At 36.6% G+C, this 121029-nt stretch overlaps 7 protein-coding genes, 1 long non-coding RNA gene and 1 other non-coding gene across 11 annotated transcripts; 4 read left to right on the plus strand and 5 right to left on the minus strand.

Moving 5' to 3' along the window:
* Positions 1-2275: 2275 nt before the first annotated feature.
* Positions 2276-9151, minus strand: LOC128515735 (major histocompatibility complex class I-related gene protein-like). The gene is made up of 6 exons (XM_053489892.1): positions 9060-9151; positions 7228-7482; positions 6178-6465; positions 5241-5528; positions 4700-4792; positions 2276-4028 (listed from the first exon to the last, which is right to left on the minus strand). Exons 1-6 carry the CDS (start codon positions 9121-9123, stop codon positions 3985-3987), a joined length of 1032 nt encoding a protein of 343 aa, XP_053345867.1. The 5' UTR covers positions 9124-9151; the 3' UTR covers positions 2276-3984.
* Positions 9152-16235: 7084 nt separating this feature from the next.
* LOC128515734 (oxysterol-binding protein-related protein 2-like) lies at positions 16236-18235 on the minus strand. The gene has a single exon (XM_053489891.1). The coding sequence runs from the start codon at positions 18169-18171 to the stop codon at positions 16765-16767; it is 1407 nt and encodes a 468-aa protein (XP_053345866.1). The 5' UTR covers positions 18172-18235; the 3' UTR covers positions 16236-16764.
* A 3348-nt stretch (positions 18236-21583) lies between these two features.
* LOC128515736 (class I histocompatibility antigen, F10 alpha chain-like) lies at positions 21584-26987 on the minus strand. 2 transcript variants are annotated; one of them, XM_053489894.1, is made up of 6 exons: positions 26823-26987; positions 24703-24851; positions 24160-24447; positions 23203-23478; positions 22670-22774; positions 21584-22517 (listed from the first exon to the last, which is right to left on the minus strand). In XM_053489894.1, exons 1-6 carry the CDS (start codon positions 26906-26908, stop codon positions 22492-22494), a joined length of 930 nt encoding a protein of 309 aa, XP_053345869.1. In that variant the 5' UTR covers positions 26909-26987; the 3' UTR covers positions 21584-22491. The 2 variants fall into 2 exon arrangements, with proteins under 2 accessions (XP_053345869.1, XP_053345868.1); XM_053489893.1 differs by having other exon boundaries at positions 24703-24960.
* A 6437-nt stretch (positions 26988-33424) lies between these two features.
* LOC128515737 (zinc-alpha-2-glycoprotein-like) lies at positions 33425-38046 on the minus strand. Its single transcript, XM_053489895.1, has 6 exons — positions 37922-38046; positions 36857-37111; positions 36342-36629; positions 35442-35717; positions 34463-34564; positions 33425-34313 (listed from the first exon to the last, which is right to left on the minus strand). The coding sequence occupies exons 1-6, from the start codon at positions 37983-37985 to the stop codon at positions 34288-34290; spliced, it is 1011 nt and encodes a 336-aa protein (XP_053345870.1). The 5' UTR covers positions 37986-38046; the 3' UTR covers positions 33425-34287.
* A 4650-nt stretch (positions 38047-42696) lies between these two features.
* Positions 42697-47107, minus strand: LOC128515739 (major histocompatibility complex class I-related gene protein-like). The gene is made up of 6 exons (XM_053489896.1): positions 46972-47107; positions 44990-45244; positions 44454-44741; positions 43870-44145; positions 43002-43106; positions 42697-42895 (listed from the first exon to the last, which is right to left on the minus strand). Exons 1-6 carry the CDS (start codon positions 47036-47038, stop codon positions 42882-42884), a joined length of 1005 nt encoding a protein of 334 aa, XP_053345871.1. The 5' UTR covers positions 47039-47107; the 3' UTR covers positions 42697-42881.
* A 1484-nt stretch (positions 47108-48591) lies between these two features.
* On the plus strand, positions 48592-50479 carry LOC128515742 (uncharacterized). The gene is made up of 5 exons (XR_008356700.1): positions 48592-48902; positions 49030-49101; positions 49399-49467; positions 49572-49625; positions 50286-50479. It is a non-coding gene; the product is annotated as an uncharacterized LOC128515742 (long non-coding RNA).
* LOC128516230 (small nucleolar RNA SNORA9) lies at positions 50083-50215 on the plus strand. Its single transcript, XR_008356756.1, has one exon. It is a non-coding gene; the product is annotated as a small nucleolar RNA SNORA9 (small nucleolar RNA).
* Positions 50480-51197: 718 nt separating the features above from the next.
* Positions 51198-56428, plus strand: si:dkey-154b15.1 (uncharacterized). 2 transcript variants are annotated; one of them, XM_053489889.1, is made up of 5 exons: positions 51217-51286; positions 53318-53367; positions 53562-53752; positions 53849-53934; positions 54056-56428. In XM_053489889.1, the coding sequence occupies exons 3-5, from the start codon at positions 53575-53577 to the stop codon at positions 55757-55759; spliced, it is 1968 nt and encodes a 655-aa protein (XP_053345864.1). In that variant the 5' UTR covers positions 51217-51286; positions 53318-53367; positions 53562-53574; the 3' UTR covers positions 55760-56428. The 2 variants fall into 2 exon arrangements, with proteins under 2 accessions (XP_053345865.1, XP_053345864.1); XM_053489890.1 differs by lacking the exon at positions 53318-53367 and having other exon boundaries at positions 51198-51286.
* Positions 56429-61790: 5362 nt separating this feature from the next.
* Positions 61791-106666, plus strand: myo1g (myosin IG). Its single transcript, XM_053489888.1, has 22 exons — positions 61791-62026; positions 64207-64415; positions 67201-67294; positions 69314-69479; positions 70213-70266; positions 71559-71654; positions 71798-71914; positions 72924-73130; positions 73651-73796; positions 74225-74339; positions 75047-75217; positions 75968-76038; positions 81509-81583; positions 82821-82953; positions 85533-85699; positions 85939-86146; positions 86910-87133; positions 87437-87581; positions 88589-88693; positions 89053-89166; positions 92197-92354; positions 104894-106666. Exons 1-22 carry the CDS (start codon positions 61932-61934, stop codon positions 105051-105053), a joined length of 3030 nt encoding a protein of 1009 aa, XP_053345863.1. The 5' UTR covers positions 61791-61931; the 3' UTR covers positions 105054-106666.
* Positions 106667-121029: the final 14363 nt, after the last annotated feature.

The following is a 121029-nucleotide window of genomic DNA, read 5'->3' on the forward strand; positions in this document are numbered from 1 at the left end:
CTTGGGTTAAGTTTGGTGGCTAAAAAAAGTTTGGGACAAATTTAATAATCATGATTTAAACTTTTACACCACAGTGCTGTTGAATGCTGATTGGTCAGAGGAGGTTTATTCATTTTCTTCCGCAAGTAGTAGTGCTATCTGTAAGGCATGCCACAGTTCTTCATGGTCTTTCTAAACTAATTGCTTCCATCTGGGTCTTGCATAATGTATTCATATGATGAAGCCTGGTGGCATGGTGGCTAAGAGTCCACCCTGGGTCCCTGTGTGTGGAGTTTACATGTTCTTCCCGTGCTTGGTGGGTTTCCTCCAGGTACTCCAGTTTCCTCCCACAGTCCAAAGACATGCAAATGGGTTAACTGGTGTTCCCAAATTGTCCATAGTATTTGAAAGAGTGTGAGTGTGTGTGCAACCCGTCATGGATTGTTGGAAAATTTTTGATTGAGATGATTGTCAGGTAGACCAGGGTGTATCCTATATGCAAAGAACCATAATGGGTGCAAATGAACTTCATTGCTAACAAAACAGCACTCAGGGAAGGAAAACAAGCATTGCCAATTGGTTGTAGCTAAATATTGTGAATCTGTGATCTTAATTATAAAAGGAAGTTATATATATATATTTTTCGTTTTTATTTTTTATTCTCACAAGTGGGGTTCAAATCAAAGGTCTTTTGGAAATTTCTGAAAAAAACGATGAAGAAGACTTCAATCACAGTACAACGAGTCTCAAGTTCACAGTTACCTGCAGTAAAGCATTTGACTGGTGCAAACATTATTTATTACATCATACAGTGACAATCCTGACCACATGTTTGGGACATTAAAGGAGTTCCTGGGAGGTCAGTGTTTCAGACATGAGACAAGCAGTCTGAGATCACTGAGAACACTTTCTACCGTGATGTTATCCAAGCACTGGTGAATCGCTGGGATAAGTACATTAGTGTAGCAGGGGATTATACAGAGAAATAAACTGTGTTCTGTTATTCTACACAATTAAAAGTCCCACTTTTGATTTCCCTCGTTTATTGTGATATCGACTGGTGAGATCAAAAGTGCACTCCTGTTTAATAAGTTATAGTTTGAAAGTAAAATATGAATGAAATCTCTATTGTATGCAAAGCATCCTAATAACAAAATTAAATCTTAGGTTATAACATAATAATCCATTTTTATTACATTTAGTGCTAGAGAAATGCAGAAAATAGCAACGGCATAGTAAATAATTACAAAATAGTGGAAAGACGCCAAAACAAATGATGCAAATTACATGAAAAATGTCCCATTAGCATTGACATGTTTGTGTATAATTTCCCTCATGACCATTAGTCTGTTCTGAACAGTTCGTGCCTGTCCCAGTGTGCAGCTGATGATGAGGGTGTTGCTCTCACACAAAGACGTCATTCATCTCTGAGCTTACGTGTTTATGTAACCACACTGCTTTCGCATTGGGGGGGAAAAATACATAAATCTGTCGTAACCCCTTGATGTATATACTGGGGTGTTGTGAGTGATTACATCGATCGATTTTTCCATGCATCTCTCAGGACATACAGTACAGCCGTCCTGTAGGTGTTTCTGTAGGTCACTTTCGTAATCATTCTTTCAGTGTTAGCCCCACTCACTAGTTCTTCCATCCATCAGCTTTATGTACGAATGACAGGATGTGGCCTAAAAGAAGCTCACGCTGCTGCTTTGCTAAAAGAACCTCAGGTATGTTGCTCAATCTGTTTTTTCTCCACTCACTGATGAGAAACACGTGCAAGGTGGTGTGTGAAATTACTACAGCTTCGGTTGCAGTACATCATGTTTCTCCTCTTGTTTACATGGAGAAAGTTGTTCTACAACCCAAAAATACAATTTTACCATCCAATGGTTTTAAAGCATTTGAGCTGGGAGGGTAAAGGATTAAAAAAAATGGAAAGGGGAGGACATTGTGCTGTACCTGCACACACAACACTAAACCTGGGACACAATCTTCCCTGGAAGCTTAAATTACGGCAATTACTAAAACCTTGGTAAAGGAAACCTGTAAATTATGGAAAGTTTTTGGAAGTAATTTTTTTATAACATTAATAATTTATTAATGATTATTATAACGAAACAATAAAAATTTTATTGTTATTTAAGGCTTAAACAAATAAAAACCTTAACCAATTCTTAATTATTTTAAATAGAGGCATGTATACATTATATGCATTTATAACCATAGCAATATTAAATTAAGGGAAAAATAATAATAATTTACTCAATTTAATGAATAATCAAACTGGTTATCCATAATCAAACAACATTTATTTAAGGTAAATCACACTACATTACGCATTCTCGATGTGTTCTAGATATATGTCCTTTAACATCTAATAGTACATCACAAATCAGGAGAGAGAAAATAAAACAATAAAAAACATGAAATTACAGTAATTAGAATCCATTTAATGAATTCATTTATTTAAAAAAAATTGCAGACAAAGGGAAAAGATATCAACAGCAGATAAAACAGACAATAGTGCAACCATTTCCCAAATGAAAAGAGTTTGGATAAAAGAACATAAAAGAAAGCAACAAGCAATGAATAATAAAATGATACAGTGTGCAAGGAATCGGAGCTCTGAGGAAGTGAAAAAATGAGATAGTTCTTTAATCTTCATCTTACAAAATTTTCAAAATGTTGTAAAATGTCCTTATGCAGGGTAATTTACATTGAACCCATTATACGTCTGAGCATTTGAGGGTTAAGGGCCTTGCTCAGGGGCTCACCAGTCCAGGAGGGGTGGTGATGGGTTTAGATCTCATGATATTCTAATTAGTAGTCTAGTCATGGACCTAATCGTGCCCCTGCCCCTGCCACAACAGGTGGCGTTCTAACAACACAGAAATCTATCATGAGTGTGTGCAGGGTGACAATACTGGTGTTGATCAGAGTGAACGTTAAACCAACACATCCCTCTCTCTCTTACTGTAGGCTGTATTGTTATCTCATGATTTACTCTGAGTCATATCACAAGGGTGTGATGTGAAATCTGTCAACCCGACACCCACCACCAATCACCAAGCACAGACAGCATGCAGTTCACCCAGTGAGGTATACGAGATTTGATCATAATCCATCTGTACTGCATACAGTATAAATATTACTGAAGGAGCAAACAGGCAATAGAACATTTCAGGCATTTGATCTAGCATTAAACACGCTATAAAAACAAATAAACAGCATCAAAACATCATATAAAACTGCATATAGTGAGGGAATATGATAAACTATATTAATAAAAGCTTTACTGCCCCCTAATGGCTGAAGTAAAAACAATAACAATCACTAATATTTAGCTAGAAAAGGAAGTCAAGGAGTGAAGTGTATATATACAAAGAGTAATTAAAAAAAATAAAAAAATAAATACATTTAAATAAATAAATAAAACATGGCAAGCCAAGCACAGAAAAGCAGTATGGGTAAAATAGTCAGTTGTAAACCACCTTCCTTTAACAGCTCCTGAATTATACTTTAGTATCTTACAACATATTATTCAATAGCTACAGTGAAACTGATAGGACTCATGGGTAAGAAAGATAGTAGATGGGTTTTCCTGTCAGAGTAAAAATAAAATACCCAGAAATGTTTTGAAATCTTTTAAATAATTATTTCAATCAGTACTCTGAGATATAATATGACCGTTTCTAACTACAGTTAAACACTATTTGAAAAGTAAACTTCACTTACTGCAAAGCCAAATGCAGTAACATGACAATGTGCTTCTGTTGAAGTTGTATCTTCATGCCTTTGTAGTCTGGCTTCTGTAAATAATTTGCTATGGCAAGATCGTTTTAAAAATAAATTGTTGATCAGACTGAACCTGAGGCTTTGTATGAAAAGTAGGCCAAACGTAACCAGAAACACAATAATTCTCATTCTTCACTTAAAACACTCTAGTGAAGAGGAGACGTGTGCACACGTCTCAGAAGAAACGGCTAGATTGTGAGGACAGGTCTATTGAAGGGGTTCTCTTGAGTATTTATGTTGTTTCCCAGTGGCTGTTAGGAACAAGAACGAGAACAACAACAAGAGACATCATGTTAAAGATGGCTAGTAAGAGAGAAAGTTAAGACCTGAACAAAGTTTTAGCATATACAGTAAATACTTGTAGAAAAACGTAATTAATTATTATAGCTTGTTTTGCATTCAGTCTCAGGATTAGTAAAGGCAATCAACAGAAAGTAATTAACCTTTTGCACGTGACCTCACAACATCTGTCAGCCATAGTCCCTCTCTAACCCCTGATCAAGGCCACTACTTGGTGGGTATAACAAGGGATTTGTGATTCAACACTGGAACAAGTAGTTATTACTTAGAAAGTTTAAAATGTCAGTATTAGTTACCTAAACATCATTTAATCACGCATGAAGAACAGAATATTCCATATTGTTTAGCCTGTGTATCGTCTTATTAGCAACAGATACACTGACTGAACAAACACTAACATGCGAATAAATATAATTAAAATATTCATTTTTAGACTCTTGTTTCTCTTTTGAATAAGTCCAACACAACATATTGCATATGAAAATAATTAGCAGAAGAGAAGCTATCAATTTAGGTTACTCTTTTATCAGACATCTTGGTAGTCACATGACATAGTCGGTACTAATTTTTTTACTTTCATACTGATCTGAACTTAACTAATTGTTAGGGTTTAATTGCTCACCTTTTACTAAGCACCATATTACAAGTCCGACTACAGCGAGAACGAAAATGCAGCTTAGGGTAATGTAGACAGGATGCCCGAAGGAGGTCTCTTCTTTAAATACAAATAAAAAATATAAATGTTTTTAATATAAGACATGAAAAGAAAATGTGTACTGTGCTACTGTATTTAGAGAGGAAAAGACAATATTAATAATCTACCTGAACATGTTATTAAATGTACATCATACTGTATAATAAACCAAATAGACAACATGTAACATCAAAGACTGATATGATATTGTGATATATAATATGATATAGAATATATCTAGGTATTTATTGTCTGTGTAATTAGAAAGCAATTAGGAAATATTATACACCTGGACACCATCTATATAATTGTCATGTGTGGTATACACGGACATAATGATGTACACACCATACTATCCTGAATTACAGATTATAGTGATAATAATAATAATAATATCATACCCTAAATCATAAACCAGATCAATTATTTAAAACAAAATATAAGTTAAATTAAATGTGTGAGTTCATACCCCAGGTGATTGTAATATTTCCCTCTCCGAGGCTGCTGTGATGCACTACACAGGTATAGAGCTGATCTTCTGTGTCCTCCTCAGGTCTGATCACACTTCTTCTAGTCTGATATGTACCATCACCATTAGGCAGAACATCATTTATTTCATCATCTATGAGCTGTAAATCTTTTCCATTTTTCATTCCAATCCACTTCACCTGCACCGCTCTGGGGTAAAACCCAGTCACATGACAGGTGAGAATGGTGGATCCTGCTCTCTGCCTCTTAAGTAACCTTATCTGTGGAGCTAAAAAAAAACAAAAAAAAAACACAACCACCAATTTTTTTTTTTACGGAATGTCATCTACGTAATATATGTACAGTATAGTGTCTGGTCTCTATGATTAGTATGATTCTCTTTGTATAAATCAGTATAATATATATATATTATAGAATAATGTAAATGATCTGTAAAATAATCTATACAATGCGGAATAATGTTCATTATCTGTATAATGATCTATATAATGTATTAAAATTATATGATCAGTACAATAATCAAACTTAATTACATTTATATAAAATAAGCTATTTATAATAATATAAACTGTACTTTATACAGTGGTATAAAGTATTTAGACACTGTTTTACCACTATATCCATTTAAATATACTGAATAATGTATTTTATTTTTGAACTTATAAATATAAAATATGACTATATACTATTCAGAAACATAAATCATGTTACTGCACATACATATATTTTGTATAAAATATTTTTCTTCATACAAAAGGACATGGAAATATATATGCACTGGAAATACTCATTAAGTCTAAATGCGAGTCCGAATACTTATTTTCCATCATATTAAATACATATTATTTGTAAAGACACAAATGATGTAAACATTGATGCATTTAAAAAGTTCTACATTTCTCTGACACGTATCTTACCGTTCTTAATGCTGAGTTGAGGAGCATGTTCTAAGAACATCCTAAGGCGGTCAAAGCAGGTCTTTTTGTAGAATGACAACACACTTTCAAGCATGATTATATTCCCTTCTCTGACACGTTTATATTTGAGGGCTTCAGGAACGGAAGCAATGTATCTCTTATTGTCAATATCTAAAGTTATAAAGTCCTTTCCATTGAATGCATGCGCTAATGATGCCTTGGTTGTGCCATCTGGATAGAGGTCACAGCGACTGTAGCCTTGGTATACATTCATTTTTGAAAATGTGCCTGTAATACACAATAAAAAAAATAAAAATGTAGATGTCAGCGAAAAATGTTGTTGCATTTGTGTGTGTGTATATATATGCATACACACACAAATGCAACAACATTTTTTTTACTAGGAACATTATTATTATTAGTAGTAGTAGTAGCAGTAGTAGTATTATAGAACCATGCTGCCACCTACTGGACAGATTTTTTATTACAATATTAAACTTGCTTAAATGGTCTGCTTAAATTATAAAATGCTAATTGGCAAAACATGGTTAATAGTAAGCTATTCAATTATTACTGACATAAAAAAACATCAATTAATATTTAAAAGCTGCAAGATAATCAGCTCTTTCCAGATATCAACACTGCAGCTACAAAACTCATTGTTAATGAGCAACTGACTAGAGCAAATATGTTTTAAACTTTCTCACATTGAGGTCCACTTTTCATGCATGGTGAGGACAGGCTACCACCACAATACACCAGAGTGAGAAGGAGGAAAGGGCGTGTGTCAGTGACTACTTAAAAGCTAGTTTGGTTAACCCTGTAATAGTTTGGAGTACTGTATGCCCAGGCCCAGTCTGTGCTTAAATGTTAAATGTTTAAAAGTTGGCAGGTCTGATACAGACTTGTTTTATTTTGTAGGCAAATTATAAATTGAATAATCATATAATGTGTTAATCTTGCAATGTCCTTTTTTTTTTGTCAAATGAGGAATGTTAATAGACAAAGTCTTTTACTTGTTATCTATTGCAGAAAATCCATGTGAGGTACCTGTGAGGTTGAACTCTGACATGGCTGTTTGGAGTGCTGAACCCATTTGTGCCCTGTTGTGGAGTGATAATAAAATGATTTCTTTCCAGTGTTGCTGAGCATCTGGGGTGTTAGCCCATTCAGGATATGGTGGTGATGACTTCATGGCGCTGTCATAGTAAAAGAGGGTCACATCATTCACAGTAACACTCTCTGTGTAACTGGGAAGGCCGAGGCCTTCAGAGCCCAGGAAATTGCAACTCAAAGAATGAACATCTGCAAAATATTTAAAAGATACTGTCAATGCAGATAGTCTGAATGCAATAGTCTGAACAATAAAAAAGTAAATAAATCATACAATAAGTTGCAGCAATCATGTTATTTTAAATGCATATTCTTTAAGAAATCATCTACGTATTTTAACAAAATGGCATAGACATGCTTTGATTCCATACATTTGTGTCAGCCTACAGGGGTATCAATGTGTGAAAAGCCAGTTTACCCAACACACCCATGAAAACGGTTAATCTGTATAATGTATAACAGTTTACAATCAGATATCAAATTGCAACTTTGCTCCTGCACCATGACATAATCCTGAAAACCGAGAAGAGCCCTTACATACTACATACTGTACATGTACACACAACAGTTTAGGAACGCTCTAAAAGGACATAATAGAAGACGGCAATAACAAAAAAGCTGACAAAATAGAACAGACTGATTTAGAGAGAGAGATCAGTGGATTATAATGAGGCTTCAGTTTAAATGCAGCTTTAAGTTCAGATGATGAGACAGAAACTGATGTGGATAATGGTGTTCTTCCATGAAAAGTGATGAATGGAGTTGTAGACAGCATCTTTGTGTAGAACTGAAAATAAAGTTTTGAAAGGTAATGTCTCATTTTTTATGTTGCGTAATTGAATGAAGTGTAGGAAAACCTAAAAATCAGCAAATGTCAAAACTTGTACAGGCCACCAGATATATACAGAAAAGAGGGAGGAAAAAAAATTGCGGGCAAATTTTTGGCTTTTATTTTCAGCCCAGTCCAGTTTGTTACGCCACACAGTGATGAAAGGGGAAATGAGGTTGCTGCTGAGGTTGTTACATAAAAAAAAAAACCACGTTTTTAAATTGTATATTTGGGCACTTCGCAGCCTGTCGCAGGGAAACATTTGTTTCCAATTCTTTAACTTTTTTTTTTGTAATTCAATATGTAGAACCGAGGGGTGGCTAAGGACCTTTGCAAAGGTCATAAATTAATGCACAAAAATCAGCCATAACATTATGACCCCCTGCCTAATACTGAGTAGGTCCTCCCTTTCGCAACCATAACAGTAATGCGCATCACTTGTCTAAGTGTTTTTTTTTTTTTTTTTAGTTTTCCTTAAGTGAACATGTAAATGTAGAACTTCTACTTGAGCAATATTTCACGCTGATGGGAATCTTAACCTCTTTACTTAACTACAGGATTTGTGAATTTTGTCCACCTCTCATAACATTAAATAATAATAATAATAATAATAATAATAATAAATAATAATAATGATATATATATATATATATATATTTTTTTTTTTTTTTTTTTTACGAGGTGCCTTTTAAACTTTTGAACTGAACAACACGACAATGTGTTTGCTCGAATAGCAATACAAATGATTTTATCTAATTAACAAACAGACAGAAAACTACCTTTTGGCAGCTGCAGCAGTAACAGTGAAACTAAACACTGAAGAGTGCCGCATTCCCGCCATGCACATCTTGTAGTAAACGCGACTCTGACACACAAACAAACAAACAAACAAACAAAAACGAAGCTTGTTTTAAAAAGTCTCCACAAAACCAACACTTACCACAACGTGAAAGAGCAATGTGTAAGAGGAAGAATAAACCGTAAATAATCTCTGCTGGCCCCATGTTGAAGTCATTTCTTCATAATTCCAGTTTTTTTTTTTTTTTTTTAAAGGGTAAACTGATCTGCGAGTCCGTTTTATTTTTTGATTTCAAGTTAAACGCTCACTTCCGCCCCCTGGTGACGCACTTACATAAACCGGATATCTGTTGACGAAAACTTCATCGTGATGTTTCCCTTAGGGTGGGTGCAGAAGTCAGATTGTGGTGCACACCCATGCTGCATTCTCTGCTGTAGACTGCTGTTATGTGTTACAAGAAATATAAATAGAACCTCTGTAGTCCAACTAGAGACCATAGAGTCCAGTGGTGACCATTGTATTTATTCCCATTTTCACAACTGTGGTCAACATTCACACACACACATTCACACACTACAGACGATTTGGGAACGCCAATTAGCCTAATGTAATCTTACCAGTCTTTGGACTGTGCGAGGTAGCCGGAGTATTCATGCAAGAACATGCAAACTCCATGCACACAGACCCCTAGGAGGGAATCGAACCAGACCCTGGAGGTGCAAGGGGAGTTTCTGAGGTAAAAGAAAAATATAAACCTCAAATGTCAATGAGGTAAAGCTGAGCATCATCAGCATAGCAATGAAATAAAATTTCATGCCAGCTGATGACACAGCCCAGAGGAAGCATATACAATAGAAACAAAACTTCTATTTTACTACTTCTATTTCTCTAAGGGCAGGAGTCGCTCAGTGCTTAACACAGTTGTCTACAGATCACTGCTGGGCCCTTAAGCAAGATCCTTAACCCCACTCTGCTCAGATGTACAATACAAAAATGTAAACCTGTAAATTTAAAACCTAATAATACTTATTTCTCATGACAATTTTCATTAAAAATAAAGTGTTCTGGAAATGGAAACTTCAGAGATAAAATGAAATCTCCATGATATTATCGCATACTAATTATTAGACCACAAACAAACTGCTGTTCATTAAATCCAGCATCAACCATCTGCATAGAGCTTTGAGATGTTCAGTGACAGACTTCTGTGACAGGACTGGACTACTCATGAGACTTACCCAGGAGAATTTTTTTTGTTTTGTTTTTTTACCCAGGGCCATGTAGCTCTTGAACGCCTCTCTACAGGACCAGTACAATGGATATTGGGAGTTCTGGGCTTGAGGGACCCTTGCTACAGGCTCACTACCAATCTAATCTGCACATACCTTGTCACAACCTGAACTCAATTTTGTAGTACTCATGAAACTTCTAGAGGTCAATGCTGAGGTCACTTTTTCATTTCTTCAAGTTGCACCTCTCACATTGCACTACATCAACTTTGTCAGTTTCTACTTTTTTCCTATGTTGTTACCTTCCATTAACACATGTTGCATTTGCAATGTGTTATGATTTTGATCTGTTTGTTTTAGATTATTGCACTTGTCATCCACAAGCTTACTGTAACTTTGTCTATTCACTACTGAATGTTTGAATTTCATATGGATACTTGGAATATGTCCATAAAAAATTTGTACTGATCAGGTCTGTAGAATTAATTTGATTGGTAAAGTCACTGGATGAAAGAAAATTTGAGAACTCTTGTGTCAGAATATCTATTTAAATTAATGTAAAAATAGTATGTGTAGATGTACAGTATGTGCTTAATTTGCCTCCTGTCACATCTGCGACATGAATGATCTTTACGATTAGCTCTGAGGTCGAGCTTCACCTTCGAGAAGAGTACGAAGTCCACAGAAGCCAAATCTTACAAGAAGGGTGGGTGCGGAAATAAGATCATGTTGTTTCTGGCGAGAAACTCAAGTGTGAAGAGAGGTTACTTAGTGAGAGATTTCGTCATACTTGTCCCTAACCTAAGGACAATTTAATGTGGTTCAGGGAACATAACATTAACATTTATATTACCCATGTGGGTTCAGAAAAAAAAAATTCTATAACATCCTAGTAACATTCATACAACTGTAATCTCTCTCAAAGTGGTAGATGCAAAAAAAAAAAAAAATTCACCTGCACTGAGCCAGAGGATTTAACTGTAAAGACACAGGTCAATCCTCAACCCAAATTAAAGCTCTAACTGATGCTGACTGCAGCCCAATAACCATAAGACGACATCTGTGGGAGAAGGGCTTAAAGAACAAAAAACATCTTCGAAAGAGACGTCTCCTCCCACACCACAAACTTGCCCATTTGGAATTTGCAAAGGAGCACCAAACATGGGACAGATGGAAGATAGGTTTATTCTTAGACAAGAAAATGTGGTCCTGATGGCTTCCAATGATACTGGCATGACAAGGAGATCCTACTGGAGATGTTTTCTATGCATTTTAAACCCAAACAAATAAAAACCTCAGGCAATTACACACATTTTACAATTATTATTTTTTTTTAAAATAAAGATATGTATAAAATATAATGCATATAAATGTATATACATACACCCTTAAAAATGCTGGGTTAAAAACAACCCAATCTGGGTTGTTTTTAACCCAGCTGCTGGGTAACTATTGGATTAACTAAATGCTGGGTTAATTTACTTTTTTAACCCAGCAAAATGGGTTAAATATTCAACCCAAACGCTGGGTCATATTTAACTAAAATGCTGGGTTAATTCTACCACATAAATTGGTCAAATGTTGGTTAATTTTAACTGGAATGTTGAGTTAATTCTAGCTCACAAATAGGTTATTATTATTTATGTTTTACAGTGAATCTGTTAAAAAAAAAAACAAAAAAAAAACACATCTATTAAACAGTTAAATTACTTTGATATACTGGTTTATTACAAAAAATTTCCAAGTTTTGCAAACCATACATATATGCAACAAACAACATCCTATTAAATGTTCATAGAAAAAAACGTTTATTTTTCAAAAGCACAAGAACAGATAATCAACAGCGACATCATTACTATACTATTACTCACAAGGGCAGAATGGAGTAATAACACAAATAGGCTGAGACAGCTTCTACAGAGCAGGATCTCTTTGTGACATTAGATATCTTTTCTGCAGAACAAAACTATCCAGCCCTGGTTCCGTTTTAACATACAAACACTGTCTATGACTTTTCAAGTAGGTCTTGCTATTTCATAGCAACATTACAAAAAGTCCTATACAGAAGCACACTGCTTTAAATAGTTAAATGTCAAAAATATTAAATGCCTTAAAGCACACATCAACCGCCCCAAGTAGTGTGCATTGCTCCAGAGCCTGTCCCACCAGAATGACAAATGCCTGAGAGCAGCGCTGGTCATCATCTCCCAACGTCAGGATGTACAGTAGGGGTACGGCCTTGACCCTTCAGCCTGCTTGGGGTATTCCACCATGTTGGTGCCAACCTTAGAAAGAAATGAAAGTAAGTTAAAAAAATTGGTTGAATAACAAAGATTAAACTGAATAAGACTATCAATTTAATGTGTAATAGGATTTATACTAAATAAAAAAAAATAAAAAAACAAAGCTAGGGTATAGGTAACCTGAAACAAAAACATGAAAACAGCTACTACCAAAAATAAAATAAGCATGGCTTTTAGGATAAAGCTCTCCCTCTCATATATATATATATATATATATATATATATAGAAATGTGGCAATGCCGTGGCAAGGCAATTAAATATAAAGTTTTAGACCCGATTACGCCACCCCGAGGTTAACCGGGGAAATAACACCAATAAGGAACAGAGGTTCATTAGGCTGAATGAACGAGAGACAGGAATACAAATGTACACTTGTACATTTATCTCTGGATCACAAATAGCTATCACACGCAATCAAAAAAAAAAAAAAAAAGGACAAGGCACTATGTGTACTTAGAAGAATAAAATAAAGCCAAACAAACCGAAACAAAATTTCGGGCACCGGCTTCTCAGCGGTAAGGGCAGACTAAAGGAGGTACCGGCCTTACAGGTGCTCCACACACACATCCACACACTTACACAAAGTGAAACGTGAACACAAACTGCACTCCATACAATTATACTACCCCCAATACTCTGAGCTAGCTAGCCTCCGAGCCCAACAGTCAGGGGCGTCGCACCCGTGGGGGATGTTTTAACACCCACACTTTTCCCGGTGAGAGGGTTCAACACCCACACTTTTCTACAGTTTTCCCGCAGTTTTGAACAAACACCTTGGCATTCGCTCCTCCGTTTCTCTGGCCGCTCTGTGTCTCCGCTCGCTTCAGCTCTCCTCTCCCCTCCCTCTCAAACATGACACCGGCTGATGATTGGCTGTTCTGCCTTAAGTCCCGCCTTTCTCGGTGTGTTAGATTTATCGGTCAGCTCGTGCAGAGGAGGCGGGAACTTATGGTTATGATTATTTACATCTCCGTTTTCCAGTTACTTTGAATGTTTATGCTTTTGATGTTTTTAAATAAGCTTGATATATGTTTGGGAAGATGTTCTGTTTATGTTTTGTTGACATGTCGAATGTTTTCTGTATTATATTTAGTTTTTTAGACTAATGGTAATTGCTAATTGGGATAGTGTTCAGTAGCTAACTGAGCTAAATTCGGTTATGTGTGTGGCATCAGTGCATAAAGTAACTGTGATGAAGAAGGACAAATTGACAATGTTAAGCAATGTATTTATGGGTTTATTGCCAGTGCAATTGATTTTGATATTTTGAGCATTGTTTGTTCATTAGCTGACGTGCCTGTTGTGTTTGATTGGATCTGTTGAGGAGATAAAAAAAAGTGAGAAATAATGTCAGTTTGCATACCTGTTGACTATGGAAGAATATTATTTTAATGTTTAAAAACAGTAAATTGTTGAATTATTTATATTATACTTTTGTTTATAGTTATTTAGAAAAAGCTTTTTGTGAGGACTTTTTTTTTGTTTTATATCATTGCTTACTTGCTTAGCTGCAAGTAAGCAAAATGTATCAGTCCCAGTCCTGTCAGACCCATTTCACTATCAAGCTTCCCACTGTCCTTTTGTCACACAGTATCATTAAGATGCAGAAAAGTAAGAGGCAGGAGAAGATTGACACCTTTTTCAAGAGAAATCCTGTAAGTGAAATTAAGAGATGAAAGTTGAAAAATGTTGACATTAAACAACAGTAGCCTATTACCATTAGATGCTGTTTGAATTAATTTCATTGTATTACTTTTCAATATTCACTAACCCAAACTCGCCTCAACAGTGTTGCTGTGTGCCATGTACATAAAGACTAGCTGGACAGGGGAAACAGAAAAAAGGTTGCTGAGCAGTTTGTCTCTTTTAAGGAGAGCAGAAAGAGCACTTTTGGTTCTTTTAACATTAGGAGATATAGTTGGTCATATACTATTTAGTCAGTTGTTGGTTGCATTTATATATGTGCATAGTTGTTTATATTTTTGTTCTGAATATACAGTATAATGTTTGTATGAAATGTCTGTATATTTGGAGTAACAAAATAATTTCTCCCTGAGATTAAAGCATTTCTGATTCTAAATCTTTGGCAAGTCTAGCAAGTGTGTTCTGAGTGTGTTTTTAGTATCACTATCACTTATTTAAATTGAAAGCTTTTTATATCTTGTATGTTAATACCTTTTGTACCCTTCTGTCATTGTATTCATCATTTTTATTGTTAACAAACAAATCACATTCATCCCCCACACTTTTGAAAAGCTTGCTACGCCCCTGCCAACAGTGCCCGAGATGGACAACACAAAATACAATTAACCAAACGCACACAAAAAAAAAATAAAAATATAAAAAACACAATAGATAAAGAAGGCAAGAAAATAAAGAGAACAAGTTCTCGTTGCCCTAAACAAAAACGAATATCACAATTTAAACAAACAAATAACATAGCTCGGACAGCTCACCAAAAATTATCACCTAAAGTTCAGAGTTCTCCTAACGTTGCTTGTGACTCCACAACACAAAAATGCAGAGAACCCGGAAGTCCAAACTGGCTTCCAGACAGTAGCAGGGCAGCTCTGAACCACTAATACAGTCACGGCAAAAATAATAATAATAAAAAAACAAAACAAAGAAACAATAACTCAGAAAAAAAAAAAAAAAAACAGCAGGAGAAACAGCAGCGCCGTCCTCAGGCAAGGCGGAGGGCAAATACTTCCGCCATCACGAGACTCACCGGCACCGCGTCAGACACCCATAGCTACTAAGAAAGAGAACCATGACTAAATCGCATCTCTACCATAAGCCAGAGAAAACGAAACTTACTTACCCAGACGAATCGTTTCGCCACGCGAGTTGTAGTGCCGCTCACAGCGGACCATGCAGAATAACACATACACAAAAAAAGGCCCCACGGCTAAGTGGTAAACAAACACCGGTTAACATCACCCAATGACAGAACGCGCAGCACGTAAGGAGCGTATACCTACCCAACAAAGAGTAGACAGTCTGACTCAAACAGAGTCAATGCGCATACTAAGGGAGAAATAAAACATCGGAATTTTAATGTACATGCCCACCTCTTCATTAGCCACATAGCTTTAAAAAAAAAAAAAAAAAAACCAACTACACACCTTCTGTCCTCGCGCACGCCGTGAAGGCGGTCCTAGTCGTGACGTACACCAGGTAGATTATTCCAGCCTTAAATACCTGCAAGAGCCATCCTGATAGGCTATCGTGGGTGACAATTGACTTACTTGTGAGCCAATGAAAGAACCCAATCACCCACATTGCCACAAACACACACACACACACACACACATATATATATATATATATATATATATATATATATATATATATTTATTTTTTTTAGTCAGACTAGTTTATCTCGTGGTCTGTGTTAATTATAAGCTAATTACCGAGGAGATGCATTGTCATACCTGGGGTCATACTGGCACATTACAATCACCCAAATATTAATACTTCCATCTAGTAGTTATCTGTACAGCTGACTGATAGTTAATTTAGTCTGAGTCACAAGCAACTTTGGTTAAAGAGGGCTACCTGGTTATCTTACATGCAGCAGTCATATTTGCATACTACTTGCCAAAGGGGGAAAGGTGTAAAATATTGTTATAACTCGGGAGAAAAATTACTAGCTAGTGAAAAACAGGAGGGTTAGCAGGTGTGTATATTTGTGAGAGGGTCAGTGTTTTGTAACACCCCAGCATTTTATTGTCTCAAACAGTGAGATTATCAAAGTTCTAATGTTTTTTTTTTTTTTTAATACTGGACAATTTATTAGCTATTATAGTAATGATACAATAGTTGCATTAGTCTGACCATAAAAAGCTAAAAGAGTCTCATAAAACTCCATCGCTGTTAATGTAGTAACAAGCCATCAATAATATAGTGTATCCATAAAACACCTGAGTATAACAAGCATGACATATGATGAGGAGCCCGATTTGTGCATTAATCACTATACATAAACTTAGTCTTACCTATGTGTTTTACCATAAAAGTAAATTACGTGTGGGAGTGGGGAAAGCATACTGCATTTCCTACATAAAAAAAAAAAGGAATCAGCCGTATTAAGTTCTGGGTTTTAGATTTTAAATATAAAGATTTGGTTGAAATGTAGGCAGAAGAGATTTTGTTAATAAGTTCAGTGAACTATTCATGTATGTCTCACATATTGATAGCTGAAAGAAAAAAAATAATACTATAAAAAATATAAAGGCTTTTTGTGAGTAGATAATGATAAGGACCAGGTGACGAAGAGACCAGAGGTATAAGCAAACTTGCTCTTTTTCCAATCAGTAGATATCAGGGAGGTCAGAGTATTTCCTGTCAAAGTAACCACCTGTGTAGATCCAGTCTGAGGTTCCTGTATAAGGATTTGTGCCCTGCTGGAACCATCTGGTGGACCACTCCTCCTCATTATTAGCACGTTCTCTACGTGCAGCCCGTTGTTTTTCTTCAAGTCGTTCCTTTTCTTGACTCGCAGTGTCTATGTCTCCATTTTCCATTGCTCTTATGTCTGGACGCAGGCGGCAGTCTGTTGGTGCTATGATACCCTCCATGCCAGGAGCCAGTTTATTGAGCATCATGGCAAAGCTGGTGAAATTATACATCTGGCTCGAGTGTGCAGGTCTAGGGGTTATCCTCCACAATAATGTACTGCCAAGGATCATAGTGACTGTTTCCTGAACCTCTGGCATTTCATCAGCATCATCAGCACCACTACCAGTACTTTGTTCCTGCTTGTGTTTCTTCAAATTTCCACTTTTCTTGTCTGCCTTCTTATTTGTTTCATAGACCTTTGGATCTATGGCGTAAAGACACTCTGTCCACTTCCCATACAGAATACACCGCTTCTTCTTACTCTTGTCAAGGATATGACCTCCCACCCGGTGCAGTTCTTTGCCAAACATAACGCAAGGCTTAAAAGCAAGTACACACTTGTCCCCGGTGCTGTGGTTGATGATCTCTACTGTTCCATACTGTTCGATCCACAATTTGCCTATGATGACATTATGCACACAGCACATAGGGTTTGCCCATGTGTAAACCTCCTTGTGCTTAGATAGCTCTAGTGTCATAGTTCCTTTCGGTTCTGCTTCTACACTTTTGCCCCAGAACTTCAGTTTGGGATAGATAGAGCCGTGGAACTGAAAATCTTGGCTAAGTGATTCAGCGTAAAAAGCACTAACTGGGGGATGGTGGCTAACCTGCTCAGACATCAACCGGTATCCCTCATCTTCCCTTATGAGCTCATAGGTCTCTCCCAGCAAAGGGTTAAAAGGTTTTCCAGTTCTGTCCCACTGTGACGCCACAGCAGACACAGCAAATGCAGCAACAAGCTGCATACGCTCTATAGAATCAGATAGTGTGCAAGCTTTATGAATGAGGTATGTGTGTTCCATGTATTCTGTAAGTCTCTGAAGAAAGCTCAGTGGCTCATTAAAAACCACTGGCATAGTTATCTTGGACAACTCCATCCCTATGCATTTCTTCAGGAAGCCCCAAATACTGAAGTCATGTCTGGAAAACATGGGGGCAGGGAGGGTTGTCCTTCGTTCCGACATTCCATTCTCTGATCGCACACAGCCATTAGATGACTGTTTTTTTTCGAACCCAGAGGCATCTTTAAAGCTGACTTCACAGGAGTCATCTGATTCCAAACCTGTCTCTGCATCATAAAACTCCTCTTCACTGTTCATGATGGACAGTTAGGAATATTTTCATCAGTGAGAGAGAATCATTCTTTCAAAGCAGCAGTCTGTTCGAGACCTTTCAAAATACAGCACAGACAAATGATGAGTTGCTATGGCTGCATATTTAAGAAGAGAAATACTGCATGCAAACTTATCACATAGAAATGCTAATAGCTGCTACGCGTGAACATTTAAATTCAAGCAGGAAAAAAAGTACTGTGTGTGATGTTATAAAGCAGTACAGAATGCTAATGCAGTGAATCAGTGACCTAGTCATTACATTTACTTATTTATTTATTAAATGCTTTTATCCACAGCAACTTACAAATGAGACTGATTACATAATACGTAGGTGATCTGGTAGATCTGAATTAGGCTTTTCTTTATGTGTACGTGCACATCCTGGCTGTCTTGTGCATCCTAAAAAGGTCTGTTTAGTATCTTGTATGTTCTATATATTTTTTATATTGATAAATAGTTTTGCATGTCAAGTCAGAGATTTTAAACTGAAATGCAAATCACGACAACAGAGCTGTTCAGTGTGTTTAACCTCACTGTGCATTAAATTGCTGAACCTTGAATATTGGACAGAAATGTTTTGCCTCTAATGTGCCACCTATAATAAATAACGCATGGGATTTATGCACAATGCCACTTGTAATGCCACTGCTTCTTCATGTGCATGCAAGGTAATGTAAAAACCTTAAGCAAAACCTTTTAATCTTTATACTTAAGAGTCCAACAGTGGCTCTATGATAGTTCTTAGAGGTTTAGGTTCAAAAATAAAGAAAAAAAGAAGCTTTTAGGGGCCACTATTGGTTTATAGTTATTTGCGCAGCATTAAAAAGAATTAGCAAATAAAAACGAGGTAAATTAAATCATTTGTACAAAATAATTTTTACAATAATTTTTATAATAGTTTGTATATTGATGATAATGATGACACTTAAAAAAGTGCATCAGGTTATCAATACCACATTGTCATACTTCACAGCCATACTTGGTTTATAGTCCTTCTTTTTATTATTCTAACAAACAAAACAATAAAAAAGTACAGTTCTTAAAAAGTATGCCAGCAATCTAAGCTACCTCCACCTGTTTTTCCACAACCATACTCATTAACAATGGGCCAGCTGAAAAACCAGTCATCCCTATGGACATACAGGCTTCAATTAAAAAAAAAAAAACTAAAAAAAAAAAAAAAACAAGCCTCTGTATTTAGTGACAACAACAGGACCTTGTGACATGTGTCAGAGGGAACCGAAACTCAGGTAATGCAATGCTATGCAATAATGAAAGATCTTTTCCTTGCACACAGCTCACACAGACATAATTTCACACAGAATGCAATTTTACAGTTGATGCAACTTTATTGTTAAGCAACACGTATTACAGCATAACCTACTATGACCACAAAGAGTTATAAAAGTTCCATTAGACTATTATTATTCAACCCAATCGAGCTCATGGTCAATTAAATCAAGCTGTAATTGTTTAAGTCTTCATCTTCTACACTGTAAAGTATACAAAGTTTTACAAAGTTCTAATGTTAACTAAATGCTAGCGTCATGCTAATACTACAGTTACAGTTTCTTCACCCTGCAAACATTCTACAGAGAAAGATAAAAAGCTCAGACATCTTATCCGTTTCCTTCACACACAGGTGGGGTTCTTTGGCTAACTATAGCAGCTATTGTCAGCTAAATTATCTTACCTCAGACCAGCCTGAAAGTTTAAGTGTAACCTTAACACGGTAACAGTAATAAATGTTATATATAGTAATAATTTTTTTTAACCAACAGAGGCAACCCAGCATTTGGGTAGAAAAAACAACCCAGCGTTTTTAGTGTGTAGCAAATTTCAAGAAATACGTTTAAAAAAAAGGACAAAAAATTATCTGAATTTAATGAATAATCTGAACTTGCTATGCATTACCAAAAACATTCATTTGAGGGAAATCACACTGCATTAGGAGTCCTAAAACATCTTAACAAAATCTAATCTTCTAGCTCTATGTGCTTTGACATCTAATAGTACATCACAAATCAGGTGTGAGTTAATAAAATAATAGATGAAATAAAATATAATTCATTTGGTGCCTCCCATCTTGAGTCTACTTTTAAACTGGTAGACTCTGTCAGAGTCCTAACACTGTCAGGAAGGCTATTCCAAAGCTTAGGAGCTAAATATGAAAATGCTCTACCCACTTTTGTAAATTTTGATATTCTGGGAACTACCAGAAGTGTAGAATTTTGTGATCTTAGGGAGTGTCGTGGATTATAACGTGTTAGAAGATCAGGCTAGATACATGTGAGCTAAAGCAGTTAGTGCCTTGTATAAGTAATGCTAGTTCGTAATTAATTCTAAACTGAACAGGTAGCCAGAGCAGGGATGATATTATTGGGGTTATATGATCATATTTTCTTGATCTAGTAAGAGCTCTGGTGGCTGCATTTTGGACTAACTGTATCTTGTCTATTGAGGATGCAGGACAACCACCTAGTAATGCATTACAATAGTCCAGTCCGGAGGTCATGAATGGATAAACTAGCTTTTCTGTGTCAGATACAGATAAAACGTTCCTAAGCTTGGCAATATTTTTAATGTGGAAAAAGGTTGTTTTTGTAATATAGATAAGTTTTTCAAGAGACAAGTTGCTGTCTAATATCATGCCCAGGTCTTCCACTGTCAAGATGGTAGTAATAGTACATCCTTCTAAATGCAAGCTGAAGTGTGAGAGCTTTTGTGTATTGGTTTTTGGACCAATAAGTAATATTTCTGTCTTATTTAAATTTAGTAAGAAAAAATTATCATCCAATCTTTTATGTCTTGGACACACTCAGTTAATCTAGTCAACTTGGGTATTTTATCTGGTTTTGTTGAGATGCATAACTTGGTATCATAAGCATAGCAATGGAAACTAATCCCATGTCTAATGATGTTACCCAAGGGAATCATATATATGGAGAACAGCAGAGGACCTTAAACTGACCCTTGTGGGACCCCATATTTCACTGGCAATACACCGGACAGTTCTCAAATCAGATCTACATAATGGTATCGATCAGACAAGTAAATATAAACCATTTTAATGCCTCTCCCTTAATACCTATGAGAATATTATGATCTATAGTGTCGATTGCAGTACTAAGATTAAGTAAAATGAGTATTGAGATAAGCAGCCTTGGTCCGAAGCTAAAAACAAGTCATTTTAACTAGTGCAGTTTCTGTGCTATGATGGGGTCTGAATCCTGACTAAAATTCTTCAAAAATACTGTTTTCCTGCAAAAAGGCTAATTTTTTTGGGCTGACACGACCTTTTATAATATGTTTTACTTTAATTTATGCATTTAAATTAATAGCAGATAAGACATACAATTGTGCCACAATTTTCCAAATAAAACGCAATAAGATATTGGATAAAAGAACATAGAAGATATTAGATGAAGAAACAAACAAGAACTCATGGCAACACTAAATACCATATTCAAGAAAAAATTATACACTCACAAGGGAAAAATCATATACTTACAAGGGAAAAATAATACATTCACAAGTGAAAAATAATGTACTTTCAAGAAAAAAAATTATGTACTTAGAAGAGAAAATAATGCATTTAATACAAAGGAAAAATAATATACTTACAAGAGAAAAATTATATACTTACAAAGGAAAAATAACAGACCACAAGAGGGAAAAAAACATGCTCCAGAAAGACATAGCTTCTCTCCCATGTGCGAGAACTTTCTTTCTGATTAAGTTAAGAATGCTAAATGCTAAAGCTAAGGCGCAAGGCACTATGGGTTTTTGAGGCCAACACGGACAAAGTGAACATTCCAAATCATGCCAGGGGTATGCGCTAAAATGCCCCCAACCCCCTGCCATGGATTTTTATATTGCTTATTTTATGATTAAATTCATTGGGTGTAATTTGTTATTTGTAAATCATAAACCTATAAATTTATGTTCTAATATAATATTTGATAGAGATTATGTAGGGGGACAATCCGTGGCAGTGGGGGCATTTTAGCGCATAACACTGGCAAGGTTCCGTGTTTATTTGTGTTTTGACCTCATTCCCATAGTCCTTCGTGCATTAGCTTTATTTTTTAGCTTGCAAAATAAGGAGAAAGTGAGTTCTCACATGGGAAAAAGTAGTTGTGCACAAACGGGAAATATCATACACTTACACAGGAAGAAGCACACATTTACACGGGAAAAAGCACACATTTACACGGGAAAAAGCACACATTTCCAACATGGAGAAAAGCTGTATATGGGCAGTATATGAGTTTGAGGTTATAAATAAACAGCTTGATCTTCTCTTCAGTAGTCATCTTGTTCCCTAGTGGCTGTAAGAAAAAAAAAAAAAAGATTAAATCCACAACATCATGAATTGTGTAATTAGTGTCAGACAACAGAGAGAAAGACTCTGATTTTCCACTATTTTTCCACACTGATCATACAGTAGGTATTATCTGATAGTTAGAGTTTAATTGCTCACCGTTAGTTTTATAGAAGTATCGTGTTACAAGCCCAACTACAGTCAGCATGAACATGCAGCCTAATAGAATCCAAACAGGAAGCTTAAATGGTATCTCTTCTTTATCTATAAGTAAAAAAATATATATTTCTTCAGTCTAAGATGTGAAAATTTTTTATAGTGTACTACAGTTTTTAAAGGAAAATATACAACAAACACAGAAAATACCAGGACTAGATTATAGAACTATAAATCAGATTAACTATATCTACATACAGGCCAGACACTCTTCCTGAAAACACGGAATAACTTTATACAAATTGTTTTTTTTGTCTCTGTAGCATAGTAGCATTGATACTATGTGATCGTGTGGACTAAAACAATCTGATTTCAGTCTGAATATGCCAAAAAATTTGATTTGGACTGGAAGTCTGATCAAGGCCTTAGTTATTGATTTGATCCAGCAGGTGATAATATATAAAAAAAAAGACAAATAATTAGGCAAATATTATTTTTTTAAAAACACTGTTTAGATAGAACATGTGAGTTTATACCCCATGTGACTGTAATATTTCCCTCTCTGAGGCTGCTGTGATACACTACACAGGTATAGAGCTGATCTTCTGTGCCCTTTTCAGGTATGATCAAACTTCTTCGGGTCTGAAATGTGCTGTCACCATTAGGCAGAACATCATTTATTTCATCATCTAGCAGCTGAAAATCTGCCCCAAACCACTTCACTTGTACCGCTTTGGGGTAAAATCCAGTCACATGACAGATGAGGATGTTGGAACCTGCTCTCTGCCTTTGAAAGACCCTGACCTCTGGAGCTATTCAACAACAACAACAACAACAACAACACAATAATAACAAAGCACTTACAGTATGTTGTCTACATAATGTATATATGGAGTCTATATGATGAGTATAATCCTCTTTAAAATATAGAATAACATATGATCTGTATTATCTATATAATGTGCTATAATTTATATAATTAGTATAATAATCGATATAATGTATAATAATTTATATGAACTGTATATTAATCTACAATTAATTCAGTTAATAAAAAATCTTCTATATACAGGACTTGGGGTCTTTACACAGAGGGGAAATAAGTATTTAGACATTACTATTTTGTTGTTTAACAACTATTTTGTTGTCATTCTTTCTGTTCATACTGTATATCCATTTAAAATGTAAATGCACAATGTCTTTAAACTTTGTCTTTTTAAGTATTAAATATGACTATAAACATTCAGCTGTGTCTTACTGCACATATTTGTATTACATAAGATTGTATTACATACAATTATATGGAATTTTCTTCATAAAAAGGTCATTATCTGTCTAAAGTAATTTTTCATATGACTATATGAACTGGAAGTCTGAACACTTAACATACTAATTATCTCCTCATATAAAATATGTTTCAACTGTTTATACACAAATGATTGAGACATTCATGCATTCTAACACTCATACTACGTAAGTATTACATTTCTTACCATTTTTTATGCTGAGTTGAGGAGCATGTTTTAAGAACACCCTAAGGCGGTCAAAACAGTACTTTTTGTAGAAAGACACTAAGCTTTCATGGTAGATTATATCATCCTCCCTGATACGTTTATATTTGAGAGCTTGAGGAACAGAAGCAATTATCCTCTTATTGTCAATATCTAAACTTATAAAGTCATTTCCATTGAATGCATGGGTTAATGATGCCTTGATTGTGCCATCTGGATAGAGGTCACAGTGACCGTAGGTTTGGTATACATTCTTTTCTGAAAATGTGCCTGTAATACACAATATAAAAATAAAAATGCAGATGTTGTCAGTGCAAGTTTGAGTCTGTAAATATTCCTAGAAACCTAGTAATAGAACCATGCTGTCTGCTGCACAGATTATTAACAACAACATCAGACATGATTAAAAGTTTACTTAAATTATAAAATGTAATAGGCTAATTACTGTTATTAGTGGCCTGTCCAATTATTATGCACATAAATCAACAATTAATTTTTCGAATGCAGAAAAATTATGTGAGGTACCTGTGCGGTTGAACTCCAATATGGCTGTTTGCAGTGCTACAGAAAGAATTACCCTGTCTACGTATATATCTGCAATAGCCTCTTCCCAGTGTGGCTCAGCAGCAGTGTTTTTAACCCATTCAGGATATGGTGGTGTCGACCTCATGTTGCTGTCATAGTAAAAGAGCGTTACATCATTCACCGTCATAGTCTGTATGAAACTAGGAAGGCCGAGGCCATTAGAGCTGAAGGTATTCCAACTGAGAGAATCAAAATCTGCTAAATAATAAAATGATACTGTCAATGCAGAGCCAATAGTCTGAACAATTTAAATAAAAAAGAGAAAAATGATTGCTATTATATGTTTTTCGAAATGCATATACCTTAATAAATCAACTATATATATATATATATATATATATATATATATATATTTTTTTTTTTAATGGCATAGACATGCTTCGATTTAGGCTATTTTACAGATTTTCAGATATTTCAGTGTTGTCTGATAATGGAGGTATCAATGTGTAAGCCAGTTTAACCAACACATTGATGAAAACAGCTAGATGCTGTAACATGTATATGTATAACAACAGTTTGCAATCAGATATCAAATGCTCCTGGGCCTTCATATCATCATGAAAACGGTGAAGAGCACATACACACTCCCAGTTTAGGAACAGACAGTTCACAGACAATTTAGGAATGCTCTGAAAGGACCTAATAACAAGAAGGCTAACCAGCAAAGTAGACCGGAGTGACACAGAGATTTGTTCGACCCCAATGTTAGCATACAGAGAGATCAGTGGATAACGATGAGGCTTCTGTTTAAATGCTGTAAGTAGCCTTTAGATTAGATGAAGAGACAGAGTGTCCTTGAACAAAAAGACAGATTTATAAATGTAGTCGTCGATACAGCATTTTTTTATTGAAATGAAAATTGAGTTTTGAAACGTCATTTTTAATTTTTTTATGTTGCCTACAGTAGATTTATGAAAAGTGTAAGAAGACTTAAAAGAAAGTGTAAATATTTGTACAGGCCACCACACATTCAGAAGAGGGAAAAAAAAAAATCCATATATATTTCTGATTAAAATATAATTGTGTGAGATTGGCCATGCTCTCTGGGAGGGATGGTGTACTCTCTCTCTTTCTCTCTCCTGTCAGTCTCCATAAGCTCATGTACATGAAGCAGCGTAGATAACGCTTTCCTCCTAGTTTGTTATGCCACCTGTGATGCAGCATGAGCAGCAGTTTGACTATTTGCACTTGACTGTTTATTTATTTATTTTGTACAGCATAGGGGTTTGCAAAAGTCTTGATCCCCCACTTATTTCTTCATATTTTGATATTCATATTTTATAAGGACTTTCATGAGGCTTTCATTTCCAGTCCAGCCCCTGTACCTGAGCAATTTCAGAGGAATTTACGTTTGTTAAGCCACACAGTGACCAATGAATAATTTTTTGGTATATATACAAAGCAGCTTGAAAACAAATAAACATCTAACTGAGGTTGGTAAATAAACAACCAATGTTTTAAAAATGTAAAACTTTTAAGTCTGCAAAAAAATAAATAAAACTTTCTTTAGGCACTTTGCAGCCTGTCCAGTATACATTATTGAACTTTATATGAACAAATGAGCACAGTACTGTAATTCTCTAATAATTATTCCCAACTGTTTTTGTAGAATTAAGTTATGTTTAGTCTTACAGTTCAGCAGTAGGCCTTAAACGTTGTTGGTGACAGTTCAATAACTTGATTCTAATTTTTATTTGTTACATACGCAGTCATACACAGTATGATATGCAGTGAAATGCTCATACGACCGCTCGTGACCTTAAAAAAAAAAAACAATTAACAATGAATAAATAGTTTCAATAGTCTTTATTTTCAATATTTTATTTCTACTATTTTTTTCAATAGTTTTCAAAGGTCGAAATTCACAATTTTATTCAAAATAATCAAAATAATCAAGATAAAAAAAAACATAATCCAGCTTTTTGCATACTCGAGCTCTTCTAAAAATCTCTCTCGAATCGCACGAGTGTATGTTATTGTAAGTGCGACACTGCTGCTCCCAAAAACAAAAACGAAACTTTTTTTTAGTTTTAAAAGATGTCCACAAAGCCAACACTTACCACAACGCGACAGAGGAAGGTGTAGGAGAAAGACAAAAGTATAAATAATCGGTACGTTGTACATGTTTAAATAATTTCTTCATCATTCCAGTAAAACAAAATGGTGACCTAGTGATGGGTCAGTCATGAACAATTTGTTCTTTTTTTAACGAGTCTTAAAATTGACTCCGAAGAACGAGTAGAGTCTCAGAGAGTGATTCGTTCACTGGGTGCGCATGCGCAAAACTTTGCAAAAACTCCTTAGGTCATGTACAGGAAACAGAAATGAGTAGTTACCTCTCAAGTGTTGGTCCGAACAATATAATATAATATAATGTAATGTAATGTAATGTAATGTAATGTAATATAATACAATATGTGGGGCCAACTGTCCTGCAGAGGGCACAGCCTTTTTATTCCATTTTATATTCCATTTTATTATCACTTGCATATTTATTAATCATTTTAATTTTAATTATGTCAATAACCTCCAGGTCATGTGACCTATAATTTGATTCACCATATACAATTAAGTACAAAGTAAAAGAGAACAGCGTTCCTCCAGGACCAAGCGACTACATACATACATCATAAATTACTCATTCAGACAAGGCTAACGCTGTGGCTGGCCCACCGGAGCACACCTCCTCTGCGTTTCACGAGTCCAACAGGTTTGCTCTCCCCAGTGACGCACCCTCTGAGAAACCTGAAAGAGCTCTGGTCATATGAGACTCCATACTGAGGCACGTGACATTAGCTAGGCCTTAAGGGGCGCCAGCGGCAGTGGTTAGGTGTATAACTGTAAGAGCACCGGACAGAACAGGTAATCTAAGGGCTCTAGGAGAGCATAGGTTCTCTGTACATGCTGGAGCTAACGATATATACGCCTTCGTCAGTCAGAAGTTAGCAAGAATACATTTTTAGAGGGGTTTAAATTAGCGAAGGCGATGTCAGATGAAGTAATATGTTCTGGTCCCATCCCAATGTGACATGGCGACATCTCGGGAAGGTGCTGCTCTCATTTCTTGTAGTATAGCTCATAGTCTCAGAAGAAGCCTAGTTAATCGGTGACAATCAGGGGCAGACTGGGACCAAAAAGTGTCCCTGGACTTCCTGGCCCACAGCAGCCCACACCATAATACATTGGCTCATTAATGTAGAGATACATTTTTAACACCAGTTACTAGTATAAAAATATAAAACAATACAGAAATCAATGCTTTTTAAACATATTATTTGAACTATCACTGAACATATATTGGGTCATATCAGTAAAACAAAGAAAAGAACATCAAAACAAACAACATATAAAACTATAAAGACAATATTTTAAAAAGAATAGCAATAAAACTGAACAGGTAAGCTGAAATAAAATCAGTACAGTAGCAGCAGTAGCTCACGCTAGTAAACTAGTTACTTATTTAAATTATTATGGTAGTCAATATTAATTTGAAATAATGCTGAGAAACATTATTTTGAATTAATATTGACTACCATAATAATTACTAGCACGAGTTAATGCTGCTACTGATTTTATTCCAGCTTACCTGTTCAGTTTGATTCCCATTCTTTTCACTCGGCTCTGGTACAGTAGATCAGGGGAGAGGTGTTGGTCATCACCAGCAGGCACTGGATCATCATCACTGATCCTGCTGGACTAACAGAACAGAATGCAATATATAATAATAAGCTTTTTTTTTCAAAATGTGTTCCATTATTTCACAATATTATTCTCATATTACATATCTGTGTCTTATTTATTCATACAGTTATTTATTTCATCATGTCCTATTTATTTATTAAATTTTGAACACTTTGGAGTTCCATAGGTTTTGTTTATATATTTTGAAATAAATAAATAATCACAATACTGCCAAAATGTATCATTTTGCTGTCAAACTGTTTATAAGCCTCCTGGGTCTCTATGACACTAGTGTACCAATCACTGAAAATATTGTTTTTATACATAGTTTTATATGTTGTTTGTATTATTGTTCTTTTCTTTGTTTCTTTGTTTTACAAATATGACCCAATATATATATATATATATATATATATATATATATATATATATATATATATATATATATGTTTTTTTTTTCTAAAGCAGTTATTGTTAATGAAACTCTCACAGATCAGGAGTTTAATATACTCTGTTTAACTGAAACCTGGATTAAACAGGACGAGTATGTAGCTTTAAATGAAGCTAGTCCTCCTGGATACAGCTATATACATCAGCCTCGGTTAACTGGTAGAGGAGGAGGAGTCGTTGCAATTATAAACCATGATAATCTGTCTACCGTACGAAAACACGGACTCAAATGAAATTTATTTGAAGTTCTCTATAGTAACATAACAAGTGTAGCTACAAATATGAAGTCAGCTCAGTCGATTCCACTAATTATCATTTACAGACCCCCAGGGCCGTACTCTAAATTTCTCTGTAAATTTGCAGATTTCCTCTGAAACCTGGTCGTTTCTGTAGACAAAAGCGTTAATTTATAGAGACATTAATATTCATTTTAAGAACCCAGAAGACACTCTGAAAACAAAGCATTTATGTCCATACTGGACTCAGTAGGAGCAAATCAGTGTGTAGTAGGAACCACTTACTGTATAAAGCAGGTCACACTTTGATTTATTATTATACTTCAGATTAAGTATAAGAAATATAACCACAATTCCACAGTCTGAAGTTATATCATATCACTATCTTGTCTTAAATAAAGTGTGTCATAGTAATAATGTACGCACAGCACCGTGCTACCGCTTTAAACCTACACTCACATCAACTACCACGCAGAGCTTTTGTTAAAATTATTTCATATATAATGGGGTTATACTCTCTTGCTCTCTTCCTCATAGATCTGATATTAACATGTTAAATCTTTCCTGCTGCTATATTCCTGTCTCCTCTTGCATCTGTTCTTAAAGGTGTGAACGCTCCCACGCTCACCTTCCCATTCTCTCTTTATGTCTCTCTTTTCTTCCCCTCTGTCTCCTTACCCCTCTTCTCCTAACTCGAGCCAACATCTTGTGATCTGTCTCTGGACGGACACCTCTCTATCTTTCTCTCCTTTGATTCTTCAGGATCTCACCAGGACATTTACAATGGTTCATGTTCTTTGTAGTAACATATGTCTATGGCACAGGCGTTTGGTCAAACATATAAAAACCCCATCTTTTGCTGTTAATAAACAGAGACCTTTCTGACAGACAATGTGTGTGTGTGTGTGTGTGTGTGTGTGTGTTTGACTGAGTCTCTCCTGGCGCCAGAAAAGCTTACCGAAGCACAGCGGACAGACCAAGCAACTCGCCTCTTCTACCACGCAACTTTAGAAAAACTGTACAGCTTTATCAGTAATCTCCCAGAGTTATCGAATTTGATTGGCTCTCCATCTAACCCCTCAGAACTCGCTCAGACGACTGAATATTTAGAGTTGACATTTTGTTATACCTTAGATAACATAATGACCACACACACACTCTACAGACTATATATGTATGTATATATATATATATATATATATATATATATATATATATATATATTTATATACAGTGGAACCTTGGATTACGAACATAATTCGTTCTGGAAGCTGGCTCGTATATTAAAACACTTGTAAATCAAAGCGAATTTCCCCCATAAGAAATAATGGAAACTCAAATTATTCGCTATACAGCCCAAAAAAATAAACACAGTGAAACCTTGGATTAGGAGCATAATTAGTTCAAGAAGTGGCTCGTATTCCAAAACACCCGTAAGCCAAATTCAATTTTCCCATAAGAAATAATGGAAACTTAAATTATTTCTTTATCAGCCCCCAAAAAAACAAAAAACATAAAAATAACTAACGCAAAATATTAAGTAAAAATAAAATAAATTAACCTGCACATTACCTTTAAAAAAAGTAAAAATAAATTCCGACAGATAAGTGTTTCTGTTTGTGCGCGCAGGCGCTGTGTATGTGTGAGTGTGTGTGTGTAAATTTAAAGCAAGCTCCCCTCACCCTCTTCTCATCTTACACAGTTACCTTTCCTTCACTCTTTTCACACACACGTGCGCACACAACGGAAACACTGTTTTATTTGAAAAATCAAACAAAAAATCTCTCTAATGACACTCGATTGAGCGACACACTAACGGAATCACTGCTGTAAAGTAAAAATAAAACAAATTCACCTGCACTTTACATTTTAAAAAAATTGCGACAGAGCAGTATTTCTGTGTAGAGCAAAGAGAGAGGGTGTGTGTGTGTGTGTGTGTGAAGGCGAAAGTAGGAAAGGTCTGTGTGTGTGTGTGTGTGTGTGTGGGGCACGGTGTCCAATGACGCACACACACACAGACACAAAGAGCAGGATGAGGCTTGAACAGAGAGAGAAAATGGATTTTTAACGTCTCTAATGAGACTTGCTTTTGCTTTACACTCGCGCTGTACACACACACATACAGACACAAAATGAAATATGTTTTACACATACACACACACACACATGGTAACATGGTTACAGTAAACAGAACACGCTGTTACGCCCCGGTCTAGGTCGGGCCGTAACAGGAGTGAAAAAAAAGAAGGGGGTGAGACCAAAAGTGCGTTTGCTTAGTGTTTATTTTACAAAAAGGTGAAATAAGCAAATGCCCAAAAGGTGGCTGTAAGCTTCAGAAGCCGACAAGGCCAAAACAATAAACAAAATTCCTTCTACCTCGTACTAAAGTAAAACAACTAACCTTCACCAAAAACAAAGAAACAGAAATACAAAGTTCCTCCCTTACTCCCTAACTAACCACAAACCAAGAAAAACAAGGGGCAAACAAAATGGTGTCAACTCCTTACTAAGCCACTTAATAAAGAATGAAATACAAGTATATACAAAAGTATTTACAAATCAAACCAACAAAACAAAGAGGGCAAACACAAAAGTGAAGTCAAAAGAAGCAAAAACACGGAATAGGCGAATAAAACCAAGCAACCATCAAAAGGGGAAAGTCTAAGAGTAGTCAAAAACTTAGCAAGGGGTCATACACAGAATAACAATCAGGATCAAGCATAAGATAAACAGTAAGCAAAAACAAGGTCTGTAGCATGGAGGTCTGAAGGCCTTAAGTAGGCCTCTGGGTTGCTTGGAGGACCAATCATCTGGGAGGAGGCGGAACCAACAAAGAACAGGCAGAGCAGCAACCAGTAGATTTACAGGCACACTGAAGAGGGTGGGACCTGAAACAACAAGGGATGACACCCTATCCCACCACCAGCAGAGACATAGAGACAAAGCAAGCATAACCAGACACACAAAACAAATAAATCCAATATCGTAACACACGCGTGCATGAATGTTGATTATACCAGTAAGAGACGAGCACTAAGACCCAGCAGGGGAGACGATTACCCACAATTCCGCAGCGCACAAGAGAGAAAAAACGTTGGTTCAGTTGTAATCACATGACTCTGCGTCAAAACAAAAAGCCTATGTGTGATACATGATACTCCATACTCGTAAATCAAGACATGTTCGTTTTCCAAAGCGAAATTTGTTAAAAATATTGTATATAAAAAAAATTAATACAAAAAATATGTATGCGTAGCACTGTTGCCTTGCACCTCCAGGGTCTGGGTTCCATTCCTGGCCAGGCTTGATTCCCATCTCTGTGTGCATGGAGTTTTTATGTTCTCCCTGAGCTTGGTGGATTTCTTCCGGGTACTCCCGTTTCCTCCCACAGTCCAAAGATATGCAGGTTAGGCTACTTGGCATTCCCAAATTGATCGTAGTATGTGAATGAGTGTGTGAGTGTGTGTATGTGTGTGCCCTGTGATGAATTGGCACCCTGTCCAGGGTGTACCCTGCCTCATGCCCTAAGTACTGAAAATGTTTCATTAAATCCTGTCTAGTGGTTGTTTTAAGATGCACGCACAGTTTGAGGCATGTGTGGAATACTGTCAAAACTTCCAGTTTGCAATCTGGAACAAAACTGCTCATAACTTCACCTCTACTGAATATTTTATTTATGACACAGGTTAAACTTCAGTCAGATATTTAATTACAACCATTATGGTCATTTACGTAGATTATGAAATTTCATTAAATTCTGGCCAGCCAGTTTTGCATGATGTTGTGACAAAATATAGCTGCACAGACATAAATACCAACTGACAGACAGACAGAAAATATTCTAAGACTGGTTTCGGGTACTTCAGTGTATGAAACGTTAAGATATCATTGAAAGAGCGAGTTTTGACCAAGTACAGTACAGACCAAATTTATTTTCTTTTATTTATATACAGTAGTGTGCAAAAGTCTTAGGCACGGTATTACATGCTGTACCAATTTTGTTATATATGTTTATCACGTCTGCATAATTATGTACAAAATCATTCAGTATTTCCATATATAACTTAAAAATTAATAAATAAATAATATTACATTAGAATATATGACTGTAAAGAAAAAAATATATAGTACAAGACAGACCAGTTTTCAGATAAAAACAAAAAACCTAATGTACGCTCCTAGGATTTACATAAAAAAAAAAAGGAGCGAGTGTGACAAAGTTAATAGAAGAACTCATATTCTCCAGCAAGCTCAGTAAAACCTAAAAACTATTTTACTTATAGTATTGTGCAAAAGTCTTGGGCACATACAAAAGTATGGCATAAGCAATAGATGCTTTTGAAAAAGAAAATCTGCATAAAAGAAACTTCTATAAAGAGCAATAAAGAGTAATAAAATAAACAGTCAATATTTGGAGTGAAAACTCATTGCAACACTAAATACAGGATAAAGCGGTATAGAGTGAACGAGTGAGAAAGTTAGGGTGTGAGGTATATATAAATATTAAATATACTTGTTAAATTAATATTGTAAATAAATAAAAACACACATGGCAAGCCAAGCACAGAAAAATAATATGGGTAATATTGTCAGTTTCAAACCTTCCTTAAAGAGCTCCTAAATTATACTTAAATATCTTAAAACATATAATTCATTTCCTACAATAAAACTAGTTGGACACGTACAGTATGTAAGAAAGGTGGTTGATGGGTTTTCCTGTCGAGTTAGAGTTAAAATACCGAGAAGTTTATCGAAATATTTAAAATAAAAATCATCAATAAATACACTCTGAGATATAATATGTCAGTTTCTTTTTGAGTAAAACACTAAACTTTGAAATGTTAACTTGTGTTACTACAAAAAGAAAAAACGCAGTAACATGGAAATGTGCTTTTGTTAAAGTTCTATCTTAATGTCTTTGTCATCTGGCTTTTGTAAACAACTTGTTTTAAAGTATCTTTGACAAAATAGTTTTAAAGCTTATTTGTTGTTCATATTGAACCTGAGGTAGTTGGAAAAAATAAACCCAAGAATTCTCATCCTTCATAGGACATGTATGAAAATGTCTTAGAAGAAACAGCTAAACCTGAGGACAGAATGTAGATTGTAGGGGCTGTATATGAGTTTGAGGTAATAAATAAACACCTTGATCTTCTCTTCAGTAGTCATCTTGTTCCCTAGTGGCTGTAAGAAACAATAAAAAATCAGAAAAAAAGATTAAATCCATAACGTCATGAATTGTGTAATCAGTATCAGACAACAGATTTTTCACTGATTTTCCACACAGATCATACAGTAGGTATTATCTGATAGTTAAGAGTTAAGTTGCTCACCGTTAGTTTTATAGAAGTATCGTATTACAAACCCAACAGTAAGCATGAAAATGCAGCCTAATAGAATCCAAACAGAAATCTTAAATGGTATCTCTTCTTTACCTACAAGTAAAAAAACATTCTTTTTCAAACAGTTTTTCTCAGTCTAAGATGTGAAGTTCTTTTTATAGTGTACTACAGTTTTAGAGGAAAATATACAACAAACAAAGAAAATACCAGGACTAGATTATAGAACTACTGTATAAATTAAATTAACTATATCTACTAAATTATATTAGATAACATAATATTCTTATGCCTTGTTCTGACTACAGGCAAATCCAATTTCTACAAATCGGATCTTTAGATCTGACTGTCCAGATTTGGCTCTGTTCAGACTATAAATGTGGGCAGTTGCTGTGGTAACAATGCCAAATGTTCAAATGCAGCACTATATTTCCTCATATATCGCCCTGTTTCTGTACATCCCCTCTAGCTTTACCTGTAGTGATGAACCCCCCCAAAAGTGCTATCAGACATTTCACACTGTCCAGGAACTGTTGTTCTTCATATCCATACTGTAGTTAGGCCAGACACTCTTCCTGAAAACACGGGATAACTTTATACGAATATATTTTTTCTCCATTTCCATTACTTGCATTGTCTCCCCGCTTGTTTTTCAATTAGTTTTTGTCATGGATCCTTGTCCCAAACTATGTGATTGTGTGGATTTGAACTTCCTTGTTGTGATTTCAGACTACCTCTGAATGTGCAAATATCAGACTCATCATGGTTTTCTACTGTTCAGACAACAGACTGTTCAGTCTTGATATGGCAAAAAATTGGATTTGGACTGGAAGTCTGATCAAGACCTTAGTTATTGATTAGATCCAACATGTAATAATATTAAAGAAAAAAAAAAGATAATTTTTAAAATAAAAATAATTTATCAAATATAATTTTCAAAAACACTGTTTAGATAGAACATGTGAGTTCATACCCCATGTGACTGTAATATTTCCCGCTCTGAGGCTGCTGTGATACACTACACAGGTATAGAGCTGATCTTCTGTGTCCTCTTTAGGTATAATCACACTTCTTCGGGTCTGAAATGTGCTGTCACCATTAGGCAGAACATCATTTATTTCATCATCTACCAGCTGAAAATCTGCCCCAAACCACTTCACTTGCACCGCTTTGGGGTAAAACTCAGTCACATGACAGGTGAGGACGTTGGAACCTGCTCTCTGCCTTTGAAAGACCCTGACCTCTGGAGCTATACAACAACAACAAAGCAACAACAAAACAACAACAAAACACATAGTATGTTGTCTATATAATGTATTTATGAAGTCTATATGATAAGTATAATCCTCTTTAAAATGTATAATAACTTTTATAATCTGTATAATCTATATAATGTGTAATAATTGATATAATTAGTATAATAATCTACATGATCTGTATATGAATCTACTATTAATTAAGTTAATAAAGAATCTTCTATATACTGTACAAGACTTGGGGTCTTTATACAGAGGGGAAATAAATATTTAGACATTACTATTTTGTAATAGATTTTGTACATGTCCTGTAAATCCACAATGTCTTTTAACTTTGTATTTATAAATATAAAATATGACTATATACATTCAGAAACAAAATATATTAATGTACATAATTGCATTACATACAATTATATACAACTTTATTCATAAAAATACTTTATGTAATTTTTAAATGACTACAGTATATTCACTGGAATTATATCATGTCTAAATACTTAACATACAAAGTATCTTCTCATATAACATATGTATCAAATGTTTAAACACAAATAATAAAGACATTCGAACACTCATACTATATAAGTATTACATTTCTCTGACACATTTCTTACCGTTTTTTATTCTGAGTTGAGGAGCATGTTCTAAGAACACCCTAAGGCGATCAAAACAATACTTTTTGTAGTAAGACACCACAAATTCAAAGTAGGTTATATCATCCTCCTTCATATGTTTATATTTGAGAGCTTGAGGAACAGAAGCAATGTATCTCCTATTTTCAATATCTAAACTCATAAAGTCCTTCCCATTGAATGCATGGGTTAATGATGCCTTGGTTGTACCATTTGGATAGAGGTCACATTGACTGTAGACTTGGTATACATTCTTTTCTGAAAATTTGCCTGGAATAAACAATATAAAAAAAAGAATGCAGATGTTGTCAGTGCAAGAAAACTAGTAACATAACCACGCTGCTATCTATTGGACAGATTTTAACAACAATATTAAACATGTTTAAAAAAATTTAATTATAAAATGCTAATAAACAAATTACTGTTATTAATAGGCTTTCCAATTACAGTATTATGCACATAAATCAACAATCCATTGCAGAAAGTTAATGAAGTACCTGTGCGGTTGAACTCCAATATGGCTGTTCGAAGTGCTAAAGAAATAATTACCCTGTCCATGTATACTTCTGCAACGGTCTCTTCCCAGTGTGGCTCAGCAGCAGTGTTTTTAACCCATTCAGGATATGGTGGTGTCGACTTCATGTTGCTGTCATAGTAAAAGATGGTCACATCATTCACCGTCATAATCTCTGTGAAACTGGGAAGGCCAAGGCCATAAGAGCTGAAGAAATTCCAACTGAGAGAATCAAAATCTGCAAAATAATAAAATGACACTGTCGATGCAGAATCAATAGTCTCAAAAATGTAAATAAAAAATAGAAAAAAGTCTGCCTATTATACTATTTGAAATGCACACCTTTATCTATATAAAGAAATCATTTATATATTTTAACAAAATGGCATAGACATGCTTTGATTTAGACTATTTTCATATTTTCACAGGTTTCAATGTGTAAAAATCCAGTTTAACCAACACGTTGATGAAAACAGTCAATCTGACTAATTTGAAGAGTTCCTTCCTGTGGCATGTGTATGTATAACAATTGAAGTATGTATAATAATCAGATATTAAATTGCAGCCTTGCGCTATAAAGAGACGAGCACATACACACTTGCTTACAGTTTAGGAATGTTCTGGAAGGACCTAATAACGGAGTTATGAATGTAGTTGTAGACATGTCATCGTTTCTTGGAACTGAAATTGAGTTTTGAAAGATAATTTCTCTTTTTTTTTATGTTACCCAGAAAAATCTAGGAAAACCTAAGACTTCCTGAAGCACTTTTAGTTTTGCAAATCTTTGGCTTTCATTTTAAGTCCAATCCCTATAAAGTTTCAGAGGATATTGTTTGGTTGTTAAGCCACACAGTCACCAATAAAACATCTAACTGAGGTTGCTGCTGTACATTAACAACCAATTTCTACAATGTTTTTAAAATTGTTAAGCTTTAACGTCTAAAAGACGTTAAAGACGGTATTTTACCTGCGACACTGACACACCCCTAATACAACCACAACAAAAAAAGTTTTTAGTTTAAAAAATCTCCACAAAACCAAAACTTACCACAACATGACAGAGGAAGGTGTAAGTAAAAGACTAAATTATAAATAATCTTTGCGTTCTCCATGTTTAAATAATTTCTTCATCATTCCCGTAAAAAAAGTGTGATTATCAGGTGATTATTTTACTAGAATGCGAAGTTTTTTTTTGTTTTGTTTTTTGACTAGAGTGCTCACTTCCGCCTTCATGTGACGCACATAGACACTGTATCAACATAAACCAGGTGTGCTGCAATGTTAAAATAACATTAATAATAATACTAGGTACTTTGCTGCCAGTCGCAGTACAACATTTGTTCCTATTTCTTTCTTTTTTTTCAGCATCACAGACATTAATATGGTGAAATGACCGCGGTGAAGTGGGTTTGACGTTAGACGTTGGATATTCGAGCTCCGGGATTTGTAGCGGAGATTCGCTAACAGAGTCCAGTGAGAGCAGCTGGTCTACTGCGCGAGTTAGGGACCGTCTGCAAAGTACTGTCCGACTGAAATACTGATGATATTAATACTATAAACATTCATATTTGAAAAAAAAAAAAGTAAATGAATGTTGTTACTGTTGGTGTAAATGTGATGTGTTGTGGTGTTTAATGACTTTGCATATTATCACTTTGCATGTTTATTAATATTTTTTAATATAAAAGGTTATTATTTTGTTTTAATAACTTCCAGGTCATGTGACCTATTGGCTCAAAATCTATTCTTAAATGTGTGTCCTGCATAGGGCACAACCATTTTTATTCAATATTATCACTTTGAATATTTATTAATAATTAATATGTAATCATTCTATATTTTATTTTAATAACTTTCAGCTCATGTGACCTTTTGGCTTAAAATCTATTCTAAAATGTGTGGTCATCTGTCCTGCTGAGGGCACAACCTTTTTTTTTTTTTACACTTTGCATATTTATTAATAGTTGATATGTAATAATTCTATAATATAATATTTTAAACCATGCTGCACTGGCACCTGAACCGAATATTAAACACTTAAGATTAAAACACGGAACATAAAGGCTTTCTGGTTAATTTTTTAAAATATAGCTTCAACTTATTTCCCTTATACACATATGAACTCATGGTGAATACATGTGCTGCATTCTTTGGTGTACTAGATTGCTGTCTGCTCAGGATAATAAAATTAAATAAAACTTATTAGTAGTGTGTATTAAAAGTGAGTGTACTTCATTACAATTCTAAATTATATCATCAAGTAGTAGGCACATTTAAACTGTCATTTCAACCATATAGGTTTTATAATTAATAATTAATTAGTAATATTATATAATGTGCTACATACAGTATGTACAGTACAACATAAATTAACAGAACTAACTAGCTAACTAAAAAAAAAAAACCAAACTGACACCAAAAGATAATAATAATAATAATAAAGGAATATACAAAAGAAAGCAAAAAGACAACATAAAGTGCACATGGAAACGTGCAAACAAGCGCAGTAACACAACGTTATTACGCAATGCAATATTGTGACAGTGAGTTGAGGTACTGCAAGTAAATGACATAATGGATAAAAGTAGCATCAAAAACAGGAAAAAATGTAAAGAACATATAAATTGAATTTGGAAAAATCACTTGTTATATTAGTTGTGTTAAGATATTGAAATTGCTTTTGTTTTACTGATTTATTACAAACATCTGCAAGAAACAATTTACTTATACAACTTCAGCACTGCTATTTCAGTTTGACGCACATGTGGTATGCTGTCAAAACTTCCAATTTGCAATCTGGTACAAAACTTCTTCCTGCTGAACATTTTATTTATGGCATGGGTTTACCTTTAGGCAGATATTTAACTACAAATAATGTTTTATTACATTTTGTGTAAAATGTAAAGATATCATTGGTCAGAGTTATCATTTAAAATAACCTACAAATCTGTAAATGGAAACTTCAGGAATAAAAAGAAATATCCATGATATTATTGTGCACTAGTTATCACACCATGCACAAATCGCTGTTCATCAAATCCAACACCAACCGTATGCATGGAGCTTTGAGAATGTTCAGTGGCAGATTCTACCATATATGACCCTCTAACACCTCTCTACAGAGCTATTCCCCAGTGTGCTTGCTCATACTTAAGTACCCAAATCTAAACAAATCTTGTACAAATACCTGAACTCAATTTTGCCTGAAAGTCAATGCTGCTGTTAATTTTTCATTTCTTTAAGGTGCACATGTCACATTGCAAGATTCATTACTTTGTAAATTTCTACTTCTTTGTTCTTATGATTTCATGTTGCTTGTTTTTTTTACTGTTATTTAATTCTGTGCTATTATTTGTGTGTAATTTTTTTACCCTTAGTTATATACTGTAAGTTATGTACCCTTAGTTATATACTGTATACTGTCATTTGAAACATGTCTTATGTATTTTTGTGTTTGTTTTATACGGTGGCACATGACACTTGCAAGTTTTATATAATTCTGTCTATTCACTACTGGATGTTTGAATTTCATTTAGATATTTGGAATATGTTCATAAACATCTGTTTAAATAAATGTTAAATCAAAGTGTTACTCAATTAAAGTAATTTAACCCAAAAGGTGTTAAGGTGTCTTAAAGGTTAACACTATGGGTTATTGGGAAGAAGTTAAACCAGAGCACCATCCAGATACCAGTGTTAGGCCCTTGAGTAAGGCCCTCACCTCCCATTGTTACAGTAGAGCTTTACTGCACTGTAACTTCAGTTTTCTAGCAACCTGGGATGTGTGATAAAATTAATATGTGATCTCATTGTGCTGCAGTGTATACAGCATGTGACGAACAAAAGCTGCAATCATACATACAGTAATAAAACATGAGACCCCATGTCTTATTCTCACTACATCTAATTACTGTACATCTCTTTAAGATGAACGTCAACATTTATTCAAGAAAAAAATCTGATATAAATTTCAGAAAGTCTGAAGGTGAGGAAGGGGGTTTATTTATTAGTTTGTTAAAGCGCTAAAATAGAAATTATTTGACAAGAAGTACAAAATACATTAATACAATTCACTCTTGATGGAAATATCATCCAAACAAAGTGGTCCACAGACAAAGGATACAACTAAAGTATTTAAATATGAAATATAATATATCTTATAATCTTGTTTTGTAAACAAAAGCTTTTGTAACGGTACGCCGGGTAACGCTCACGGCCCGAGCCAAGCCACGATCACCGCGACTCCTCCCCACACTACGGTCCGTGGCTTCCGTTTTGCAGCCTCATTCATGGGCTCGAGCTCACTGGCTTTTTATTCATCACTTCGCAACCACTCTTTGCCGAATATATGCTCCATGCTATGTGTTTTTTTGTGTCTAGTTCTTGCCTAGAATACTTTGTTGCCCTTCATGCTCCTGACCCCTTATATATGGTATATATACCAAGTCTATCTGGAAGTCTGATCAAGGCCTTAGTTATTGATTAGATTCAACATGTGATAATATAAAAAAAGACAAAAATCTAAGTAATTAAGCAATATAATTTTCAAAAACATAGTTTTGATAGAACATACCCCAGGTGACTGTAAGTTCATACCCCAGGTGACTGTAATATTTCCCTTGGTGGACTTTGAAGTGTGCTTGGGATCGTTGAGCTGTTGAAAGGTCCAATGACACTGAAGTTTTAGCTTCCTCACAGATAGTATGACATTTTCTGATATTTAATTAAATCTGTCTTGTCCTCTACATGCTGCATCTTTCCACTGCCAGAGGAAGCAAAGAAGCCCCAGAGCATCTCCGAGCCACCATGATTCACTGTAATAGGGTGCAGTTCGCAACATATACTTCATTCTTTTTCCTCCAAACATACCGCTGAATTATAGGCCCAAAGGTTTTCCAACAGTCCAAAGAACAGAATTTACAAAACTTTTAGCAGGGTAGTAGGTAAGTAGCAGGGTTCCTACTGTATTTCTCGAAACTAAGAAACTAAACTTTTGCTAAACTGATTAAAAAATTTGTGCTCTTTATTTAGGAATTGGATAATACTCTCCCAGTCCTTTAATCAGAATAAATCTCAGATAAGAAATCGAAAAATTAGATCGGATAAATATTAAGTTTTGTCTTAAAATTGACTTATACCACTTGAGTGCTGTTATTTCAGCAGCCGATTTCTGTGACCTAGCTGCTTATTAGACAGAGATCTTTCTTCTCCTCAGGGCCTTATGGCCCTTTAACACCTCTCTACATGCAACCTGGAATGTGTGATAAAATGAATATGCGATCTCATTGTGCTGCCATGTATATGTGACGAACAAAAGCTGCAATCATACATACAGTAATAAAACATCATAAGACATGAGACTTATTCTCACTACATCTAATTACTGTACATCTTCTTTAGATGAACGTGAACATTTATTCAAGAAATAAATCTGATATAAATCTCAGAAAGTTTGAGGGTGAGGGAGGTTTATTTATTAGTTTGTTTAAGAGCTAGAATAGAAAATCTTTGACAAGAAGTACAAAAAAATGAATACAATTCACTCTTGATGGAAATATCATCCAAACAAAGAGAACCACAGACAAAGGATACAACTTATCAATTTAAATATGACATACAGTATCATATAATCTTGTTTTGTAAACAAAAGCTTTTTACTGAAATGAAAATAACAACTGTAAGAGTAAGACATAAAACATGTATAGATTTTATAATTCTACTGATTTACACAATCTCACATGTTTAGCATTAGAAGCCTTTCTTTATACTTTTAAATGTGATATGCAATGTTGAAAAGTGTGCAAACTGTATATAACTGTTAAATAATCTATAAAACATATATATATATGAAAATATATAAAAAGTGTAAACAGGAGGCACTTATGGCCAAAATAAAATAAATAACTGATTCTGGGAGAAATAGGATGCTTAAACTGTAATGCTGTCCAACAAAAAATCTCTGAATGGCAGAAAGTGAGAAGCTGAATCTCTTCATATGAGAGAAAAGCTTAAATCCCAGTGTCTGTAAGTACACAAAAGGGAGGAAAAACAGATTTGATTAATTGACTTATTCAACCAAAAAAAAAGAGAAAAGAATTATATATAAACAGAAAGCTGTCTTTACTCACCTTTACGTTTAAAGATGCATCTGATTACAAGCCCGAGTACAGTCGCCATGACAACGAAGCATAGTGTAATATAAACCGCGAGGCTGATTTGTTTCTGTTCTTTATCTACAAGAAAGAAAATATAACTGTGCTGAATCTGAGACATTGCTAAATAAAAATACAGAGAAATGTAGTATCTATTTTATTATATGGTACTATACTGTAAATGCAAACATGCAAAGTGCAAATGTGATGACATTAAGATGACTGGGACTAAACAGCTGTGTGTCCATAGAAAAACCACTTGTTAGTGAGACTAATCAGGGAAAAAAATGCTTCAGTTTGCTAGGGAGCATAAAGATTGAATTGTGGAGCAATGGAAAGTGGTCATGTTGTCTGATGATGTGTGCGTCAGGGTAAAAAGAGAAACACGTATAATGTCCACTGTACAAGCCTCTGGAGACAGTGTTATGATCTGGGGTTGCTTCAGTTGCTCAGGTCTAGACTCAGCAACGTTATGTGGCAATAAAATGAAGTCAGCTGATGACCCGAATGTACTGAATGACCAGATTATAACAGTTTTTTCCCTTCCTGGTGGCATGGGCGTATTTCAGGACCTAAACTGTAAAAGATTGTTTCAGGGAGTATAAATAACACATTAAATGGCCAACACACAATAAGTTTGTGTGCAGTCTATGTAAGTATAATTTAAATTATATACCAAATTGTAATATATTATTGTAGCATTATTGCATAAATGCATTACATGCAACCTCATACCACAGTTTTTACATCAGATTAATTACATTAATAGCTCAATTAATCTATTAGTTTAATGTATTAGTTTAATCTACGTAATATAGTTTAGGTTAAATGTGTGAGTTCATACCCCAGATCACTGTAATATTTCCCTCTCTGAGGCTGCTGTGATGCACTACACAGCTGTAGTGCTGATTTCCTGTGTCCTCTTCAGGTCTAATAACACTCCTCCTGGTCTGATACGTGCCGTCACCATTAGGGACAACATCATTCATTTCATTATCTACCAGCTGTAAATCTGTCCCAGTCCATGTCACCTGCACCGCTCTGGGGTAAAACCCAGTCACATGACAGGAGAGGATGTTGAAACCCATTGTCTGCTTCTCAACTATCCTGACTTCTGGAGCTGTAGGAATCAGGAAGTAGGATTTTTTTAAATAGATAGCTGCTAGATAATTAATAAATGTTAAATGTTTATGGGTATGTACAGTTTTACAGATGTCATAACACTTGAATATACAGTACATGACGTATTGCATTATGCATTTATAATATTAAGCTAACAGGGTCTTACAGTATATATTAAAGCAGTTTACGCAATGTAGACTCAGACATTTGCATATAGACATATTAAATGACCCTCAGATAAGGTATATAAAGGACAATAGAGGATGTTGATGTAAAACTATAATGTCCGTCCGTAACACATCTTACCCTTCGTAACGTTCACTCCAGAAGCATGTGTTAAGAATAACTTCAGGCGATCAAAACAGGTTTTTTTGTAGAAAGCCGCAGTGATTCCAATCAACCCTGGATTTCGCTCCCTCTGTCTCTTATATTTTTCGGCTTGAGGAACAGAAGCGATGTATGTTTTACTGTCAATATCTAAACTTAAGAAGTCCTTTCCGTTAAATGCGTGAGTTAGGAATGCTTTGAGCGTGCCATTTGGATAGAGGTCACAGCGACTGTAGCCTTGGTACACATTAATGTCCGAATATGAGCCTGTAATTGAATCCAAAAACATGTCATTATCAGTACAATCATTTCATGTAATCAGAACAAGCATTTCATCTTTCACAACAGAGTTCATTTGCTAAAATTACATATGCCACCACTCCATTCAGGCTGGATTATCCAGACTAAAATCACATGCTACAGTAGATCTACAGTATGGAAATATTGCAAATCACAGTTTTAGTTCACCTTTAAAGGCATGTGTCCACTGTGAAAGTGTTTTTATGTTGAATTACCTGTGAGATTGAACTGCTGTATGGCTGATTCGAGAGCCGTAGTCATAGTCTGTTTGTTCAAATGTGATATATCCCTGATGTCCTCCCAGTGCTGCTGCCCAGTGGTGCTGTTGAGCCATTTGGGACATGGTGCCATGGAGTTTTTTGTGCTGTCATGGTAATAGATGGTAATGTCATTTATAGTAATTCTTTCCATGTAACTGGGCAGGCTGAGGCCTTGACTACCGATGAAAAAGCCACTGAGGGAATGGACACCTGTGAAAAAGATGATGGGTTTGAGTATTTATCTGGCTCATATCACATTACAAGCCATATTGTTCAATTCAGATTTTTTGTTCAGATCCATGACAAATGTTTTCATGTTATGATGGTTCACAATTATAATTACTTTTATATGACTCTAATGTAGAAGCATCTGTGGTCTGAAAGTCTGGATGTCCTTGCTCATGTTATTTAAGTTCAAACACTTTTTATACTAATTGTTTAAACTGCTAGTATAGATGTATGTGCCTTAATTTGCTCACTGGCACATGGCATAACTCCAAAACAACATTCATCCTGTTACCTATGGAATATGAATGATCTTATCACCATATGCTCTTAAGTCGTGGCCTCAGAATAGTATCTCAGGGCCATACATTGTACTACGAAATGGTATCAAAACGTTTTTGAGATTAGATTAGAGTTCGATCTATATCTTCAAGAAGAACGCGAGGTCCGCAGGAGCCAAATCTGACATGTCGGGTGGGTGCGGACATGAAACTTGTGTGTGTGAGGAGAGCTAGCTGACAAGATGCATAGTTTTGATATTTTTGGGAGTTGAGTTTATTGAAGGTCTTCCTGATCTCTTGTCGTCTTCTAGTGATGTTCCACTGCTCTTAAACCATGTGTCCCACTTAAAACACATCTAACGACTCTTTGAAGCATTGCGGTAAACTTGCCGAATCATGTCAAACGACTCTGTGACAGATTTGCCCAGTTTCACACAGAAATTTTAGTTCTTCGTTCTAACTTGCTGTCCATGATGAAAATAGCAGACATGTTAACACACATGGTTAGAATAGCACCAGATACACAGCGCCCTTGAACACACTTATACACACAATACACACTTATGAAAGTCGGTGCAGCCTGTGACTGTGCATGCAGCCTTGTGTTGCCATCTGTTGGTGTGTTACAAAACTAGTCTGAAAACTTTTTAATACCACCTTGTGGTTTGTTTCCATGCCTTATTAAGTTGCGATCACAATATACTATCTCGTTCCCATACCTTGGGAAGTCATGGCAACAACATATGAAAGTCAAATCAAGTCAAGTCCATCACCGAATATTGCTTTGTGTAGTTGCTCTTGTTTGCAACACAGTGTCTTTTTCCCATGCCTGAGTAAACTGTGTCCATGTAATACTGTTTGTATTTTTCTTACAGAGGGGCTCCATAAATTTGTGTTTGGACAGCCATTAAAATATATATAACAATAAGATCTGTATCACCTTAGGGTGAAACACTGGATCTGAGTCACCTCATGCTAGGAATGTAAACGTACCCTATGAAACTAAAAATAAAACCACTCAGAATATTTGTAACAGGTTTGTATAGGGATGGATTTTAGAACGTTTCCCAAATGTTAGGAAAATGTGTAATGTTACCGAGAGGTTTAAATAATAAAGTGTACAAGATCTTTAGTGGAACTTAACTTATGGTTACCACATGTTTATATAAAAGTTATATAATTTTGAGGAAATCTTTTCTGAAGCACAATGCACAAACAAACAAGGAAGGAAGGAAACTTCCCTAAAAACAAAACAAACAAACAAAAAAGTCTGCTCTCAGACCTAAAACAATATGGAAACTTGTATATTGGGAACCTGCCACACTTTAAGAAAATGAGTTTATCCTTTAAAATAATGTTAAAGTCGACACTTGTTTATACACGACAGGTTTTATACTCAACAGTGTCGGAATGACTTTAGAGAGCACTCACCCTCACCAAACAGCTCAACAGGGTGGAAGTAAAACACTAAAATGTAAAGCGTCGCCGCTAAATTCATACTTAAACATTTATTTAATAGAGTTTTCCCGATAACACTAGAACTTTCCGCCTGAACACAGCCGACCGAACCGAGACACAGAAAGTGAAAGTGAGGCGATTTGTTTTGTTTATTATTTTAATTCTGTTTGATTTGAAAGCAAAGGTTAATGTACAATCGAAACAAAGGATCTAGAGATGCTTCACTGTACACAATGTTACAACATCGAGCGACATGAAAACGTTATTTAAAAACAGCGTTATTTTCTTTTGTAGTTCATTTACAAGAACTACACCTCCCAGGAACACGTGGTGTGAGCTGGACCAATCAGATCCCGCCGAGGCAAACGGGGCCTGTGTATATGAGCAATGCAAGGAAAAACATTTCAGCAATCCTTAAAACTTTTATTTGTTTATTTATTTAATGAACACAGCTTAAATGTACAGTGGGTGCTCTTGGGACACGTAGTTTTTATAGTATTGTTAGTACTGTGTAGGTATGTAGATGCAACTTTATTGTCGTTGCATGCTACAGGTACTCAGCAAAAAAACATTAATCCTCACATTTAGAGCTTTTTTGTTAAATGTTAAGTTTTCTTTTTGGGGAGCCTATATAAATAAAATGTATTATTATTATTATTATTATTATTATTGCATTTTATTTACATAGGCTCCTAAACAAACAAACTTATCATTCTACAAAAAAGCTCTAAATGTGAGGATTAATGTGTATGTTTATTTTTTTTTTAACTTGCTATGTTGGTAATATCACAAAACCAGGAGTATTCTACATATACTAGCGCTTAGGGCGGCATGGTGGCGTAGTGTTTAGCACTATTACCTGTTATCTTCTAGATCTGGGTTTGATTCCTGCCTAGGGTCTGTGTGCATGGAGTTTGCATGTTCTCCCCATGCGTGGTGGGTTTCCTCCGGGTGCTCTGGTTTCCTCCCACAGTCCAAAGACATGTAGATCAGGCTAGTTGGCGTTCCCAAATTGCCTGTACTGTGTGAATGAGTGTTTAAATGTTGACCAAATGTGCTACCACGGTTCTAAAAAATGGGAATAAATACAATGATCAACTTTGGTCTCCATGGTCCCTTGTTGGACTACAAAGGTTCCTAGATCCCTTATACCATGCAGCAGAAATATAACAATATTTAATATTTTGTAACTTTATTTATTATTGTAACTATAGGGGAGTAATGGCTTTGAAATGAAAAGTATTTGCAGGGAAAGTGATGAAAAGGCAAATGTGATTTATTTATTTTTTATTTTATTTTTTTTACAAAGATATGTGGTATATACCGCCACCTACCGGTATGACTTGAAGTAAATTGTGACGTTTTTTAAAAACAATTTACATAAGTTACTATATATATATATATATATATATATATATATATATATATATATATATATATATAATTCACTATTTATTTATCTAAATTATATTAGATAACTTTATGCGTGTGCTGACTTCCTAATCCTTTAGGTGGCGGTAATACGCCATAAAATCGTCAACCCGCTCTGATGGAAGAGAAGTAGCAATGGCGGTCATGGTAAAGGGGAGCTGTAGTTAAGGAGAGGCGAACTAAAATATTTAGTTTGACTTGTTGTGGTTTAAAATTAATAACGTTATCTGACAAAATTTAGTTAATTTGATATATTAGTTTAGTAAACATAGGAACCTATTTTATGTGAGTTGTTTCAAGGAAACCTCACACACAAACGTCAGACCGGTAGGTGGCGATAAATATCACATAGCACCAGCTGAGAACCGCGAAAGTGCCTTAAGTAAAAGCAAAGAAGAGGTAGACACGAGAGGAACGCGCATGTGCATGTCCAATCCAGTCAGTCTAGGTTGCGCGTGAGCAAAGGCAGAAAGGTATTGTGTTTTACTGAAATAAAATCCTTCTGGTTTAATAAAAAAGTAAATTTACAAATGTTTGTAACTTTTGTTAGCAAAATTAAAAAGTTAAATATATATATTTTTAAATATTATAACTTTTCAGATGCTGGCTGTTCGACTGGAGCTCTGCAGGCGAGCACGTGGCTGGAGGTGATAAAAGATTGAGTTGATAAAGGTGAATATAATGAATTAAAAGTTTATTTTAAACTCCTAAGTCATATTAGAAATAAAAACTCAGAACTCTCATTGTTCCTGGATAGGATTTAAAATGTTTAATGGGAGTGTAAATGTGTAAAGGTTTAGCACCACGTGTTCAGGGAGACATTTTCAAAGTCACTTTAGTTTTCCTCAATCCTTCCTGATTAATGTAAAAGTTAAACTGATGTCCCTAAATTGTTCATAAGACCTGCATGACTATGAACATCCAACTTTGTTGTACTAAATGTGGTGTTCTATCTAACTTATTTTTCAGGTTGATTCTTACTTCAGTCCAAGTCATTGTCTTCCATAAGACAATGTAAAATAATTAAAGAATTTTCAGGTACGTGTAAGTCTGTAAGAGTGACCTATGTTTGATGTTGTAGAAACCTCAGATGTTTGTGTATAGTTTGTAAAATATAATGTAATTATTTTTCTTATACATAGGCTGCCTCAGTAATCTCTCAGCACACAGGACATCCTGAGCACCTGGAAGTCTCGGTAAGAGATTAGTTGAGAGAATTTAATCTACATGGCTTAAAATGTGTAAATAATGAAAAAACAAATGAATGTGATCAAATATATCTGTGTAAAGCTGAATAAGATGATTCAGGTAATGTTTGAAGAATGAAACACTTGGAGTGTGTTGATGAGGGTGAGATAATAGACATGGAGATAGAAGGAAATATCGGGAGAAATAATTGATAGAGGTGACTGAGATAGACATGAAAAAGTGGATGAGATTGATAGACAAAAGAATGGAGGGGAGAGGGATAGTTGTAATGTGAAAAAACATAAATCAGAATTTTTTTTAAATATTAAAATCAAGTAGCATCTTGAATTATTACACGGTCTAACTAGTCATTCCCTCACCAATCTCTTAAAGAATATAGGTTGGTGAGCCAGTGCTAATATAGTCAGGTTTATTAGTATATCTTTATTAATTTTCCTCCCATGAATGCAGGCTGTTCAGCGAGGCTAAGTCTAACACGTGACTTTGTCCTTTCCTTTATGTCTGCTAGAGAAACTCGGGGTGGTTTGAGGCCTGACGGTGTTCCTCCACTGTCAGGTTATAGAAACCTTGTACAAATGAATCGTGCTGCTTTTTAGCGACAACTTTAAACACCTGATGTGTTCATGTTTTCTCTTTTTGTCTTACAGCGTGTCACGATCCATGGACAAGGTGTTGGATTCAGGCGAAAAGATTTAAGATGCAGTTATTGTGTAATGGATGCTACCGGTGTACATGTTCTTCTGCTCTTATGTCAACATGTAATTACTCATTATTAAAACAAGTAACTGAAAAGTGTATTGTGTAATGGATTTTACATTTAATAAAATACATAACCATTGAATTTCTGTCTGGAGTCATGCTTAAGTTAAATAAAGAATAAAAGACTAACATTGATCACTGGTGCTATATTGGTTTCAATTTTTTTATTAATTTTTTTATTATTGAAAGTACTTTGTAACAAAGTATTATTGCTAGAAATGTGTAACAAATTTCCCACTTGTAGGACTAATCAAGGTTTATCTTAACTGTCAAATCACTTTATTTTTAAGTGTGATGCCATTAAGTGCACCATTACTACATCTTGCCTCTCTAGGACCCTTCAGTTAGTGTCCATCCCGTGTGCCTGAATAAAACGGTCACTTGCTATTATAGTGGGTAAACTATATAAAATATCGTAAATCATTAAGTGTTAAACGTTCTTAAATGTATTTTTTGCAGTTGTGTAAAATTTAATGTATGGATATAATTACATTATTTCAAACTTTCACAGTAAGCTACTTATATCGTTTAATTACGTTTAATTATTGCAGGTTATTTAGCACGGTTTATGTGTATTATTTATATATGTAGAACATAAAGTAAAAAATGTTTAAGTAAAATAAAAAAAAGGCATATAAATACTGCTAAAAATGCCCGTTGCTGGGCGCCATGTTTTCTTCTTCCGGTTTCTGGCCTCATCTGATTGGATGAACGGGTCCAGTAACAGGAAGCGACTGGATTTGCGGCTGGTGCAGGATACATTACAGCACCTATATCAGTGACGTATGCTTCGGCTTAACTTTTGCTTTCAGTTGTGAGATTTTGCGTTACTGTTTTATCCTGCATGGACGAGCAGATGTCGCGCGCTGAACGCAGATTATTAAATCGAGTAAGTTTTTGTTATGAACCGTAACGCTTATAAAACCTACTTTAGTCACAGAGCCGCTTATTGAACCTACTTTAGTCACAGAGCCGTTTATTGAACCTACTTTAGTCACAGAGCCGTATTGTTTGTTTCTGGAGTATTTACGGTTAATGAAAGAATTCAAATTGGATCACGTTCAGTAGAGTTGTAGTTAAGCACTTGTTACCATAGACTAGGTTGTTACCTGGACTTCCCCCCTTAATCAGTCCCATTAAGGATTCAGTTCTTTTGATCTAAATTAAAAGTGTGTGGATTCTTTCGATTGACTCACCTGGAAGTAGGTTTCAAAAAATATCAAGGTGTCCTGGATAGTGCAAACTGATTTATTCAAATTTGTGGTTAAGAAACAAACGTGTTGTTTATAAATGAGCTGATCCTGCCTGCTTATCTAAAGGATTATTTCGGTCGCAACTCTGATAAGTCAGAAAGTGCTCATTAATTAATATACCTATACCTATATCTCTCTATACCGCTTTATCCTGTATACAGGGCCGCGGTATCGACAATGGCAGCCTGGAGGGTATCCCAGGAGACAAGGCGGGGTACATCCTGAATGCCTATTTATTGCAGGTCACATATATACGCACACATACTGTATACTTACTCACATGCTCACGATCACACACTACAGGCAATTTGGGAACGCTAGATAACCTAATCTGTATGTCTTTGGACTGTGGGAGGAAACTAGTGTACCCGGAGGAAACTCACCGAGCACAGGGAGAACATGCATGCACACAGACCCTGAGACGGGAATCAAACCCAGACCCTGGAGGTGTGAGGTTACTGTGCTCACCACTACCAAAAAGTGCCACCTAATTTTCTGTTGCAGTACTTTTAATATGTTATTAATTTATCATCTTACACTTGTATAGTGGTCATGCTACATGATCTATGACATAATTTAAGGGTTTACAAACTGATTGTTGGTAAGTTTTCTGTAAGGAGATATTTATGTTTCACTTACTTGATCTTTGTGCACCATATAAACTTACACACATATAGCAATATTTCTTCTAAACAAGTTATTTATTTAATTATTTGTTCAATTCCCACCCAATGCTCAAAACCCCAGCCACTGGATGCAGTGCCCGTCCCAAGCCCGGATAAAATGGGAGGGTTGCATCAGGTAGGGAAAAACCTGTGCCAAATTTTGTATGGATCGGATGGTCCATTGTGGCGACACCTCGATTGGGAGTTTTCAAATAATGACTTCTTTAGGTAAAAAAAATACTTCTTCATGAAGAAGTCATAAGAATCCATATCTCTTTCTTTTCTTTTTATTTTAAACTGTACTCTTAGTGTACCCTTGAGTTAGTAAACCAGTGTCAGGTTGCATTCAAGGACAAATCAAAAGTCGGTTTGAAAAAGATGATCTGCTTAAAGACATAACTCTGAAATGTAAAGCAGACATAATGTCGCTACACAATGCAGAAAAACCTGTTTATTCTGTTGTTACTTCAAGGTCTGACTATTCTAATGCCTTGCTGGCTTAATGTTCCAGTATGCATTAGTATCGGCACTGCTTAGTAACATGCATGTCAGACAGCTGCTTGGGGCCCCAGGCCAGTAGAGGGCCCCTGAGAGCTGACAAACTTATTTTTTACTTATAAGATAATGATGATAAATGCTGGTTGGAGAGGTGCCTTGTAAATTGTTGCTTATAGCCCCAACATACTCTATAATTGCATCTATGCAGTAGCCAGGGTCCTTACTAGAACCCGATTAAAAAAAGAAAAAATCACATACCCTTTATCTTTTTCACATTGTATTCTCCTGCAATAATTGCACTGAATACTATTAATACTATAAAGCACTAAGGCCCAACTACTGATCCATAAAGTCTATAAAGCATAAAATGGCCTTGCATCACAACTTGAATGATCCTTTGACCATTTTTTGATCTGCCTGCTTAGTCAGAATGTTAAGGTTGTTTATTAGTACCTAGAATAATAAAGGGTACAGAAATAATGCTTTTTCCCACAAATCCCCCAGGTATGGAACAGCCTAATGATTAGGGTTTGAGCCTCGGACACTCTCAGTCTGTAAGTTAGATTTAACACCTATTTGTTTAATATTTTCATTAAACTCCTGACTTTTAGGTAATTGTCCTGATCTAGGGGTTTATGAGCATAAAGAGATCTGATTAATTACTGGTATGTAACTAAAGTCCCTTAGACTAATGGAATAGTTTTGATTCTGTTATTTAACAGTCAAACTTTTTTATTATTATTTTTAGTACTGAACTCATCATGGAGCCAATGGTTATTGAAGTGCATGGAGTTCCATCCATTTCTTCTCATGATCGAATGACTGATCAGTTAAAGATCCACTTCCTGAAGCGGAAAAATTCTGGTGGAGATGTTTTAATGGTAATTTACCCAACTTCCACTCCAGGCCAGGCTTATGTCATTTTTGAATCTGCTGAAGGTATGAAAGACAGATACACACTCGCTGTCCATTACAGTCTTGACATAGCAATATCTGTAAACTTTTAAATAATATCTTGTCTTTCTTTTTTGTTAGTTCCCGAAGTCTTGGCATGGAAACATATTTTGGAAGTAGACAACAGATTTTATCCAATAGGTGTAAAGAAAGCTCATTTGTCTGAGGTAAAACCATTTTCTTAACATACTGTATATTCTTACATACAGTGCCCAGATCCACAGATTTCCTGAACATGACCAAACCAATAAACCACATCTTTGTTTAAGTTTATTTTTACTATTTCAGGTGGACATGCCAGTCGAGACTTCTCTGGATTTGAGTATGTTCCCAAAGCAAGAAAAGACAGTCTCAAAGCTCCTTAAATATTATGGCTTTAATGTAAAAGATATCAAATCAGGTCACGTTCAGCTTCATGGCTCCTTCTTGAAGCTAAAGCTCTTACGCAGTAAGCTTATGCAGCTTCAGGGTCATGAACATCAGTCACATGAGAGATCTCCAACAACTCTTCACAATGGCTCTACTTTGGGGTACGGCATGGAGCGTAATAGTGTGGACCACAGATATGGGTCTAAGTCTGTCTCAAGGAACGATGCTGTTAGTTGGCTTGATAGTGCACCATCATCATTATCATCTTTAAATATATATCCAGCAGTATATGAATCCTCCAGGATCCATCAGAACAGTCTTTTATCTTACACTGAAAGAAATACAAGCAGTCCAGTGGATGGTGTTGCTCAAAAATATCACGAACGACACAACCACAATGAACTGCTTGCCCAAAGACAAAGCCCGATTGGTGATGGTGCATCATCATCAATATCAGCAAATTATTCATCTGATCTCACCCTGCTACACCACACATCTCCACTGAATATAGATTTAGCCTCAAGTGGATCCCCCAGAAGTCTACAAAGCAGTTACAGCTCGACTTTTGGAAGTACTAGCTATGCATCGGACACTGGTATTACAAAATATACCCAACAAGAGCAACATGTCATTGGCAATGCAATGGTTACTCATAGAGCAAGCCCCCTTGTTGATGTTCCATCACCATCAAAAAACTCTACATCCAGCCCCAACATGCAACACCACACAAATTCCAGGGATTCAGCCTCAGGTGGATCCTTTAGGAGGCGTTCAAGCTTTGATAGAGATACTGGGGCCAGCTCATCTTCAAGCAGTCCCTCATCCTCGAGTGAAGGAAAGACAAGCTTTCCGGTGGACACAGAAATCATAGACTTTATACTCACCCAAGAGCCAGATGTTGTTAAGAGGATTCAGAATGCCTGTGGTACTGAGATGAGCTTAAAATACGATGCTGGGTTTACAATGGTCACATTTTTGGGAAAGAACAGTGAGGAAGCTAAAGCATATCTTCTGGAAACTATTAAAAAGATTGGGCCTTTGTTGCGCACCCAAGTCATTGAGCTGAAGAAATTTGACCGTTCCGAACAAAAGAAGATCCTTCAGAGAATTGAGTTTAATAAAGACTTGGGTGTTACGATCACTCCTAGTGACGATTGTGTAAAGATTGTGGGGTACTCAAACTTAAGCTTTGAAGTGATGCAAAAGATACTGGGAAACAACGATGACCGTGGAAGAGCCATGGGGAGAAACTCAAAACTCAGGAGAAGCTCCTCTTTACCCCGACAGTTTAAGTCGACTCCCCAATCCCGTAGTACAGGTCCTGAATATCAGGCAGGTGCCCCAAAGACATATTCTCCCTCACATTATCAAGAGAAATCAGATGAAGGAAAAGCTTCACAGGTTGTTCGAGGCCGGGAACAGACTCCAGACAGGAACCCCCAACACACACGCAGCAATTCAGCATCTCGAGACAAAAGCAAGATAAGCAAGGAGCGGTCAATGCATCAAGATGTAGAGTTAACGACACCAAATCAAGTAAAAAAGTCTATGGATTTTATAAAACTTCATGATTTAAAAAGCAGAAGTATTTTCTGCAAAGGCTTCAACATAAGGAAGAAGTAATTACATTTACAATCAACTAGATGACAGGAGTGATTAGCCCTTATTATTTTTTTTTTCGGAATAAAATGATGTAAAGGCGCTTAAAATGAGCAGCTTTTATTTTTCCTCTCTGTAGGCCTGTGAGGTATTTTCTGTGAATGTTGGTCTGCAAAGACCGTGTGCAATTCTTCTGACACCTACTCTCACCATAAATCATCTCTAGGTCCCTTAATGCTGGGTTCACTTAATCCTCACAGTAGTTAATTTTTTTGTTGTTTAAAAACAATAAACAACTTTGTTTTTCTGCTAAAACTTTTAGTTCAAATTCTCATTTATAAGTTAATGTATTTTTGTTTATTCTTTTTTCATATTAAATTAAGCTTTTTGCTATCTAAAATGCACAAATGCAATAACACCTTCATTCGCAACATAGGGGATGTTTTATTTGCTATTTAATTTTAAAATAATTATAAAACAATGATGATAAATAATACATTTTGACAGGTTAATCTAATATGATTTCTTCATTATTAAAATGATGTAATTCTTAAATTCTGTAGGATCATATCTGGTGTACTTTATTCACCAGGATCGTTTGTAAAATAAATTGTATATGTTTTGTAAACAACAATAGTTTTAATTTAATAAACATTTATTTACTGTATAAAACACTGATTTTAATTTTCATTCGAATCTCTGTTCTGAAACTTAATTTAAATACAACTTGATTTTAAAAACATCAGTTTCTAAAATGATGGGAACACATGAATGAAATTTTTGAAAGTCAGTAGTACCCTGTGTTACATTCCATTTCATTTCTTCGAGATGGTTTATGAAAACACTATTTAATGCAGGTAAAATTCATCAAGGGATTATTTAGTCATAGCTCAGAAAATTGCACACATACTGTACCTTTTACAGCTTTTGCTTTAGCATTGTATATCATGGCTGATGCACTCCATCTTCATTATAAAATGTTCCCTGGATTTTTAATGCATATTGATGAAAGCCTAAAGGCCATATGTGAAACAAGACTAAATAATCCTAAGTGTAAGATTCACTTATGCATCATTTATGATGAGTGATGGGTGATTTAAAGCTTTTGAGGTGAAGGTCAGGAGCTATAAGTCATTGAGCGCATCGCTTGCTGGATCAATAAACACAATGATATACACATATATAGTGTCGCAGACATGGTTTCCATTACAAATGAAAAATGTGTTGTATCGGTTCTGGGTCTAGATCCATGCTCTTTCCCTCTTCATCTGTTTTTCTGCAGTCAATCTCAATCTGAAACTTTATTCGGAGGTGAAATCGGAGTAAGGTTAGTTTAATCTCACTGTTGACACACGTTTAATAGCAACCTGTTCACATACTGAATATAAAACGTAACTAGCAAGTTGGCAAGTCATAAGTTTACTAGTTCATACAGTTACGAAATTTTCACAGCCGATACTTTAGATTTAGATGAATGAATCTGTCATGCAAAATGACTTTCATTAATAACGTAATCATATATTAATTACATAATCATTCATTATCTCATAATCGTACATTAATCACACCATGTAATCCTTTGCAAGGCGACATGGTGTTATAATAGTTAGCGATCGTGTCTCGCACCTCCAGGGTCGAGGGTTTAAGTCCTCTGTGTGTGTGGAGTTTGCATGATGTGTGTGCTTGTACATGCATGTACATATTTGGCATCACAACTGTTTTGTGCCCTATAGGATGTCCTCAGTCAAGAAGGAACATCATAGCTTAGCATATTTCGTAGCGCTGCTTACAAAAACTCTGAGCATTTTCTCTCTTACAAACACACACATACACACTCTGGGTACACCATTTTACTTAATCTGCCTGTCTTTGGGCTGTGGGAGAAAACCCATCAAACGTGAGGAAAATATTTAAACTCTGCGCATTCAGACCTGAGGTGGTAGTCGAACCCTCGACCCTGGGGTATGATGCCACAGTGCTAACCACTATACCACCGTTCTGAGTATTATAATGTTTAATAGCTATATAAGCCTCCGTTCCAGTGGCCAGCTGGGGGCGGTATGGAAATGAATGAATAAACCCATGTGTTGGATTTGGTAAAACATAATCAAAATAAATATTTGAAAATTTGGTTTACAAGCCTTACTGTGTATGTGATTATCCCTTAACATTTACCATAGAGTATATAGAAAGTGAACGAAGTACATTAATCGATTCTTTATGCTAAACATTGAATAAACACGATACCTGATGTTGTTATCAATGATTCTTGCAGGTACTAATCAACACTGAGTTTAAGATTTGTTCTTTCTATAATAATAATAATAATAATAATAATACAATAAAGTAATATTAACTGATATAGATTTATTTTCCTGCGCATGCAAATGTAACTTATTTTCAGTTTTTTAGGGTCTGTTCAAAGTCTGTATTTTTGACTTTTATGTCAAAAATATGTGCACACCTTATAACCTATCCAGTTTATATAATACCACTTAATTTTTAATTTCATTTTAATTTTCACTTAATTGACTTCCAAAGCTTTGAAACATCATGGTGATGAGAAAACCAACCCAATCATGCAGATATAGAAGAAATCTTAAAATGGGGTGGATAACAAGATGATTTTATTGTTTTGTTTTATATACTGTACATGTAGTTCATTTTATGTTTCTTAACATGTGAGATTACTGAAGAACAAATGAGTCAACAAAGTACAGTAACACAGTTTACAGATAAAAGAGGACACTGTGGCAATGGGCAAATAGAAACTCATTGATACCTAGACCTCAGTAGTTTCAGATACCTCCACCTTTCTGCAACTCCAGTTTCTTTTTAGAAAGTTCTAAAATGGTTGGCAAAATCTAAAATATTTCTGTATAAGGGGCTGCGGAAAAAACTGATTGGAATGTACTATTACTTTTTAATTCTTCAATGTATTTATATCCAGCTACAGTACAAGGTCTTCATGCTGGAATTGTGAAAACACTTATTTATTAATCTTAATTAAAAATGTAGATAGGACTTTTAAAAAGCTTAGTGTTAGTGGTAAAAATTTGCAGAATGTACCAATAGATGCGTCCGCTATGGCTTCACGCGCTTGCTGATTGCCTGTTGATCAGGAGGGACATAAACACACACATAGTTTATTCACAGATCAAGGTGGTATATAAGTCCTGAGCCAAATTTAACACATCCTGTAACATGTTCTTCCACTAAAAATAAAATAACATGAGCTATTCAGTTGTTCTATGGAAATCTGGGGGTCCGGTGAACCACAGTTAGTAACACCATATAATTAATAAGGAATAACTTTATGAAACAAATAGAGAGTTGCTACTTAAATTTAACCTTGCACATAGGTAGGAGGCTTCCTTACCTATAATTACTGCAGTCATTAATAGGTTCCAGCTGGCTACAAGTGCTATATAATCCTAACTGATGCCGTGAGTAACTTCTCTTTTCTTAACCATGTCAGAAGCCATATCCTGTGGTCGTAGCAAAAATGTCACTCTGTTTCGGAAGGGTCAAAATATTGTCCTGCACGACACAAAGAAAACAACTGAAATTGTTGAAACTACTAAAATTGGAATAATAACTATCCAAAACATGGATAGATATGGATGGATAGACCTGGACAGATGGTGTTGAACCATCTTCAAAAAATAGAGTAAAACTCACGGCCATATTTAATACTGAAAGTCAGAGCACAAGGAAAAGAGAACTCAAGGGATTGGGACTAAACAGCTAAAGAAAATCACTTATCCGTGATACTAAACAGAAGATAAGGCTTCGGTTTGCTAGGGACATAAAGAATGGTCTGTGGAGCATTGGTAAAAGGTCATGTTATTGGATGATGAGTGGATCAGAGTAAATAGAAATGCACCCACCATGTTATGTGCCCCCAAATGCTAAATGACCAGGTTTTCCATCTATGGATTTGTTTCTCCTCCCTGATGATTTCTTTGTTTTCCCTGTCCACAATTCATCCTCTTCAACTGATCCAGAATGCAGCAGCACATCCCTTTTTTAACCTTCCCAAGTTCTCCCACACCACCCCACTCCTCCGCTCCCTCCACTGGCTTCCTGTAGCTGCCCGCATCAAATTCAAAACCCTGATACTCGCCTATAAAGCTAAAAATGGCCCTGCACCCACTTACCTCTCTGCTCTAATTACACCACGTTCCCGCCGATCCTCCAGCACTGTTCGCCTCGTCTCACCATCTCTCAGGTATCGAGGACGACATTCATCCAGACTCTTTTCTGTTCTGGCACCTAGGTGGTGGAACAAACTTCTTCTAGATGTCTATTCAGCAGAGACTGTTTCTTCAATACTTGGACTAATTACCCTAATAAAAAAAAATACTAATTTTAAAAAAGCCCAGTTGTGTTTGATTGATGGCACTTAGTTAGTAACCTAGTAACCCAGTGTAAGTATCTATCCACTGACATAAACTTCAAGGCATTTTTTGTAAGTTGCACTGGATAAAAGCGTCTGCCAAATGCCTAAACACAAGGCATATTCCAAGATGGCAATGGGACACAAATTGTAAAAGAGAGGTTCAGGTAGCATGAGACATCATTTTTACACATGCATTGGCCACAACAAAGTCCAGACCTTAATCCCCTTTGGGATGTGCTGGAGAAAACTTTCCTCAACTCTCCCATTAACAATAAATCTTAATTATGTTAAGTCTTTATTTGTCACATGTACATTACAGCACAGTAAAATTCCTTCTTTGCATAGAGCGCAGGGTCAGCCATGATACAGCGCCTCTGGAGCAGATAGAGTTTAGGGCCTTGCTCAAGGTCCCAACAGTGGCAACCTGGTGAAGGACCTAGCTGGGACCGCCAATCTTCCGATCAATAACTCAGTGTCTTAGCCCTCTGAGCCACCACCACCCTGATACAAGATCTTGGAGAGTAAAAAATGTGAAAAAAAATGTTGTGAAATAGCAGAAGCTTATCAAAATGATTCTACTGCAAATGTGTGCCACAATCAATGCAAAAAGTGATCCAATGAAATATCATAATGTATGACTTTTTTTGTCCAGCCAGTGTATGTAAAAGTCAAATAATATACAGTTAGAAAAAAAAAATATTAACAAAGAAAACAAAAAAAAATTGGTAAGAAGTCCCGTGACAAGGGTATGAAGCCCTGTGGTGATGTGCTATGCAAAATTTACATTGAGTTTTGTATTTATAGGTACAAACTGTAAATAAGCTTTAAGAAAAGGTGAGGAAATAACTGGTAATATGACAAGAAGTACATTGTTTTGTTCCTGTTTTGCAACATTAGATGTAACTATAAATGTATGCATAGAGACTAGGAAACTTTATGACCCTTATCTTTGAGTTTCCCTCTGAAGCTTGTTCGAAAAAAATTCAATTTCCCCAACTTTTGCCCCAATTACCAACATTTTCGATGGTTTTAATCAGCCTTACAGACAATTTATGTACACCAGATTAATTAATTTAGGTGGTATTAAAGGAGCATTTTTGTAAAACAAAATAAAGTTAAGAACAACGATGTATGCTAGCTAACTGCACCATTAGTCCTAGTTATAGTTTCTACCAGACGACCTTTATGTAGATCAGGAGAACTTCTCTGTTCATTCTTCTTTACATGGTGTTCTTGTCAGCCTTGTGTTTTCAGTGTTGATGGAGGTTGGTCTTCGCTGTGATGTCAGATCATTACATTTCCTCTCTTTAGTACTTCGGTAATGGGCTTCAGATAAAGGAACCTGCATATAATTTAAAGTGGTTTCGGTTTCCCACGAGTCTCATCTGCATACATCTTGTGGACTGATCTCGAGGCAGGAAATGCTGTGTTTATTCCCAAAAGATAACATTCCAGTGCAGTGTCGCAGCTCCTGTACCCCCAACACACTCACACAGATACACATATGCTATAGAACATTACATGCAATTTGTGTGTGAGAAAAGGATATAGCTATAGAGAGACATGGTACGGAAGAACTGCTCAGACATGATACGCTACACACACACATACACACCACAGGATGACGTGCTGTAGCATACAAACCACAACTCTTGCCTAAATGCAGCCCCACATGAACCATGAGCAAAAAAAAGGCTTAAGCCACACCCAGTCTTTTCTACCGGCTTGCACTACTTCCCTCTCTCTTTCTGTCTTTTCTACCATCATCCACTCGTCTCTCCATCTGCTGCAGGGATGGCGGAACTGGAGGGCTTTGAGTTCGGCAAGTCCGACTTTGTGCTCCTGGACGAGGTGACCATGGAACAGTTCCTGGAGAACCTCAAGCTCAGGTAAGAGGAGATGCCTTCCCAGCAACTGTGACCATTGAAGAAATAGCGAAGCAGTGTGTGTCGCGTACAAGTTCAGATTGACAGGTTTAGAAAGATCTCAATACAGACTTAGTTTAAGTTTTCAATCATGGTTTAGGCTTAAACTCACCCTTTTTCTTTTTGAATTAGGACTGAAAAACACGATATTTTTAAAGGTTAACTAGTATGTAAGGTACTTTTTGATTCTGACCACTTCCCTTTCAGTTCGGATGGGTTGAACGCTATGTACATTGCCTCCACTATGACTAATGTCTGGTTAACAAAATTCAGAACTAGCTGGGACTTTTCTTTGCAGTATGTACTGTCTATACGTTATGAAAGAGATTCAAACAAACATGAAATCTTCACGTCTAAGCTGAAGATTTTCACAAGACAGTGATGCAACCTGAAATGCTTAAGTTCTTTGTAAATCCTTTTTAGAGATCTCTCTCTCTCTCTCTCTCTCTCTCTGTTATAATGTATGTTAGTGTAATTCACCTGCTTATCATTTTTTTAGTCAAAACCACAGGCTCTTTGCTGTTTGCATGTTTGTTAGCGTTTCCATGACAACCTCAGAGGATGTGTTTAATGGTTGCGACATGTAAATAATGATTCGCTTGTTGGCTAAATTTGTTCCAAGGCCTTACGTCACAATGAATGAGAATTACAAATAAATATTTATATCAAATCATTGATTTACCCGGAGTGCATGATATACACTATAATATACACTATTAATACTTATGTATAGAATTTTCTACATTTTTTCTTTGTAATCCTCTGTGTAGCTGCATATGTTATATTATAATTACCTGGAAATAATAATTGGTCATTACCATAAGAATAGCTACTTATCACATAAATGAGATTTCTAAATTCCTAAATACAACATTTTAAACAAGATTCTTTAAATTTTTTAACTGATTTAAAATTGAATAGGACAATGATCTTGTTTCAAGTGAATTTTGGCGATTTAATGCTGATAACGATATGATGATATGAATATGTAGTAAAGTCAGCAGAACCATTTGACATGTCTGACACAACACACCCAGTCATTCGGTTTTTATGAAACAGAGAAGGCAAGTCATCTCGAACCATTCGTCGCACTTCCTGTTCTCACTTCCCACCTCTGTATCACTTCCTGTCAAATGTAGGCGTAGTTTATATCACCCTGTCAGACGTACTAGGCTACACACTATGCTTCCGGTTTAATTGATAATTGAAATTCACATTAAGCTCTGGGTTTGTGTATGAGTTAGGTTGCACATTGAGTTTTAATGGGTGTTGGAAATATTCATAGTGATTTGTAAGGATGATGTGAATGAATGGATTTTCTACTCTATTCACAGTGTAGTCCTTGCGAATCTTATTTTAATAAATAAGGCCATTTTATTATTTTTTTTAATTAAAAAACCACCTTCTTAGTAAAAATTTATTTAACAATCAAACTATTAACAATGTAAGGACTTTAGTTAAATGAGTACATTAATGTTTTGTGCATTTATCAGAGCCAGACTGTGTTTATGTCTGAATTTTGCCGTAGGATTATTTTTGACAATATTTATAGGTATAATAATCTTGCATTAATTCCTTTTTATTTGTTGAATAACAAGTAATAATGTGAGTAATAGTGACTTCTCATGGCTCACCACTAAAATTCTATTAATACACTGCTTAGTTTAAGTAACACTGCGGTGTGTTAAATATTCTAAATCTTATAGAAAATATTCAAAGTTGAGCTGTAATGAGACCCAACAGAGTCTTTATTATTTTAATAATTTTAAATATCTTATATCAAATAAATTTGCCAGCATTTTATTTATGAATGATCAATATTGCATTTTCAATCCATGTATTATGTTTAATGATTTGTAATGTCAGAGAGAAAAAAAAACATAGTTCCTATTATGAACTACATAATAAATGCTGCACACAGTTGTTCCCCCACAAGCATCTATTTTTCTCTTCCCTTTAAGTTAATAAGAAAACTCAGCTTGTCATGATACTGAGAAACCTCAAAGTACAGCATCAGACTTGTTTCACAGAGTTTATATTTACATTGATTCATATATATATATATTTTTAATTTTTATTTTATAAAGCTTTCACAAACAAGGGCCTTTTATGCTGCTGGACTGATTTGACTGTTATGTTGTCAGGTTCGAGAAGAGCCGAATCTACACGTTTATTGGAGAGGTGGTGGTGTCGGTGAATCCCTACAGGCAGATGGAAATATACGGGAAGGAGGCCATTGATGCGTACAGAGGGAGAGAGCTCTATGAAAACCCACCTCACCTTTACGCAGTTGCTGATGCGGCCTACAAAGCCATGAAGAGGAGAGCGAAAGACACCTGCATTGTCATTTCAGGTAACCAAATGCACATTGGATAATTAAGAGTGGGGTTTTGAATGGAAAACCTAAAAGGGAAGTGTACTGTATGAACAAATAATGGACTATTTGCAGTAGTGTGGTCAAATAATGGAATTTTTTGGGTCATGCTACAGTATACTCATATAGAAAGTGATGTGACATAATCTTGTATGCAAGCATCTAAACAAATACACTGTTAAAAATATTCAAATTGATGTGAAAATAATTAAAGAGAATGCAATTCTGTGTGACGTTTAACCCTTTAACCCCGAGTGGCATAGATCAGTGCTGGCAACACTGTGTTAGCCGGGGTCAGGGATCTGTGTCTATCTATATGTCAGATAGAACAAACAGTACTACTACTTTTATAAATATAAGTCAATTTTACCATTATCGAATTTGGCAATGACATTGCAAATTTGTGGAATCTTTAAAAATGGGCATATTATAATTTTTTTTTCCGTCATAGAAACAACCAAAAGCAACCATTAAAACATGTGATCATGGGTATCTGTGCTATTTCTTTGCCTATGAGACCTATTTCCCAATTTTTCCCCAGTCATGTTTGTATAATTGGTTAAAATAAAATAAAATGAAATTCAGTTTATCATTTTGCTGAAAAAGGATGTCACTCTGTATATAATGCATGGATTTTATACTACTGTAATCAAGCCAGACAATTGATGTATAGTGTTTTTTAATGGCAAGACAGACACCTTTTGTTTATTAAAAAACATATGCTCCGAGTTTTAATTTAGTGCTACTGTTACTGGTAACAACTGAAATGCATTATTAACATTGTTAACTGCATTAGATAACATTAAGTCCATCCATCCATCTAGAAACCTCTGTAGTCCAACTAGGGATCGTTGACGCCAATGGTGACCAGTGTATTTATTCTCATTTTCACAACTGTGGTAGGACCTCTGAGCAATGGATACCATTAGCAAGCTATAAACTTCTGCAGTAAGTGAGGAATAAAACATTTGGATTTATACACTGATTAGACATTACATTAACACTAAATAACAATGATGATCAATTAGATGACAAAATCATAGATTCCATAAGCCACCCATAGCTAGAAGGACTAAAGGTCAGCCTGTCTTGTCCAATCCAACAGAAAAGCCAATGTATTACAAATTACTGGGGTAAAGTTAATGGCCGCTATAGAAAGGTACCAGAACACTCAGTGCATCACAGCTTGTTGTATATGGGACTTAGCAGGCAAGGAGTTTAAGGTTGTTGACCTGGCATTCAAATTCCCCAAATCTTACACAATATTGAGCATAATGTTTTATGTTTTAATGATATGGCTGACCAGTGTATAATAAGAAGTAATCAAAAAGGGGAACATTAATTGTCAGGGAGTTTTCTGCAAGGAGAGTCATGAGCTTTTAAAGTTTTTTCTGTTTTTATTATCTTAACAGTACCCTAAAATAAAATTAACTTACAGCATTTATAATATATTATATTTTTTATTGCGTACACCACAGCATTTTCTTAACTTTTTAATTTTAACATGCTAATGCTTAACATTTAAGGTTTCAAAATCTGATTATATGTGATTAACATGTTATTGAAGTGAACATCAAATCAGTACATTGCACTACATTATTACACTACACTACATTCTTCTGTAGATTTTACATATTTTATCAAATTTGCTAAAATAAATAAATTATTTTAAATATAATTATTTTACAATTCATTACTTTAACTATAAATTAGATGTACTTGATTCTTTTTAATAAGTTTATCATAAAAATATTAATTTATTTCATTATTTATTTTGATTTACCTTACATATTTTACTTGAATGGAAATTCTGCTCTTAATACGTATATATATATATATATATATATATATATATATATTGATACATGGATATTGCTTTCAGTAATGTAATATTAGCAATATTAGCATTGGTATTGTTCATTTCCTTTACAATTATTTGCAATTTAACCTCATAAGGCAAATAATCAACACCCTTCACCATGAGTGAGTAAAATCAAACCCACATAAACACCTCCTGAATGGCAAGTGTTAACCAGATTATAGTTTAGCAATGTTTTGTTATTTCACAGTATTTTAAAATCTGATTGGTCAACCACACAAAACCAAAGATTAACAATAAACAAACTGAAAAACTTGTTGTTATTAAAGAACAAAATCAACGAGTCTCCAGTGTCAGACTTGGTAAGCTTTGTGAGAAAGAAAACAGAAAGACAGATGAGGCATGATCTGTTTATAGCTGTCATAATGTAAGCGATAACAGGAAATAACTTCACTTAGACATTTAAAAAAGTAAAAAGTATGTCATGTGTCATGTACTAATACATTTAGAAAGTAATATTTGGCAACTTGTGGTAGAATAAGAGGAACAAAACATTTCAGGATGTACTTGAAAAGAAAAATAACTTCACCTCGCCTCATCACTGATATTTTCTCTCTAACAGAATGTGCTTTATTGCATCCGGAGCCCTTAAAGCTCAGAGTATTTTAGCCATGATTTAATATGTTTTGCAGTGTTTTTAATAACATATATAGGACTCAGGATAGTGCAGCACATAATACTGTAGGCAATATGATGAACTGATAAAAAAAAATTAACTATTAAATATATATATATATATATATATATATATATATATATATATATTTTTTTTTTTTTTTTTTTTTTCTTCTAGAAGTACAGGTTTGAGGTATGGAGTAATCTGTGGAGTCTCTGGAGTAAGCTATAGAGGATACTGTTTAACACCAAAATGTGTGTAATTTCCAGGTGAAAGTGGAGCAGGAAAGACAGAAGCCAGTAAATATATCATGCAGTACATCGCTGCAATCACCAACCCCAGCCAAAGAGAAGAGGTCGAGAGGTGAGAACGTTAAAACCATTAAAAGATCAGCCATATGGTTTTGACCACCTGCCTTATATTGAGTAAATTCCCTTCGGTCCAGTTTTATTGCTCGAAAAGGGCGCTTTTGGTGGTGGACACGGATCAGCATGGCCACTCATACTGGTCCTCAGCTACGCGTCCTGTGTGTTCCGAGTCCTTTTTTTTTTTTATCAGAACGAGCATTAATGTTTTTCACAGTTTAAGTTAAAGCAGTTCTTTTATTATACCGGACTACAGGGGCCAGACTCATGTAGCATCAATGAGCCTTGGCCACCCATGACCCTGTATCCAGGTGTTAAAGTAATACTTTTTGAATTACTTTAAAAAGCTCACAAGATAATTATAATTAAAATGACATAAGATACTTATGTGTAAAACACATGAAATTATGTCCAACAAACTTGATGTGATTTAAGGCAACCTAATGCATACACTCATCCCGTGGCTTGTCTAGACTCCCTAGACTAAAACAACCAGGCTGCTCAACCCGAAAGCCCGTTTCATGTGCAGCTCTTCTACAGAATTATTTTAAACTGGGGTAATTTAAAGGTCCTCAATTTTGCATTCAAAAACAGATGCAAAGGTAGACAAAGCACCGTCATCACAAACTGTGGAATTTTATGAGATTTATGGCTTGAAGAACCCTCATAACTTCACAGTTCGGCTAAAGATCAGTTTGCATATTCTCAAGAGACGCAGCCTGGAATATAGACAAAATTTAGTTGGATAAGCCTATGACATGTTCAAGGTCTGTGCCAAACAGGTATCAAAGCAGACTTAGGTTGTCCATGTAATGCTTACTGTTTTAATCTGGAGCATCACTAGCAAAAGCTACAGTAAATAGCGGAGGGTGAACCTGTGTCTCTGATCAAACAGATGAAAAAAGGAGTCTAGATAGATCAATGAGCTAGCAGATAGGTTTCCTAACTCAAATTGACCAGAGGTTCATAGGATTTCCTGTCGCTCAAGCTGGAGTTTTGGTGGGGCAAGTTGTGTTTCTGATGCTCTGAAATCCTCATAGGGTAGTTTAGCGCTATACCAAGTGTGTCCTTGGTATTCTCTGGACACCAACCTCGTTGAGACATCACACACGGTGTGCCTTTTCCTATTCTGGGGGCAGTTAAAGCAGTATTAAATGCAATATTGCATTGTTCAACACTATCAATTGATCCTAGAGATCCTGAAAGTAGGTTTCATGCTGTACAAGAGCCTAAACTACTGTAGTTTTACAGCTAAACCTAAATCAAGATCAGAAAATAGTGTCACCAAAACTCCAGTCTGTATCTCTTGAGAATATGCATTATATTGTCTACAAACTCTGTCCTATGTTCTATGTTCTGCAGCTTCAAAGTGTTTTTTTTTACAGATACTATAACAACTTAAACCAATAGATATGTATGTACAGTATGCATTTATTTATTCATTTATTTGCATAAAAGAGCCAAAAAACTGACTTTGCTTGAGCTGATTAAGGTGGAGTGCACCATGTCTGCCGACCTGCTAATAGTTTTGAATATAATGGCTTGTGTATTTTGCATTAAAAGCTCCTTTCATTTTTTTTAACAACAAATGGTTTGCATTAGTTCACATCACACCACCCTATCATTAATTATTTTACTACAGGGTGGGTGAACACTAACTACATGATATTTAATGGCTATAGAACTTGTAGTATCACTGTAGTATTACTGGATTACCATCCCATGGTGCACCATCCCATTTTGCACAACATTTAGGAAACTGGTTGATGCTATTGGTGCCTTTTTCATTAAAAATCTAAAATTTTTGATTTTCATTTTCCTATGTAATAACTTAAAAATACAATTTGTTTCAATAAGTTTGTATTAGAAATATGGACTTCATTACCAATTTTTAATGTCTAGTCTTATATGTTTTAAAATCTGACATTGATCAGTTTAAATGAAAAACTATTTTTTGTTTCTGCCACAGCTCCTCTTTGCCCCAAGAGCTTTCCTAATTAAATACTTCTATCTTTAGTGTGAAGAACGTGCTCTTGAAATCCAACTGTGTGTTGGAGGCATTCGGGAACGCCAAGACCAACCGCAATGACAACTCTAGCCGATTCGGGAAGTACATGGACATTAACTTTAACTTCAATGGGGATCCAACGGGAGGACATATCAACAACTACCTGCTGGAGAAGGTAAGGAGGGAAAATCAGAAGCTGGAACTTGAAATCACTCTAAGATAGACATAGACTAATTACTGGCCTGAAACACTTGTCTACAATACATACGCTGCTTATGACAGAGATGAGATAGAAGGTAAAAATTAAAGCTGGCGCAACTGAAACTAATTACTAACTACATCAGCAGCTGCATACACACATACACTCATACACAAAAAATGTCAAGGTTTCAGTTGTGTGTGTGTGTGCATGCATATATGTGTATATAATGATGTAAATTCATATATACATACATACATAAATACATACATACATACATACATATATACATACATACATAAATACATGCAGTAACTAATGTAGTTAGTAATTAGTTCCAGTTGGGTCAGCTTTAGTTTCTTGGCTCTGTCATAAGTGTGGTTTGCGCTGCGAAGGTGTTTAAATATAGGAATGAGAAGTGAGCAACACATTGTCCAACTACACTTATGCTAACACCCCTGCGTGTTGATACATACCACAAATTAGCTTATAATACAGAGTGTCTGTTTATGTCTCCTTCTGGAAATAAGGAAGATATAGTACATTACATAGTTAAACTCATAATTAATGTTTCTGATATTGAGATGTAGTCCAGAATTGAAAAGTTAAGGCTGTTCATAGAATATTAATGTATGATTATATACATTACATAAGATAATATTGGAAATAATGTTGACCTTGAGTGATCTTTTTTTTTTCTTCTGTTTAGTCAAGGGTCATCCATCAGCAGGAGGGAGAGAGAAACTTCCACTCGTTCTACCAGGTGGGATATACTGTAGGATCTACATGCAGTTAAAAGAGGATTGGAAAGGATTTTGTTCATAGAATCCTACTTTTGAGTTTCAGAAATGCATTAGATATAAGAAATGTAACTGAATTCTAATGATTTAAGGTTGATACATATTTTACAAAGGGCGTTCCAGTCAAACCGGGATTTTTGATTGTGCAGGATAACAGAAAACAGAGTTATGAGAGTTAAAAACTCCCTTTACTGTATTTCTCTATATAATCCCCTGATACACTAATGCACTTATCCCAGTGTTTCACTCGTGCTTGGACATGTGGCCATGATTTAAACTGTCGGCTTCATGTCTAAAACTCCTTTAATGGCCCTAACATGTGGAAATGGCTTGGAGTGTGGTCTGGACTGTACTGGGGATGAGTTCCTGTAATGTGCAGGTGGTGTTGGTAAATCATTGCGTGTACAGTTCCCACAGACAGATGTATCTTTAACACAAGTTAGCAAAAGCTATCCGTTGATTTCCAGAATCAGGCGTTCTACCTGCTGAATGTTCAGCGTTCAAATGGTCACAACACCTTACTGTGCTTGAAGTCTTCTGTAAATGTCCATCGGGTCAATGCCTTCATTAATGTGAATTTCATGTACGTCTCGGTTTGACTTGGAAATGGATAAAAATACACATCCAATTCCGGGGTGCCCAGTTGTTTTCATTTTATTTTTTCCTTTGATTTGGTGTGTTGTTGATTAAGGCTGGGTTCCCACTCAAGTTTACCTCTCACACAAGCTGGAGGTGCTTATTTTCATGTAGACATGAACAAGTTATGGGTACTGTATATAGTTAGTGTGTGTGTGTGTGTGTGTGTGTGTATTTTGGGAAACAGAACAAACTAAATTTATTAGAAAATACAGCAGACAGGAAAGAAACAAAAATAATAACCCTGTAACCTTGTGTCCTGCTCAAATCTCTAGATTCTTAATTAGCAGGCAGTCTAGAGACTGATTATGAATTTGAGCGGTATGGGGACTGTGGGAGAACCGTGGGAGGAGAACCCACACAGCTTGCTGGTAATGTCAGCATTTCCTCTTCGATATTTTAGCTTTTTTGGTCTTTGCGAGGGGGTAGGGTTGGGTTTGTATTTAATTATAGTACAGTCTAGGTAGAGTCTGGTTAAGGCCATATCCACTTCCAGTTTCGATCTTAGTACAGATAAAGATAGAAATATTCAAAGCACTTAACAGATACTGATGAAGATAGCAGATCTGTGTTACACCTCTACTAAATCTTGAAACCTTCTGTGTGTGTGTGTGTCCAGTTGTTGCGTGGTGGTGCTGATGACCTGCTGAAATCTCTTCATCTTAACAATGATCCTTCATTGTACATGTACACCAAACAGGGCTCCACAGTCAGCGTAAGCTCCTCCCACATCACCTTACTCTTTTTTCACATCCAACTATATTTCAGTGCCGAAACACACACTCTTTATTTGACATGCTTTGATCACCTGCTTGTACTCTCTCTTTCTCTCTCTCTCTCTTTCTCTGTCTCTCTCAGTCGTCCTCTGATGACCGTCGGTGTCACAAACAGGTGATGAGCGCGCTCAAGGTGATCGGCTTCAGTCAGGAGGAGATCAACTCCATCTATAAAATCCTGGCCACCATCCTGCTCCTGGTACACGTCCAACAATCACATTCTGAAGAAGGTTTTCTCAGTTATGAAAGATGATAGAAGAAAATCACTGAGGTGGATAGTATAGTATATAATTAAAATGCATAACGTTACTTAGCAGAATGATGGACTTAATACATAAAACAAACAAGTAATAAGTAATAAGTTGTTTGTTTAAATAATAATAAAATGTTACGTAATGTAGTCAGTATCTGAATATGTCAGGTAGAACAATATGTATAATCACTTTTATAATGTGTAAATATTACCACTAGTGGATATTGCAAATATGTAGCACCTTTAAAAACAAGCTTATTATTATTATTATTATTAATAATAATAATAATTATAATAATAATAACAATAATCACCATTATCATTATCATTATTAATAATAAAATAATAATAATAATAATAATAATAATAATAATAATAATTATTATTATTATTATTATTATTTATATATTTTTATCATAAAAAACAACCAAAAACAACCATAAAAATACATGATCATGTATAGCTGTGATATTTTTTTCCTATGACATTAAATTTACATATACATTTTTTTCTCAGTCATGTTTGTGTACTGTAGTTGGTAAAATGAAAAAAAAAATCAGTTTATCATATTGCCTATTTTGTGCTGAAATGTATATGTTACTCTACACTGTACAATCCTAAACCTGATATACAATATGCAAAACCAAAAAATTACTAAAAGGGTTATGTTAATAATAATTTCATGTGATTTTACTGTATTTAATTTAGTTTTAATTACTCAGTTGTATATTGTGTCTATAAATGTATAAGGCAAAATCTATTTTAATTAATTATACAATTGTTTATAACATTTTTTATATAATATGTGAATACATCAGATTAAAAATAATATGGAACTATTTATGTATTACAAAATTAGCTAATAACTTAATTTCAAGATCTTAAGATTTTCAGACTTAAATCATAAGATTTCTGACTGTTCTGTTCTGTGTGCGTTTTTCATTGTTCCTCTCAGGGGAACCTGCAGTTTGTGAGTGATGGCGAGACCGTTAAGGTGGTTGGAGGTGACGCAGTGACACACATCGCTGAGCTCACAACCTCCGAGGACGAGAGTGTGTATAATACACTGTTGCATCGGACAGTTGCCACAGGGGGTGGTGAGGTCATCTCGAAAGGGCACAGCGAGGAGGAGGCTAGCTATGGCAGGGATGCTTTCGCCAAGGTGCTCTCATACTTTCCTGTATAAACATGACGTTTGGCCTGCCTTACTTTATAGAATATTAATATCTAATTACATTCATTACCAAAAGTCTGAATACTAACTAAAATGAGAACTGATCTTAATAACCTCGGTAGTTTGCATCACATCATTATTTATCACTTTTTTTTTTGTTTAACAAAAATTTGTTTTGTTTTTTATTTAAATTAGCAAATAATTTTCTAATTTGTAAACATTTACTAAAACCTCTAATACAACTATTTTACCTTTTCACCACATGTATAATAACTTCTTATATAAAAGAAAAACACATTATTAGTTTCATATTATATTTACATACATCACCTTGAAAAACAAACAGTGCAATACTGTATTATAAGTTTATAAATTATTACAGCATAATAATTTTAATAGAAAGAAAAATATGTTTATTATATGAAATATTTCACAGATTTAGTAGTTATGAATGATCTTTTAGGCTGATTCAATACATAACTTTCGTTCTCTGCGTCTCTTCCTGTAGGCTTTATATGAGCGGTTGTTCGGCTGGATTGTGGCTCGTATTAACAGTGTGATCGAAGTAAAGGACTACAACCCGGCTCTGCATGGCAAAAACACAGTGATCGGAGTGCTGGATATTTATGGCTTTGAAATCTTTGACAATAACAGGTGAGCACTTTCCTTAGCTGTTTATAGCTGTCATGAACTAACAAGGGAAAGCAAGCTTAAAGTTATGACGTCCTCTAGTGTTTCTCTATATCATTTCATAATTTAGTTTTCAGCATTTATAACATTTTGTTCGGACCAAAGGAATAATGTTGTTCTACATTAATTAAAAATTTATGGATTTCTTGTCATTTTGCTTCATCCTTAAAATGTATTAATGTCTAACCCAAAAATATGAGCATGTCATGTTATTTAATTATGCTTACATCTGAATTTAAATAGAGCAATTTGTGCTTTTAACAAATGCATTTAGATGTCATAATATCACGACCCAAACCTTGTTTTTTTCCCCCTATATTTCATCAGGGTGAAATATGATTGTTGTGTGTCTATTATATTTTACTCCATTAAATTCTTGTTGTGTGCTGTAGTTTCGAGCAGTTCTGCATTAACTACTGTAACGAGAAGCTACAGCAGCTTTTCATTGAGCTGATCCTAAGACAAGAACAGGAGGAGTATCACAGAGAGGGCATCACTTGGCAACATGTAAGCACAACACATTTATATATATACACACACACACAAACAATAGGCAATTTGGGAGCACTAGTTAGCCAAATCTGCATGTCTTTGGACTGTGGGAGGAAACCGGAGTACCCGGAGGAAACCCAACAAGCACATCGAGAACATGCAAACTACATGCACACAGTCCGGAGGAGGGAATCGAACCAGGACCCTGAAGGTCCAAGGCAACAGTGCTAACAGTGAACCACAAGGCTGGCTTCTGCCAGAACATAATAATGCAAACATTAGGCCTAATATTGCATAGGTTCCCCTTGTGGCACTTTACTTGGACAGCTCTTTACAGCTGGTAGGATTCATATCTCGCAGGTTGGGGTGCACTGAATATTCTTATACCTCTATTATAGCCAGCATTGACTTTTTTCAGCAATTTTTATCACTCTAGCTGTTCTGTGGGATTGGACCAGACAGGCAGATTTGGAAAGACAAGAAGTTTCGTTTCTTCCTTTTTGGTTCTCAAGCCAGAATATTTGACTGCAGCTTTACCATATACGGTAGTGAAAGGACAAGAGGGCATGTGTATTTCATCATCACACAATTACATCATCATATTCTACAGCACATTTAAACACTCTTATATGCACTTGCACCTGTTTTCTGTTTTAAATAAGCCAGGCCATCTGACTCAAATTGTATCATTAATATCAACCCTTTTTTATCCTCTTGCACAGATCGACTACTTTAATAACCAGATCATTGTGGATCTAGTGGAGCAGGCGCATAAGGGCATTATCTCCATTCTGGACGAGGCCTGTCTCACTGTTGGAAAAGTCACAGATACCGTCTGCCTGGAGAGTATGAACAACAAGCTCGGGCAGCACCCTCACTACACATCCCGCAAGGTACATACATGTTTGCTTGGCACAAAATAGTGTGTGACATAAAATTGGTTAGTGTACTACCGAGAAAGTACCCTTTCCATAATGAAGCACAGTGGTGGTAGCATGTTGCGGGACCGCTATAGGCACTGCATATAAACAGTCATGTAAACTTTCAGCAGCACAAGTGCAGAAAAAGTGAGGGAAGAGAGAAGAATATGAGCATTATAAGAGAAATATATATAATCTTATAAAAGGAAGGAAGTTAGAGGATCCAAATGCTGACCAGGCCATGTGAAAGAGGATTGAGGCAGTTATTAGGGCAAATAATGGCGGACATCCACACAATATGATACAGGATATAATTATCAAAAATCGCCATTTTATGTTAACTAAATATTAATTTGTTAATTTAATTATAGTGTCCAATCAGAAATACTGGAATACACATACCTCTGATTTCTTCCTGAGCTAAAGATTCAGCACTTTGGACAGCAATCCTGACATAAAATGTTGTTAAGAGGATGTGTGTATCTGATTTGCCTCAGTATTTAATTTACTTTAATTTCATTTTCTTTCTCCAATAAGCTTTGTAAACTTTTTTTTTTAAATGACCACCATTGCAGTTTACAAGCTGAACAACAGAGAGCGACATTTGCACACAAAATCTCATACAGTATAAGAAATAATAAATAAGTAATGTGAAAATGTTTGTATTAAAGTTGGCGCGGTGTTGTTCATAACATTCTAACTCCTGTCTTTCACTTACTGTAGCTGTGTCCCACTGACAAGAGCATGGAGTTCAACCGTCATTTCCGCATCCGACACTACGCCGGCGATGTCACGTGAGTCCTGAGCTCTTTTTTAACATGTGATGAATTTCAGTTAGAAATAAGTCAAATGAGGAAACGATCAGTGAAATTCCAGAGCACTTTCTCAACAAAAATTTGCTCACATTTAAAAAATGTAATCTATGAAATACTTAAATAATCAGTGCATTTAATTAAAAAAAAGGTACTTATGGTACCAATGACTTTTGCACACTGAACACAAGAAATATGGAATAAGGAATATAAACTTTTTCTAAAAAACTTCACAATCCGGTGTTTATCAGCAATCACATTTTGCACTTTTTATCAATATATAGTTACATTTACAGCATTTGTTCCTGTTATCACTTACATTATAGCAGCTATAATTCACACTCACCTTTGTTGTGTTTAATAAATCTAATCAAATCTAATAAAACAACAACAAAACAATATAAATGAAATGAAAGAACACTACAGAAAAACAAAACAAAACAGAAAACACTATTTTTGGGGGGGGTTTGAAAGAAAAAAAAAACGCGTTCGCGTACCTCTACCTATTAGACAGCGCTGGCACTGGAGACTCCTTCTCCTGACAGAAAAATGGATATAAACAGATGCACTTTTTTCCCATTGGTTTATGTTGAGTGCCTGTTGGATGAGTCCCTATTTAAATTGTTATGATATACAGTAAGTACATGTAAACTTATTGCATTAGGCTAAAGCAAGTCCATTACATAAAATGTTAATCAACAGTTTTCAGACAATTAGAGTTGAGAATGTAACTGTGGTGTAATATATTTAAACAAAGAGTACATCCGTTTGCGTTTGCTAGAACAGCCAAAATATCTTTATTACACACTTTGATATATGGCTTGATGATTAAGTGTCTTGTTCATATTTGCAGTTCCTACCTTTAGCAGCTGTGCCTGGGATAATAACGCTTTATTCCCAGGGTGTAAACAAATAAATATCATTTGTGGTTGTGGGACTTACAGTAAGTGTGAATGATAATCCCACATTATACTTCATGTACCAATGGGCCAATGGGAAAGAAAATGCTTCATAATGATGATTAGCATCACAAATACAAGAACAAGATATACAAATTAATGTACGTTAAAACATTTTTAGAAAAACAAATGTTGTTGCTTTCTGGGCATTTGATAATGAAATCCTCCTTGGCTTTACTGTCTTGGTATGTTGCCATGCCATCCCTGTGGTCCTACAGCTCTACCTCATGCAAGCTGACAAGTACATTTTCATGAAGGTTAGTTTTAGTTACAATTATACTGTAAGTTTATTTAATAAATAGATAAGTGATGGAAAGTGTTGATGTTCCAAGAATGAGTGTGCAATGTAGACATTTACCTGCTTTAGTGCTGCTGCATAAGTAAGCAGGTTTACAGGTGTTTCTATTTTTTGTTGAAGTGACAGTCACATACTAATGATGTCATAATTAGTAACAACAATTTGTGACATAATTTCTAACATTTAAAATGTATGATTTACAGTATATCATGACACATTTGTTGTCATCGTTTCTACTATACAGTACAAACCGATCAGCTATAACATTATGACCACTCATAATAATATTAAAGTATAGTAAGTCCTCATTTTGCAACTAAAACACTGATGCACTGTGTGTTCTGACACCCTTTTATGGTAACCAGCATTAACCTTTTTAGCAATTTGATCTGCTGTAAGTCCTCTATTGAATTGGACTACACAGGCCAGCCTTCACTTCAGTGAGCCTTGGCCACCCATGACCCTGCTGCCGGTTCACTGGTTTTCCTTCCTTCAATTACTTTTGGTATGTCCTGACCACTTCAGCTCGGGAACATCCCACAAGTGCTGCTCTGACCTGGTTATCTACAGTAGTCATCACAATTTGTCCAATCCTTTCCCTGCTTCCAACAATCGACTTCTGGGACAAATTGTTCACTTGCTGCCTAGTACATTCCACCAACTTCCAGGTTACATTGTAACCAGATATTACAACTGTAGCTACTGCGAAAAGGGCCAAATTAGGATGAGTGATGTGATGGAACTCCAAAACTGCAGCTCTTGTGAGATGTTTTGGGTCTGCAGTGGTCAAAAAAGCCATGAATTGGCGACAGGGTTATGGGTGGCCAAGGCTCACTAATGCACACGGGAAGTGAAGGCTGTCCTGTGCAGTCCGATCTAATAGAAAAGCTACTGTAGAGCTCAAACTGCTGAAAAAGTTAATGCTGGTTTACCATTGAAAGGTTCTAGAACACACAGTGTGTCACTGTTTTGATGGCAAAAGGCAGGAACTACTCAGAATTTGGTGGGTGGTCATGTTATGGTCATGTTATGGCTGATTGGTGTATAGTCCATCTGTAGTCCATCCAGCTGTAAACCTAGCAAAGACATTTTTGCGAATGAGGGTGTCTGCATGGACGGGGTGTGTATGTTTGAGAACCACATCCAGTTCCATCAGCAACCCTTCTTACAACCCAAACTCACTAATTTATGCTGCTATAAAATGACCCAACAGCTACAAAAACACAGACGGCAAAGTTGCTGCCAGTGCTGGAATTAATCTGCAACTCTATAACTCATGGGCTCTGTCCTAATTTGGGATCTAGGAGGACTTTTTTTTCACAGAGGAAGGAAGGGATCAGAGTGGAAAGCTTAGCACTGAAAATAGACGACACATTTTTCACATAATTTTCTACCCTGATTTTTTTTTTCACGCCTATGATGGGAGGCTGAAGAAGGAGGTTGGAAGGTGTGTTGTTTGCGCGCATGCTGTATGTTAGCAGACAAACAGATGTGAAGGTACTGTAGCTAAATCGATGAGTCTGCATATCAGCAGCCGGTCACTCAAAACGTCATGTGGAAAAACATGTCCTACTAAATATGATTACTTCTGTGGAATTTACAGTACACACCCACACACACTACACACACACACATCTATATAGACGCTCGCTCCTGCCTCCCACACCCACTACACAACAATGTCCCTAAGGAATCAAAACTGTCAGAGCATAGTTGTCAACCTTCCCTCAACACACACACACACACACACACACACACACACACACACACACACACTGCAGCATCCCTAAGGCTCTACCAGAGCGAGCCGTTCCTTCTTTTCTCTTGCTAAATATACCCTCCGCCAGACCCTCCTCTCTGAACTGACTCTGACCTACTTCATCATTTCTTTCACTTTCTGGCTTCTTAACTCTTCACCCATTCATTTTCTTCCCCTCCACCTCTTTCTCTTTCTTTTCAATTCCAATTAATGTCTCTACTATCGTTCTCGCCTCATTATGAGTCCTTAATGAAAAGCACAATGTAGTCAATGAGGAAAAAAGAAACACTTGAGATACAGAATGTGACTTCTGATAAACAATAAAAAATCACTCAGTTATTGGGGTCATGTCAGGATTGTGGTGCCATAAAATGATTTCTAACAAATGTTTAACATAGAATCCAAGAAAACATCCATTTAGTCAACAATATTCCGTCTGATGCCACAATCACACTTTATTTTGTAAGTTTAAAAATATAATATATATATATATATTTTTTTACACAAGTTTTTTGTTGACTGTTGCATAAAGGATTTTGGCGCCCCAATTGTGGAAGTTCTCGTGTCTATGTTTTTATTTATAGAAAGGTTGCCAAAGATGTTTTCCAGTCAATCAGAAACTCTAGTTGGCTTCACCTTGGCTTAAATACATGGTTGTTGGTCTTTTGGCTGCTCCCATCGAGGGGTAGCCACAGCGATCCAGCCGATGCCCTGGTTTTACACTGGATGCCCTTCCCGACACCCAACCCTCCCGTTTTATCCAGGCTTGGAACCGGCACTGCTTTAAGTGGGCTGGAGTTTGGGTAGGAATTGAACACGATCCTTCCATTGAGAAACCTACCATTGAGACACCAATGCCCTGTCCCTCAATAAAATATGTAGCAATAGTTTTATGTGCTGATGCTCTTCTCTTCTACTTAGGTTAGACAAAAATGTACATTTACATTACATTTGCTACATACTGTATATGTCACTGTGCAGAACTCTTGAGTCACCTTCACCTCACTACCTTACTCACCGTCTATACCGGTTTTTCCTGTATTCAGGGCTGTGGGAGGCCTGGAGCCTATCCCAGGAGGCTTAGGGCGAGAGGCGGGGTACACCCTGGACAGGGTGCTAATCCATCACAGGGCACACACATACACTCATTCACATACTATGGGCAATTTGGGAACGCCAATTAACCTAATCTGTATGTCTTTGGACTGTGGGAGGAAACCGGAGTACTCGAAGGAAACCGACCAAGCACGGGGAAAACATGAAAACTCCATGTGCACAAAGACAGGAATCTAGCCTGGCTGGGAATTGAACCTGAACACTGGCGGTGCAAGGCACCAGTGCTAACCACTACACCACCGTGCCACCCCACCTCCACCTCATTTCTTTATATCTTTCTTGTATTTTAATGCAGTCTTGAGGAATAGTTCTCCAGACTCCCTGTAGGACATCCTTGACTCCCATTCTTGGCAAGTTTTTTGTCTTTTATTTTCAGTCCAGTCCCGAGCAGTTTCAGAGGAATGTATTTTTGACTTTTTAAGCCACACAGTGACCTAGGAATCATTCCAGCATAAAAACAAACAAACATCTAATTAAAGACATGAACCAATGAGAAACAGGTGCAGATGATCAGGCCGGTGATTAGTATACTGGTGACGCTGAATAATGCTGAGTGGTTGGAACAGATGAGAGGGGAAATGAGGTCGCTGCTGAGGCTGTTACATAAAAATGTGTATTGTTAGGCACTTTGCAGCTTGTCACAGTAAAACATTAAAAAAATTTATTTCTTTAATTCAATATACATCAATAAATTTTATTTAATGTGGATAAAAATGTTTATTTTTTAGGACTTTATTGTTTAGTAGCAGTGCTTTAGTTGACTTAGTCTTCCTTACACACTTTTACATCACTGTATACCTGTCACACACACACGCTGCAGTTACTGACATGGATGATTTTAGGAAAGAGAGAGAGAGAGAGAGAGAATACAATCAATGTGTGTGTGTGTGTGTGTGTGTGTGTGCGAGAGAGAGATGCTGTGACACTTTACATAACCAGCACATCCCAATGGCTGCTGTGTATTTGTTTTTTCCCACTTCACTCTGATCATGTTTCCAAGTGCACTTGTGTAATCGTGCTGCATGAACACTTGATTCCTGGCAAAGAATGAGGTTGTGGAAAAGAGGAGGAAGCCACTGTTTAATAGATTCATTAGGTTCTCTGCTGTGTGATATGTTTCACTGGTGTTGATTCGGCAGGGCTTTATGTATACCCTGTTTTTTAAACCTGCTCTGTGTGCGAGCTCTTGCTGTTCCAGTCAGGAATGAGTCACATTTCAAGAGCTTTTTTTGTTCTTTATCTGCTTCTCTAAACTCTGAGTCAGCCAGCAGAGCTTTTAGCCGTCTGTCCTTACACACTGTAATTTCTTTTCATTTATAGGTACTCAGTAGAAGGATTTCTGGATAAGAACAAGGATCCACTTTTCCAGGATTTTAAACGCTTGATGTATAACAGGTATACAGTCACTTTCTACCAAGTTGCACTGTTTTCCATGAGGAGGAATTCTCTGTATGAATTATACATATTATGCTTTCTCGCCCACCCGCGAAACAGTCACACACTCCAAAAATGCTATTTCTGTCCACTTTTTTCACTATGCAACATGATCAAGCGTTTAACTGATCACCATTTATGACTTTTTTTTTTTTCCGACCAAATTTTTTTCATCAAAGATGAAATTTATTACTGTACTTCCAGGTTCTAACAATCTGTTGGACAATTCTTATCCCATTTCAAACAGTTTCAGCAACCTCCTTAGTTGTTTTCTTTGCTTGATTCAGGCAAATAATTAGAAACTTCTAAAACACTATAAACTTCCAACAGTCTCCCTTAATTATATACAGAGACGCTGCTGAGGTTGTCACATACAGTACAAAAAACTAATATTGTATCTTTAGGTGCTTTGCAGCCTGTTGCATTTTTTAAATGTAATCTACATCATTCCATTTACCATGAAGTAATGTGGGGTGGTTTTATTAAAGTTTCATAATATACAGAGACAGTGGACCCACGTCCTTCATTATATACAGAGACAGAGGACACAATATATATAATAAAGGCAGTGTGTATATATTGAAGTGTGTCCCCTGTCTCTGTATATAATGAAAGATGTGTGTGCACTGCCTCTGTATATAATGAAAAAAGTGGATTATTCTTTATTATATACAGAGATAGCGGACACACTTCCTTCGTTATATACATAGACAGTGGACACACTTTCTGTATTATATAAGAGACAGTGGACATACTTTCTTTATTACATTCTGAGACAGTGGACCCACTTCCTTCATCATATACAGAGACAGTGGACATACCTTCTATATTACATACACAAACAGTGAACCCACTTCCTTTATTATATACAGAGACAGGGGACACACTTTCTTTATTATATAAGAGACAGTGGACCCAGTTCCTTTATTATATACAGAGACAGTGGACACACTTCCTTCATTACATACTGAGACAGTGGACAAACTTCCTTCATTACATACTGAGACAGTGGACACACTTCCTTCATTACATACTGAGACAGTGGACATGCCTCTTTCAATGTACAGTATATAGACATAGAGATCATGCCTACTTAAGTTCATCCAAAGACAAAGGACACTTCTTTTTCAGACACCTGATCTTTCTTCTTTGTGTGACAGTGTGCCCTTTCTGAATTCTTTTGCTTCTGTGTCCTCAGTTCAGACCCGGTGCTCAAGGACATGTGGCCTGAAGGGAAGCTGAGTATTACGGAGGTGACCAAGCGGCCACTGACTGCTGCAACACTCTTCAAGAACTCCATCATTGCCCTGGTTGATAAACTCGCCTGCAAGGTAAGGAAGTAATCTTTCAGATGTGGTAAAGGAAAATGATCTAATCAGATAGTCTGTAGTGTTTGCACGGATACTGAAAAACAAGCTCTCTTAAAGGACAGGACACAGTAAGGAACGCCCAGTCATTGGCTCACTGGGTTGACTAAAGTACTTGATCGATTCTCATTGGATTCAAATGACTGTTATAAGAGTCTGTGTGATGTCTTTTTATGGTTGCTCTAATGTTGAAAACCAGTCTCTCTTTCTCTTAGTCCTTTTTTTAAATTTAGCACGCACTTCTAGACAGTTCAACATTTGTGCTGATGACTTATGGGACCTTTCGTCTTGTGACATTTCCTGATGCTATTTTTTTTTTAATAGTCACGGGTTTTTTAGACGTGTGTGTGTGTGTATTTGGAACAAGCCCGGCCCATGCAGTGTTTTTTTGGGTCACAGTTGATGACTGGCTGCTTCCTTTTGGTCCACTGGGGACACCTGTCTTCACAGCACAGCACAGCATAGCACAGACTCATTACCTATCTCTTTTATTTGTGTTGGGTAATATTTGAAGAAAGATACAGTCTGAGCATGAAATAATATACACTTCTATTTTTACCCGGTGTAGTCGAGTTCACATGCTACTCATACTGTATGGGCCTTTAATCTACAGGTGTGGTTTTACACATACAGTGCGGCAAAAAGTATTTAGTCAGCCACCAATTGTGCAAGTTCTTCCACTTAAAATATGAGAGAGGCCTGCAATTTTCATCATAGGTATACCTTAACTATGAGAGGCAAATTAAAAATAAAATCCAGAAAATCACATTGTAGGGTTGTCAAAGAGCTGTCAAAGGACACCAGAAACAAAATTGTAGACCTGCACCAGGCTGGGAAGACTGAATCTGCCATAGGTAAGCAGCTTGGTGTGAAGAAATCAACTGTGGGAGCAATTATTAGAAAATGAAAGACAAATAAGACCACTGATAATCTTGCTCCATGCAGGATCTCTCCCTGTGGGGTCAAAATGATCACAAGAACTGTGAGCAAAAATCCCAGAACCACACAGGGACCTAGTGAATGACCTGCAGAGAACTAAGTACAAAGGGCTACCATCAGTAACACACTGCGTCGCCAGGGACTCAAATCCTGCAGTGCCAGACGTGTCCCCCTGCTTAAGCCAGTACATGTTGAGGCCCGTCTGAAGTTTGCTAGAGAGCATTTGGATGATCCAGAAGAGGATTGGGAGAATGTCATATGGTCAGATGAAACCAAAATAGAACTTTAAGTTTGGAGGAAAAAGAATGCTGAGTTGCATCCAAAGAACACCATACCTACTGTGAAGCATGGGGGTGGAACCATCATGCTCTGGGGCTGTTTTTCTGCAAAGGGACCAGGACGACTGATCCATGTAAAGAGAAGAATTAATGGGGCCATGTATTGTGAGATTTTGAGCGAAAACCTCCTTCCACCGGAAGAACTTTCAAGAACTTTCACATGAAATGTGGCTGGGTCTTTCAGCATGACAATGATCCCAATCACACCGCCCGGGCAACGAAGGAGTGGCTTCATAAGAAGCGTTTAAGGCCTAGCCAGTCTCCATATCTCATATAGATCCCATAGAAAATCTTTGGAGGGAGTTGAAAGTTTGTGTTGCTCAGCGACAGCCCTGAAACATCACTGCTCTAGAGGAGATCTGCATGGAGGAATGGGCTAAAATACCAGCAACAGTGTGTGAAAACCTTGTGAAGACTTCGTTTGACCTCTGTCATTGCCAACAAAGAGTATATAACAAAGTATTAAGATGAAATTTTGTTATTGACCAAATACTTATTTTCCACCATAATTTGCGAATAAATTCTTTAAAAGTCCTACACTGTGATTTTCTGGATTTTTTTTTTCTTATTTTGTCTCTCATAGTTGAGGTATACCTATGATGAAAATTACAGGCCTCACTCATTTTTTAAAAGTTTTTAAGTTGGAGAACTTGCACACTTAGTGGCTGACTAAATACTTTTTTGCCCCACTTACAAAGTTTTTATTCATTTATTATTTTATTTATTTATGCAGGCTTAAGCTACTATGCAAATTCAGTCTTGCAAATCTTATATTTCCAAAAGGGTGGCACAGTAGCATAGTGGTTAGCACCGAAGCCTCGTACATGTGTGCATGGAGTTTGGGCGTCCTCTGGGTGCTCCGGTTTCTTCCCATAGTCCAAAGACATGTAGATTTGGGCTAATTGGCATCTCTTGGCATGCCAAGAGTGTGTTCATGCTTGTGCCCTGCAATAGACTGGCACCCTGTCCAGGGTGTACCCCACCTAGTGCCCTGAGTCTCCCGGGACAGTCTCCAGGCCTCATGTGCTCCTGTACAGGATAAACAATATAGAGAATAAGTAAGACTGTCTCCAATATGTCTAGACGTGGGACTGGATTAATAATAGGTTTATTTGCTTAATCATATATACTAGTAATGCAACTTTTCAGAGTGGGTGTGGCCTGCCTCCACAGTTAGAGTTGATCAAATTGGGTTTCTCTACCAACTTAATTGCAACTTAATAAAACCTGTACACAATCTGTTTAAAGTGTGTGTTGTACTTTTAGGAGCCATACTATGTGCGCTGTATTAAACCCAATGAGATGAAGTCTCCGATGTTGTTTGATGAGGCGCGCTGCCGTCATCAAGTAGCCTACCTCGGCCTGCTGGAGAATGTCCGTGTTCGCAGAGCAGGCTTCGCCTACAGACAGCCCTATGAACGCTTCCTGCAGAGGTTAGAGGTCTCATGCTCAGTCAACAATATTGCACTAATTTGGATAAAATCTATGACAGCTAGTTTAAGGGTGGTAATAAGGGGGCTATTTTAAAGTGCTTTATTGTAAGTGGAAATGAAGAAAATGCAAATACAGTATGTCAAAGAGATGAAAATTACTTGGTTGGTACTTCCTTGTCTCCTTCTGTCTCGGTCATAGGAATTATTATTAATTTTTTTTTGCATTTTTATTATATTAGGTACAAGATGACATGTGAGTACACGTGGCCTAATCACCTGATGGCAAGCGACCGCGAGGCTGTGGAGGCCATCATCGTCCAGCACGGCTTTGAGGAAGATGTGGCATATGGACACACCAAACTGTTTGTGAGAACTCCTCGCTCGCTCTTCACGCTGGAGCAGGAGAGAGGAGCGCTCATTCCCATCCTCGTCCTCTTTCTGCAGAAGGTGATGGACTTTGTTTGTTGAACCTTTCAAATATGAAAAGATTTATTGTAATATTTTGACATTACTTCTTATCAACCCATAAGAAATTTTACTATGTTAATGCACATACCACGATATAACATATTATTACCATAGTACTTTAGACATTATCATAGTTGGCACCATTGGACTTTTTTGTTCCAGTGGTTACCATGGTACAGTATGTAACCCCATACTTTAGCAAATACCACGGTAGGTACTGTGGGCACCACAGTAGCACTATGGTGTTTACCACAATACTTTGATGAATTCAATGGTGCTTACTAGGTATGGTTATCAACAGGTGTCTAACATGCCATGTTGGTACATGCTGTAATGTATTAAATATGATATTACTGGTATGGTATATGGCACAGTTGTTATGTAAATTGGTAAGTATGAGCCATTTTGTGTACGATAACATGCACGTGTTTTTTTCAAATGTGGTCTGGTACTTTTGTATATTTTAGGAGTTTTAACATATACAATGGTAGCAATGAGAGCTGCATTCTCATAGAAAGCATGATGTTCCATTAGACATTTTTGTTCCCTTTTTCTATTAAAACAAAAACCACACAGTTTAAAGGTAAAAACCATTTTAAACAATAAAAAAAAATTGTTATTGAGTAAAAAAAATAGCTATTTTTGTATTTTGTGACCCATCAGATATTTCTTTAGACCTGTTCTTTGTTTTTTCTCCAACTTTTATCTTTCCATCTCGCCTTACTGTGGTGTGTGTGTGTAGGTGTGGCGTGGTGCCTTGGCAAGGATGCGATGTCGGCGCATGAGAGCGATCTACGCCATAATGGGCTGCTATAAGCGCTACAAAGTAAAGGCTCACTTCTGGGAGGTGGAGAGACGCTTCGCTAACGTACGCACCATGGAGGACTATGGGAAGAGTGTGGAGTGGCCAACTCCACCAGCTGCCCTGCAACAGTTCCACAAAATCACACAACACCTACATCGCAGGTGCGCTTGCCTCTCAAATCACACACACACACACTGATATTACACATCATATCATTAGTGTCTGTGGAGAATATATGCTACCGTTAGCGGTTTTGTTCCAAAGAGGCATTAATAAATGATTTCTCTTGAGCACTTGGTAACTACAGCACAGCTAGGAGCACAGATTTGATTCAGCAAAAAAGAGAAAAAAGACCCACAGTGGCGTGAAAAAAAAAATCTGCTGATTCATCTCCCCAGAAATCTCTTCTGGATGGTTTTCATATTTTGTTCTCCCTTTGCGTTCTGTCTTTCCCTTCCCTTTAGATGGAGAGCGAGACGGATCGTGAAGAACATCGCTCCATCCGATATGGCGGAGGTGCGGGCGAAGGTGGCGGCTATGACTGCTCTGAGCGGAGAGAGAAGGGATTGGGGCCACAGTCGAGCATGGGAGAGAGACTACCTAGCCAGTGTAAGTCCATAAACACTCCATTTAGACTGAAGTGTGCTTTTAGGATGCTGCCTACACACCTGGCTGCTTTTAGGACATCGTGGCCTACTTTCTGCTCTGGCTGTTAAATAAGAAATCTTTCCTTGCAAGTGTAAAATCTTAAACTATAGTTAGACTTACAAGTTTTAAATAGATCTTAAGGTCAGAGTTAAGTATGTATTAGTGTTTACATAGTTAGGTGTCATATTGCTTTCTGAAGCTTCCTTTCTCCATTGTCAAACTAAAAGGGGCTGCTAAAGGAAAATAATCTATGATAGGGGTGTGTTATACTGTAGGGCCTGACACAATGATTTATTCCTCTTATTTCACAACAATTTCCTCATGTATATGTGTATATATAGTACCAGTCAAATATTTGAATATATATTATTATCATAACAAATATGTAGTCAACAAAAGCACGTTAAATAACCCGAAATATGTTGTAAAATTCTTTAAAGTACCCACCTTTTGCTTTGATGTCAGCTTTGCACACTCTTTCAGTCTCATGATCTAGTCACCTTGAAATGTATATAATTCATAATTCAGTACATAATTCCTTATGTTTGTTAATACACCTTGCACCTGCAGGTTCAGGGTTCAATTCCCACCTTGGTTCTGTGTGCATGGTTCTCCCCATTTTGGGTGGGTTTCCCCAGAGTACTCTGGGTTTCCTCTCACAGTCCAAAGACATGCAGATTAGGCTGATTGGCTTTCCCAATGGTATAGGCTCCAGGCCCCCCATGACCCTGTATACAGGATAAAGCAGTATAGACTATAATTGAATAGGATTGGTTGGGTGGGTTACTGGGTTACACAATGTTTGTTGGTTATTGAGTAAGTGATTGATGTACTTATTTATCTAAGTTGCAATGTTGTTGATAATTTTTTTTTCTTTTATATATATATTACTTGTAATATTTTGTTCAACTTGTGTTTTTTAAGTCATATTTTCAAGTTGTATCAAGTTGTACCATGTTTCCTAACAGGCAAAAGACTCTCCGTTAACCAGCTCCAATTTCGTGCGCATCACCAAAGAGCTGAAGAACAAAGACCAGTACAACCAAGTCCTCTTCTCTAGCTTTGTCAGGATGGTAGGCAACCTCTGTTTCTTTCATTCTTTCATTCTCATGCGAGAAAGTTCAATTTAGCATCCAGATGCTTTGGGTGGTTTTGTACTGTGTTATTGGTCAGGTGTAGTGCATGTGAGTGTGTGACTGTTTGTGACTGTGTGTGTGAGAGTGAGTGTGTGTGTGTTTGAATGTAGATAAGCTGCCAGAGTGATGACAAGCCTATCAGAATAATGATTGTTTATAGAGTGTTTATTTATAGAGCCATCTTTCTTAGCTGTGACTTCAGAGAGAAATCAAATGACGAGCTTACTGAACGAGTGTTCCTTGAAAAATTGGCAGTCTCATTGTATGTGTGTGTGTGTCTCTCTCTCTCTATGTAGATGAATTGGTTCAATAACACAAAGGACAGAGCTCTTCTCATCACCGACAAGCATATCTACAGACTCGAACCCAAGAAGCACTTTAAAGTGCAGAAACGAATAGCAATCGAGACTGTGAGTATCTCTCTCTCTCTCTCTCTCTTTTTCATACACACACAATCACTCTCTCTCACACACACATATTTTACTTTGGAGTTAGATTTCCAGTTTAAGAGAAGATTACCCATCAATCAGCCGGAAGGTCTGTACCCGACTGTGAAAGTCTGACCTACATTGTGTTAGCCCTGTGAGCAGAATGGTGCCACAATGTGGAAGAAGGATTTGGTCACACTGACAGCAGTGCCACACACGCACACACACATACACACGCAACACACATGCTTTTGCTGTGTAAACTTCACACATCTCTAGTCCGAACAGGATGAGATCTTCATGTAAGGCACAAAGACCCTAAAAGGACTTATGATGTTGTGCAGAGAATACAGCCTTCCTTTTGCTAATGAAGTCATTATTAAGATATTAATTTAAAAATCTGAATTAGAGTCAAAATCACACTCAATCATATACCACCTAAAATTGAATCAGAATATAAATCAAATTTGACTTTAAATTGGAACTTGAATTGTGTTGGATACAGTGTGTGTATGTGTGTGTGTGTGTGTGTGTGTGTGTGGTATCCTCTGCTGGACTGGCATCCTATTTATGGTGTGTTTCTGTCACATGCCCAGTGTCACAATAAAAACTAAAAGAAAAAAGAAGAAGAAAGCCCAGGACACACCATGCCAGAGCAAGAATAGGAATAGGATTTAGAATTCTTAAAGAAAAAAAAATCTGAATCAGAGTCGGATTCTGCTTCAAAATGAGTCAGCAGTCAGCATCAGAATCAAAATTAAATTTGGAAATAGAATCTTAATAACAACATAAATCTGAATTAGAAAATGAATGTTACAGTTGGAATAAAAAATTGATGTCAAAATTATATTTATAATAATTAAAATTAAGAATAATTAAGATATTAAGAAAATTTACATAAATGTGACTAGAATCAAGACATTTTTTTTTACGTTTTGCACTGGTTACATTTATCTTCTTCTTCTTCTTTGTCTTTCGGCTGTTCCCTTTCAGGGGTCGCCACAGCGAATCATCTGCCTCCATCTAACCCTATCCTCTGCATCCTCTTCTCTCACACCAACTAACTTCATGTCCTCTCTCACTGCATCCATAAATCTCCTCTTTGGTCTTCCTCTAGACCTCCTGCCTGGCAGTTCCAACCTCAGCATCCTTCTACATGATAATAATAATATTCATATATAAATAATAAAGAAACATATAGATTTATAAATGTAACCACTGCAAAACATAAATAAAATGTTCTTAAAATATAAATGTCAGAATTATGGTTCTGAATTCTTAATAAAAAAAAATGTGAACAAAAACAGTGCAATCATCAGAATTTAAAAGGTATAAGGAAATGGAATTACAGTATGAGTTAGAACCAATTGAATTAGAATTAGAATATGAATCAGTTTAAATCAATTTAAATGAATATTAAAAACGATAAAGAATTAGAATCAGATTTAAAATTGGACCGGTGGAGGAGTATTTTACTTCAACAGCTATGTTTAATGTTGTTTTATGTTTTATTGGATTAATATAGAATTAGAATTAGTCTAATCTTAATTAGAATACAACAGCAATCAGTATAAGATATACAACTAGAATCAATCAGATTATTTACCACCACAAAGTATACAATCATTTTTTGCCTTTGTGTATCATGTGTATATCATACACTTTAGGCGTATACACCACACATCAGCTGTATACATTAAAATCAGAATATAACTTAGAGGTGTATGAACATTATGTGCTGTTCACAAGGTCTAAAAATAAGGAGCATTCATTTAAATAAAGCAGTTTTTTGTCTGATCGTTTCTGAAAGTTCATGAGCCTGTGTGTTCCGCAGGAAGTAGAACAGGCTGTCTGGATTTCCTGAATCGCAGACTAAAATATTAGCGGTGGCCGAGTCACAGAGTGTGTGCTGAATTAATCTGGTTGCAACGCGACCTGACGCAGCGAGCGATTAGCACACAGGCTTATTTTGGAGGGAACCTGATGCATCAGCTCAAGTGGGAGGATGGCTTGGCATTTTTTAATTAATTAGGTTGTGTAACTTGTTTTTCTGTGAAAGAAATAATTTACATTTACACATACGCTCTTATCCAGAGCGACTTACAATTTTTTTTCTTTTTTTTTTTTTATCTCATTAGGGATTGAGATAGAGCTGAAATATTATAATAAAAGGTATTGCAAATGCAAACTCAATGCAAAGTTAAATAGTGGTATATCGGCTGTGGTTGAATGTGGTAGATTTATTGTCATGTAATTTGAAAAGTATTTTCCTCTTAAATTCAAAATTCAAATTTAAAATTTTATTTGTCACATACACAGTCATACACAGTACGATATGCAGTGAAATGCTTAGACAACTGCTCGTGACCTAAAAAAATAAAAGACTATAAATAGGTATAGGAAATAAATATGAAAATTAAAATAAAGGGTAAATTTAACTAGAAAAGAATAAAATAAAATATAAAAATTAAAGTTAAAAATAAAATAACTGTACAACAAAAATACACAATAAAGAAAATATATAAAGAAATATAGAACAATAAGAACAGCTGTACGAGTACGTATATATTTATGTAATTTTTGTGTGGAATGGAGAATGGAGAATATTTGTTAGAATAAAAGAATGGTAATGTCCAGGGTTGTGCAATCCACATATTTAAAGTGTCTTGTGCAGTGCAAATATGCTTAAAAGTGATTTATTTAAAGTGACTTGTGATAGAGTGATTTGATGACCACGATGTGTAGTTGTGCAGTGGCCACTAGTGTAAACCAATGTCCAGAATGTCCAGTGTGTGTGTGTAAAAACCATATGTGTGGGTCAGTACTGTGTGGTGGTGTGATTGAGAGACCGTCTCTCTGTCTTGGCCTTCAGGGAGCAGAATCGCATTCCTGACCTCAACAGAGAGAACAGTCCATTGTTGGGATTTTATCATTAAAATAATATTTTATTTTCAAAATGATTTTGCTTTTTTTGTAAATATCATATTTTTAACTTCCTCTTTTCTGTTTTAGGTTACAGGTTTAAGTGTAACAAGTGGAACGGACCAGGTGGTGGCGCTACACACTGTGTCTCATGAGGACATTTTGCTCCACCTCCAGAGGGGTCAGCTGTCGACAAAGCAGGACCGCGTCGGGGAACTTGTCGGGACTTTGTGTGATCATTTCACACGGTGAGTTCATTCACAATTAAGGGTGTTCCTCTCAGGTCTGTTTTTTTTTTTTTTTGTGACACTACTTTGATCTAATTATGACTGTTATTATTATTTTTTTTTTAAGTGCAATTTTTTATTTAATTAATAGCAGAAGCAAAGTGATTCCTTTCGGGATTTAATCCCACGTCCTTCATGTTGAATGTTCTAGCCCTTTATTATTTTTATCACGATGTACAGATGTGTTGATGTACATTGAAGCTACTTCCTGGACATTCCTTTAGATCCCTATGAGACATTAATATCAGTATCAGTTATCTCTTTTTCATTCAGACTCAGATCATTGGACTCAGCTCAACAATAAGTGTCGACTCTCCTCTAGTCGTTTTGATCAGTTTGATCAAATCTAATGTGAAATTAGCAAGACACTGCATACACACTGATTTGATGTCTGTGGTCTGTTAGGAAGATTCATTTGCATTTATCCTGATAACCCTTATCACATGCACTAACAGTCTACATGCAGTACATTTTCAGACACAGAGCTGAGGCACACATTCATGAACAGCTCAGATGGTGACAAGATGTGTCCATAGACGCAATTTAAATAAATTACATACTGTAGTGTATACTGTATGTAAGACATTGTTACATCAGAGCAATTGAGGGTTAAGGGGCTTGCTCAAGGGCCCAACAGCGGCAACTCGGTGTTGCTGGGGCTTGAACTTTGGACCTTCCAATCAGAAGTTCAGTGCCTTAAACACTAAGCTGACCCGAATCCCAAATCAAGTTTTACATTTACGGGATTTGACAGATGCCCTTATGCATGTTCCTTTTATCTCATCACACATATGAGCAGTTAAGGGGTTAAGGGCTGTGCTCAAGGGCCCAACAATGGCAGCTTGGTGGTAGTGGAGTTTGAACCTGCAATCTTTGGATCAGAAGCCCAACACCTTCACCACTGAGCTACCCCAGTATTCTTTTAGCGGGTTGTAAAGGCGTGTGTGTGTGTGTAGGGGCACTGTGTCAAATTATGCGCACGCACACACATACCTGTAATGACAGACTGATATAGAGAGGGAGAAAATGGATCTTTAACCTCTCTAATAAGGCTTGCTTTTGCCTTACATGCGCTCTGTACACACATTTTACTCACAAGACCTGCTCGTTTTTCAAGTCAAAATTTGCAAAAAATCTTTGCTGGTCTTGCGGAACACTTGCAAACCGCGTTACTTGTAATCCACTGGCGGTTTTATGGTTTAAACCGATTATTACTGACATGTTTGTGTGTGTGTGTGTGCGCGTGTGTGTGAAGAGGGCATGTATATTTTATGGGGTTTATACTGTACAAACTGAGTCGCTGTAATAATTTCAGACGTGTGTATGTGTATCCCAGTGTCACATATAGCAGCATTCCCTGGCTTTAAACATTTTTTCACAGCCGATCCCCAGGGAGCGATATATATTAATTCTTTGGGCAGCCGGCAGCCGGAGTGTGAGTGTGTTTGTGTGTGTGGCTTGTGTGAACAGGGGACAGCTGTGGGTTATGCAGGATTTAGTGTGTCTATTTAATCACTGTTCCTTAACGTTTATTCTATTGTAATCTATTGTGCCACCATCTGCGGGCAAAAGTCAGAGGTCACGACCCCTATACGCCATCATCAAAAGGAGATGGGGATTGTGGAATTGTGGAGGGAGTTGAAGTGTGTGTGTGTGTTTTCGCACACACACACACACACACACACACACACACACACACACAGCCCTATCTTCTCAAACCCCCTGAGTCAGGAGGCTCAAGAGCCCTTCACTAGTCAGCATTATTTAGAGAGAGACAGAGAGTGTGTGTGTGTGTGTTCTGAATCAGCACAGGTTGCTGACAATACTTTTGTCCTTATCTTTTAACCATGAAAAAGCCAAACGTTAAGGAAGTCAAGAGAGAAGCTATCTCACAAACTATCATTATAGTAAACAAGCTAACACAAACAACAACTAGCCTTTGAGCAAAGTAGCTTAGACGGCAAGTCTTATACTAACCTAACTAGCAAAGACAAAATGTGATTACAGGCGAACAAGATGTAAAGTTGCCTAAACAACCGTCCTTGAACCATGAGACAAAGTTAGCAGTGCTTTAAGTTTGAAAGAAAAACAACCAAGCAAAGATTTAGCATGAAGATTAGCTTGTTAGCATCAACACTATGAAGTATATATATATATACATATTTAACCTATGCAGGCAGTTAATCGCCTCACCACATGCCTCATTTTGTCTTCTTCACTGCCATGTTATTCTACTTTTCCCCTCCTAATATCTTTGCATGTCCTCTCAGACTGTCCGCCAGGCCTCTCACCTGGGACGCACAGAGCCATCATAATTAAAATACGTCTGTGTGTTTTTGGTGAGTTTTAGAGTCAGATTCTGGCCATCTGCTGGGACAGCTGTGTGTGTGTGTGTGTGTGTGTGTATGCATGTGAGGGGATTGGGCTTGGGATGAAAGTTCAGCGGTTTGCTAGCTTTAGATAATGATAGTGTGACAAGATGCATGTAGCTGTCATGTGTGATTAGCACAGACAAATATTTTTGACACACCATGACCTTAGTGTTTTTTTTTTGTTTTTTTTTTAGAGTTTTGACATAAAAGCTCATAAATATTTAGACCTGAACTAGGTGCACTTTTTAAGGTTACGTCTCATCATCTAGGAGCTCATCATTGGGGCAGGGTAGACAACAGCACACCATTAGCTGTTTATCAAATAGTCGTTGTCATAAATTCCGCATTTTGAGGCATTAATGATTAAAAAATATTGTTCTATATTGAAGCTATAATTAATTGATTATCAATTCTAGACTGTCACCGCATACCTCTAGGGTAGGGGGGTTCAAATCTCACCTCTGGTACTGTATGTTTGTGTGTGCACCTTGCACATGCTTTGTGAGTTACTTCCATGTAATCAACATGGAAGTTTCTCTTAACAGTCCAATGACATGCTTTATAGGCATACTAACTGGTGTTTTCAAATTGCCTATAGTGTGTGTGTGTTTGTGTGTGCACATGTCCTGTTATGGTTTGGCATCCCATCCCTGGTGCACCTTGTCTGGTGCCCTGAGCTCAATGGGATAGGCTCCGGTGCCCATATTCACAAAGCTTCTTAGAATTTTCTCAGAGAGCTCCTATCTTAGCTGAAAAAGTCCTAGCTGGGAGTCCAAAACTTAAAGAGATTTAGGAAACTTCTCAAGTAAGGAAAGTACAAAAAACAATATCTTAGTGAGGCGGTGTGGTTGACCCCGTTGCTACGGATGATGCAGCAATTCAAGGACTGTGGTGGTTGATTAAAAAAATCTGTAAGGTTTTAAAATGCGCTTTTTTTTGAAAATAGAATATATTATAATAGAATAAACAGTGAAATCATAATGACTATATGTAAAGAAATTGTATAATCATGACTACAAGCTACTTTATGCAAAGTTTCTGTTACAGGCTAAATATGTTAAAGTTAAATAAAACAGAAGCATGTTGAAAACGTGTTTACTTTGGAAGCATCCAATTTCCACGCAGTAGTTACTATATTTAAGTTCTTATATCTATTTACCATACTGATTTAATTACTTGTGATCCATTTCAGATTGATGGGAGCAAAATAGCTCAGCTTTTACCAATTTACATGATTGCAGGACAGTCTATTTAAGTTGCACTCTTGGATGGTATGCAGCCAACAATCCAAGAGAGATGGCAGGAAGTAAAATAACAGACCAGTGTATACTTTTATATTTACATTCAGTGTTTGGAGTATATTTTTTTTCCCGCTATTTTGTCCTCTGCTATAGAAAGCCTCTTAAAAGTCCTCCTCTTTACTCTTAATAACTTTTACCTTAGGAGCTGTTTTTAGGGCTAAGAAGTTGCGTGAATCATTTTTATCTTTAGATAAGATTTAGTCCTAAATTTAGAGGAAAATTCCTAGAAAATGTCATAATTCTACAAATTTTCTTAGAATTTTGTTACTAGGAGCAACATTTAGGCTTAAGAAGCTCTGTGAATACGGGCCCAGATCTCCTGCAACCCCACATTGGATAAGCAGTATATAAAATTAATAAAAGAAGCGGCCCTGTTTAAGGTTTTACATTTAATCCCCCATGTCTGCACACACACACATATATATATATATATATATATATATATATATATATATATATATATATATATATATATAACACCAGTACGTAGATTGGCTTTGAAAATATACACCTATGTTTCTCTTCTTTTCTTTCTTCTCCTCTTTTGTTTTCATCTCTTTTCTTGGTCACATGGTTCTGACTGATCATGATTAATTTATAAAAAAAAAGTTGTACATTTGTTAAAAGCCAGGAAACTTGGATATTTTTTCATGATGAGTGTATCATCATGACATGTGTTAGTTGTTGGTGCGAGGGTCTGTTATGCACCATATGTGTGTGACGCACTTTCTCAAAGCCCACACACACTCACACACTCACTTTTCACAAGAAAAATGAACTCTTCACTGTAAAAGAAATCTTGCCAAGTTTCAATTAAAAATTAATTGTTACAACGTGTTTCAATCGACAAAGCAATATTGTATAATAAGGACTGTTTTGAATCGTTAATAAATACAGTAGCAACCATCAAGAAACAAACTGTAGATTCATGTTCCTTATTCAAAAATGTAATTTATTTGGAAATGACTGTCAAAAAATATACTGTATAATGTGTTTCTGTCCACTTTAAATGATGTAAAGTAATATGTACAAACAGGAAAACATTGTATATATGTTAACTTGTAAGATCCCTGTACATGACTGGAATCTCAAAACAGCTCCAAACATCAGTAATACTCTTAAAGATAAGAACCCGAGTTCTTAAATTTATAAGAACAATAACACCCCTTATTCTTACACGTATTCTACATGTAGTGACCAACTGTATGCCATCGGTTGCTATGCAATGTGTTCTCCTTTAATACACTGTCTGTCAAAAAATTATACCATCCACTGAACAGATAGTAACTGAGTGGTGCATATTCTTAGTACAGTAGTGATATCTACTTCTAGTGAAAAAAACGTTTCAATACTTACAGTACACAGGGAAGGTTATGCGTAAACAGAGTCAGGTTACTCAGGTACTTCCGCAGATTTTCTTCCCTTTGTTTACTTCTTATCTCTGTGGTTTCTTGAGCAAAGGATAAGCCATAATTTTCAATGGTGTCTTTACTCAGGCACGTGCCTTTTAAACCTGAAAATCCACAGCATTTTTAGCCATTTTTTAAATTAATAGTATGTTTTAGTAAATAAAGACAGGGGTCAGGATCGTGTGACATATGTTTTTTTTTTTTATTTATTCTTTTTATTTCATGTTTTTTTCTTCCCTACTTTTCCCACTACCGTTTTGAATGTTGAAAAAAAAAATTGTGTTATTATTTTAGGCACATATATTTGTTAATATTCGTAACCTCGATGTACTGTAGATCGGATCACATTTTATGACAAATGAATGCAGAAAACCATGAAATTCCAAAAGGTTCACATAATTTTTTTTTCCCACTGTACATAGGATTGCATTTTTTATAGTTGCTTTTGGTTACAAAATTAATAATAATGCAAGCAAATAGTAAGTTTAACATGTTTGCGATTTAATTCCAGTATTCCTGTAGTGGTCAAAATTTCAAGTAATGATAACTTTGATTCTACTTGACATATCCAAAAACACAAATGATGTCTGAAGCTTCCTTATCGACACACGCCGACAGGACTTCCGTATAAACAGCTTTTTTTTTTTTAATAGTCATTGACATTTAAAAAATTGGGGGCACAGATCCATGCCACTTTATTTTTAAGGGTTAAACTTGACAAAAATAGGGGCTAGAAAATATAGACAGAAGGTGCTTTGATTTGTTTCCTAGATTTCATTTGTTATTCTTTGCTGTGAAATTTGATACAATGTCACATAAACATAAACACACATAAAATCCTAAAAAGATCAGCAGTCATTACGGTTAATTTTAAAACAGATCTTGTGTGGAAAAAAAAAAACCCACATGGATCATTTCTGGGAGGAACTTTCCCCCTTCGGCGCTGAACCTTAGGGAGTGCATGTGATGTACTATGAACGACTCTGTGTTGTTTGTGTTGTTCGTATGTGCAGCCACGGCGATCAGAATAATCAGCTCTTTTGTTGCTATGCTTGACATCATCCCTTGGGGCTTAGATTGTGTTTGGCATCACTACACTGTGTGTGTGTATGTGTTTGTGGGTGTGTGCATGCATAATGCTCGTGGAGGTTGAAGACCTGTTACATGACCTTTATCTAAACACCGGTGTCACATTACTTTACATTCTTTCATAAAGTTCCAAAGAATCTGTTTCAAGGTCTTCAAGGTTCTAAGCTTTTTTATGTTGTCGTTTCTATTCAGTCACGTGTCCTTTATCAAGATAAAAAGAACAGTGTTTAACCAGAAATGTCAAATGATAAGCTATTTTTTCATCCTTACTTCTCTTACACAGACAAACACAAACAGATTCAAACGGACTTTTCCTCTGAGGAGGACACAGATGTCCCTGCATCCCAGACAGTGGTTGCTTGGCAGCTCAGGAAGTGTTAATTAGGGTGATGATTGGGTGAGCTGTGTACGAGTGTGTGAGGCAGCGTGTGTATGTTTGTTGCTGAATCTCTGCAGTCTTTAATGAGTCCTTCTGGACTCCTGTGACTGCTAAAGTCCTTTAGGGTGTTTCGGTCTTAAAAATATAAAGAACAGCCTTATTTATGAACACAACACAGGCTGTTTTTTTTTTTTTTTTTTTTTTTTTGAGTCGTTCTTAAGATTTTGGTGGATAACCTAACCTCTCACAGCCCAGCCCTGTCAGTCATATGTCTATGGCTTATGCATGTGTGTGAGTCCCCATAGGCTCTGTTTCCCCTTACAACCCTGTACACAGGATAAAGCAGTATGGACCATGAGTCACGACGCTAACCTTGGATGAGTTCCTTAATGGATCCTTTTGTAGGTATATCGTTGGGCCAGTTTGATGGACACAACAGAGTTCATCTCTGTTGTGTCCATCAAACTGGCCCAACGATATACCTACAGACTCTTCTGAATCTGGCTTACAGAACATAACCAAATACAAAATGATCCTTAAATAGACCAAATGTTTGTCATGATCCGGATCAGAACTGAGGGTTGGGCCATTTTATTCCTCATATATGACCCAAATTCTAAATGGATTGAAAACGTTAAACGTAGTTGTGGGTTGTCTGCTTGCGGCCATCTGTTGGCACAAATGGCCCCTGCGTGCATAAACGCACCAAAAATTTGTTTAAAATCATCTGCCTCCTGAGGCGCATATCACATCATCATCATCATCTTTCTCTCTTTTACTGTACCTCATCCTGCGTCACTACCACCAGGACAAGTCAGACATCTGTTACCCAGCATCGCCCTTTCCTCTTCTGCTCCTCGCACTCTCCCCCACCTCTCCTGCTGTGCCTTCCCCTCATTATTTGATGATAAGTTCTCTCCCTCTTACTTCACTCGGTCATTGATGCACACTCTCCCGCTCTCACTCGCTGTCTGTTATGCTCTCTCAGAACTCCCTCTTTCATCATCTCTCTTTACTACTCTTGTCAGTTAGAGGTTGCCTATTCACTTACAGTCCGTTCGGTGAGCAGGGGGTGCAGAGAGTGAGGGATGTCAGGGTTGCAAGGGCATGCTAATTAGAGAAGTTTTTTTGACATGAATGCGAGTGTCTTTCCTCGCATATCATCTGCTATCCTGCCGGCTTTTCAGAGAAAGGAAGTGGTGCATCTCCAAGGTCAGATCGTCGTGGTGAATCTTTAGACCATTTTGATCAACACAAAAGCCCTTTGGGAATCGGGTAGCGGGTATACTTTCGCCTCAGGGTGGCACCTTAACTCCTGATTAAAGTATTGCATTATTGGTTCTCACCAGGCATTTATGGCTCATTCAGTTCTTCACGCTGTGTCCCTGGTCTCACTTGAGTTTTGTTTAAACGAATTTTTCCAGCACATCAATTGAGTTCAACCATAAAAAACAGACACCTATGAGACCAGAAAATCGTACCCAGACTCCAATGAGAACACTAAAACTATCACTTGATGAGGCGCGTTGATGATTTTGTGGTGACAGCAGGGCCTCAGGATGATACATCTGCTATAGCTCTGCCAGTCTCTGAGTGGATTTCCAGACTGACAGATGAAACTGCGACAGCTGAGCCGATGACGTGCTCCAAAAAGCAGAGGTAGAAGAAAACAGAACATGACATTATCTCACTAGAGGTGCTCTGCTGTTCCGAGGAAAATTGCCCTTTATTTGGAACAATGCACCAGAGCCACAAGCTTAAACTGTCAGATCCGAGTAAAAACAAGGTAAGAGCAGAAAGGTGTCACATTAATGAGTTATGGCTGTGTCCCAATTCTATTTGTGGGCTTTTCCAGTGCTGCATGCAGCATCTCCCTGCCTAATGAACACCATATCTCAGAGATGCAAATGAGGAAAAGCAGGTCGAAAGAACTGCGCTGAAAAAATCTGTAGTGCTTGCGTCTTAATGACGACACATACTTTTTTGAGCATTTGAGTTGAGTGATGTAAATATAAACCCACAATGAGATGTGAGCAGTGAGCGTCAGTGAAAGTGTAGAGCAGAAGACAGTGGGATTGCACGCATTGTAGTTTATTTCTTTCAGGATTGTGTGAAGCAGACCCATTGCTAATGAGGTCATATGACGTCTATGAGAAACTGAAAGAGTGAAACAGAGGCAACGAGGAGGCATGGGATTCATCGTCTCGGTTTATTAATAAGTCTGTTTTAAATAGTTAATCATGAGTCTAGTTGAGTTTGATGGCAGAAACCTATGACTCTGGCACAGTTTTTTTTAAAGAATTCTCTCATACAGTACAGTTTTGGAGTTTGAAGTTAAAGAAATCACTGTCGCCTTGCACCTCCAAGGTCTAGGTTCGATTCCCAGCCAGGTTTGATTCCCGCCTTTGTGCGGATGGAGCATGTTTTTCACATGCTTGGCTTCCTTTCCACCAGGTACTTATTTAGGTATAGGTATTTATATGCCAAGTGTATGTTTGATGAACATATGAATAAGATCTGCTCTAATGATTTCTAAGTTAATGAGAATAAATGATGGTAAATGTAAGTCAACAGTCTTGTTCATGTTTCCTCATAAAATTATCTGTTATAGTGCTCTTGTCATTTAGGCAAATCTGGCCTGAAATAAGCAGAATAACATTACAAATTTAAGCTTAGAAAGAAGTTAAAAGCCATATTTACAGAAAACTACATATCAAGTAGCATCTGATTTTATTAAGCAAACATTAATGCAAAGATTATTCTGTTTGTGGTTGATAGTTCCATGACCGTCCACCTTGGAATTTCAAGATAAATGATTATAAATGTTTTTGTTTGTTTGTTTGTTTGTTTATTTTCCCAGGTAGACACTATCAAGTTTTATGCTGCTAAAAAAATATTACTCTCACTTTTAGTTGTACAGTACTGCATTTTCATGTCATATTATATACATTCTAAATATTTACTTTATTTTCCACTTCTTTTTTTAACTATTATTTTTATTATCTTGTTATTTTTATAAACTCACTTTATGCTACTCCGGTAGTTTAGCATTGCACTACTACAAGCATTAGTCATCTCCCATGTGTCAGTCATCTGTCTCCTGAGTATATGCTCTACATTGTGCAATCACACCTGCAAACCTGGAAAAATGGTGTTCAAAAGTATATATATTCATTCTATATTTTTAAATTAAAAGACAATAGAAACTGTCTGATCATAGCTGGTTTTAATATAACATCAGGAGACTTTTTTCACTGTGTCTTTATTTAGTTAATAAAAATGAATTGAAAGAGGGGGTACTAACTTTTAAACATATCTATCTATCTATCTATCTATCTATCTATCTATCTATCTATCTATCGATCTATCTATTTATCTATCTATCTATCTATCTATATGGTGGCTTAGTGGTTAGCATTATCTTAGTAGTTAGCAGGAGTTTGCATATTCTGCCCATGCTTAGTGGGTTTCTTCCAGGTCCTTCGGTTTCCTCCCACAGTCCAAAGACATGCAGATTAGGTTAATTTACGTTTACAAATTGCCCGTAGTGTGTAAATAAGCATGTGAATATAATAAGAACCAAGGGTTCCCCTACCACGGTTGTACAAATGGGAATAAATACAATGGTCACCACTGGCCTCCACAGTCCCTAGTTGGGCTACAGAGGTTCCTAAACTGATCTATCTCTTTTTCTATATATCTACAGTACAATGCAAAGGAATTCTACATTTTTGTTATATGCATTTTGGTAATAGTCATTAAGAAGTAGGGTTTATTCTCCTTCTCTGACCTTGTTAACTCCTCAACTATGAATAAAATAAAAACACATGGGATATGGAATCTGTTTCTCCCTGAAAAGACACTATGCTGCACAATGTTCAGGTCAACCAAAGAGAAGCAGCATTCTCCCCAGTATACAGAGATTATGATAAGGTGTGTGGTGATTTTAGGAAATGGGGACGTGCACTGACACCCACTGTCCTAGTTCGCCTTTCCTGGCCTAAATGTCATATTATTTTTGCCTGCATCAAATGGGACATTTTCAGGCCCATATTACGTACTGTACACTGAATTACTCACCTGAAACACTTACAAAACAAGCACATGCATAATGATAAGAGGCAGCAGATTGTTTCTACTCATACTGTACCAGCTTGCAATAAGGGTTTTCATGCAAACATGTTGTTCTGAAAAAGTGAAATGCGATCATACTCTGAAAAAAAAAAAAAAAAAAGAACTGATGAAGACCTGCTCATTGGTGGAGCGGAGAGGAAAACAGGAATAAGGCAGAACTGATTCATTTTTAGACACTGTGTGTTTCTGCAGTAGGATGCTTTTCAGAGGCATAAAGCTATGGTCACATTTACACACTGTGTGTGTGTGTACGTGTGTGTGTGGGAGTAGTACAACCTGCAGCAGCCTCTAAATGGCTGTCAGGATATTTTTGTAATCGAAAGTAAGGCCCAGGTGCAATGTAATTACGGAAATATGAGCTCTTTTTTTAAGACGTGCTGGATGTTACAGTAAAACAGTGAAGGTCTCAAAAAGAAAGGAACCAAATTACGCGAAATCAGGCTGTATAAAACATTGACATTGGTGCGAACTGCATTACCTGCCGTTTCCAAATTCCTCCTTCCTGTATAAAGGGAAAATAATATTATTAAGGAAAACAAGCTGCCTATGTAGAGAGATTTCTTTGGGAAACTCACTGGTGACACTTTTATAAGCTTAAGTTTCACCAACTTAACTAGATATCTACAGTAGTTACCTGTTTGACAACCAGTGGTTTACACCTGCTTTCCATAATGTAATAGCAGACAAAGGCACCTTAGCAATAATCTAGCCCAACTCAAAATTAATAGGTTTCTTTTATTAGTATAACCATCATTAGAAATATGTTTAATGCATGATTTTTTTTTTTTTTTTTTTTTTTTTTTTGTATATTCATTAAGGATGATTTAACTTATGGTTTAGAGAAAAAGAGAACATGCGGGTCTGACTCACTTCGCATGCACAGCCACCACACACTCTTTCTCTGAGCAGCTTTTTTTTAAAGCCAGTTCCTATATCTCATTTGCATGCATTAATAATGTTTATCAGATAAATCAGATAGAGAGCCTTTAGTAAAAAATCTTTTTTTATTTTTTCGCACTTTTTGGTCACAAGCTTCAGCTTTTGTTACTCTAACATAATTATCTTCTCTTAAAGGCTGTTTTTAACACTGAATGTGAGAATGCATATATTTATTATTAACACATAACTCCTTTTAAAGTACCTTTGTTGATAATTTAGCTTTTGAATGTGAACATTCTTTTTTTCTTCATATTGTGACGTGTTGAAGTAAAATACGTTTTTTAATAACCTACTGTATAATAAATAAAATTTGGATATGGATGTTAAATTAATTCTCACATTGATAAATAAAACAAAGCACATATATTAGAATTTCCCCCATGTTGTTATTGTGTACGATTGATTGGTACCCCATCCAGGATGTACCCTGCTTTGTGCCCTAAGTCTCCTGAGATATTGGCTCCAGGCCCCCACTACACTGTATACTGTACAGGATAAAGCGGTATAGACTATAAGTGTGCGGGCAGTTATTTCTAAGGTTTAGATATTGTATATTATTCAAAATGTGCACTATAGGTTATAATGGAGACCATGTTTAACATATCTATATCATGACACTATTGTGCACAAAGCAAGCTGAAGTGAGCATCAATTTAGTCGAAAGCCTTACAGTACTGTAAGTGTGGAGCTTTTATAACAGCAAAGAGGGATCTATATTGGGAATGTGATGTCCAGCACACACATACAATATGGGTGTGATGGTCAGGTGTCCACAAAGCTTTCTCCATATTCTGTATTATATGTTTAAGATCATACAATTTGATTCATTTTTTGGTATTTGAAATGAAGGATGTGCTTTTATGTTTGTGTATTTCAGGGTGAGGAACTCCCCCCTGACTGTTAAAGTGTACTCTACTGGCATCCAAGTGCAATTGAGTGGTAAAGCCAAGACAGTGACGGCGGAGACGAGGCCCGGACAAACCACCGTTGACTTCAAGAAAAGCCGCTCAGGATTCACTTTACTGCTTCCTCCTTAGTGAAACAACTCCTGATTGGCCAGAATGCCTTTGACCAATATAAGCCGGCACTTTTATGCATATTACAAGTCTCATAATTCCCCAATTTTGTTCAAGCTCATTTCCCACCTATCATTGTTAGTGCAGGCTCCCATCAGGGCAGAAACTACTAGCCAAAGACTAGGTGAAGGATATCACCTGCTTCCTCCGGGACACATGACGCCAGCGGACTTCATCTTTTCGAACTGCCATCATGCACTCGCGATGGTGGCAAATGAACATTTTCCTTCTTTGCTGTTCAGGATTCCCAATAAAAAAATTTTTATAAGTAGATACACCAATCAGCCATAACATTAAACCCTAAAACAAATGATGACTGGTACTTTGGAAGTTCCCCTTGTGCCACCAGACACAAGACCTCTAGGGGTGTGCTGTGGTGTCTGGCATTGAGAAGTTAGCGGCAGGATCCTCTGGGTGTTTTGGGTTGAGGGGTGGGGCCTCCAGAGCATCCCATAGGAGTTTAGTTGGATTGGGATTTGGGGAGTGTAAAGTCTGCACCAGTGGGATTGAGCCCTGTGCCTGCCAGGCTCCATACATTCTGGGTATACTGATACCCTTCTATTGATGGTATGATTGACTTTTCTGTGGGATTGGAACGAACAGGCTGACCTTTTGACAATGCAGGCATAGGTGAGCCTTGGTCCCCCATGATCCTGTATATAATTAATAATCAATGTTAATGTTATGGCTAATTGGTGTATGTTTATACCATTTAAGAGTTGGACATATTCATATTGTTTCTTCAGCAATGTATCAAGCTTTTTTTCAATTCATGTTTTTAAATATTTTATTAATTTTATTAAATATTGGGATATTTCTCATTCATTGCTTTAGTACCTGCTTATTTATAGCACAGCAATAGCTATAGGATTTCATTTTTAACAAGAGCTGTATTTATATATAAGGATATATTTTGTGCACTGTATTATATAGACTTGAAAATTATCATGCATTATTTTTAAACATTAACATCATATATTAAAAGATTACTATAGCTTTTACTAGAGAGATAGATTTAGGAGCTTTAAACAACACCACTAATTATTAATATGAATAAGTTGCTCCAGTTTTTACAGCCAAAAATAGATCATATTTTAATAAGAAAAAATATTTATTGGACAAGTAAAATTCCACTTATAATTAGGTAAGTGTTTTTGGTGCAGGATAATGCGTTTGGTATCCAAGCCTTCTTCACTGGGACTGACCGATACAGAAGCCACACCAACATCAGTGGGACAGACAAACACACAGGCCATGCCTACTTCAGTAAGAGGGGGGTAGGTCAGATGTTAAGGCATTGGAACAACCAACCCAGCCAACAAATTGCCACTGTTGGGCCCTTGAGCAAGGCCCTTAATCCTCAACTTCTCAGATGTATAATGAGGCCATGCTTTCGTCATTGGGACTGAGAGACAATCAGGTTATGTTTTCTTCACTGGGACTGAGAGACACACAGGCCACACCTCCTTCACTGGGACTGACAGACACTGATGTCATGCTTTCCTTACTGAAAAAGAGAATAAAAAAATAAAAAAGTGCCAAATAAAAGTAATAGTGTGGAAAAACTGTGAGAATTCAGACTTTATTCAGACTTAATTTAGACTTTATTGTCACACGCACATCCACATCCATTCAGTCCAGACTTCTCTTTATCAGTTATCCCCGGTCACATGCTGTTTTGAAGCAGGGCAGATGAATGACAGGAGCATGATTCATTTATCTTTCACATCACTAGTGTCCAGAGTTGTTGTTACTTGTAGAGTCTTTGTGCGATGCAGTGTCTCACTTCCATTCACTTTAATTTTCATTTTGCTTTTATTTTATACCTTTTCCTTTCTGACTCAGGATGCTTTTATCTCCTGCGTCACCAGGGGAGTGCAGAGAAGCAGCAGAAAACCTGCATTATAGTCCTCACTTGGTGGCTTGTCTGACCTGTAGTTCAGAAGCCATTAACAATCAGATCAAGTCAGAACTCATTCCTACTGTTCTATAGCGAACAGCTGCACACCCAGGAATAATGCTTCCCTTGGCATCAACACTTTAACACCAGCTACCCAAAATATGACTCATCCATGAAGCTGGCTGGATTATAGCTTTCAATTCTGCATGTGTGAATCCTGGTCTGGATTTAGTCTATTGTTTATGTTGCCTGTTGCCTAGTTTCTGCATCTGATATCTTGCGTACACTTTTTATGGCTACAAGCTTAAGCATCAATGTTCTTCCATGTGCCAGTGTGAGTTGGAGTAAAATTTCCTCTTTATCTAGAAAGTAAGGAGCATTTAATTATTTATCTCCATATCCATCCATCCATCCATCCATCCATGCATCCATTCATCCAGTTGTTTTTAATTTCTGACATTTAATCCTAGAAAACATTACCTATCTTAGTTCAGTTAGGATGTGAAATGTCTGTTATTTCTTTCATAACATTCCCAATAGGTCAGAGGTTTACAAGGACTTAATTAATATTTGGTAATATTGTTTTTAAATTGTTTAACCTGGGTCAAATTATTTGGGTAGCCTTCCTCAAGCTTCTTACACTAAGTTGCTAGAATTTTAGCCCATTCCTCCAGGCTGAGCTGGTGTAACTGGGTCAGGTTTGTAGGCCTCCTTGCTTGCACACACTTTTTTAGTTCTGGCCACAGATGTTCTATAGCATTGAGGTCAGGGCTTTGGTGTGGCCACTCCAATACCTCGGCTTTATTGTCCTTGATCCATTTTGCCACAACTTTGGAAGTATACTTACTCCATTGTCCATTTGGAATAACCATTTGTGATCAAGCTTTAACTTTCTGGCTGATGTCTTGAAATGTTCCTTCAATATACAGTGGTGTGAAAAACTATTTGCTGATTTCTTATTCTTTTGTCACACAAAATGTTTCTGATCATCAAACACATTTAACTATTAGTCAAAGATAACACAAGCAAACACAAAATGCTGTTTTTAAATGATGGTTTTTATTATTTAGCGAGAAAAAAAATCCAAACCTACATGGCCCTGTGTGAAAAAGTAATTGCCCCCTGAACCTAATAACTGGTTGGGCCACCCTAAGCAGCAATAACTGCAATCAAGCGTTAACTTGCAGCGAGTCTTTTACAGCACTCTGGAGGAATTTTGGCCCACTCATCTTTGCAGAATTGTTGTAATTCAGCCTTATTTGAGGGTTTTCTAGCATGAACCGCCTTTTTAAGGTCATGCCACAACATTTCAATAGGATTCAGGTCAGGACTTTGACTAGGCCACTCCAAAGTCTTCATTTGGACTCAGGTAGGTTATCATGTCTAATATTCAGCTCGTTCAGTGTGTAGAGTGCAGGATGTTTAGACATTCTTCCTCCGTCGTTAGCGGTAATTTTATTTGTGATAGGTGTGTGTTAGTGAGCACTCTGAGGGAGAAGATATCAGCGTTAGAGGAGCGCATCCAGACTTTAGAGAGGGTTAGAGAGTGTGAGAGCAGCGTTATTCCTGTAGCGGACAGTCTGGGTGCCGCAGGCGGAGATAACCAGCCCCCGACTCCGGCATTAGAGCCCTCACAGCGGGGTGAGTGGATGACGACTCGGCAGCATACTCGTTCAGCCAAAGCTAACGCTAAGGCTAGCCCACCGGAGCACACCTCTTCTGCGCTTCACGTGTCTAACAGGTTTGCTCTCCTCAGTGATGCACCCACTGAGAAACCTGAAAGAGCTCTGGTTATAGGAGACTCTATAATGAGGCACGTGAAATTAGCCTGGCCTTTAGGGGCGCCAGCGGCAGTGGTTAGGTGTATCCCGGGAGCCGGAACACCGGACATAGCAGTTAATCTTAGGGCTCTAGGACAGCACAGGTTCTCCAAGATAGTGGTACATGCTGGAGCTAATGATATACGCCTTCGTCAGTCAGAGGTTAGTAAGGATAACTTTATAGAGGTGTTTAAATTAGCGAAGGCGACGTCTGATGGAGTAGTATGCTCTGGTCCCATCCCAATGAGACGTGGTGACATAACTTGCAGCAGGTTATGGTCGCTGAACCGCTGGATGTCCAGGTGGTGCTCCAAAAACAACGTGGGATTCATTGATAATTGGAAGGCCTTTGAGGGCAAAACTGGCCTGTTAGGGCGGGACGGTGTCTATCCCACTCGGGAAGGTGCTGCTCTCATTTCTTGCAGTATAGCACATAGTCTCAGAAGAGGCCTAGTTAACCGGTGACAATCCAGAGCCCAGGCCAGGGAGCAGCCAGACAGGCTAAACCAACCGTCTGCTAGCTGCAAAGAGTCGTCACCCAGGGTTCACTCTATTGAGACTGTGTCTGTTCCCCGAGCTAAAATCAAATTTAGAAAGACTCAGAAAGTCTGTTTTAGTAATTTAATTAACATAAAGACCACAAACTTGGATCAGACTGAATGCGCAGCCGGCACCTGTGATCTGAAGCTAGGACTGTTAAATATTAGAACTCTCGCATCTAAAGCAGTTATAGTTAATGAAACTATCACAGATCAGGAGTTTGATATACTCTGTTTAACAGAAACCTGGATTAAACAGGACGAGTATGTAGCTCTAAATGAAGCTAGTCCTCCTGGATACAGCTACATACACCAGCCTCGGTTAACTGGTAGAGGAGGAGGCGTCGCAGTTATTCACAATGATAATTTGACTATTGTAAAAAAACAGGGACACAAATTTAATTAATTTGAAATTCTTTATAGTAACATAAGTGTATTTAACTATATTAAGTCAGCTCAGTCGATCCCGCTAATTGTCATTTACAGACCTCCAGGGCCGTACTCTGAATTTCTTAGTGAATTTGCAGATTTCCTCTCAAACCTAGTCGTTTCTGTAGACAAAGGGTTAATTGCTGGAGATTTTAATATTCATTTTGGAAATCCAGAAGACCCTCTGAAAACAGCATTTATGTCCATACTGGACTCGGTAGGAGTAATTCAGTGTGTAGTACAGTAGGACCCACTCATAAAGCAGGTCACACTTTAGATTTAATAATATTATTCGGATTAAGTATAAGAAATTTATTCACAATTCCACTATCTGAAGTTATCTCAGATCACTATCTTGTCTCAATTCAAGTGTGTCACAGTAATAATGTTCCAGCAGCGAGAGTCCTCACTAGAACCAGAAGATATGAGCACATCACCCCTATCTTATCTCCACTGCATTGGCTCCCTGTGAAATTTCGCATTGATTTTAAAATACTACTGTTGACATATAAAGCATTAAATGGTCTCGCGCCGCAGTACCTGAGCGAACTGCTAGTGTCTTGCGATCCGCCACGTCACTTCGATCAAAGGATGCAGGCTGCTTGTCAGTACCGCGTATTATGAAAAATACAGCTGGGGGCAGAGCTTTTTCTTATAAAGCCCCAAAGTTATGGAATAGTCTTCCAAATAGTGTTCGGGACTCAGACACAGTCTCAGTGTTTAAGTCCAGGCTAAAAACCTATTTATTTAGCCAAGCATTTTTATAAATAGATTTGCCATAGGTAAAGGAGCAGATCTGGGGGACTCATGGACGTAGAGTATTATGGTGAACTGGTATGTTTGGATGCTGTCTTCCTCACTCTCATTGATCACTCAGGTTTGCTGACGGTGAGGTGATTGTTTGCTTTACATGTCAGGAAGCCCTCATGTTTGTGTTTCCTTCTGGCTCTCCCTTTTAGTTATGCTGTCATAGTTAGTCCTGCCGGAGTCTCTGCTTGCACTCTACAGTTAATATACATTCACATTATACATTGTGTAACTGTGACCATACCTAACTGCCATCTCTCCTCTTCTTCTCTTTCCCCCCCTCTTTCTTTTTCCTCTCTCCTCCTGTCTCCCCCTTTCACTCTTTCTCTCTCTCTGTCGAGCTACACATGTCGTTCCCGAGCTGCCAGTGATCCAGACTCCCTCTGCCCTCCGGACCTGTCTGACCCATCCTGGTGCCCCGCTTCTGGCTGAAGATCTCGTCACATGGATGCCCCGTGTGTCTCTCTGGGATGCGTCTGGTGTCGGGGAATGATTCTCTCTACCTAGAAAATGGTTCTGGCCTTGACTGGTGTTGGCAACTGTTTCTCTGAGGACTTGACAGTTCGATAGTTCAGGACTGGAACTTCTTACAAGTCTACCTGGGTCTTCAATAACTACCTGGACTCCATATTAACATCAATTAACATCAGCTATTATAGCTGAACTGCCTCCCACCCTACACACTGTATGAATGCAGATCATTTACTGCTTTCTGTTTCACCCAAATGAGGATGGGTTCCCTGTTGAGTCTGGTTCCTCTCAAGGTTTCTTCCTATTACCATCTCAGGGAGTTTTTCCTTGCCACTGTCGCCCTCGGCTTGCTCACCAGGGACAAACTGACCATTTTTGATTCATACAAATTCACATTTCATACAAACTTAAATAATTCTTTTGGTTGTGTAAAGCTGCTTTGCGGCAATGAAAATTGCTAAAAGCGCTATACAAATAAAATTGAATTGAATTGAATTGAATTGAATTTAGTTTTTCTTCAGCAATACAGAGGTGGATTTGCTGGTGTGTTTTGGGTCATTGTCCTGCTGCAGCACCCAAGATCGCTTCAGCTTGAGTTGAGGAACAGATGGCCGGACATTCTCCTTCAGGATTTTTTGGTAGACAGTAGAATTCATGGTTCCATCTATCACAGCAAGCCTTCCAGGTCCTAAAGCAGCAAAACAACCCCAGACCATCACACTACCACCACCATATTTTACTGTTGGTATGATGTTCTTTTTCTGAAATGCTGTGTTACTTTTACACCAGATGTAACGGGACACGCACCTTCCAAAAAGTTTAACTTTTGTCTCGTCGGCCCACAAGGTATTTTCCCAAAAGTCTTGGCAATCATTGAGATGTTTTTTAGCAAAATTGAGACGAGCCTTAATGTTCTTTTTGCTTAAAAGTGGTTTGCGCCTTGGAAATCTGCCATGCAGGCCGTTTTTGCCTAGTCTCTTTCTTATGGTGAAGAGTTATGGTAAACTCGCTTTGCTTGGAGATCCATTAATGCAAACAAGTTTAGAATTGCTTCCGGGCATATTAGCAGCCTAGCCAGTGTTCAGCTTGGCTCGGTTTCTTCACTTATGTGCAGAGAAATGCTTCCTATGTCAAGGCACAAGGCAAAGTTTTTTTTTTTTTTTTTTTTTTTTTGCAAAATTTCTGTTCTTAAGGCGAAAATTCATGAAATTTGATGTTTGTTGATTGTCAGCTGTATTTTCTGAAATGCACAAGACCTACAGGGAGCAAATCACCCTCACAACACAATGCTGCCTCACCTGAGCTTCACGGTTAGGATGGTATTCTTCAGCTTGCAAGCTTCCCCTTTTTTACCCACATGTACTCATGGTAATCATGGGGAAATTAGACCTTCCTGATGTGTTGGCTGATTTTTTTTTTTTTTTTTACCGTAATGTCAGACAAAGAGGGACTGTGTTTTAAGGTAGGCCTTAAAATACTTCCACAAGGACACCTCTAGTTGACTCAAACAATGTCAAGAAGCCTATCAGACACTTCTAAATCCATGTTTAAAGGCACAGTCAACTGAGTTTATTTCATGTTTTGACCCACTGGAACTTAACAGTAATACAATTTCTTATGTCATGCATAAAGTAGATATCCTAACTGACTTGTCTTGTCTTAATGTAACCTTCTGACTTTAATGTTTTTTTATCTATCTATCTATCTATCTATCTATCTATCTATCTATCTATCTATCTATCTATCTATCTATCTATCTATCTATCTATCCATTCATCCATCTCAGTTTTTCTCAGCCATAGCATCTTGCTGCTGATTCAGAACTTAAGATGAGTGTCAGTTTCAGCTCCTCCAATCAATAATCTGCCTCTGTCACCGTTTAAACAATCAGCCATTTATGTTTGGGATTTCTCATCCAATCAATCAAGTATTAGCCGTGACAACATTTCCAATGGTAGAGCTTTCTGAGAGATAAACCTCGGCTGTGTCTTATAACAGGCTCCTTGTTCTCAGGGTAGTCTCGCAGATGCTACACACAGCTGTGAGAGTGCTATCAGTGCTGGGAGAAAACACTCCTTTCCTACTCATCACTCACGCTTCGTACCACAAATTATATTGCCTTGTTAACACTACTCAGACTACACGTATAAAATTTAGTACTATAGTACATATATTAATATACAATAGCATTACTGTCATACTTTATACATTCCCATTGTAGACACCATAGAACTTTATATTGTATGAAGGTAGGTACTATGGCACTTCAGTGGAAACATTTGGTAAAACTATGGTTATGCGACAATACTGGTGAATGCAGTGTTATTTATTGGGTGCCACAGTAGCTCTCAATACATGTGTGTAAATACTAAACCAAATTATAGATGTTAATACATACTGCTGGTATGGTGCTGGTGGTAGATACCATATTAACATATTAACATTCTACGGTACCTGTAAAACATATTTCCATTATTCCATTATTTATATCCATTGTACCAACTACAAAACCTGGTAGAATAATGTTCCATAATATAGTACGACAATTGCACCAAAATATGTATCATGGTAGAATCATGTACTATAGTGCAGCAATTAAGTATCATGGTACTGTGAGAAATACCATGGTGCTATATACCATGGTCCATGTACCATCAGATTATCACAATACCTATACTGTGGTAAAATTTCTTACGGTACTGGTTTTCTAATTCTTTAACAATTTCTTCATACTCATAACAAATTAAATTTCATGTAGGAAAACGTTTAATAGCTTTGGTACATTTCCTGAAACATTTTAAACAATAAAATATTTAAATGCATTGCCACACCAGTTAAACCAAACAATACTATACTATACTGTTAGGTGCTGATGTGCCACGGTACCTACCTACTGTTAGGTGCTTGATTACAGTAGTATAAAATCCATGCATTTGGTACACTAAATGACAATGATGATGATTTATCATATACTTTACTCTCATGTTCGTGTACTTTATCCACTTTACATTACGCAACCACCCTCTACATGCAGCCCCTCCAGTGATGTCCTCACATGTAGCGTTCACATCCAATTATGTTGCATTTCCTAAAATGTAAATCGTCTGTTCTGCTATCAGATAATTTTGCCTATTTTGCTTATAGTTTATTTTATTATATAAATTTTATTTAAACTATTGCATTACTATAATTATTATTCGCCTAACATACAGGATGACTGCAGACCAATCCCCGCTAACCCTTATCACCCAAATGAGGATGGGTTCCCTGTAGATTTTGGCTCATTTCAAGGTTTCTTCCTACTGCCATCCTATGGGAGTTTTTTTTAAATTTATTTTATTTTGATTTATCCACATTCTCTTATGTTTTATACACATTTTCAGTTTTTTATTGTGTAAAACTGCTTCGCGGCAACGACCATAGTTAAAAGAACTCTACACATAAAAAATTTAATCGAATTGAATTAAACAAGAGATTTATACTTATATTTGGTTTTGTATTATCTTATATTGGAAGCACAGTAGATTAATGGTTAGCACAGTGACCTTGCCCCTCCAGGTCCTGGGTTTGATTCCTGCATCGAGTCTGTGTGCACAGAGTTTGCATGTTCTGCTGGTGTTTCTTGGGTTTCCTCTGGGTTCTCCGATTTCCTCCCACAGTCCAAAGTCATGCAGATTAGGCTAATTGGTGTTCCCACATTGCCTGGAGTGTACGGATGAACATGTAAATGTTGACCGGAGGCTAAATGAGAATACTGTAAATAGAGTGTTCCCTATTGGCCTCCACTGTCCCTGGTTGGACTACAGAGGTTCAGATGGTCTCCTGAACAGAGGTTCAGGAGATGGATGGGTGGATTATTGTGTACTATAAAAATATATATTTTTTCCACTGCTCAAGTTAATTAGATTCATGATATTTTCACTTATCTCTAAGAATGCAGTGTAGATAATTTACTCCAAATTGTAAATGTGTGATTAATTACTCCATGAATAGGTTTGTGAAAGTGAGATATAACATTGTCCCAGACTACAGTACTACTACTACTACTACTACTAGTAGTACTACTACTTTTTGTCAGTCAGTCCCATCCAAATTCTTGTTATTCTCACAAACCAGTGAATATTCAGTCTAAAAGCATTGCAATCATAATTTTTTGAGCACTAATGCGTTGCTGTAGCACCTGAAGACAAATGTGCTTAGTGTCGCTATAAAGTTTCATTTAAAGACTCTGACAATTCAATAGAGACAAACTGTAATAAGTTACCCGCTGCCTGTAAACACAAAATCAATTTCCCAGAATCATTCTCCAAACAATGAACAAGTCGTCTCACATGATCAGTCACATGAGCCACGAATTTGCTTTCTAATCACATGCACAAATCTTTTCCTAATACACAGCACAAATGTCATCTTTAAATTCAGGAGAGCTAACCTTTTCGATATTCCGATATCTCACAGGTCTCTTGTATACACAATCCATTCATTATCACTGGTCATTTTCAATCTGCAAAAAACAAACAAATAAAATAAACAAACAAATGACTTCATCATTTGACAAATTTGTCTTTATATCTTTCTATAGAATCCCTTATTTAGAATGGTGCATTGGTGCCGTATGCTGAACCATTAGTTGGACCAATTCTATTTTGTTTTATTATGGCGATTCACGTTACTACTTTTGAACAGCACTGGACTTTAAACAGATTAGACATCATTTATGCAGCTAGGCTCAAATGCCACGTGCTGCCTGCAGCTAAATACTTTGCATAAATGCATAAGATTGGATGCAACAGATAAGAAACAGTAGTTCCTGCAGCTGTAGTTCCTGTTGTTTAAAACTATGATCAAACCTGCTGCTTTAATTAGATATAGGTTTAAATCCAGCCTGAAGTTCTCCTTTTATCAAGGAGAGCACCTTAACTTTACCCTTCTAGTTCCTTTTTCAGTACATGGTACTTTTTTTTTTAGCCTCCCGTATCCCTTCTTGTGGATCACATCTGATTTCTGCATGTTTTTGTTCCTTCTTCAGCAAGATACGGCACCCTGCTTTCAGGTCTCTTTTAGTATCATCACTTTGCCTTACCGACTTTTTGAGGGTGAAATAAGCCTGTTTTATTGCAAAAGGCTTCATTTCATCCCACAAGAATTGTAATTATGAAATGGATTTTTTTATAGCATTATGTTGTTATTATTAAGGTTACGTTAAATTGAACCTCCTCCATATAAGTGCAAGTGAAATAATGAATAAATCTTAATATAAACCTGCTAGTTGTCTTGCTGTTAAAGCTCCTGTCAAAGCTGGTGTTCATTTACATATATATATATATATATCATCCCTCTCTTTGAATCAGAATCAAGAAATCAAAACAGCACTTTTATCCTAATCCTTTAGATCTTTACTACAGTACTTTAGCTTCAACTCTATTTTAAAGAGCTATAAGAATGTTAAAATAGTTAATTACGTACTAATTATGCCAATTCCATCTTTCCTTTCACTTTGCAGTTGTGTCATTTACATCTATTACCATTCTGACACTGCAACATTTTTGTATCAGGAGTCTTTTTAAACCAATCAACAAAGGGCGACAGGGACACGCATTGCCGTGGTGATTTGTGTTCATCAGAGAAAACGGGGGGAGGACAGAATTAAGAGTTAGCATCAAAGAGCACAGCCTGACCATCTGCACCAAACCTCAGCTTTACAATTCCTTTTTTATTATCCCTCCTCCTCCTCCTTTTCACCTGTTTGCCTTCTAGTAACCAGTGCTGATGTTTTGTTTATGTCAATGGCGCACCTGTCACTATTTTCAATCCATTTTGCTCTTCAGACAAAATGTTGCAAGTGTTTCTTGTTTCACAACACTGTGGTTTGCTTTCTCATTCCAGAAGAGGAAACTGCTCGTGTAATAGGATGGTGAACTGTGTATACCCTAAAAATGACTTTTATTTCAGATAACTAGCATGAAAATGAAACTTATGATGAGCAGTAAAAGAGATGTGCATTCGGTTATAGAAAAAACAGTGATGAAGAAATTACTTTTCCAATAACAGGACATACCAAGTGGTTCAATTCTTCTTACAGTATGGCATAATAAATTACCAGTTGCAACAATTTCTCATTCATCACACTGTACTTTATACATGGTTATAGTCACTAATAATGTGGTGAAATAGTTGCAAAACAAAGTAGACTGGCTATCTGACAGTTACAAAACAATGACAGTAAGTAATCCTTTAAAAAATGCTAAAGACATCACCTCACAGACAATTTCACCATATCAGCAATTATTACCTCTCTCTCTCTCTCTCTCTCTTTCTACAGAATTCCATTGCGGTACCATGAGAAGATGCCACCTGTGCAATAACTCCAGTCTGTTAGTGGTATTATAACAAAGTGGAAGCGATTGGCAATGACAGAAACTCAGCTACTAAATGATAGGCCACGTAAAATCCCAGAGTGGGGTCAGTGGATGCTGAGATGCATAGTGCACAGAGGTCTGCAACTCTCTGCAGAGTCAATAACTACGGACCTCCGAACTTCATGTGGCTTTCAGATTAGCTCAAGAATAGTGCAAAAAGGGGCTTCATGGAATGGGTTTTCCATGGCCGGGCAGCCCCATCCAAGCCTTACATCACCAAATGCAATGCAAAGCATCGGATGCAGTGGTGTAAAGCATGCCTTTATTGGACTCTAGAGCAGTGGAGACATGTTCTCTGGAGTGATGAATCACGCTTCTCTGTCTGGCAATCCAAAGGACGAGTTTGGGTTTGGCAATTTCTAGGAAAACGGTACTTGTCTGACTCCATTGTGCCAGGTGTAAAGTTTGGTGGAGAGGGATTATGATGTGAGGTTGTTTTTCAGAAGTTGGGCTTGGCCCCCTTAGCTGCAGTGAAAGGAACTCCAAATGGTTCAGCATATCATGACATTTTGCACAATTTTATACTCTCAACTTTGTGGGAACAATTTGGGGACGGCCCCTTCCTACACCAAGAAAGCAAAGTCTATAAAGATATGGATGAGTGAGTTTGGTGTGGAAGAACCTGACCTTAACCCAATAGAACATCTTTGGGAAAAATTAGAGCAGAGACTGCGAGCCAGGCCTTCTCGTTCAACATCAGTGTCTGACCTTACAAATACACTTCTGGAAGAATGGTCAAAAATTCCCATAAACACACTCCTAAACCTTGTGGAAAGCCTCTCCAGAAGAGTTGAAGCTGTTATAGCTGCAAAGAGGGCGGGGCCAACATCATATTAAACCCTATGAATTAAGAATTGGATGTTATTCAAGTTCATATGCATGTGAAGGCAGGCGGGCGAATTCGTTTGGCAATACTGTACGTATAGTGAAGATCCATCCATCCATCTATATGTGTGTGTGTGTGTGTGTGTGTGTGTCAAGTCCCTGTAAAAAGAACAAGAGCATAAATATGTAAGAGCTATTGATAGAAAGGGTGGTCGGAATCAAACATTCAACAACACTGTGTTATAAATATTCGCTCATCACTAAATAAATTGACACTTCAGAAAAATGTACAAAGCAATGTTACCCAATTTCAAAGAATCCACCGTAAATAGTAATGTTTTATAGTTACAGTGAGTGTAGAGTGTGAAAGCCGTTAATCTTATTTAGCCTAACCCAGCTCCCACCATAAATTAACTCCCTGGTGTATTAGACTCAGACCTTAAAGGAAGCAGAGTGCCGTCCCCTGCTAAAGCCATTACAGCGAGCAATAAAAAGTGGCCTTTGAGAGTCGAGAGACGTGTTTGGATTCGAAACGTGTTAAAGCAAATGGCCATCTGCAGCGTGTGGCCCTGCACATCCAGGCAGCTTTTCATTCAGCACAGATTTACAGCTCAGGGCTTGTGCTGCTCACCCACTGGGCCAGCCCAAGTATGTGTGTGTGTGTTGCAGGGGCACAATAGCAGTGTGTTTCACACACGTTGAAGAGAGAAGAGCTTTAGAGAGCAAACAATAAGCACAGCTAACAGGTGTGCAGCTGGGACTCGCTGTAAAGAATAAAGTGTTGTTTCATTATCAGAAATGTTTTATGGGTCAAAAATACATGGCTGAGAAAGAGACAAATTCTCATTGTTAATTTAAGTGACAAATGGACGTAGTGTGTCTGCAGTGCATATTATAGCCTTTAATTCAGTATGAAAGAACACACAAACCTGCACAAAATGAACACTGCAAATTAAGAAGAACTCTTCAAGAAGATGAAATGAATGAAAAATAATTAGAAAAAAAATGTTTTTTATATTCAGTAAGGAAGATGAAAACCTTTCAACGGATGTGATTTTAATGTGAAACCTTAAACACAGTGTTACAGTAGGTTTAGAATAAGGATAAGGCTGGGTCGCTTGATCTGTCCTCTGTGCTCCATTACACTCGCAGATGTCAGAAGTCAAACATGTACTGTGCACACAATGGGTGTCTAAAGTTCTGTCATTTATCATGGCATAGACAGAGTATTTAAGTGTTCACCTAATGCCTTTTGTCACATGCATCTGTTACATGCATGAAAAAAGTCACTAACATGTTCCGGTTAAGTTCCAGGGAAACAAAAGGGTTCCGGGCTGAACAGATTGCATGAGGATCTGTCCAAACACACGGGCTATAGGAAGTGTCGCCATATGAGGCATGAGGAAACACAATGAGGAAGTTGTTTTATGGACTTTTGACATGAAGCAAAGAGACAGACGCATGGGAAAGTTTACAGGAATGTCAGAAAACCCTAACACGCACCAAAGTATTCTTTCTGCACTGTGTTTGGCTTAAATAAAGTATGTAATCAAACAGTTAACATTACAAATGTCATCACTTGACCCCTCTGTTCATCATCTAAGGGTTAGGGTTAAAGTTGGGGTTAGCCCTAACCATAACCCTAAGCATCATTTTAACCCCCCCCCGGACACACATTTTATTTCTTTTATAACTGCAAAATATAATTTATATAAAGTCAGATCTATTTAAATAAAATCTTTGAGCATACACGTTTTTGACAAAAAAATTTTTTTAACAAAACATGTTTTTGCCAAAAAATAAAATAAAATAAAGGACTGTATAGCAAATCACAACAAATCCATAAAGAACCTATTGCATCACTTCTTTCTGTCACTGACTGGGCCAAACATCACCTGCTGTGAATTAACTAACTCAGTTTAACTGACTTGCAAATGAGTTGCAGTTTCCCTAGCATCATAAACATCTGTCATCAACAACCAGAATGACAACAAGATTAAACTATGTCAAGCTTTTATTTGTCACATATACATTATTGCACTGCCACAATACAGCTCCTCTGGAACAGATAGGGTTAAGGGGTTGATCAAGGGCCTAACAATAGCAACCTTGTGGAGCTGGGACTTGAGCCGCTGACCTTCCATTCAGTAACTTAGTGCCTAAATTGCCCAACTAATAGAGGAAAAAGTTCCTGATGGTGTAAAATTTTATTTCTTTTTTCCTTTAAAAAAAAAAAACCTCTTATGTTGTTTAACAATCTTTCTAAATGAAACATTTTGTGTGCAACAAAACTGCAAAAACGCAATCTGTTATTTGTAAAAACTTAATCAACATAATTGCATACAGTACTAAATTGTATTTATTGTGATTAAATCGCAGAAGGTAAATTCTATTAATTCACCTTCTGCCATTTAATCACGGCAGAATGTTTTAATACTACAAAACTAAAATAACCAAAACTATTTTGACACAATATTTGGCATTTTGCAAAGAAAACCAATTTAGAAGTCGTAATTTTAATAAAACAAGATACGGCACTCAAAGCTACGATCACCAGACAACAGTTAGTCTTCTTCATACATGTCATGTGATCTGATTTTTTTTACTACGAAAATCTACCATGCTGTAAATAATAGAGTATACAAAAGCATGTAAATTATATCAAACACACTGGGTCGATACCATCCTGGTGGACACCGCACACTCCAAGTGTTTTATTTCTTAGTT

This window comes from Clarias gariepinus, chromosome 28 (genome assembly GCF_024256425.1).
Source record: "Clarias gariepinus isolate MV-2021 ecotype Netherlands chromosome 28, CGAR_prim_01v2, whole genome shotgun sequence".
Classification (NCBI taxonomy): domain Eukaryota; kingdom Metazoa; phylum Chordata; class Actinopteri; order Siluriformes; family Clariidae; genus Clarias; species Clarias gariepinus.

Bases quoted from the DNA above. Each gene is read 5' to 3' on its own strand.
- LOC128515735 (XM_053489892.1), bottom strand. From the start codon at position 9,123: ATGGGGCCAGCAGAGATTATTTACGGTTTATTCTTCCTCTTACACATT. The intron at 4,793-5,240 runs GTATGAACTCAC...TTGTATTTAAAG, and splicing joins AAATATTACAATCACCTGGG to AAGAGACCTCCTTCGGGCAT. The intron at 4,029-4,699 runs GTGAGCAATTAA...TGTTCCTAACAG, and splicing joins AATATGGTGCTTAGTAAAAG to CCACTGGGAAACAACATAAA.
- LOC128515734 (XM_053489891.1), bottom strand. From the start codon at position 18,171: ATGAACAGTGAAGAGGAGTTTTATGATGCAGAGACAGGTTTGGAATCA.
- LOC128515736 (XM_053489893.1), bottom strand. From the start codon at position 26,886: ATGTACAACGTACCGATTATTTATACTTTTGTCTTTCTCCTACACCTT. The intron at 22,775-23,202 runs GTATAAACTCAC...TTTTACTTATAG, and splicing joins AAATATTACAGTCACATGGG to ATAAAGAAGAGATACCATTT. The intron at 22,518-22,669 runs GTGAGCAATTAA...TTTTTCTTACAG, and splicing joins ATACTTCTATAAAACTAACG to CCACTAGGGAACAAGATGAC.
- LOC128515737 (XM_053489895.1), bottom strand. From the start codon at position 37,985: ATGGAGAACGCAAAGATTATTTATAATTTAGTCTTTTACTTACACCTT. The intron at 37,112-37,921 runs GTAAGTTTTGGT...ATTATTTTGCAG, and splicing joins CCTTCCTCTGTCATGTTGTG to ATTTTGATTCTCTCAGTTGG. The intron at 36,630-36,856 runs GTACTTCATTAA...TGTTTATTCCAG, and splicing joins ATTGGAGTTCAACCGCACAG to GCAAATTTTCAGAAAAGAAT.
- LOC128515739 (XM_053489896.1), bottom strand. From the start codon at position 47,038: ATGAATTTAGCGGCGACGCTTTACATTTTAGTGTTTTACTTCCACCCT. The intron at 45,245-46,971 runs GTGAGTGCTCTC...TCTTTTTCACAG, and splicing joins TGTTGAGCTGTTTGGTGAGG to GTGTCCATTCCCTCAGTGGC. The intron at 43,107-43,869 runs GTATGAACTCAC...TCTTTCTTGTAG, and splicing joins AAATATTACAGTGATCTGGG to ATAAAGAACAGAAACAAATC.
- si:dkey-154b15.1 (XM_053489890.1), top strand. From the start codon at position 53,575: ATGGAGCCAATGGTTATTGAAGTGCATGGAGTTCCATCCATTTCTTCT. The intron at 53,753-53,848 runs GTATGAAAGACA...CTTTTTTGTTAG, and splicing joins CATTTTTGAATCTGCTGAAG to TTCCCGAAGTCTTGGCATGG. The intron at 53,935-54,055 runs GTAAAACCATTT...TTACTATTTCAG, and splicing joins AGAAAGCTCATTTGTCTGAG to GTGGACATGCCAGTCGAGAC.
- myo1g (XM_053489888.1), top strand. From the start codon at position 61,932: ATGGCGGAACTGGAGGGCTTTGAGTTCGGCAAGTCCGACTTTGTGCTC. The intron at 62,027-64,206 runs GTAAGAGGAGAT...TTATGTTGTCAG, and splicing joins CTGGAGAACCTCAAGCTCAG to GTTCGAGAAGAGCCGAATCT. The intron at 92,355-104,893 runs GTGAGTTCATTC...TGTGTATTTCAG, and splicing joins TTGTGTGATCATTTCACACG to GGTGAGGAACTCCCCCCTGA.